Raw genomic sequence first — 134,735 nt, forward strand, 5'->3', positions numbered from 1 at the left:
GGTCAAGTGGTAGCTCTGTTTTAAGCTCTTTGAGAAATTCCCAAACTGCTTTCCATGGTGGCTGAACTAATTTGCATTCCCACCAACAGTCTATAAGCATTCCCTTTTCTCCACAACCTCACCAACATCTGTAATGTTTTGAGTTTTTAACTATAGCCATTCTGACTGTTCTGAGAGAGTATCTCATTGTGATTTTGATCTGTATTTCTCTAATGGTTAGTGATGTTGAACATTTTTTTCATATATTTGTTGGCCACATGTATATCTTCTTTGAGAAGTGTGTTTGTGTCCTCTGCCCATTTTTTTAATGGAGATATTTGTTTTTTGCTTGTTCAATTGTTTAAATTCCGTATAGATTCAGGATATTAGACCTTCATCAGATACATAGTTTGCAAATGCTTTCTCTCATTCTCTCATTCTGCGGTTTGTCTGTTTACTCTTTCTTTTGCTATGCAAAAGCTCTTTGGTTTAATTAGGTCCCACTTCTCAATTTTTGTTTTTGTTTCAATTGTTTCTGAATTTATGACTGAGTCATAAATTCCACATCTTTCCACGTCTCCCACCTAATAATTTAAATTTTTTTTTTTTTTTTTTCGTAGAGACAGTGTTTCACTATGTTTCCCAGGCTGGTCCCAAACTCTTAGGCTCAAGAGATCGTCCTGCCTCAACCTCCCAAAGTGCTGGAATTACAGATGTGAGCCACCAGGCCTGGCCTGGATCTTGCTTCTTTATCCAACTTGCAACTCTATGTCTTTTAATTAGGGTGCTTAGCCCATTTACATTCAAGGTTAATATTGACATGTGAGGATCTGATCCTACCATCGTGGTGTTAGCTTGATTAGACTTTATTGTGTAGTTTCTTTATAGTGTCAGTGGGCTCTGTACTTAGGGGAATGTTAAACATGGAAGCAAAAGAAACATGCTACCACAAAAACACACTTAAGAACCTCTTATACGGCAGGTCTAGCAATAATAAATCCCCCTAGAGTTTGGTTGTCTGAAATGGATTTTATTTCTCTTTTTCTTAAGAAGCTTAGTTTAGCAGAATATTAAGATTCTTGGATGGACTTACTTTTCCTTAAGGATGCCGAAAATAAGGCCTTGGTCTCTTTTGGCTTGTAAGGTTTCTGCTGAGAGGTATGCTGTAAGCCCAGTGGGGTTCCCTTTGTAAGTGGTCTATCACTTCTGTGTAGGTGACTTTAAGATGTTTTTCTTTCATGTTGACCTTGGAGAATCTGATGACTATGTGTCTTGGGGATGGTTATCTTGTATAGTATCTCACAGGGGTTTACCAAATTTGTTGAATTTGCCTGTTAACCTCTCTAGTGAAATTGGGGAAATTTTCTTGGACTGTATCCTCAAATATGTTTTCCAAGTTTCTTACTCTTTCTCCTTCTCTTTCCTTCTCTTTCAGGAACACCAATGAGTCATAGGTTTGGTCTCTTTACATAATCTTGTATTTCTCAGAGATTTTGTTAGTTTTTTAAAGTTCTTTTTTCTTTATTTTTGTCTGCCTGCATTGATTCGTGGAGTTGTCTTCAAACTCTGAGATTCTTTCCTCAGCTTGGTGAATTCCATTGTTAATGCTTCCAATTGTATTATGAAATTCTTGTAGTGAATTTTTCAATTCCACAAGTTCAGTTTTCTTCTTTCTAAAAATGGCTATGTTGTCTTTCAATTCTTGGATCATTTTGCTCTTTTTCATGGGTTGGGTTTCAACCTCCTCCTGTATCTCATTGAGCTTCCTTGCCATCCTGATTCTGAATTCTATGTTTGTCATTTCAGCCATTTCTATCTGGTTTGGAACCATTGCTGGAGAGTTAGTGTGATCACTTGAGGGTAAGATAACACTCTGGATTTTGGAGTTGCCATAGTTCTTACACTGGTTCTTTCTAATCTGTGAAAGCTGATACTTCTTCATCCTTTGAAGCTGCTGTCCTTTGGATGAGGCTTTCTGTTTTTATGTTGTTTATTTCCCTTGAGGGTTGGACTATGGTGTAATTTGGATGTAGCTGACTGTCTTCATTTCTGGATGCTTTCAGAGGACCAAGGCTCAGCTTGGCACTCCTGGGCTGTGTGATCTAACTCTGGGGGGCTGGAACCAGGCACATAGGTTTGTCCTCTGGATCCCCACAGAGGTCAAGTACAAGCTGCACTGGAGGGGCCAAGGTGCTCCCAGGTTGCTGGTAAAATTGCTATGTCAGGGGCTGCTGACAAAAGCACTCCTATGGGGCAGCAGGAATCTCGGATTAAAGCACTTCAGTGGGTGATGGGGCATCCATTGAAAGCACTCCGCTAGGGCAGCAGGGATGCCAGCAAAAATACTCCTATGAGGGGCCATCACCAAAAACACTGGTGGGACACAGGGGGCCCCCTGCAAAAACACTCTGGCTGGGCAGTGGGGTCCTCTTGCAAAAGCTCTCTGGTGTAGTAACAGAAGTACCAGCAAAAGCACTCCAGTGGGGGGCCGTCAGCAAAAGCACTCCACTAGATTTCCTTCATACCATAAATGGGGAAATTGAGGCACAAAGAAGTTAGTTATTTTGGCCAAGCTTTTATGGCTAGTATAATCAGAGCTTGCATTAAAACCAAGGTTTGTCTGACTCTAAATTCTATTCTGGGAAGCATTAGGTAAAACATTACAGGAGAAACTTTTGTCTTTGAACACTCAGGGAAACACAAAGATGTGTGTGTGCACAGAGAAAAGACTATATAAGGACAGAGAGAAAAGGTGCCCATCTGCAAGCTAAGGAGAGAGACCCCAGAGAAAACCAAGCCTGTTAACACCTTGATCTTTGTCTTCTAGCCTCCAGTGCTATGAAAAAATAAATTTCTGTGTGCTTAAGTCTGTGGTATTTTGCTATGACAGTTCTAAGAAATGAAAATACTCATAAAGTGACTTTTTGTGTTCTTCTAATATCACTGTGATATCAGACACTTACACAATTCTATCCTCTGTCCCGGAAAAGGGAAATCATCATCTCCTTCATATTGACATATATTCATGTAAAAGATTATGAGTTCTTTTGAAACAAGATTAGATACCAGTTGGCGTTTATGCTAGATTTTTTTGTGTGCTTGTGTGCATGTGTAAAGAAAAAGCCAATACTGAGTCAAAGGACTTTCTTCAGGTATCGTGTGTTCCTAAATAAAGAGGCAAATAATTTGTAACTCACAGGAGAAGAAATAAGTCTAGGAAGGCTAATGAACCTAGAATTGGATGAAAAAGCTTCAAGTTCTTTAAACTGAAATTGCTTTTAGGGAGGTGAGATTCTCTTATAGCATTAATATAAACCACGTCAGGAGTAAGAAATAGGCAAATTATTGTTTGTTTGCTTATGAGCCCTAAAAATAAGAGTAAAGCCAACAGGTAATTTTTCTTTACATTGGTAAGAGTGTGGTTTTTCTCTCTATTCATGATACTTTTGGCAAACATTGCTATTTGCCTTCCTAACTCCATAAATCATTTCTTCCATAACAGTATCAAAATGTATCTACCCAACTCCATAAACTACTTTTTCCCCACTAACAGCAACACAATTGGGATACTTTTGTTGTTCCCAGTTAAAAATACTCAACCTTGGCTGGGTGTGGTGGCTCAAGCCTGTAATCCCAGCTCTTTGGGAGGCCGAGACGGGATCCCGAGGTCAGGAGATCGAGACCATCCTGGCTAACCTGGTGAAACCCCATCTCTACTAAAACATACAAAAAACTAGCTGGGCGAGGTGGCGGGCGCCTGTAGTCCCAGCTACTCGGAAGGCTGAGGCAGGAGGATGGCGTAAACCCGGGAGGCGGAGCTTGCAGTGAGCTGAGATCTGGCCACTGCACTCCAGGCTGGGTTGAGCTAGACTGCGTCTCAAAAAAAAAAAAAAAAAAAAAAAAAAACCTAAAAAAAACTCAACCTTTCATACCTTTCAAAGTTGGCTCTATTATTCTGTTCTGGTAAATGTCACATAACTAGAAATATACTAGCTAGAATTTTGAAGAAATCCATTGTTTCCCTGATTATTTTAAAGTGAAAAACTCAAATAGAAAGTATCTTTTGGTTTTCTTACTTCTACCTTTTTCTGCCTGGAACAATGATGATATACCCGAAGATACAGCTACCATCTTGCAATCAGGAGGAGAAATTTGCATGTAAAGAAGAGTAAAGCAGAAAGTTAGAAGGAGCTTCAGTTTTTGTTTCTTTTATTTATTTATTATTTATTTATTTAATTTCAATTGATTTTTAGAAGAACAAGTGGTGTTTGGTTACATGAATAAGTTCTTTTTTTTTTTTTTTTTTTTTTGAGACGGAGTCTCGCTCTGTCACCCGGGCTGGAGTGCAGTGGCAGGATCTCAGCTCACTGCAAGCTCCGCCTCTCGGGTTCACGCCATTCTCCTGCCTCAGCCTCCCGAGTAACTGGGACTACGGGTACACGCCAACTCACCTGGCTAGTTTTTTGTATTTTTTCTTTTTTTTTTTTTTTTTTCAGTTTTTGTTTCTTTTAATAGCTGTACCAACTCTTGGCTTACTTCTAGCTGTCTTGTTATGTATAAAATTAATTCCCTGATTAATTTATTAATCCACTGTAATAGATTATTCTCCCACATCTGCCAAACATATTTCTAGTCAGTATGTGGACTATTTCCCCTTTTGTTTTTGAAAGAACATCCTGTTGAAACACTTCCATATTAGAGTGCTGGAGCAATATGCAGATACATTGTTTTGGATTCTCAGATATACTGTTGTTTCAAATAAAAGTCAATTTTTTTTTTTGTAGATTTCCAACTGGAGGACAAATAATGTTCTAAAAGATATGAATACTTTAGCACACTTCATTGCAAAGATTTATGTATATTCCAATGATTGAAAATATTAAAAAATAACCACAGGTTTTATTATACTAGTTTGACTTGCAAATACACATTGCTTCTTTTTAAATTTCAACATGCCGCACCCTCTTCCTCCAGGTTTCTTCTATTGCTCATGTCCTCATGTTCCTAGATTAAGAGAACAAATTATTTTATTGTGAGCAGCAGACACAAAGAGAGTACTTAGCATTTTAGAAAAATCCATGTAAATTAAGTAGGGAAATATAGTTTGAACAGAACATACAGGCTATATTTTAGACACCTGGTTTAATTATGACAACTTTTTAAAATTTTCTTAAGCTTCACCTTGAATCACTTTGGGCCACAGATTTAGAAGTGGTGTTTATTTTCATGGTCAGATTATAGAAAAGATGTGAAGGTGATTATGCATTAATTGAAGTTACTTCTGGTACGGCATCTAGGTTTTATCAGTGTAACTCAGTAAATACTAAAGCAGAGGTATATTCAGCTCTTGAGTCACTTGATGTAGAATCTTCATGCGTGCACATGCAAATATGTGAACATGTGCACGTACACATACACACTGAGGACATACAGTCTTTCAGTTCTGTGTTTGCAAGCAGACATTTGGAAGAGGTTAGGCACTGGAGAAAGAATAATGTTATTCCTATATCTTTTATATTGTATTCATATAAAAAGACTTAAAGGGCTTCTTAAGTCTGCATTAGTGAAAGATAGTAGAGGTTAACTTTCTTCACAATTGTGTATAATTTTACAATATCTCTGCTGAGTGATGTATTTATGTGAGCATACTTGAATATCGTTATGCCTGATGTTTTCCAACAAAAGGAAATCCTTGCAATAAACCCGAGTCACAGGAAGAACTAGGGCTACATTCCATTTTCCATTCTGGTTTTTTGGCTCAGGTCTTCCCAAACATGGAAATAAACAGCTTATCTGAATCAAAACACTGACCTTTCTTGGAGAAAGTTTTGTGATTAAATATTAGTTTTATACAAATGCCTTTCTGAAAAACGTAGAAATTCACATAGAACCAAGAGTAGATTCATGATGGTAAGGTGCAAAAATTTTATGTGTTTTAAAGTTAGTACCTTGATTTTCCATGGATAAACTATTATGAGGTTAAATATTTAAAGTCATCCTTAGCCATAAATGTAAAGTTGAAAAATGTTTTTTCTAGCGTCTTCCTACTTCTGTCTATTTCCTTTTTCTCTTCTGGGTTTTCACTTCCTCTTCTCTTTCTCCCCACTATCACCACCAAAATACCCTTGCCCTCATCCCCGCTGGAGGCCACATGATATGTGTAATGACTGCATATCTGGACCTGGAAATTATATTCTCTATCTGAGGTCCTTATCCTAGACTGATTTCTTTAGATTAATCACATGATTTTATTGATGCACTTTCTTAACCTGCAAGCTGGGGTAAATAACAATTACCTTGCAAAGTTGTGAGGTTTCCCAAAGATTCTGATAAAATGCCTGCTGCATGGTAACTCTGACTCAAGATTATTATTATCTAGGCGGTCTCACCCAAACTACATTCATATCTCAAAATTATTCTGTGCCTTCTCGAATCAGCAGTTCCATTTCTACTGTGACTTCACATCAGAAAACTAAATGAGGAAAGGATTAGACAAACTAATTTAAATATGAATTACTTACAACAATGTGTAGCCAGATTAATGAATGATGTGAATTTGATGAGACACAGATATAAAGTTGTTTATCTTTTTCTTTTAAAAATCATTTCCTTCAACTATTCTGTAGAATTTTCATTTCTATTCCTTAGTAACATTCTAAGGGAAATCCCATTCTTTCTCATCACTCTCAGCTATTTGACATCAACCTAGCTAGCTTATATCCAGTTTAAATCTTTCTCTTCCTTCCATCAGCAACAAGATTTTGGCTCAGAAGACTTGGAATTGAAAAGTGTCGAGATCTGATGCAGAAACTCTTCCCATCCTCCCTTTCCTGAAGCTCTTTTTCTTCTGGTGGCTTAAGGACAGAGAAGCGAGAAAGAAAGAAAAGTTCAGTCAAATGACTCATTTAATTGGGTTGTTCTTTTCCTGTCTTGACTTCGACAGTTTCCCTGGTGATGACCTCTGAGTGAAAACAATCAAATGCTAATTCTCTTGTGGGGTGCATGTGTGAATTCTTTAGGAGACCCTGCCGAGGCCTCCCAACTCTACAGTTCTCTACTGTACAAAATCTGCTCTGCCTTGAACTCTTCTCTCCAGTAAATTCCTAGAGGTAGAATTTCAGATGGTAAGGCAGCTGCTGTCCAAGGTGATTTAGGGTGGGGGCTTGAACAACTTTTGCTATTGTATTCCAAATTATAGCACTTGGGTAAGCAGTGTCTCATGTAGGTATCCATTTCTGAATCCATTGTTGCCTCAGAGGATTGTATTTGCACTGTCTTTATTTGTCTTTACTTACTTCAAAGAGTGCCGCGGGAGAGGCAGGCACAGCATTTGAAAAGTGAAGGAATTAAAATGACTCTAACAATGATGAGGAAAACTGGCAGAGTTTGGAACTAACAAAAGCTAAATCTCAGGGACTAAGTACTCTTAGAATTTCCAATTGCATCTGCTCTGAAAATGTGAAATCTTCTATGAAGAAGGAGAGTTTACCTCTTGGAGACTTAAAGATGTAGTCAGATTTGTGCTACTGAGAAGGTAGTGTTCACATTTAACATCTGTGCTGTCCAAAATGCCCCAGCCTCTTACCTTCCAGTCATGTGGCTGAGCAAGGTTACCAGTGAGGCTCCAACTGAAATTGTTATCACCCTTACAACAAATGATAAGCAAATATTCATTATGAGAAAGCTGTTAAGAGAAAGTATAATTTTACTACAATGTAGATCTCAGTTTAGGTCATTCCGCTTACTTGTTTGGCCTTTAACAAGAAATTAAAGATCCAGTTACTTTTGTACAGTATATAAAACCTTATATTTAAAAATAAAAGCCAATACACCTTACTTAGAAAGGGGTTTACATCTTTACTATGGCAAGGGCAAGATGAAATACTCTTCCTCTCAGTAGCTACTAAAGCAAGATATTTTTATATATTTATTTTTCTCTCTGTGTACCCACAGTGTAGTGAAATGCCAACACTCTCCTTAGTCATTTTTACAACCCTCAGTATGAGCAACTGCATTGAAAATTATCTGTAAAAGTGCAATTAGAATTTGTGATCTCCTTCTGGGTCACTAAACCTTATATTTAGATTGTCTAGGGGATGCCAACAAGTTAGCAGAACAGGGCTTTCCAGTGCCCATCCCCCAATGGAAACATCAATTTGAACCATTTTCCACACAATAAAATACCTTTCCCTCAAGAAAATACCTTCCCCAGAGCTAAGGAAACCAGGTGAAACATTACAGCACCTTAGCATAGCACAGAAATAAGAAAAGACACATTGATGAGGGCAAGAAGGACAGATTCACATTATCCAACCATCCCTCCCCAAACCCGAGGCCGCACAGCGTAGAGAGAGAAACCCACACTTGGAGGAAGGAGAGAGAAGTGTGCACTGGACTTTACCTTAAACCTAACACCAAGCCTGCCACAGTAAAACCCAGAACTGGGCAGGTGTCTATGGCCTCAGACCCCAGACTGACACACTTGGACTGGGCCTCCAGGCCCACCTCACCACGAGGCTAACCTTAGCGGCCCCAGAGTTTGAGGCTGCCCCAAAGACTCATTCAGTCTCTTTGAGCTGGCCCTGGAAGTCATGGGCTCTGGACTGCCCTAGCAGCAGGTTGGCCTCTATAGCCGCAGGCTCAGGACCATCCCAGCACTAAGCCAGCCCTCGAAGCCCTAGTCCTCAGGCCGGCTGCAGTGGAGCCAGCTTGCAGGCCAGCCCCTGCAGATATTGGCTCCAGACCTAACCCCAAGCTCAGAACAGCCCAGAGATAGGTTGGCCCACAGAGTCCCAGGCTTCAGGCCCGCTTTAGTGCTGAGTCAGTATCCCTTGTCTCAGGTACCAGGCTGACACCCAAGGACTCCAGTCCTGTCCAGTCCCAGGCCAGATCCTGCAATACCACACTGCAGGCTGGACCCTGTGGCCCTACATTCCACTAGGCTTAGGGTCCAGGCCTGCTTTACAAGATCCACTGTACAAGCTCATCCCAGTTAACCCCAGCACTAGGCCAGACCTCACAGACACAGGCTCCAGGACTGCCCCTGTGGACCCAGATTTATGTCCACTTCCCACAGCCCCAGGCCCCAGGTCAGTCTCTATAGCTGAAGGAGAAAAATTGCCAAGCAAAAATATTCTAACTGGCAAAGCTATCCTGCAGAAATGAAGAAGAGATCAAGACTTCTCCAGGCAAACAAAAACTGAGGGAGTTTATCGCCACCAGACCTGTCTTACAAGAAAAGTTAAAGGAAGACCTGAAGAAGCAAAAAGACAAGGATGCCAATTGGTATATGAAAGCATGAAATCCATTGTTAAAAGTAAATACACAGTCAAATTCAGAATACTCTCACACTGTAATAGTTGTGTATAAATTATTTATATCTTTAGTATAAAAGTTAAAAGAAAAAACAATATTTTAAAAAGCCATAACAACAATAACTTATTAAGGGATAAACAATATAAAAATATAAATTATAAAATCAAAAATCTAAAATGTGGGGTGGGAGCTAAAGTAAAAGTGTAGATTTTTAAATGCAATATAAGTTAAATTATGATCAGCTTAAAATGCGAATTATAATTACAAGATGTTTTATGTTAGCCTCACAGTAACCATGAAGCAAAACCTAATAATAGATATGTGAAAGATAAAAAGTAAGGAATCAAAGCATACTACTACAGAAAATCACCTAATCACAAAGTAAGACAACAGCAGAGGAAGGTGAGAATAAAGTGTCTACAAAACAACCAGAAAACAATGTTTTAAACAGCAGTAGTAAGTCCTATCAATAATTAAATTCACCAATCAAAGATACAGAGCACCTGACCAGATTAAAAAACTAAGATCTAACAATATGCTCTCTACAAGAGACTCACTTCACCTTTATGGAAAAAGATGTTTCATGCAAATGGAAACCAAAAGAGAGTAGGGGAAGCTACACTTATATCAGACAAAATAGACTTTAAGTCTAAAGCGGTAAAAAGAGACAAAGAAAGTCATTATGTATTAGTAAAGGAATCAATTCATCAATAGGATAAAACAATTGTAAATATATATGCACCCAACATTAAATCAACCAAATATGTAAAGCAAATATAAATAGATTGGAAGGAGAGACTAACTGTAATACAATAATTATTAGGAGACTTTAACATATAACTTTCCACAGTGGACAGATCCTCTGAACTAAAAATTGATAAGGAAACACTGAACTTAAAATGCACTTTAGACCAAATAGACCTAATATGTTGAGGGAAGTCAGGGACCCCGAACGGAGGGACCGGCTGAAGCCACGGCAGAAGAACATAAATTGTGAAGATTTCATGGACATTTATTAGTTCCCCAAATTAATACTTTTATAATTTCTTACACCAGTCTTTACTGTAATCTCTGAACATAAGTTGTGAAGATTTCATGGACACTTATAACTTCCTCAATGAATATCCTTGTGATTTCCTATGCCTGTCTTTACTTTAATCTCTTAATCCCGTCATCTTCTTTGTAAACTGAGGAAGATGAATGTCGCCTCAGGACCCTGTGATTGTGTCAGCTGCACAAATTGTTTGTAGAGCATGTGTGTTTGAATATGAAATCTGGGCATCTTTAAAAAAGAACAGGATAACAGCAATGTTCAGGGAACAAGAGAGGTAACTTTGAACTGTCCTCTGGTGAGCCGCAGGGAAACAGAGCTATATTCCTCCTCTTTCATAAGCAAATAGGAGAAATATCGCTGAATTCTTTTTCTTGGCAAGGAACATCCCGAGAAAGAGAATGCGCCCTGAAGCTAGGCCTATAGATGGCCCCTTTTTAAGGCGCCCCGTCTTTTGTGGTCAAAGCCGATGGGATGAAATAAGCCCCGGTCTCCTATAGTGCTCCCAGGCTTACTAGGATGGGAAAATTCCCACCTAATAAATTGTGGTCAGACAGGTTACCTGCTCTCAAACCCTGTTTCCTGATAAGATGTTATGAATGACAGTGCGTGCCCGAAACTTCATTAGCAATTTTAATTACTCCTCATCCGGTGGTCCTGTGATCTCGCCCTGCCTCCATTTGCTTTGTGATATTTTATCACCTTGTGAAGTATGTGATCTCTGTGACCCACACCCTATTGGTGCACTCCCTCCCCTTTGGAAAATCACTAATAAAAACTTGCTGGTTTTACCGCTCGGGGAACATCATGGATCCTGCCGACATGTGATGTCTCCCCCAGACACCGAGCTTTAAATTTCTCTCTCTTGTGCTCTTTCCCTTTATTTCTCAACCCAGCCGAGACACTTAGGAAATAGAAAAGAACCCACGTTAAACATGGGGAGCGGGTTCTCTCGATACTAACACATATACATTACATTCCATCCAACAGAAGTATAATATGCATTCCTCTCAAGTGCATATGAAACATTATCCAGGATATATCATATGTTAGGTCACAAAACAAGCCTTAAGAAATTTAAGAAGATTGAAATCATATCAAGTATCTTTTCTGACCACAATGACATGAAATTACAAGTGAGTAACACGAAGAATTTCAGAAAATTAAAAGATGTAGTAGTCCTCCGTTATCTGTGGGACATATTCCACAATCACCAGTGGATACCTGAAGCTGCAGATTTCCAAAATGCCAGTGACTCAAACTTTTGATCTGTTGATGCTGTCTCATAATTCCTGTAAGCTTTCTTCATTTTAAAAAATGATTTCTTTTTCCTCTTCTCACTGTATATTTTCAAATAACTTGTCTTCAATTTTGCAGATTCTTCCTTTTGCTTGACTAATTCTGCTGCTGATGGTCTCTGTTGCACTTTTCACTTTGTTCATTGTATTTTTCAGCTCCAGAACCTTATATATATGATTTTTTTTCTGTACATACATACATATGATAAAAGTTAATTTATAAGTTAGGCACAATAAGAGATTAACAAAAAAACTATAATAAAATAGAACAATTTTAACAATGTATTGTAATAAAAGTTATATGAATGTGGTCTCTCTTTCTCATTCTCAAAATATCTCAATATTTTCATACCATGATTAAACATGGGAAACTGAAGCTTGAATAAGGCCTGATTACTATACTTGGAAATTTAAAAATATGCTCCTGAACAATGAGTTACGAAGAAATTAAAAGTGTCTTGAGACAAATAAATATAGATAAATAACATACCAAAACTTATGGGATGTAACAAAAGCAATTCTAAGATTAGAAGTTTATAGCAGTGAACACCTAAAGCAAAAAAGAAGAAAGACCTCAAAACAAAAAAAGAACTAGAAGAATAAGGACAAACTAAGCTCAAAGTTAGTAGATGGAAGGAAATAATTATCAGAGCAGAAATAACTGAAATAGAGCATAAAAGAATAGGGAGGACTAAGGAAACTAAGAGTTGGTTTTTTGAAAAGAGAAATAAAATTGACAAAACTTTAGCTAAACTAAATTAAAGAAGATAGAAAACAAATAAATATAAGAAATGAAAAAAGAGACATTACAACTGATACCACACAAATTCAAAGAATCATAACAGACTACTATGAATAATTATATACCAACATATTGGATAACTTAGAAGAAACAGATAAATTCTTAGGCACATACAACCTACCAAGACGAAATCATGAAGACATAGAAAACCTGAACAAACTGATAATAAGGAGATTGAATCACTATTAAAAAGTGTCTAATAAAAGAAAAGTGTAGGACCTAGTGGCTTTACCACTGATTTTTTTTTTTTAAGTGAAAGCAAGTTTATTAGGAATGTAAAGGAATAGAGAATGGCTACTCCATAAGCAGAGCAGGCTTTGCCACTGAATTCTATCAAACATTTAAAGAAAAACTAATACCAATCCTACTGAAACTCTCTCCCCCAAAATGAAGAAAACAGAATACTTCCAAACTCATGAGGCCAGCGTTCCTGATACCAAAGCCAGGCAAGGAAATAAAATTTCAGACTAATATTCCTGAAGAACATAGATGCAAAAATTCTCAATGAATACTAGCAATCCAAATTCAACAGCACATTAAAAGAATAATTTACTATGATCAAGTGGAATTCATCACAGGGATATAAGAATGGTTCAACATTTGCATATCTGTAAATGTGACTCACCATATTAACAGAATGAAGGACTGAACCATATGATCATCTCAATAGATGCAGAGAAAGCATTTGACAAAATCCAACATCCTTTCATAAGAAAAAACTCTCAACAAATTAGGTATAAAAGGAATGTACCTCAACACAACAAAGGTCATATTTGACAAACCCACAGGTCAATATCACACTCAATGGTGAAAAGTTGAAAGGTTTTTCTCTAACTAAGATCAGAAGAAAGAAAATGATGCCCACTCATCACTATTTCTATTCAACATGGTACTGGATGTCCTAGTCAAAGCAATTAGTCAAGAGAAAGAAATGAAGCATACTTAATTGGAAAGAAAGAAGGTATTATGTCCTTGTTTGCAAACAACATTATTTTATATATACACAATCCTAAAGACTCTACCAAAAAAAAAAAAAAAAACTGTTAAAACTAATACACAAACTCAGTGAATTTGCAGGATACAAAATCAACATATGAGTCTTAATTTAATTTAGGAGAGCTAAATAAACTTGAGGCCAAAGTACATAAGAAAGTGGCAGCCTTTTATTGCAAATATGCACACACTCTCCGGCGGGGTTCTCCGGTCCTCAGGTATGGGGCCAGGGAAGTTGCGCCGGCCTCTGCCAGAGGCGGACTTTTATGCATTGGTACTGGAAGGGAGAGGGCAGTGGGCAGGATAAGAGCGTGATAGGGGCATCTCTGTAGGCGTGGCCAGATTGACATCACCTGGCACATGCTCGGTTGTCCTGCACTTTCTCTGCACCGGAAAGTTGGTGATGAAGAGCCCAGAAGCAATCGGGACTGTGCCATCTTGTTCACCTTCCTCCATTTTGGTCCCTTCTCCCTCACCCAAACAATATGAAAATCAGTTGCATTTCTATACATTAACAACAAACTATCTGAAAAAAGAAATCAAGAAATTTCATTTGCAATAGCTACAAAAAAAAAAAAAAAAAGGGGGCCTTAGAAACAAATTTAACCAAGGGGATGAAAGTCCTGTACACTGAAAACTATAAAACATTGATGAAAAAAATTGAAAAAAATCACAAACAAATGGAAAGATATCCCACGTTAATGGATTGGAAGAATTAATATTGTTAAAATGTTCGTACTACCCAATGCAATTTACAGATTAAATACAATCTCTACCAAAATTCCAGTAACATTTTTCACAGAAATAGAAAAACAATTCTAAAATTCAGATGGAACCACAAATCACCCTGAATAAGCAAAGCAATCTGTAGCAAAAAGAACAAAGCTGGAGGCATCACACTACCTGACTTCAAAATACAGTACAAAGTGATTGTAATGAAAACAGCATAGAACTGGCATAAAAATATGTACATACAACAATGGAACAGAATAGAGTCCAGAAATCCATACATTTACAGTCAATTGATTTTGACAAAGGTGCCAAGAACACACAATGGGGAAAGGACAGTCCCTTCAATAAGTAGTATTAGGGCAACTAGACATCCATATGCAGAAGAATGAAATTATATCCTTGTCTCATATAATATACAAAAGTCAACCCAAAATGGATTAAAGACATAAACATTGTGGGAATAAGAAAGAAAGATCAGACTGTTACTGTGTCTACATAGAAAGAAGTAGACATAAGAGACTCCATTTTGTTCTGTATTTGAGATGCTGTTAATCTGTGACCCTACCCCCAACCTTGTCCTTGCAAGAAACATGTGCTATGGTGACTCAAGGTTTAAAGGATTTGGGGCTGTGCAGGGTGTGCTTTGTTAAACAAGTGCCTGAAGGCAGCTTGCTGATTAAAAGTCATCACCATTCTCTTAATCTCAAGTACCCAGGGATACGCACACTGCCAAAGGTCCCAGGGACCTCTGCCTAGGAAAGCTAGGTATTGTCCAAGGTTTCTCCCCATGTGATGGTCTGAAATGTGGCCTCGTGGGAAGGGAAAGACCTGATCGTCCCCCAGCCTGACACCTGTGAAGGGTCTGTGCTGAGGAGGACTAGTACAAGAGGAAAGAAGGCCTCTTGGCAGTGTTGGCAGTTGAGATAGAGAAAAGCATCTGTCTCCTGCCAGTCCCTGGGCAATGGAACATCTCGGTATAAAACTCGATTGTATGTTCTGTTTACTGAGAAAGGAGAAAACCGCCTTAGGGTGAAAGGTGGGACTTGCTAGCGCACTGCTGCTCTTTATGCACTAAAAAGGTTTATGGAGATGTTTACATATGCATATCAAGGCACAGCACTTTTCCTTAAACTTATTCATGTCACAGAGATCTTTATTCATATGTCTTACTGCTGATTTTCTCCCTACAATAATCCTATTATCCTGCTACTTCCTTTTCTTTAAGATGGTAAAGATAATTATCAATAAATACTGAGGGAACTCAGAGACCGGTGCCGGCATGGGTCCTCGGTATGCTGAGCGCCGGTCCCCTGGGCCCACTTTTTCTTTCTCTGTACTTTGTCTCTGTGTCTCATTTCTTTTCTCAAGTCTCTTTTCTCAAGTTTCTTTTCTCAAGTTTCACCTAACGAGAAACGCCCACAGGTGTGGAGGGGCAGGTCACCCCTTCAAAACATAAGATCTTAAAATGTAAAACTACAGGAAGAAAACATAGGGAAAAACTCCATTACATTAGTCTCACCAATGATTTTTTGGATTTGACCCCAAAAGTGCAGGCAACAAAAGCGCAAATAAAAGAGATTGTATCAAACTAAAGGCCTTTGCACAGCAAAAGAAACAGCAGAGTGAACAGACAACCTATGGAATGAGAGAAAATATTTGCAAACCAGACATCTCACAAGGGATTAATATCCAAAACAAAAAAAATTCAAACAACTCAATATCAAGAAAACAAATAACCCAATTAAAAGAGGGACACAGAGCTTAAATAAAGATTTCTCAAAAGGAGACATACAGGCTGGGTGCAGTGGCTCATGCCTGTAATCCCAGCACTTTGGGAGGCTGAGGCGGGTGGATCATGGGGTCAGGAGTTTGAGACCAGCCTGACCAACATGGTGACACCCCGTCTCTACTAAAAATACAAAAATTAGCCAGGCGTAGTGGCACGCTCCTGTAATCTCAGCTACTTAGGAGGCTGAGGCAGAAGAATCGCTTGAACCTGGGAGGCAGAGGTTGCAGTGAGCCAAAATCACACCACTACACTCCAGAGACATACAAAGGAGACACACAAATGGCCAATATGTATAGGAAAAATGCTCAATATCACTAATCATCAGGGAAATGCAGATTCAAATCAGAATGACATATTACCTCACACCTCTTATAACGGCATTTATCAAAAATCATGAAAGATAACAAGTGTTGGTGAGGATTTAGAGAAAAGGGAACTCCTGCACACTGCTGGGGGAAAGGTTCTAACTTACATTACTTACATGTACTTACATGTGAGTTAGTACATTCCCCCCAACAGTGTACAGGTGTTATGGAAAACAGTATGGACATTCCTCAAAAAATTTAAAATGAAACTACAATATCATCCAGTATTCCCGCTACTGACCATATATCCAAAAGAAATGAAATTGGTATATCAAAGAGATACCTGCATTCCTGTGTCCACTGAAGCACTATGAACTATAGCCAAGAGGAGGAAACAACCTAAGTGTCCGTCAGCAGAGGAACAGATAAAATGGGGTGTACATGCATAACTGAATACTCTTCAGCCTTAAAAGAAAAGGAAATCTTGTCATTTGCAGCAATGTGGATGAACCAGAGGACATTACATTAGATGAAATAAGCCAGACACAGAAAGACAAATACTGTATGATCTCACTTACATATGGAATCTAAAAAGTTGAACTGATATAAGTAGAAAGTAGAATGATGGTTACCAGTGGCTGGAAAGGGTGGGGAGTTAGGGAAATGTTGCCAAAGGATCCAGAATTTCTGTTACAAAGAATAAGTTCAAGAGTCCTATTTTTACAACATGGTTAGCTACAGTTAATGACAATGTATTGTGTTCTTGAAAAGTCACCGAGAGAGCAGATTTCATTATTCTTATCACCAAAAAATGTATGTGATATAATGCATATGTTAAGTAGCTTTATTAACCATTCTATAATGTATATATATTTCAAATCATGTTGTACGTAATAGATACATACATTTTTGTCTTTTATTTTTCTGAAATAGAGTCTTACTCTGTCACCCAGGCTAGAGTGCAGTGGCACGATCTCGGCTCACTGCAACTTCTGCCTCCTAGGTTCGAGCAATTCTCCTACCTCAGCCCCCCAAGTAGCTGGGACTAGAGGTGTGTGCCACTACACCCTGATAATTTTTGTATTTTTAGGAGAGATGGGTTTCATCATGTTGGCCGGGGTGGTCTGAAGTTCCTGACTTCAAGTGATCCATCTGCCTTGGCCTCCCAAAGCTCTGAGATCACAGGCATGAGCCATAATTAATTTAAATATATAAATCAATAAAACTGCTATATTTAGGGTCATTTAGCTGTTTACCTGCTAATCACATTTTAACTTGAAAGAATCTCGCTTCGGACAACAGAGTCTTACTTTGTGTCCAAAAGCTTTCTTTTTCTTTTCTCTTTCTGTTTCCTGCTTAAACTGGCAAATTGCACTAGGTTCATAATTTACTCTGATGCCCTTTGCCCTTCATATGATTCATTTCCATCTGGCATTCTTCTCTAATTTATTTCCTGAGCATTATGTAATATTTGTCCAGCTGTTTCTAATAACTGCCTTTAAATGGACATAAGCCACTGCCCAGATGTGTACCTACTTCTGATAAGCCGGTGAGTCAGGGCTCATTGTGCAAATGAGCACAGCAGCATCCAGCCCATCCACAAACACTCCATTTCTCTCACAGGTTCATTTTATCTCCTTTGTACGTATTTAGTGAGTAAAGCCATATATTCAAAATGTAATTTTTGGCTTTTTGTCTACAGTAATAAAATATAAGAAAAGAACTTTGTGCAAACTATGCAGGCTACAGAAGGTAAAAATACATATTTTGATAAAAGTTTCAAAACCAAAATAATTCCATACAAGTTCTGAAATCGGGGTGCATATTTCCAATAATAAAATAGATTTTTTAAAATTTTATGGGAGCTTGTGTTAACTCCAAAATGGATAATTGAGGGATTGAATCTTAAGAGTGCTTTTTAAAAGTACTTGGAAGTTCTTAGTGGAAAAGAATTCCCTAGGAGTTTTATATAATTTTCAAATATAAAAACATAAAATTTAACTTCAACATAGAAATAGAACAGCATCTTAATAAAAAGAAAACAAATCTTTATCAAATTCGGTAGCGGTGTATTGAATACACATTTGGCTGAATGCTGAAAATGGTAAAGCCAACAGTTGGTCAATATAGATATCATATAGAAAGAATATGTAAAAACAAAAATGTGAACTGTTATTAAATAAAGTTTAATTGTTCAACTTTTGTTATAATTTTAGAAATTGCATTTTGAAACTTGACATTATAGCATAGAAACATTTTTTTCAGCATTAACACCTGATAGATTGCTCCCATGGTAATTATATTACACATTAGTGAGACTATAAATAGGTATTCGTTTTCCACTGAGGTTAGAGGAGGAGCAACTTCTTTGATCTAGCTCTTGCAGTCTACAGTACAGATGATCTAACAATATAACCATTTTTCAACTTTCTCTACCTCTCTAGTTCTAACTGACTCAGTTCCCCTCCTCTTGAGCTCCTGAGCTGGATGGTGATGATAAAATGATGCCAACGATGTAAGCTCACAAGCTCTCTGTCTACCTGGAAAAAGATGCTTTCTAAGTATTCTTTCGGAATATTTTCAGAAACAATCTTGTAATTTTGGCTCTTGCTGATATTTTTATATCTACTATTTTTACAGACATTTGCTGCTCCACTCAATCACTTGGGGAAAATTGTCCTTACTTTGGACTAGAATTTTTGCAATAGAACAATATGATTGGCTTTTAGAATGACAAAACTGTTCCGGAATTTTTAGTTGGCACTCAGATTTCTGTCAGCCTTTCACTGGTAAGCATGACATTTTAGCAATTTCTCTAAAGAGGAATGATTGGAGGGTCTGTACAGCAGGCATCATGTAAGAAAAACTCACACTTCATGACATATTTGTTTGATTTATTCAGCAGACTTCAGCAAAGGAAAGATGTGAAAGCAACCCTTGGTTGTTGATATGTCTGAAGATACTGATATTGTGGTGTTATTATCTGCAAAGTATATAATAAGGCTTGCTTTTATTTGCTCAGTCTTTGGATGTATAATAACTTTCATTCTATCTTGGTTGAATATCTTATGTAAGTATAAGATAAGGTAGTTCAAAATATCTTGATAACATGTAGCCTATTTTTGATTAAAGTCCATTTTCATAGCAATTTTACATTTTATGATGATTACCAATATTTTAAAGAAAGTATTCAGGTGTTAAAAAAAAAATCCAAGATCAGTAAGTGGACAAACATTTGATAAAGTTGAATATAGATGGTAGAATCTAGGTGGTAGATACATGATGCGAAGTTTTAAAAACCTTTCTTCTTTTGAAAATTTACATAATAAAATGTTAGTTTAAATAATAAATCTAAACAACATGGCCTACATTTATATTGTAAGTCAAGATCTCTGGGGAGAGAAACTGATGTTTGCAGACAGGAGGTTCATAGGGAGTGCTCATATACAATACCTGTGAGGGATGGGGAAGGCAGAATTAGGCACAGGGAAAAGTTAAACTGTGATACAGTTGCAAAAGCAGCCTCAGCTGATCCTATAAGGGGATTTAGAAGCTGAGATGACTATTTAGAATACCAGTTGAGTCAAGGGGCCAAGGCCTTTGCACCCCGACTTGAAGCAGTTATTGGATGTAATCGGCTCACAGCGGGGAGAATCTTGGGCAAGGCAGGTTCTTCAGTGAGAAGCAGCTTATGGAAAAAGACTCAGCAATGAGCCTCAGCACTCATCATTCCTGGCTGCAGGAAGAATGAGTGCCTCAGTAGTGTACCGCAGTGTCACTGCAACTTATTGATATTTTTAATGATGTTAAAATAACTAGGTAGAAAGGTTACCTACATGATCATGTATCCATCGATCACACATGAGTTCATAGATGCCAGAACTGAACATGTAGTGCATTTAACTATTCATCTAAAGCTGAAAGGTAACACCTGATTTTGCTAATACCCACACTGAAGCCAAAGTTTAGTACCACCTATACACAATGGCATTTGAAAGATCAATTTTTTTTCAGAAAGTCAAGCTGTAAATTATTTTGAAAAACAATGCAAATCAGTACATGTTAAAATAACTTTATTTTAAGTGACTTGAGTACTGCCAGTGCCTCTTGTAGAAACATATATCTATGTTTACTGTGTAAATCTCTATGTTATTTTTTCCACTTTTAACTGAGTCACCTCCTTACACAGCTTGAGCCCAGGAGTTTGAGACCACCCTAAACAACATAGTGAAGCCCCACCTCTACAAAAAATAAAAATAAAAATAAATTAGCTGGACATAGTGATGCACACCAGTAGTCGCAGTTATTCTGAAGGCAGTGGTGGGAAGATCTCTTAAGCCTGGAAGTTCAAGGCTGCAGTGAGCTGTGACTGTGCCACTGCATTCCAGCATGACTGACAGAGCGAGACCCTGTCTCAAAAAAACAAAAAATGTATACTATTAAATTTTTTTTGAGACGGAGTCTCATTCTGCCACCCAGGCTGGAGTGTAATGGCGTGATCTCGGCTCACTGCAACCTCCGCCTCCCAGATTCACATGATTCTCCTGCCTCAGCCTCCTGAGTAGCTGGGATTACAGGCGTACACCACCACACCAGACTAATATTTTTGTATTTTTAATGGAGACACTATGTTGACCAGACTGGTCTCGAACTCCTGACCTCGTGATCTGCCCGCCTTGGCCTCCCAAAGTGCTGGGATTACAGGCATGAGCCACCGTGCCCGGCTTAAATATATTTATTTAGCATGATAACTTCCATTTCTTTTATGCCCACTGTGCATCAGAAATTGATCTTATGCTTTAAATAGATTACATATATTTTTCCCAGGAAATCTACAAGATTAAGTATTACTATTCATTAAGACATACACAAAAATGAAGACTAAAGAGCTTTCATAATTTAAACACTCTTGGTTGTGAAGCATGAACAGAAGGTGAGAAACTTGGCCATCATTATTAGCTACACATTATGTGTGTGGGTAAAGATCATAATTCATAACTCATAATTATGGTAATTATGTTTGAACTGTAGTGGTCACAAAGATTATTTATTTTTCTTTCTTTTTAAAAGAAACTTCTATTTTAGGCTCAGGGGTACATGTGCAGGTTTGTTACGTAGGCAAACTCACATCATGGTGGTTTGTTGTACAAATTATTTCATCACCCAGGTACTAAGCCTAGAACCCAATAGTTACTTTTTCTGATCCTTTCCCTCCTCCCACCCTCCAGTCTCAAGAAGGCCTCAGTGTCTGTTGTTCCCCTCTTTATGTTAACGAATTCTCATCTTTTCATCTTTTAACTCCCACTTATAAGTGAGAACATGTGGTATTTGGTTTTCTGTTATGGAGTTAGTTTGCTAAGGATAATGGCCTCCAGCTCCATCCATGTTCCTGCAAAAGACATGATCTCATTCTTTTTATGGCAGCATAGCATTCCATGGTGTATATGTACTACATTTTATTTATCCAGTCTGTCACTGATGGGCATTTAGGTTGATTCCACATCTTTGCTATTGTGAATAATGCTACAATGAATATAAGCATGCATGTGTCTTTATGGCAGAAGAATTTATATCCTTTTTTTTCTGATATTTATTTATTTTTATTATACTTTAAGTTCTAGGGTACATGTGCACAACATGTAGGTTTGTTACATATGTATACTGTTATGCCCAGACCGTTTGTTCCCCAAAGAAGACCACCAGAGTCCAGAGTCAAAGCCAAGCGGCAAGGATCTTTACTACAAGTTCGAACTTGGTCCCTCCATTCCACAGCATACAAGAGGGCCCCGAACAATGCGAGTGCTTGCTTTTTATAGCCCGATGTAAACAGGATATGTAAAGTTACAGGGGAACAAGGTAATTCTCTCGGTTACAGCACATTTAGCATTTTTTATTGGTTCCCGCTGTGTCCTTATCAGGGATTTCCTAGGTGCTGTTTTTCTGAAGTTTGAGAGAAATATGGAGGAATGTGTTTGTGAGAAATATGGAGGAATGTGTTTGATTTCTTTCAATACATGTGCCATGTTGGTGTGCTGCACCCATTAACTCGTCATTTATATTAGGTATATCTCCTAATGCTATCCCTCCCCACTCCCCCCTCCCCACAATAGGCCCCGGTGTGTGACGTTCTCCTTCCTGTGTCCAAGTGTTCTCATTGTTTATTTGTTTTTTCTTGTAAATGTGTTTAATTTTTTTATAGATGCTGGATATTAGACCTTTGTCAGATGCATAGTTAACAAATATTTTCTCTCATTCTGTAGGTTGTCTATTTACACTGTTGATAGTTTCTTTTGCTATGCAGAAGCTCTTAAGTTTAATGAGATGTCATTTGTCAAGTGTTTGCTTTTGTCACGATTGCTTTTGGCATCTTCGTCATGAAATCTTCACCTATGTCTGTGTCCACAATGGTATTGCCTAGGTTATGTTCCAGAGTTTTTATAGTTTGGGGTTTTTAATTCATTTTGATTCTTTTTTACTGTGGTTAAGAAAATGTAACATGAGATCTACTCTCTTAATAAAACTGTGGGTGTACATTACAGTATTGTTAAGTATAAGCACAATGCTGTACAACAGATTGCTAGAACCTTTTCATGTTACGTATGTGAAACTTTATGCCCATTGACCAGCAACTCCACATTTTCTCCTCCCCCTTAATCTCTGACAACCACCATTCTACTTTCTGCACTGATAAATTTGACTACTTTACATATATCATATAAGTGGAATCGTGAAGTATTTGTCTTTCTGCAACTGTCTTATTTCACTTAGTGTAATCTTTCCAAGGTCCATTCATGTTATAGCATATGATGGGATGTCTTTTTGAGTTACTATAACAAAGTACTGTAAACTGAGTAATTTATAAACAACAGAAATTTACTGTTCACAGTTTTGGAGACTGGGAAGTCCAACCAGCCCACCAGCAGACTCAGTGTCCAGTGAGGGCTCATTCTCTGCTACAAAGAGGGCACCTTCTAGTTGTGTCCTCTTGTTTGCCCCTTGTTTGCGTAAGGGGCAAACAAGCTCACTCAGGCTTCTTTTATAAAGGCATGAAATCAGTTCATGAGGGTGGATCCCTCATGACCTAATCATCTCCCAAAGACCCCTCCTCTTAATACAACCATATTGGAAATTAGGTTTCAACATATGAATTTATGGAGAACACAAACATTCAAATGATAGCAGAGGGCTTTCTTCTTTTTAAAAACTGAAAAATATTCTACTATATTTTATAATATAGTCACTTTTCAACCATTCATTTATTAACAACTTAGGTTATTCCCACCTCTTGGAAATTATAAACAATGCTGCAATGAACAGGGGAGTGTAGATGTCCCTTTGACATACTGATTCTATATTCTTTGAATATATACCTGAAGTGGAATTGTTCAATCATATGATAATTCTATTTTTAATTATTTAAGAAGTCTCCATACTGTTTTTCATAATGGCTATACAAATTTACATTCCCAGTAACAGTGTACAAGAGTTTTCTTTTCTTCACATCCTTTCCAACACTTATTTTCTTTCAACTTTTTGATAAAAGCCATCCTAAGAGATATGAGGTGATATCTTATTGTGGTTTTTGTGTTTTCCTGATGATTCGTGATACTGAGCATTGTTTCATATACCTGTTGTCTATTTACGTGTCTTCTTTCAGAGAAATGTCTATTCAAGTCCTTTGCCCATTTTAAAATTCAGTTATTTGTTTTCTTCCTATTGAATTATTTGTGTTCCTTATATATTTTAGATATTAACACTTTATCAGATGTATTGTTTACAAATAATTTTTCCCAATCTGTAGTTTGTCTCTTCACTCTGGTAATTGTTTCACAATCATGATGAGAATTTTCTTTTTACCACAGTTTTGTTGTGTTCACTTTAAAGTGGTTCAATCAATCCAGATGTTGATTAGATAGCATCATTGCTAGGAGCCTACACATACAGCATAATGGTATGGCTGTAAGAGAAATCTCTAGGTTAAAGAAAATGGTGGCTTTCCTTTGCTCTGCACCAGAGTACATTTTGAGGTGCCATGTAGCTGCAATTGCTAGTTCAAGAATCACTGACAGAAAGTTCAAAAATGTTGTGGTGATCTGTTTTTGGAAATTTTTTCTGTAATTATAGACAAGCAAAAAAGGAACCTTACCTTTACATGTTGTATCTTGAAGTGGAAATGTTTACTTGTCAAGCAACTGTATTAATATTATTGCTAGCAGCAGAAAAAGGACATGTAGAATTCCCTGACGAGACAGTCTACTGGGGCTCCCATTAAAATTAAGATGTATTTCTTGAATACAAAAGCAGCTCTGGGCATCATTTAAATCACTTGGAGTGATGCAACTCAAAAGACAGTGAATTCTGAAAGAGCAGAGGTTCTTTCTTCCCTTAGTGATTGAGTCACTTCCTAACAGAACAGTCCAATTAAATGAACTGATGTTCTGGATGTTACTTATGTCTGGAAATCAGGTTTGGGAAATAAGTTCAGGGGCATCGCTAATGAACATCACCTACGATACTGTGTGCCATGTAAGTTCTTTCAATCAGTGCTACTGACATCTTAAACCTTGGATATCACAGTACTGGTGACAGTTTGGAAACAGGATGCTAAAACTCAAGAGGCTGTCAGCTGACATGCTGATAATTGCCAATTGAAATGTAGTCCTGATTTGTTGATTAAAAGAAAAGTTGCCTGAGGCATAGTGGAATTACCTCAGACCTTCTACGATCCTTTGAAAAGAAAAATGGATACATGTGCATAGCATCCCTTTCAACGTGAAAGTTATTCTTAATCTCAAACTGAGGTAAGAGTAATACTGTTTGAAATGAAGCTAATTCTGAAGGATGAAGATGCGAATTACAGTTTGGCCATAATTTGGGACTGTAGAAAAAGATAAGGAGGAGGAGGAGGCAGGAGCTAAGAATAGCTGCTTAGAATAAATATTCAGATCGAAGCCAGCTTTAAATAGGGGTAAACTCAAAGAACTGAGGATGGCTGACTTTCAGTGGTCAGATGAAGGAAAAAGGAAAGACTCATGACATCCTTACCATAATTACAAGCAGAGAGTGAAAGTCCAAAAAGGTACATGTTAGCATAAAGCTACCTGTTACACATCTGAACAGTGGTAATCAAATTTTGTTTAAGATACCTCAGAGACAAGTAGCAATGGTAGAAATTCTGTAATGGAACCTGCTGATAGGGGTCATCACAGGGCTGGCCTGATAAATGTTGGGTTCAGTTATGGAGTAATTTCCTTTTTACTGTTGAGGAAATATAATTAAAAACAAAATCTTCTCCCAACCCAGAAAATTTCTCCATTAAGGTACTAGAGAAATAAACAGTTTTATTATTGAATGGGCATTAAATGAGAATGTGATGTCTATCACAGGCAATCCACTAGGAGCTTGCAAAGAACTAGCAGATCAAAATCTTACCCTTTGATACTGTCAATATATATAACCCATCACATATATACATGTTTTCTAGGTAAACATTCAACAGTCTTCAAGTAAGAGGACTAGATAACGCCATTTCTCACACATAGTTCATCCTAGATTCATCTAGTAATTGGGGTGACCATCTGTGTAAGCTGATTGGCTTTATCCAGAGGAAAAGCAAACTTCTTATATCTTTTTGACAGGAGGTAGATTTGGAAGTTGGATCAAGGCACCCATGGAAGACAATCTCATATCCTCCCACAGAAACTGGTAGATGGGGGTTGTATTAGTTCCTTCTCACACTGTTATGAAGAAATACCCGAGACTGGATAATTTATAAAGGAAAGAGGTTCAATTGACTCACAGTTCCGCAGGGCTGGGAAGATCTCAGGAAACTTACAACCATGGTGTAAGAGTAAGCGAACACATCCTTCTTCACAAGGCGACAGAAGAGAGCACTGCTGAGCAAAAGGGGAAAAGCCCTTATAAAACCATCAAATCTCATGAGAACTCACTCAGTATCACAAGAACAGCATAGGGGTAATTGCCCTCATGATTCAGTTACTTCCCACCGGGTCCCTCCCATGATCTGGGGATTATGGAAACTACAATTCAAGATGACATTTGGGTGGGACACAGCCAAACCATATAAGGGGTGCACACTCCCTTGATGTTTACTTTTTCTTTTTCTTTTTCTTTTTTTTTTTTTTGAGACTAAGTCTCACTCTATTGCCCAAGCTGGAGTTAGTGACGCGATCTTGGTTCACTGCAACCTCTGCCTGCCAGGTTCAAGTGATTCTTCTGCCTCAGCCTTCTGAGTAACTGGGATTACAGGCACCCACCACCACACCCAGCTAAAATTTGTATTTTTAGTAGAGACGGTGTTTCACTGTGTTGGCCAGGCTGGTCTCAAACTCCAAACCTCAGATGATCTACTGGCCTTGGCCTCCCAAAGTGCTGGGATTGCAGGAGTGAGCCACTGTACCTGTAGATATTTACATTTCAAAGAGATAATTCCCAGGTCTTTGAGATAAACCTTCCTGAGGCATGATGTTGACAAAAAGCCTATCTAGTTTTCAAAAGGATTTATATTCATTTCAAAGAGAGGGGAAATAACTTATAATTGCAAGTTTTCTAAAATAAATGCCCCAAGAAAATGGGAAGGGAGTGGTGGGTAAATTTCTTTCTTTATTTTCAAGAGGGAGGATTAAGCATCTTATTTTTAATTTTTATGTGTCCTTACATTACTCATAAGTAACATTTTGGAAACTGTCCTCTGGCACAATATCTGTTAACATATCTGAGTATTATGGCCCTCTTAACATAAAAAAAAAGCCTCATAACATCTCTCTATGATAGTAGTAGTATATTTAGTATCCATTAATTCAGAAAATACATACTGACCAAGCCTTGCTGTGAATTCAGATACTCTTTAGATCAGTTTGTAGTTTATTAGTTGAAACATTTAAAACTAATGGTATCCATATGTGAAAAGCACAATGGTTAGTGTATAGTCATGCCATATTCCTTGAAATGACCTAACAGCCACCCATGCCCCCATCCTGGCTCAAGATATAAAAAATACTAACATTAACTAAAATAGCTTCTGATGAGCCAAACTTTTTCTTTCTTTTTTTTTAAAGACACCTGAGCACTGAAGTTATTTTATTTGATTTGAGAAACAAGGAATGAGCCTCAAAGCCTCATTTAGCTCTTCCTCATTCCAATTTACAGAGAATCTGGCAGGTCTGATTATCTGATATGCCAGATCACTGTAGGGAGGGTCTATAAAGTCATTGAAACATTGACCAAAAAGAGTGTTAAGGATAAAATTATTACATTAGAGGTTGACATTATGATTGAAATTTATGGTAATAACATTGGATCTTTAAGAAGGACTAATATTCAGAAACTTTTGCCTAAGAATATAAGAACATGAGTAATACAAACAAACAGATTTTCTTTTCAAATCAATAGATGTTTTTGGCGGGGGTCTTGGGGAGACATTTGATGCTGAAAATAGATTTAGAAACTTAGAAACCTTTAGAAACTTAGAGACCTATAGATTTAGAAACTTAGAAACCTTTAAACTTATAGACTTAGAAACTTAGAGACTTAGAGACTTAGAAACTTAGAAGCTTAGAAACTTATAGACTTAGAAACTTAGAGACTTAGAGACTTAGAAACTTAGAAGCTTAGAAACTTATAGACTTAGAAACTTAGAGACTTAGAGACTTAGAAACTTAGAAGCTTAGAAAAGCCACACCAGGTGGCCATCTAAAAGCACCCACCCAATGACCAGGTGGCCATCTAAAAGCACCCACCCAATGACCAGGTGGCCATCTAAGGCACCCGCCCGATGTCCGTGTGGCTATCTAAAACACCCACCCAAATTCCTGGAACTCAAACAGAAGAACAAGTCCGGGAAATACCCCGCGTGGGTTCAAACCAGGTTCAAACCAACCAATCAGAGTAAGACACCTTGCTCAGGTCATAACCTGCTGCAATCATCTTGCGCCTCAAGCTTTGTAAATGTTTGTGGTTTTTGCCTTTATAAACTGTCTGTACTAGGCATTCAGGGTCCTGTGGCCAACTTCGGACATAGGACCCTAGCGCGCTAGCAATAAATCTCTCCGCCGTGACTTCCCTGTCGAGTGGTCTCTCGCGGTGACCCCTGCCCAGGAAGGAATCTAAAAACTAGGTTCCTACAATGCTTAAAGGAACTTGCTCTTTAAGACCCACTCTGTGTTAACACTTTTCTTCCCTGGTTAGGAAACCTGCTTATTATGTGCTAAGTTGCTTGTTCAGTGAAACTTAAAATCAGGCATTTTGAATTGTGGGTTGACTATGCAGCCTTCTGTCTTAAACAGTGTTCCAGTATTTGCATGTTTAATGTGGATTCCACAAGGAGGGGAAATCAAGGTTGTGTCAGAGGCTGGGGTTGTGGTGATGTTTGTGGAAGGTTGTTTTTCAGAGCTCTGTTAGCAATCATCAGTCCTCAGACTTACCCTCGGGCTGGGCATTATTGGAAAGGACCTGTTGTGTAAATGTCCAGCAATTCTGATAAGATCCCAATGCAACATGTAGAAAATTTTGTTTCCTGGAGTGTAATATTTACCTAGTACAGGAATAATCTGCATTTATCAGTCAAAGTTCAGAGAAAACAAAATTACTACCTTAAAATCTTAAGCAAAAAGGAATTTGACACAGAGAAGTAGGTGCTTACCAAGTTGTTAAAGACATTAGAGGAGTGGGTTTCAGACCCACTCGATTAATTCCCCAAACATCATAGAACTGACTCCCCAAGTGAGCTGTTGTTACCTCTGGCACCATCAGATGTTAGGAAATCAGGAGGCTGCCTCTGAAACTATGGAGCTGAAGATTATATTACCATTGTGGTCGCTAGAAGATCAGGAAGCTACTGCTCCTTCTCCTCACACATCCAGGTCCATATGTGTCTGTCCTATGTGGATTCCACAGGTGTCCCACATTAGGGCTTCAGGGAAGCCCAGGGTAGTATAGTAAGGCAGGTGTCAGGTTATAGCAGCACAAATCTAGATGCTGAAGCAACGGCTGGAATAAAAGTTAGGCCAAGAGGAGGTCAGGTGGAATACAAGGGGTAACCAACACAGGAACTCACATCCTAGCTACCCTCAAAGCCACTTCAGTGCTAAAGGCAGGCCTTCTCCTGGGTGCCTGCTGAGTCACTGGAAAAAGGTCTTTTGTGTGGAGGAACCTCACTTTTCAAAACTTTTTAATCTGAAGACAATGACAATTGGATATAAGAGTAAACTATAACATTTTACTGGCATAACTTGAAGATCCTAAAACGTATCCAAACCCCTGGACTCTTGCCTATGACCACCCCAAAAATGCCCTTTCAACAGTTTACCCTCCTCAACAAATGGTACCAGCTTTTACTCAATTTCTCAGATCACACCTTGGAGCCTTGGTCGACCTCCCTGTTTTGCTCATATTCAACATCTAATATAGGAGCAATCTTGTCTGTTGCATTTTTACAATGTATTCCAAACCCTCCACTGCACTGCCTCTATCACTACCATGCTAGCCCAGGCAGCACCACCTTCCCTGTGGATTATCCCAGCAGCTTCCTGACCATTCTTGTTTCCGCTTTTCCTCTATAGACTGTTCTTTTCACAGTAGCCAGAGTGGCTACTTTAAAAAATGTTAAGCCATGTCATTTCTCTGGTGTCAATTGTTCTACAATTCCCATCAGATTTCAAATAAAACCCAAAGTCCTTTTTACGGTCTTATTTCTACATGATCTGGGCCCTGTTTAAGTCTGTGGCCTCATTTCTTATCACTCTATCTCTTGCTCTCTGGTCTCTACTTACTCTTACCTCCCTGATAGTCCTCAGATGTGCCAAGCAAGTTTCTAACTCAGGCCTTTACATTTGCAATTTCTACTAGGAGTTGAGAATTTTGTTCTCACACTCAATTGATACTTCAGTTCAGATGTTACCTCTCAAGGAGACTTCTCAGAACTCCTTCTTTAAACTAGTCCCTCATCATACTGTATTCTCTCTCTCTCTTTTAAGAGACAGGGTCTTGTTCTGTTGCCCAGGCTAGAGTACAGTGGCATGATCATAGTTCAGTGCAGCCTCGAACTCCTAGCCTGAAAAGATCCTGCCTCAGTCTCCCAAGTAGCTGGGACTACAGGCTTATGCTACCACAACTGGCTAATTTCAAATTTTGTTTTTTGAGATTGGGGGGTCTTGCAACATTCCCAGGCTGGTCTCAAGTGATCCTCCTGGCCTCAAGTGATCCTCCAACCTCAGTTGCCCAAATTGTTGGAATTACAGGCGTAAGCCTGTTAAATTTTTTTTCATAGAGCTGATTACCCAATGTGTGTGTGCACGTGTGCATGTTTGTGTGTGTGTGTTTGTGCATGTGTAAATTCCTTATTTATTGTCTGTTTCATTCACTAAAATATTTGCTACATGAGGGCAGGAACTATGTTGAATTTATCATCCTATTCCCAGTGTCTATAATGGTTCCTGGCACATAAGGGTTCAATAAATGTTGTTAAATTAATAACTTAATTAAATCAGATCAAATGGTGTTTGGTTTGTCTGACAGTAGATTTCCCTGTAACTGTTGTGCTACACAGAAGCTACTAGTTAACAGAAAAAGGAAAATAACATTTCTGTAGTATTTGACAGTGCAAATTCACTCCATACAACTATAACCAAATCATTTACTTGTATTCATTTCACAGTCTATTGAAGGTCATCTGGGAGTGCAGAAATGTAATGACCAAGTCTGATGAATACTTCTTCAGAGTCCCAGAATACTCTTCGAAGTCCTAAAGTTATTTAACCATCAAGTGGGAGGCTGATCTTGGATTGTGGAGGACATTTTAGAACCCTCTGTTGAAAATGACATTCATCATGTCCAACATCGCATTGACCAAAATTTAATCTTATGGTCCCACTTAACTCTAAGGCAGGCTGGAAAATATAATTTAGCTGTGTTCCCAGGAGGAAATGTAACTGTATTAACTCTGTCAAAATAGATATACGCATGATCTTCTTTAATCCTTAAAAATTCCTGAATGATAAGTACTGTATCATCGTTTACAGATGAAAAAATCTGACCCTCAGAGAGGTTGACCTACACAACCAGAGTCATACGGCTAATGATTATGTGGCAAAGCCAGGGCTTCACTCCAGGTCTCCTGTGATTTTCTCTGTCATTCGGGTAATGGAATTCCATACATAGTACCAGTCATTTTGATGAGACTGACTTTGCTAATCATTTTATTTATGCTTACACATCACTTAAGAATGCACATATGCCTTGGACTTGAATGACCTTTAATATGTTTGTTAACGTACTATGATTATTCTTTATAGTTCGGCCTTATTCACTCTCTCTTCTTTGATCTGTTCCCACTCCTGCTTAGCAATCACAGTATCTCAGTACTTTTCAAAAATTACAAAAAAAGCAACACAACTTTTTTTCTACTTTTCAGTCAGCTTGGATGATGTATTAAAAATCTTCGTTGATGGCATGAAATACATAGAGCTGTACTGATTAATGTTTCTGATTTATTTCATTGGAATCACTCCCACTTTAATAGAGACATGAATTGTACTTGATTGCCTCTAGTTGCCAAACACCAATTACCTGGAAAGAATGTTGTCCCTATGAATAGATAATTAAGCAGAACATCAATAAAATAAGAGACTCAACTTGAACCAGTGAAAAAGTAAGATGTAGCTCTAAGCCTACTTACAGATTTCATAGAAAATATTGCAGGGGATCTTGGTTACATGAAATCTCTGTTACCACATGCTGACCCTCATCCTTGTAGGTGCAGAAACTATGTCATCAATGTAGCCTCAGATGAGTAGACACCTCAAAATCTCACTCACCAAATACATTCACAAGCCATTGATGACTCAAACAGAATCCTAATTGTTCACTTACGATCAAATGTGTGACAGCTGGTGACTAAAGCACTCATTTCCTTTTTCTAGGTCACCCCCTCCTGCTGTCAAGGTATCTAGGAAACCAAATTATAAACCTGCTGATTCCATGGCATGCAAGAATTATGAAATATGATTAGGGACATTTTGTCCAGGAACTGTTAAGACTTGATAAAATACTTCCATACCACAAAATCAGACACACAAAATGAAACAACAATGATAACTCTTACCTAGGGAAAGAAAAACTCCTGTACACTAGATATATTATTTCCATACCCTGAAGAGAGTTGAATAAGGGCATGACTAGATTAATTTTGTCTCTCTGAACATTTTTGAGATTCATATATTTTATCCAGGAAACATATTTTTTATATTAGAAAGAATCTGTTAACATATTCTTTCTTCAGGGAGATCCCAAACTTTGATTAGACCACAGAGTCTTCTACAACAAAAAATTGTTTTCAGAGTAGCAGTATTTTTAGTGGAAAGAACATAGAATATTTTTGTAGAATAAATTAGGCAATTATATTGCCTAATATAAATTTAGGCAAATCTAGAATTAAATACATATAACAGCCATTTATCTAATGAATAATTTCTTATGAGTTACTTAACCCTGCTAAGAATCAATTATCTCTGAAAATAGTATCTACCTTTCAGGGTTTTTCTGCAAATTAGAGACAACAGATATTAACTACCTGGCATATAGTAGATGTTTAATACATTATAGTCATTATTATTAGAGTTTCTGGGTCTTCTTCCCAGTATTAATTGTGGTAACTTTCTCTTTAAAACAGTTCTGCAAATAGCTAATTCCATTCAATAAATGTGGTTTTTATACATTTAACTCTTATAAGGTAATCTTATTTTTCTTTTTTTTTTTTTAGGTCAGATTTATTGAGGTCTGATTTATGGATAGTAAAATTTATCCCATATACGTGTAGAGTTGATGACCCTGGTCAAAGACATGCAGCTCAAAGTCATGCAGCCCTGTAACCAAGACTACAACCAAGATATAGCACGTTTCAGCACCCCAAACTCTCCTTAGTGCCATTTTGTAGTCAGTCTCTTCTCCTAACCCTTGCCTCTGGCAACCATTGGTGTGGTCTAATTTTGCCACTTCTAGAATGTTATGTAAGTTACAGTATGTAATTTTTAAAATCTGGCTTCTTTCACTTAGCACAATGCTTCTGCGATATATCCATGTTGTGTATCAGTAGTTCAATCTATTACCAAATAGCATTATATTTTATGAATATCAAACAATTTGTTTATCCATTTAACAGCTGAAGACATTTGGGTGGTTTTTAGTCTTTGTCAATTATGGATAAAGTTACTATAAACATTCATGTATAGTGGTTTTTGTTGTTGTTTGTTTGTTTTTTGAGACAAACAACACTTTAAGACTCACTTTGTTGCCCAGGCTGAAAGGCAATGGCAGATCACAGCTCACTGCAGCTTCAGACTCCTAGGGTCAAATGATCATCCCACCTCAACCTTCGGAGTAGCTGGGACTACAGGTGAGAGACAACACGCCCGGCTCAAAGTTTACGTATAAGCTTTCTGTAGACATATATTTTCATTTCACTTAAGTAAATATCTAGGAGTGAGATTGCTGGCTAATATATATGTATGATTCACTTAAAAATATGTTTTTTTTCCATAGTGGTTGTACCATTTTGCATTACCACTAGCAATATGAGAGTTTCAGTGACTCCATATTTGTACTAGCCCTTGATATTGTCAGTTTTTTCTTTCATTATTCCTTTAAAAAATCATCGATTTTCTACTACGTATGTAGTGGTATCTCATTGCGGTATTAATTTGTACTTCTCTTATTTTTAATGATATTGAGCATCCTGTTATGTACTTGTCTACCGTTGGTATCTTTTCTTGGTGAAATGTCTATTTAAATCATTTGCCCAATTTAAAAATTGTGTTTTTTATTTCTTATAATTGAATTTTAAAAGTTTTAAAAATATATTTTAGATACAAGTCCTTTATGTGTTTCATGAATATTTTTTTCCAGTCTGTAGTTTGTCTTTCACTTTTTTGGCAATGCTTTCCAAAGAGCAGTAGTCCTTAATTTTAATGAAGTCCAATTTAGCAATCTTTTTTCTTTTATGGCTCATGGTTTTTGTACCACATCTAAGAAAGTTTTGCCTTTCTCATGGTTGTGAGCAATTTTTTCTATGTCTTCTCTTAGAAGCTTTATAGTTTTAGATTTTATATTTAGGTGTATGATCATTTTGAGTTAATTTTGTATATAATATGTTGTAAAGTTTGATGTTCAAGTTTTTGCATATAGAGGACCAATTGTTGGAGTAACATTTATTGAAGAGACTCTTCTATGTTGTACTACCTTGGGACTTTGTAAAAATTCAACTGACATGTAGATTTAACTTATGGACTCTTTGTTCTGTTAATCTATATGCCCTTATGTCAATACCACATTCTCTTGATTATTATAGCTTTATAAGATGTGTTGAAATCAGGTGGTGAGAGTCCTGAAAAACTTTGTTTCTCTAAAATTATTTTGGCTATTCTAAGTCCTTTGTTTTTCTCTACAAATTTTATAGTCATCTAATCAATTTCTACAAAAAAAATCAGGCGAAATTTTCATTGGGATTGCATTAAATTGATAAATCACATTGAAGAGAATTGATCTTTTAACACTATCGGGTTTTCCTACCTATGAGCACATACCTTTGTCCATTTCCTTAGGTGTTCTTTGATGTTTTCATCATTGTTTTGTGATTTTTAGCATTTAAATAGTTCACATGTTCTGTTAAATTTATCCCTGAGTATTTTATGATTTTTGATGCTATTATAGATGGCATTTTATTTAAAATTTTAACTTCCAAATGTTTATTCCTAATTTACAGAAACACAATTGACTTTGTATTCTGACTTGTATTTTTCAGCATAGCTAAACTCATATGTAATTCTATCAGAATTTTTAAAAATATACTTTAAGTTCTGGGGTATGTGTGGAGAACGTCCAGGTTTGTTACATAGTTATACCTGTGACATAGTGGTTTGCTGCACCCATCAACCCATCATCTACATTAGGTATTTCTCCTAATGCTATCCCTCTCCTTGTCCTCCACCCGCAAAAGGCCCCGGGGTGTGATGTTCCCCTCCCTCTGTTGTCATTGTTTAACTCCCACATATGCTTGTCTGTAAAGGATTTTATTTCTCCTTTCACTTATGAAACTTAGTTTGTCTGGATATGAAATTCTGGGTTGAAAATATTTTTCTTTAAGAATGTTGAATATTGGCCCCCACTCTCTTCTGGCTTGTAGGGTTTCTGCCGAGAGATCTGCTGTTAGTGTGATGAGCTTCCCTTTGTGGGTAACCCGACCTTTCTCTCTGGCTGTCCTTAACATTTTTTCCTTCATTTCAACCTCGGCAAATCTGACAATTGTGTGTCTTGGGGTTGCTCTTCTCAAGGAGTATCTTTGTTGTGTTCTCTGTATTTTCTGAATTTGATTGTTGGTGTGTCTTGCTAAGTTGGGGAAGCTCTCCTGGATAATATCCTGAAGGGTGCTTTCCAACTTGGTTCCATTCTCCCCATCACTTTCAGGTACACCAATCAAACGTAGGTTTGATCTTTTCACATAGTCCCATATTTCTTGGAGGCTTTGTTCGTTCCTTTCATTCTTTTTTCTCTAACCTTGTCTTCATGCTTTGTTTCATTAAGTTGGTTGTCAATCTCTGATATCCTTTCTTCCACTTGATTGATTTGGCTATTGATACTTGTGTGTGCTTCACGAAGTTCTCGTGCTATGTTTTTCAGCTCCATCAGGTAATTTATGTTCTTTTCTAAACTGGTTACTCTAGTGAGCGATTCCTCTAACCTTTTTTCAAGGTTCTTAGCTTCCTTGCATTGGGTTAGAACATGCTCCTTTAGCTCAGAGGAGTTTGTTATTACCCACCTTCTGAAGCCTACTTCTGTCAATTCATCAAACTCATTCTCCATCTAGTTTTGGTCCCTTGCTGAAGAGGAGTTGTGATCTTTTGGAGGAGAAGAGGCATTCCGGTTTTGGACTTTTCAGCCTTTTTGTGCTGTTTTTTCCTCATCTTCGTGGATTTATCTCCCTTTGGTCTTTGATGTTGGTGATCTTCAGATGGAGTTTTTGCATGGTTTTCCTCTTTGTTGATGTCGATGCTATTGCTTTCTGTTTGTTAGTTTTCCTTCTAACAGTCAGGCCACTGTTCTGCAGGTCTGTTGGAATTTGCTGGAGGTCCACTCCAGACCGTTTGCCTGGGTATCACCAGTGGAGGCTGCAGAACAGTAAAGATTGCTGCCTGCTCCTCCTCTGGAAGCTTCATCCCAGAAGGGCACCTGCCAGATGCCAGTCAGAACTCTCCTGTATGAGGTGTCTGTCGACCCCTGCTGGGAGGTGTCTCCCTGTCAGGAGGCACGGGGGTCAGGGGCTCCTTTGAAGAGGCACTCTGTTCCTTAGCAGAGCTCAAACACTGTCCTGGGAGATCCATTGCTCTCTTCAGAACCAGGAGGCATGAATATTTAAGTCTGCTGAAGCTGGGCCCGCAGTCACCCTTTCCCCCAGGTGCTCTATCCCAGGGAGATGGGAGTTTGATCTATAAGCCCCTGACTGGGGCTGGTGCCTTTCTTTCAGAGATGTCCTGTTCAAAGAGGAGGAATCTGGCAAGATGAGAGGCAGTCTGGCTACAGCAGCTTTGCCAAACTGCTAACTTTCTAGTGGCTTTGTTTACACTGTAAGGGAAAAACTGCCTACTCAAGCCTCAGTGATGGCAGACACCCTTCCACTCACCAAGCTAGAGAGTCCCAGATCAATTTCAGAGTGCTGTGCTAACAGTGAGAATTTCAAGCCAGTGGATCTTGGCTTGCTGGGCTCCGTGGGGGTGGATCCGCTGAGAAAGACCACTTGGCTGCCTGACTTCAGCCCTCTTTCTAGGGGAGTGAATGGTTCTGTCTCCCTGGTGTTCCAGGCACCACTGGGTTATGAAAAAAACTCCTGCAGCTAGCTCAGTGTCTGCCCAAACAGCCGCCCAGTTTTGTGATGGAAACCCCTGGCCCTGGTGGTATAGGCACCCAAGGGAGTCTCTTGGTCTGTGGGTTGTGAAGACCATGGGAAAAGCATAGTATCTGGGCCGGATAGCACCGTTCCTCATGGCACAGTCCCTCATGGCTTCCCTTGGCTAGGGGAAGGCGTTCCCCAACCCCTTGTGCCTCCTGGGTGAGGCAACACCCCACCCTGCTTCAGCTCACCCTATGTGGGCTGTACCCACTGTCTAACCAGTCCCAATGAGATGAGCCAGGTACCTCAGTTGAAAATGCAGAAATCACCTGCCTTCTGCGTTGGTCTTGCTGGGAGCTGCAGACAAGAACTCTTTCTATTTGGCCATCTCCACCTTGTTTTTCTAAATTATGGAAGCATAATGCTATAGCCACTTACATATAACTAGAGACCACATTTCTAGGCTGTTGTAAATAAAACTTTAGGCTGAGCACAGTGGCTCATGCCTGTAATCCTACCATTTTGGGAAGCTGAGGCAGGAGGAGTGCTTGAGCTCAGGAGTTCAAGACCAGTCTGGGCAACATAGTGAGACCCTGTCTCTACCAAAAAGAAAAATGTAAATAAACATTCATTATTTTTCATCTTTAAAATAATTTATAACATATACAAATATGGGAAAGAATGAGGAGAAGATAATAAATTTATTTGATTGTTCACTTTTGTTGGTACATTACTGTATCTTTTTTGCTGCATAGTTAATACTCAATAAAATGCACAGATCTTGAGCGTAAAGTTCTATAAGATTTGAATATATATATATATATATACTCATGTATATCCCCATGTACCTTCACTCAAATAATGATATATAATGTTTTCATTTTGTTTGAAATTTCCTTTATTCTATTTTCCAGACAATTCTTCCATTCTTAAGAAGCAACCATTTCTCTTATTTCTATCACAATAAATTAGTTTTACTCTTTCTCGTGCATCATGCAAATAGAATTATATGGTATATACTCATTTGTGTCCAGCTATTTTTTTCTTACCTTTTTTTTTTTTTTTTTTTTTTTTTTTTTTTTTTTTTTTTTGTGGCAGGGTCTCACTCTGTCACTCAGGCTGGAGTGCAGTGGCATGATCTCAGCTCACTGCACCCTCCACCCACCCTTTTCAAGCAATGATTCTCCTGCCTTAGTCTCCTGAGTAGCTGGGATTACAGGCATGTGCACCACCACACCTGGCTAATTTTTTGTATTTTTATTAGAGATGGGGTTTCACCATGTTGGCCAGGCTGGTTTCAAATTCCTGACCTCTGGTGATCCACCTGCCTCAGCCTCCCAAAGTGCTGGGATTACAGGTGTGAGCCATCATACGCAGCCTCAACATATTTTTTTGTGTGCATTAGTAGTTCATTTTTTTAAATTGTTGAGTAGTATGTATTCCATTTTATTCCATAATATCTGTAGTACATAGTTTTTATCCTTTCTCCAATTGATGAAATTTAGGCTGTTTCTAGTTTGGAAATATTCTGAATAAACGTTACAATCATTCATGTACAAGTCTTTTTGAGGACATATGTTTTAATTTCTCTTTCGTGTGTAACTAGGAGTTGACTTGCTGATTCATGGGGTGGGTGTGTGTGTCTCAACAAGCCTCTAGGTGATTCTGATGCATGCTAAAATTTTGGAAACCACTACTGCTCTAGTGATGACAATATGCATTCTTATTTTACCACAATGTATCTTAAATTAATATTATATATTTTGATAAATTATGTAAGATCATGATGACTTTGATTCCCCTTAACCTCATTCTGAATTTGTAGTCATATATTTTCTTTTTTTGTTGTTATAAACTTCACAGTGTATCTTCATCACTGTTGTTTCCAACTTTCAGTAGTTTTCACAGGTTTATTAAGACAATTCACATGACATATAATTTGCTTCTTTTAAAGTATACAACTTAGTGGTTTTATTCGACTAACAGAATTGTGAAACCATCATCACAATTACATTTTGGAATATTCATTATCTCAGAAAGGAACCATTTCACATTAGAAGTCATCTCTCCCTGCCCTAGGCAACAGCTAGTCTACTTTCTGTCTCTATTGATTTGTGCATTCTGAACATTTCATATGAATAGAACCATATAGTATGTTGACCACTGTAAGTGATTTCTTTCATTTCACATAATATTTTCAAGGTTCATTCATGCTTTAGCATGTATCAGTACTTAATTCTGTTTATTGTTGGCTAATATTTCATTTTATGGTTATCATTACATTTTATTGTTTCATTCATCAGTTGATGGACATTTAGGTTTGTATTAGTTTCCTACTACTGCTATAACAAATAATCAAAAATGCTGTGACTTAAAATAACAAAAATTTATTATCTTAAAATTTTGAAAATCAGAAGTCAAAAAAATGGGTCTTGCATGGCTAAAATTAAGGTGTTGGCAAGGCTGTGTTCCTTCTGAATGCTCCAAGAGATAATTGTTCCTTTCCTTTTCCAGTTTCCAGAGACTGTTGCGTTCCTTGGCTCATAACTCCCTTCCAGCAATGTTGTCACTGTGACTTCTGCTTCCCTTATCATCCTTTTCTGATTTTGGCCTTTCTTATTGTCACTGTGACTTCTGCTTCCCTTATCATCCTTTTCTGATTTTGGCCTTTCTTATTGTCACTGTGACTTCTGCTTCCCTTATCATCCTTTTCTGATTTTGACCTTTCTGATTCTCTCTCATGAAGACTCTTGTGATTACATGGGCCCATTTGCATAATCCAGAATAATTCCCCATTTCAAGATTCTCAATTTAATCATATCTGCAAAGTCCCTTTTGCTATGTTTTAGCTATTTTGGAGTCCTTGCATTTCTCTATACATTTTAACATCAGTTTGTCAGTATCCGCAAAAACAAACAAAAAACAAAACAAAGTAGCCAGCTGGGATTTTGATAGGTATTGTGTTGTATTTATAGATCAGTTTGGGGAGCGGTGCCATCTTAACAATATTTAGTCTTCCAAATCATAAACATAGGTGTCTTTTAATTTATTTAAATCTTTAATTTCTTTCAGTGATGTTTTGTAGTTTTCACTGTACAAATTCTTCTTTTATTAAATTTCTTCTGAAACAGTTTGTTTTCATGCTATTGTAAATGGAATTATGTCAATTTCATTTTGGATTGTTCATTGCTAGGACATAGAAATGCAGTTGGTTTTAGTATATTGATCTTGTATCCTGCTTTGCTTAGCTCATTTATTAGGTTAATAGTTTTTTAAATGCTGCATTAACTCATCAATTATAAAGAGAGAGAGAAGTCCTCTCTCAGTTTCTTTCAAAGACATAAAATTATAAAAAGTAATATTTTGTTTGATTTGTAACATGTAGATGTTTTAAGGATTTTCTTTGTCTTTCAGTATTTTTACTGTGATGTTTTGGACATAGATCTCTTTATGTTTATCCTAATTGGAGTTCACTGGGCTTTTTGGATGTGTAAGGTTTTCTTCACTTTTTGGAAGTTTCCAGCCATTATTATTTTTAAATATATATTTGTTCCTTTCTGTTTCTCCTCATTACTAGTACTCCCATTATGAATATGGTATACTTAATGATGTTTCACATTTCTCTAAGGCTCTGTTCATTTTTCTTCATTCTTTTATTCTCTCTGTTCTTGTGTTTGTATAATCTCCATTCTCCATTGATTTATTTTCATCTTCACTGATTCTTTTTTCTGCCAGCAAAAACCTACTGTTGAACCCTCTAGTGAATTTTTTATTTCAGTTATTTGTACATTTCAACTCCAAAATTTCAACTTGGCTCTTGACTATTTTTAAAAAATAATTTATATTATCTATTTGACAAGATATTGTCATCATATCTTTTTTAAATTTTTTTAATTATGGTTTTCTTTAGTCTTTAAACATATTTATAATGCTTTCTGTAAAGTCTTGTCTGTTAGGTCCAGCATCTGAGTGCTCCTAAAGATGGTTTCTATTACTTGCTTGTATTCCCTGTTTCTTTGTGTATCCTATTTTTGTGTGTGCTAAAATTGAATGTTTTAGATAATATAGCAACTCTGGATACAGAGACCTTCATCTTTGGTACATGTTTGTTTATTGACTTGGTTACATGAATTCAGTGAATTATGTTTTCCCACAGATGGAACCTCTGATACTTGTGTAAACCAAAGAGCATCTGAACCAGCCTTAATCAATTTAGAAGTTTCTTTGGCAAGGTTAAGGACATGCCCATGCCACAGCCTCAGGAGATCCTGAGAACATGTGCTCAGGATGTTTGGGTCACAGCTTGATTTTACACATTTTACAGGGGCAGAAGATACAGGCAGACATCAGTCAATAAATGTAAGGTGTACATTTGTTTTTTTCTGAAAAGGCAGGAGATTTCAAAGTGGGGATTCCAGGTCATAGGTGGATTCAAATGTTTCCTGACTGGCAATTGGTTGAAAGAGTTAAGTTTTGCCTAAAGAGTTGTAGTCAACAGAAAGAAATGCTTGTGGTTAAGACAAGGAGGGCAGGTTCTTGTCTTGTAGAAGATAGGGTTTTTGTTATGTAGATGAATCCTCCTGGTAGCAGGCTTCAGAGAAAATACATAGTAAATGCCTTTTTATTAGACCATAAAAGGGTGCTAGATTTTCCTGAAAAGATCTAGTGATAGAAGAAGAGTCTCTATAGAATGTAAAATTCCCCCACAAGAGGCAACTTTGCAGGGCCATTTAAAAATATATCAAAGAAATATATTTGGAGTAAAATACTTCTGTTTCTTTCAGGGCCTGCTATCTGCCATGTGATACTATACTAGAGTTAAGTTGGAATTTGGTATCTTATTGCTATAAGGTGTCTGTTTTGTCATTCTTAATTTTTTGGTTTTAATGTTAATGCTGGTAGACTGTGCCTGAATTCCAAAGGAAGGAGAGTATAATGAGGCATGTCTGAGTCTCCCTTCCCATCATGGCCTTAACTAGTTTCCCAGGTTAACTTTGGAATGCCCTTGGCTGTGAGGAGGGTGTCAGGCCTCTGAGCCCAAGCCAAGCCATTGCATCCCCTGTGACTTGTATGAATACACCCAGATGGCCTAAAGTAACTGAAGAATCACAAAAGAAGTGAAAATGCCCTGCCAAGCCTTAACTGATGACATTCCACCACAAAAGAAGTGAAAATGGCCGGTCCTTGCCTTAAGTGATGACATTACCGTGTGAAAGTCCTTTTTCTGGCTCATCCTGGCTCAAAAGCTCCCCCACTGAGCACCTTGTGACTCCTACTCCTGCCGGCCAGGGGACAATCCCCCTTTGACTGTAATTTTCCTTTACCCAAATCCTATAAAACGGCCCCACCCTTATCTCCCTTCACTGACTCTCTTTTCGGACTCAGCCCGCCTGCACCCAGGTGATTAAAAAACTTTATTGCTCACACAAAGCCTGTTTGGTGGTCTCTTCACATGGATGCGCATGACAGAGGGGTCCATTCAGTTCGTTGAGGGGCTTAGAACTGTATTTTTCATTTACATCCCCGTTCACATTTTTTCCCTCATTTTGTTTTTAAAACCGGCTGCCTAGGGTTAGCCCTTCTGCCAGTATTGTTTTTTGGACAGATTGGTTCAAGATTGTGCTTATGCTCCCTGAACCAAGATTTTTTCCTTTTACTGTTGAGTCTGTATGTTGCTTGAAGACTGCTTATATTGTTCAGGGAGTTTATGAGTTTGCTTTGTGTTCAACAAATAATTTGTAGCTCAGAAGTTTTCTCTGTTTTTTTATCAAATGATGTGTCTTGTGCATGTACACAGTGGACCTGACCATCAGGGATGACTGGTTTTAGCTTGGCTATCTTTGATTGTCTCTTTCCCTCATCTCTCAGTAAGCTTCTGGCTGGTCTGGCTTATTGTTATTACTAGCTGCTGCCAGTCTTCACTAATTTAAAGCCAATTGCTCTATTGTTTTCAACAATGCCCTGAGGCTTAAAATGTTCCACAGTGTGATCCAAATAAAGTCGGCCTCTTAGTAGAGGCAGAGTGTTGCCAGTTTTTGAGGCTTTCTCTGCACCTCCTATAGGCAGATCTCTGCATTATTGCACAGGAGATGTAGGTGTGAGGAGTGGGTACTCACTCTTCACTGGCTGCTCCATTCATATCCTTCCTATGGAGCAGGAGCTGCATGTGCCAGTTGTGGTGGGTGGCGGGTGGGGCAGCAGGAAGAGAGATGAACCCGTGCCACTGCCTGGCTGCTGCCATCACCCATGATAGATCTTCTGGAGCCTAAACCCAGGTTATGGAAAGAATATGCCAATGTTCACCAGCTGCTGAATCTACCTGGAATAGCTCTTCCACTCCAAGAAGGTAGAGAAGATGGGAGCTGCTGCTCAGCTGCTGAGCCTACCAGAGAAATTCTTCTGCAACACAGAACTGTATAGAAATGCTACACTGCAGTCTTCACTAGATGCCCCTCCTGGATTCTCCATTTGTAGCCACGGTTGGGGGTGGGAAAATAGAGGCAGCTTTCTGGTTTCCACCACAAGTTTGGTATAGTCCATTTGTGTTAAGAAATTGTAGGAAGTGGGATATGCTGATGTTCACCAGCTGCTGAATACACCTAGGATACTTCTTGCATCCCAGAAAGCTCAGGAAAATGAGAACTGCCTTTTGCTTGCAAAGTCCACTGGTATAGCTATTCTACAACACAGAGCTGTGGGGAAATGGGTGACCTCCCACTATTCTCAAATGCGTGACCTCCCACTATTGTTACTATATTTCTATAGATTTTGTTAATTTTCCAACTTTTCTAACTTTGTTGTCTCACCTTTTCTCCCACTCATTATTTTTAATATGTTTTCACCAGATAAACAAAACTGGGTGACTGTTTCCTCCTTACTTTGAGCTCCTTAAAGACAAAATTTGATTGTCTTTTATCCTTAATGTTTATAATGAATTTATCCAAATATCTCACTGTTGTTTCCTTGAAATGAATGTGTACCTTTTTCTATGGATTTTCAAAAGATTTTCTCTTTATCTCTGGTTTTCAGCAGATTGACTATGATGTCCTTGTGTGGGGTGTATATATGTGTTCATGCATGTGTGTGTGTAGGATTTATCTTTCTTAGGGTTCACTAAAGTTGAATCTTTGACTTGATGTTTTTCTTCAGTTTTAGAAAATGTCTCTTCATTCTTTGATCAAAGTTTCACAGGTCTCAGATGATTATTTTTTCCTGTTCTTTCCCAAGTTGTAACTAGTTCTCTCTAAGCTTCTACTGACTTTTCTTTAAGTTCATAGAGTTCGGTAGAATTTTTCTAAACTGGGCCAGATAAGAAATAATTTAGGCTTTTTGGGCCACATATAGTTTTTATTGCATATTTTTAGAACAAATTTTAAAAATGTAAAATTATTCTTAGATTGTGGGCTATACAAAAACAGGCCACAGGCCAGGTTTGAACCATAGATCATAGTTTTCCAATTCTGTTCAGTTATGTCCTGTATGTTATTAAGCCCATCCAAAGAATTTTTCATGTCAGATACTATGCTTTTCAGTTCTATAATTTTCATTTGTTTTCTTTTTAATTTGTATTACTCTGTTGTAATCTCCCATCCTTTCATTCATCCTGTCAAATTTTTCCCTTAAATTGTTAATGTACTTAAAAGAGTTATTTTAACGTCTTTTTCTGTTATTTCCAACATTTGTGTTATTTGTGGGCCTACTTTTTTGACTTTCTTTTTTTGACAGATCACATTTTTCTGCTGCTTAATAACTTGATTGCATGCTAACATTTTGCATGATCAGTTGTTGGGATTCTGGATTAAAATATCTTAAATCAGAAAGTGTTGAATTTTGTCATGATGGGCAGATACATGTCTTGTGTATCACCTTGATCCTGTGGCAGCATGCTCCAGTATACTTCCTGCATGGAATTCTCTGTCAGAGTCAATTTCATGGTGAAATCAGCATAGGCGGGTAACATAGCACTTCTCTAGAGTCCTCAGAATTCATGTTATAATTCTTCTATTGGGATTTACGATTATTCCCACATGTATTCTTTTCTTATTCTAGTTATCTTTAGTACCATACAGGCATATTTTCCAAGAGTCAGAGCTACCTGAATCATAACCTGAAGCTTACTGAGGAATGTTTCATTCCCTGGGCACACATTAAAGCTGACAGCCTTTTTCTCCTTCAGCTGAAAGAAAAAAATAATATTCTTTCCAAATGTAGAATAAATATGCTGCTTTCAGAACCTACAAATGCATACCAGAAATTATGTGTCTCTGTTTGTGCTAGAAGATGTGAGATATAATAATTCCTCTTTTAAATTGCAGGGATAGCACAGCATGCCATAGACTACTGGGTGCCTAAAACTTCACTGATGAAGCAAGCCCTTGAATAGGGTGCATTTCCTATCCTCCACAGCACATTTGTCTTGCCTAAAGCTCCAATTTATATTTCAATCCAGTTAACACAATGTCATCCATATAGTTAACCAGTGTGATGTTCTGTGGAATGTTTGTATGGCTCAAATCACTTTGGATTATACTTTGAAAGAGACTAAGAGAATTTCCATAGTCTTGGAGAAAGACCATACTGCATACTATTGTCCTTTCTATGTGAATATGAACTGTTTTTTGTCTTCCTTATTGATAAGAATGGAAAATAGTGCATTCATCAAATGAGTGGCCACATAAAATGTGCTGGAGGCTGTGTTAATTTGTTCTAGCATAAAGAGTGTATCTAACATAGAAGCTGCAATTTGGGCTTCTACTGGTTGAGTTTCTGGATTTATTTAATTTTTGCAGGGATATGATGAGGGCTAATAACTCTGCATATTTTATATCATAAATATTTCACTAATCTCATAGATACTTTTACAGCATGTTATTATTTTTACTGTATTTACTATTTTACTACTATATTTACTCTCTTGGCCAGAAGCAATTTCAGAGGCTTCCATTTAACCTTCTCCTCTATTATTTCTCTTATAGCACAGTTCAAGGAACTGGTTCTACGGACTACCAACTATAACTAGCACAATTATACATTTAGGAACTGGAAAATAACTTTTGTGTAATCATAACTATGAGCGGAGCCAGCCCTAGGACAACATTTATTATGCAGAAACATCTATTTGTATTCTTTTATGGGGCAAAGGTGACACTTTTCCTCAATTATCAATGCTACTGTAAATGCTGTATACTGACATTCTCAAAAGATTTGGAGGTATTCTCTTTTTCCCAATGTATGATTAACCAAATAAATGGCTGTAGGTTCCTTTAGGAAACGACTGGGGAAGTTACTAGAGAATATACTTGTCACGGTTTTTCATCGTGCTTCCTTAAGGAAACCTAGGATTTTCTTCAGTTAATGAGTTCTGGGTCTGCCAACTGGCTCAAGTCCAGAAATTCTGCATGGGATCAATTATATTTTAAAATATTTTATTATGATTGATTTTTAAACATATTACTCTAAATTTTATCAAAATATAGAAAAGTTGAAAGAATTACATGTTCAATAACCATGAGCTCATCACCTAGATTCTACAATTAACATTTTGCTATAATTATTTATTAAATATTTAACCATTTTCTGTTCATACTTCTAACAGATCATCAAATAGTATTTTGATGCTTTCAAAGTAATTTGCTTCATCAGTACACTTCATTCTTAAACATTCCCGAATGTGTTTGCTCATCTAGTGTTTAACATTTGTGTTGGGTTAAGACTTTTTTTCCAAAATACAGTTCCAAGCAAATCCATAGAGTAGGAAATTTACTGTCACATTATCCTCTTCATTTCCCTTCTGTGAATGCCTCTACTGTTCCCATTGACTGGCAAAGGGTTTTACAAATGTATATATTTAGAAAGCAAGAAAATCAAAAACAGAGTATCAAAAACAAATACTACTTTTGGCCCAGAGGAAAACTCTTACTGTAAAATAAATAATAATGAAAGAAACTATTCTTTATACTTACATTGACCAGCTTGACAAGCAAAGAAGACCATTTCTAACATGACAAAATGCATCTTTGTTTTTATTTGAGTGAGATCTTAGTTTTCTTTGATGTTTAACAAAATTGTGGAGCCCATTTTTTCAGATTTATCAAATTATAAAGATTAGTGAATATTAAAGAGAAATAGTTATCTTTGAAGTAAAACCATGTTTATGCTTATTGATCATTCAAAGGTTAAAACAAATAATGTAGGCAATGTAGATTGATGCATTTTGGGGGTTTTGCATGTAAGATTTTCTTTTTAATGTGGTTTGTTAAATAAAAGAGACAGAAATCTCCTCCTTTCTCAAAATAATATAAACCAACAAGAAAGTAATGACAACAATAAGAATAGAAACAAAGAGATTTATAGTGTCCTTACTTAGATTTATCTTTTATCCCAAGTTCTCTCTCATAATACTGACTCTTTTCTCCATGTCCAATTTATATGGGACCTGAGGAGATGATACGACATAGAGTAGAATAAGAACCACATATTCATGTAAACAAAGATTTGCAAAATGGTTTTGCTATTTCTCTCCTGTGTATTGAGTAAGCCTTGTGTTCTCTAAACTTCATTTTTCTTTTCCCAAAAATGGCAGAAACTACTGCCTTCTTTAAAGTATACTTTTGAAAATGTTACACAGTGGGGTGATTCCTAACATCATGGATCATGTTCTGCAGAAGACATTTACTGGGGAGGTATTATATTCAGACACTCTGATGTATTGCAAAAATATAAAGACAGTAAGTCTCTAACCTAAAGGTACTTACTGTCTAAGAAAAAAAATGAAGAAATCCCGTAGTTTATATACATGCAATAATGTTAATATTGTAAGAAAATAAGACAGTGAATGGTAAAGAACTAAAGAGAGAGTGTGGTGAGTAATATCCAATCTAGCCTTGGGGTTAAGAATATGGGAGGTAAATTGGAGAAAGCTTTCAAGAGGAAGTCAGCTTTGAGTTACTTCTTAAATAATGAAATATCTTAAGTTGGGTGGATGATAGAGGATTGTTACAGAAAGAAACACACCTGTATAAACATACAGAAGTAGGGCATTGTTTATTTCAGAGTTTTGTGTGATTGATACAAAAAGTACACGTGGGGCAGTGAGATAAAGAGTGAGAGAAATAGGTAGGAGCCATATGATAAAGGATTTTGCAAACTTTGTTAAGAATTTGAGCTTTAAGCTAGCGGTCACGGGATAACATTAAAAAGTTGAAACAAGGACATTGCAAGAATTTTAGGATGATCACTACATTATCCAGACACAGTGGTGAAAATGAAATTGAAGAAGCTACTTATGATTTTATCACAGTAGTATGAGCAGTCTAATTTAATGAAGTAGTAGTGAATGTGGTAACTGGGGAAATTTACATTGTATTTAAGAGATAGAATGTATAGGACTTTGTAACTAATTGGACATGGATAATGATGGATTAGAATTAAGAAAAATTCAGATTTTGGGCTTATGGGTTTGAAGGATGGTGAAACCATTCCTCAATATAGAGAACCCAGAAAGAGTGGTAGATTTCAAGAGGAACATAGTAGTTTCTTCTTTAGATATATTGAGTCTGAAGTTTTATATGGCATTCAAGTGGAAAAATAGTGGGAATTATAAGTGTAAATATATTCCCTACAGATAATCCTTAAACAACACAAGTATGAACTGCGTGGGTTCACTTAGATGAGGAGTTTTTTCTGCCTCTGCCATCCTGAGACAAGAAGACCAATTTCTCTTCCTTTTCCCTGTTAGCCTATTCAACGTGAAAGCCACAAGGATGAAGATCTTTATGGTGATCCACTTCCACTTAATAAATAGTACATATATTCTCTCTTTCTCATGATTTTTAAATAACATTTTTTCTCTAGCTTACTTTATTGTAAAAATACAGTATATAATAAATAGAATATATAAAATATATGTTAATTGTTTATGTGATTGTTAAGGTTTTTGGTTAAAAATAGGTTGTGATAGGTAAATTTTGGGGAGAGTCAAAAGTCATCTACAGATTTTCAGCTGGTACAGGAGTTCAGCACCCCTAAGCCTCATGCTGTTCAGGTATCAACTGTATGTGTTTACATGCATATGTACACATGTGTAGTTACAAAGTCTGGGAGAGGGCTTTGGGTAAGAGATAAAAGTCAGAATAAAAAATAGTTACAGTTTTGATGTGCATAGGAATGTTCAGGGTAGTTTTATTTGCCTATGAAGAAAAGAGAATAAAAGAAGTCTGGAGAATACCAATATTTAAGGTTGAGCAGAGGAAGGGTAATGAAGGAGGAGGGACTGATAAGGGACTTTGGAGAATAATCAACATTCACTTGTTTGTTTACTTGCTTATACAATGAACCCTTATTGAACTCTTTTCCAACCTGGGCTGATTCCAAATCAGAGTTTTATATGAAAGTCTGCATTCAGGCCGGGCGCGGTGGCTCAAGCCTGTAATCCCAGCACTTTGGGAGGCCGAGACGGGTGGATCACGAGGTCAGGAGATAGAGACCATCCTGGCTAACCTGGGGAGGCGGAGCTTGCAGTGAGCTGAGATCCGGCCACTGCACCCCAACCTGCGCGACAGAGCAAGACTCTGTCTCAAAAAAACAAAAAAAACAAAAAAAAACAAAGAAAGTCTGCATTCAGTAACTCATTTTTAAGTGAGCTAGAGAACAGAAATGAGAAATTAGCATAGTAAAACAAGACTGCATTATTGAAGTGACCACTACTGTTAGTTACCAATGTTTAATCCTTCTGGGATTGTTTGGGGGGACCTTATGAATGTTTCTCTAGACTGTGCATTCCAAATATTAAGGGGAAAACATTTATCTATAGAATTCTGCCTTCATTGGCCCAGGGTAGACCCACAGGTGTTCAATACCTCACGTTTCTTGGTTGGGCATGCTTGAGTAGGTTCACCGGGAAACCTATTCTACAGCATTAGAAAGGCCCCAGGGCAGAGATTGAGACATACATAGCATTGGCCAATGCAAGTACTGGCAAATTAAACCAGCATGATTTTGGTCTCTTGAATGAAACTCGCCGCTCACAACAGTGGCTGAAATAAGAGGTAGAATTGAAAAGAGTATTTAATACAGTTCCTCCCCACAGCATTCATCACAGAATTTCCCTCAAGATGGGGGTCAGCTGCACGTTGGTATACAGAAGTCCTGGATCAGGAAAGTGTGTGGTACTGGCTGATGTGAGGTACTCACAAGTTACAGATGGGGTAGACTGATGGAATCCTGTGGCTGGAATGAAGGCGAGGCTGAAAGAGCATAAAGTTGGACAGAGCTTTCTGACACAAGCACCTACTGTCTGTGTTCAGTTCCAAGGTGAGCAAGTCAAGTTTGTCTGTGCCTTCATGTAATTTACATTCTGATGAGTGAGAGAGATCAAAAACATAAAACAATTGCAATAAGTGCTCAGATAAAGAGGAGGATCTAATTATTTAAAAGGCATCAAAATTGTTTAAAGAAAGGAGGAAACTAGCCATATGAAGAAAGGTAGACAAGCATTCAATCCTAACCCTTTTCTTTTCCACTGGACTACTAGAAATGTACCTATTTAGTCTTGAAATAGCACATTTTCTTACTCTCCGTCTCCTTCACCTTTGTGTTTTCCATACACTTAGGGCAACTAGGCAAGCTTTTGTCACTTACTTAGAGTCAGCATTTCTGTTATAAGTCCAGCAGAGGACTCTTGACAATATTTACTTGAAACCCGAAGCTATAAAGTCATTAAGTGTTGTGAATAGCTCTGAACATTTTGGCTTTCCTCCAACATACTCTCCTCCTACTAACAGGGAGGAATTACAAAGCAAATAAGACAACAAAAGGAAGGGCATTCATCTTCATGACCACTGACATTTTCCAATCATTCAATATCCCCAATGGGACAACGGGTTGGGGTATATGCATATATATATAAACAAAATTCTCCACTGTTTTTCTTTTTCTAAGGAAGGTTTAAAGTCAGCATATTTACCCACTTAGCTATGTTCATCCTGCCCTTAATGCCTTTAGGAATCTGCACTAGTAAATCACTAAAAACGGTATTTTCATTTAAATTGTTACATCATAATTCTGTTTCTAATCCTTGAATACACAGCAGCAGCAGACAGAATCTGGTTTATCTGACTTGGTGACCCTTACTGGAAAGCTCATTTAATATAACCCACCTCATTTTGATTATAGTACTTTGCTAATTTGAAATTCCACCTAGTCAATTAATGCAGCTTGTGGTATCTGTAGAAAATCATGAACCCATGGTTACAATTTTAATTATAACTTATATTTTACAGATCTCAGCCATCCATCTCCAAGGACATTCTCCTTTGTATAAAGTGTCTTAAAACTGGGCTGCTTCCTTTGACTTAATATTGCCTTCTTGAAATGTAATGAATACCTTTTGGTGACAGGATCTCTTTCCCAGTCTGCACTGATGAGAATTATGAACTGTATTAAGAGGTATTTTGCTAAACACAGGTAAAGGAGTAAATGTGCCTTTTATAAAATGTCATGACATGGCATTTTTGAAACACTATATGAACTTGGTGTCTAATAAGCTAATATAAAAGTCTTTTAGAGAAAAGAAAATATTGACAAAAAAGTGAAAAAATAAGGTGTATTATTCATAAATATGTGTAACTGTTTCTAAGATTTTCATAAGCATAAAATTATAAAGGATATTATCACAGCCTTTAGAACATTAACCAAGAATAAGGACAGTAATTGCAAAAAGCATAAAAGAAAGGAAATCTAAAAGTCTTCAAATTTTGGTTTCTGTGATTTTCTGGTATTATGATTTAGTAGGAAATAATATAACTGATAGTGTCTTATATGCAAAAGATAGTGTCTTATATGCAAAAGTATGTGAATTGGTGTCCAAATTTTATTTCCTAGTTTTTTAACCTCTAAAAGATACCTAATATATTTCAGTTCTGACAAAAATGTAGCATATTCAAGGTTATTGTAAGAAAATAAGCTTTGACTTCAGGCATTACATATATATGAGGCAATTAACTTATAAAGCTATGAAAGAATGCTGAGAGCTAGTGTCTGCATTGTCAAGTCAGGAAATAAATATAGTAGCCATTGTAATAGATTCATGTGTGATCTCATGACTACAATTTATTTACCAATTAATGTGCTCTGTTGTAAAGTTACACCCATGTTCCACTTGATGGCTCGGAAAGAAAGATGTTAGCCCAGAGTTTCAATGTGTCATGTTTAAGATTTCAGGCCCTGGACCCAGTTTGTTTCAGTTCAAATCCCAGCTCTGCCATTCATTAGCTGTATGACTTAGAACAATTGATTTAACCTCTCCGTGGCTCAGTTTTTTCCTCTCTAAAAATAAATGTAATAATGGTGTCTACTTAAAAGGTTTGTAGTATTTAAAAAATGCATAGTAAGCACTCAGATCAGTGTAAAGTCTCAAATATATCTATTATTAATATTGTCTTTATTGTTATTACCCATAAGGCATTTCTGGAAACAACTAGGTCTTTCTCATAAATGTTTTTGCCAATTTCTATCATGTGCCAGTGTTATCATATGCTGTTTGCTCCGTGGGAAAAGAAGAGAAGGAGACAGAGTGAAAGGGAGGCTGAGAACTGTGGAAGTTAACCGGTTCACATCAGGTATGATAAGTGCTTCTGCTGTCACTAAATAACCTTCCACCAATAATATTTTTCTATGTCTCTATGTTAATTCCTTCAGTTACTGACTGGGGCCTCATGTAAGTATATTGATTTCATTATTTGAATAATATAATTTTGCTGCCTTATCAGTGAGGCAGGAGATAAAATCCAGGAAATTCTCAGCACTGTATCAGCCTAGGCAAGCACACTGATGGCTTTTAATAAGCACTTACAAATGACTGGAGCCTTATACTTTCAGGGGGATATTTTTGAGTAAGTTGCCACTCCCCCAAAATAGTCCTCTTCCTCAGTCTGCTTGGCATCATAAAGACAGAATCATCATCTTCACACATCATTCCCCTTCTGAATTGCCATACCTTTGCAAATAGAAGTTCAAGGCCTCAGGGAAGAAAAAAATATACATTATTTAGGAAAGGAGTTGGTATTGGCAAAGAAAACAAAATGATAAAAATTAAAACCCACAGATGGGTATGCTTAGAACTTTAATGCCTAAACCCAAATTATTTGTTAAGCTGAAACAGCAGATTTTTATGAATAAATTATAAATTTCAATTTGGATATGTTGAATTTAAAAGAACTAAAGGATTTTGATATGATTTGGATTTTTATCCCCACCCAAATCTCACATCAAATTGTAGGAGGGACCCCATCAGAAGTGATTGGATCATAGGGACAGATTTTCCCCTTGCTGTTCTTCTAACAGTGAGTTCTCATGAGATCTGATGGTTTAAAAGTGTGTGACACTTCCACCATAACTCTCTCTCTTTTCTGATCCACCATGGGAAGATACACCTTGTTTCCCCTTCGCCTTCTGCCATGATTTTAAGTTTCCTGAGGCCTCACCAGCCATGTGGAACTATGAGTCAATTAAACCTCTTTCTTCATAAACTACCCAGTCTCAGGTAGTTCTTTATAGCAATGTGAGAACAAACTAATACAGAAAATTGGAACAAGGAGTGGATTATTGCTATAAAGATACCCAAGTATGTGGAAGCAACTTTGGAACTGGGTAATGGGCAGAGGTTAGAATACTTTGGCAGGCTCAGAAGAAGACAGGAAGGTGAGGAACATTTGGAAATTCCTAGAGACTTGTTGATTGTTTTTCACCAAAATGCTGATAGTGATATGGAGAATGATGTCTAGGTTGAGGTGGTCTCAGATGGAGATGAGGTATTTATTGGAATCTGAAGCAAAGGTCATTCTTGCTATGGTTTAGCAAAGAGACTGGCAGCATTGTGCCCCTGCTCTAGTGATCTGTGGAACTTTGAACTTGAGAGAGATAATTTAGGGTATCAGGCAGAAGAAATTTCTAGGCAGCAAAGCAAATGTGTGGCCTGACTATTTCTAAAAGTGTACTGTTATACATGTGAACAAAAAGATGATCTAAAATTGGAACTTGTATTTAACAGGTAAACAGCATAAAAGTTTGGAAAATTTTCAGCCTGATGATACAGTAGAAAAGAAAAACCCATTTTCTGGGAAGAAATTCAAGACAGCTGCAGAAATCTGCATAAGTAAAGAGGAACCAAATGTTAATAATGAATACAATGAGAAAAATGTCTCTAGGGCATTTCAGAGACCTTCACAGAAGCCCCTCTCATCATAGGCCTGAAGGCCTAGGAGGAAAAAATGGTTTCATGGGCCAGGCCCAGGACCCAGCTGCTCTGTGCAGCCTTGGAACATGGCACCCAGTGTTCTAGCCACTCTGGCCATGGCTAATGGTATAGCTCAGTCCATGGCTTCAGAAGGTGCAAGCCCCAAACCTTGGCAGCTTCCATGTGGTGTTAGACCTGCGGGTACACAGAGGCAAGAGTTGAGGTTTGGAAACCTCAGCCTAGATTTCAGAGGATGTATGGAAATACCTGGATGTCCAGGCAGAAGTCTGCTGCAGGGATGGCACCCTCATGGAGAACCTCTACTAGGGCAGTGTAGAGGGAAAATATGGGGTCAGAGTCCCCACACAGAGTCCCCACTGGGGCACTGCCTAGCAGAGCTGTGAGAAGAGGATCACTGTCCTCCAGACCCCAGAATGGTGGTAGATCCACCAACAGCTTGCACTGTGAGCCTAGACAAGCCACAGGCACTCAGTGTCAGCCCATGAAAGCAACTGCTGGAGCTGTATCCTGCAGAGCCACAGGGGCGGATCTGCCTAAGGCCTTGGAAGTCTACCTCTTGCATCATCATGCCCTGTATGTAAGACATAGAGTCAAAGGAGATTATTTTGAAGCTTTAAGATTTAATGACTGCCCTGATGGGTTTCAGACTTGCATGGGCCTGTAACCCCTTTGTTTTGGCCTATTTCTCCCATTTGGATTGGGACTATTTACCCAACGTCTGCACAACCGTTGCATCTTGGAAGTAACTAGTTATTGATTTTATAGGCTTATAGGCATAAGGGACTTACTTTGCCTCAGATAAAACTTTTGGATTATGGACTTTTAAGATGATGCTGAAATGATTTAAGACTGGGGCTGTTGAGAAGGAATAATTGTAATTTGCAGTGTGAGGAGGACAGGAGATTTGGGAAGGGTCAGGGGCAGGATAATGTGGTTTGGATTTCTGTCCCTGCCTCAATATCATGTTGAATTGGAGGAGGGGCCTGGTGGGAGGTGGCTGGATGATCAGGACAGATTTCCTTCTTGCTGTTCTTGTAATAGTGAATTCTCATAAAATCTGATGGTTTAAAAGTGTGAGACACTTCCCCCTTAGCTCTCTCTCTCTTCTGCTTTGCCTTGGGAAGATATGCCTTGCTTCTCCATTACCTTCCATCATGATTATAAGTTTCCTGAGACCTCCTCAGCCATGCAGAACTGTGAGTCAATTAAACCCCTTTCTTCATAAACTGCCCAGTCTCAGGTAGTTCTTTATAGCAATATGAGAATGGATTAATACAGATTTAATGTTCCCTTATGCTCTTGTACATGGGAATATCCACACACCAGACACCCTGAAGTTCTCATCACTCCTGAAAATGCCATTTTTTATCCCTTGCCTGGTATTCTTGTCCTTGCATAGTGAAGTATCTAGATTGCCCCTCAGATCTGTGTTCAGATTGTACTCCCTCAATGAAACCATTTATCATTCCCCCTGCAAATTGAGTTCCACTTACAGTGTGTTCCCTCTACACTGTTAATATGCTACAGTATTTATTATATTATACTGTAATTTTCTATTTACATGTCTAATGAATAGATGACTATTGACAAAACTCTCTAATTTCAAATCTGGTTTCTTTTCAAACATGTGATATATGTGTGTTAAGTAAATTCAGAGTCTATTATAAATCACTCTCTCACCCCTATCGCTCACTTCATAGGAAACTAGTTGTCAGTTTTTTGGATGTTTTTCCAAAGATCTCTCTCTCTGATATATCTGTGTGCATGTGTGTGCACAAATGTGTGTAGGAATTCCCCATATATTTTTTAATTAAAGGTGATATAATAATCTATACACATTATTGTGTACCTTGATTTCTTTTTCTTAACGATATACCTGGTGCATTGCTCCTTATCAATACTTCTAGATCAGTTTTATTTGTTTCTTAAAATTGAAGAATCTTTTCTATGTTTGCCTCTTTCCTATTTATTATTGTTTAAATATGTTGCATAAAATTTATCCTGGTAGTCATTTTTCAGTGTACAATTTAGTAGCATTAAGTGTATTAAGTATATTCATAAAATTTATCATTGTAACTATTTTAAGTATATAATTTAGTGGCCTTAAGTGTATTCTATCACAAGTATCCATTTTCAGAACTTTTCAATAATCTCAAACAGAAACTCTGTTACCGATTAAACAGTAACTCCCCATTTCCTTCTTTCCTTAGCCCTGGTAACCTCTATTCTACTTCCGGTCTCTATGAATTTGCCTATTCTAAGTGTCACATGTAAATAGAATCATTCAATGTTGTTCTCTTTGTCTGGTTTATTTCACATGACATAGTGTTTTCAAGATTCATCCATGCTATAGCATGTATTGGAAATTAATTCCTTTTTATGGCTGAGGAATATTCCATTGCACGTCTGTGTGACATTTTTGTTCATTCATCTGTTGATGGACACTTGGATGTTTTCCACCTTTTAGCTGTTGTAAATAATGCTGCTATAAACAGTTTTGTACAAGTATCTCTTTGAAATGTTGCTTTCAGTTCTATCGGGTTTATACCTATGAGTAGGATTGTAAAATCATATGGCAATGCTACCTTTAACTTTAAGAAGAACCACCAACTGTTCTCAACAGTGTCTGCAGCACTTTACATTCTCACCAACAATATATGATATGAAGCTTCCAATTTCTCCACATTCTCACCAACACTTGCTTTTTCTTTCTTTTTTTTGTAATAGCCATTCAATATTTATAATATTTATATATTATATGTAATAGTATTTACAATATGTATATATTATATAAATATTTATAATATTTATATATATTATGAAATATATAATATTGTATAATTACATATGTATTTATATATATATAGTGTGTGTTTATGTATGTCCTAAATTTTTTAAAGAAAAATATATGTATACATATATATTTATTTATTACACTTTGGAAGCTTATAGATATTTTCTCTTTGACTCTAATGTTCTTAAATCCAAAAATGATGTAATTTATTGTTCTTTATTTCTGGAAAATTTTATTGAATTATACTTAAAGCTTCTTTTCTGCATTTTACATTTTCTCTATTTGTATTTATATATAAATATATACATTTTATATTATATATATTTATATATAGTATGTTTATATATGTATATACATAGTGTTTACATATATTTTGTGTGTATATATTTGGTGTTTATATACATTTATTTGTGTGTATATATAAAATACATATATATATATATTTTCCTCTATTTGTGGAATTTCCATTACTTTGATGTTAGACCATTGAGATGAGTGTTCTTTAGTATTTTTTTGGTTTCATTTATTTCGTTTACTTACCTATTTCTTTTCTATTATTCACAAGATTTCCTTTATCATTCAAAATTTTCTTTGAATTTCTTTGTCTCTGCTATCATGTTCTTAATTTTCAAGAACTCTTTCTGTTCAATGAATCCTATTATGATTTCATGAATGAAATGGCTTTGCTAATCTTTATAAGGATACTAATAATCTTTTAAAATATTTTATTTAATAGTTAATGTTTAACTATTAAATATTATACATGTTCTTTTTGTGTTATATTCTCTTCTCTTTTGTTTCTTGTTGTATTTTTCCTAGTCTTTCATGTTAGGGGTTTTGCTCAGCTAACAAATTTGACTCCGGTAATTCTTACATTTAAAATTGGGGGATGAAAGCTAATTATAAATATCAAGTATGTGGATAAAGGTTTGAATTTGACTTTCATTATGGTAGCTGGTGGTTTGCTGGGGAAACCCCATTTGCCAGTATCTTTAATTTTCTACTTTTAGGCTAGACAGGGTCCACAGAGCAGGTGTCTATAGATTTTGCCAGCATAAAAAAAGGTCTATTGTGAGAAGAGGGCTTATGTGCCAGTATTTCAGCTTTCAGTCTTCATATATATTCTCCAAGCTCATCATTTTATTATGGTATTTGTACTTGATTTCATGTGCTCCTTTGATACACTTTTACTGTTTTTCACTTTGCTCTGTGCTCTGGGAAACTGATCTGTATGTACTGCGTTATGGACTCAATGTGTCCCTCCAAAATTTTTATTTTGAAGCCCTAACTACCAATGTGATGATATGTGGAGGTAGGGTTTTGGAGAGATAATTATATTTATATGAAATCATGAAGATGAGGCCCCATGATGGGATTAGTGTCCTCGTAAGAGCAGGAAGCAAGACCAGAGCATTCTCTCAATCTCTCTCTCTGTCTCTTTTCTCTCTCTTTCTGCAATGTGAGGACAGAAAAACAAGAAAGTGATTCTGTGCAAGCCAGGAAGAGGGCCCTCACCAAGAATCAAATCTTTTGGCACTTTGATCTTGAACTTCCCAGCCTCCAGAACTGTGAGAAATAAATGTCTTGTTTAAGCCACCCAGTCTGTGGTATTTTGTTATGGCAGCTCAAACTGACTAAGATTGATCGCATCAATTAGGCTCCCTTGCCCTCTGTTTTCCGGTTGGCTTTGGCCATTGGAAGTACCATTAGGAGAGAGAAATCAAGGTATTTCCCAGTTTCCTTCCAGCCTACCCACAGATTGGCCACAACTGTCTTCTCCTTCTACTTCTTCAGTTCTTGTCCAGAAGTCACCTCCTCCAGTTCTTTCTCCACACAGCTAAATACTTCCTTCTCTTTCCTTTTTGGACCTAGATGTGATAGCAGCTTTCTTTGTGCTGTAAGGAAAGAGGTACAAGACAAGAACAAGATGCATAGAAAGGAAGATCAAGCAACAACATTTTAGAAGCTAGAAATTAGACAGCCAAATGGAAATTGATTAGAAAGCATAAAAAAGTTGATTTATCATATCTGGAGTAAGCTGAAAACTAACTTTATCTACCCTGTTACAAATCTACAGATGCTTCAGCATTTTTTTAACCCACAGCTTTGTAAGCAGTACCTCCTTAAAACTCTCTTTAGTCACACCTTTTTAACATACTGTCTTCTTGACTGTCATGGCAATGGCTGAGTCACCATTCACGTTTCCAACAATGCTTGGAATTTCTAATCCATAGACCCTCTATTTTTCTATCTTCTATGGGAATAAATCTAACTGTTTCACTAGGAAGAAAAGGAACATTTACATATTTGTGTGGCATTGGAGAAAGGATCTAGAATTTTAACCACTTCTTAAAAGGTTTTTAAGGAATCTTTCTGATTTTGATATGCTTTCATTTTCTCCTCAGTTTCCTGGCATTATTAGTCCCGAGCTCTTTGAGTTTTATTTTTTTCAATGTAGATAGAGTTAATCCTAAGCTTTCTAAAAGTAATATCAAAATTCATAGGTTAAGATGAAGTGTTGATTCAGGGTGTATTTTTCTTCTTTCCAATGATTTCAATGTACTTTTAAATTTTTTCTCATGTAGTTAATGTACCTATTTTATATTGAGTATCAAAAAATAGCAATATTGGATATCTTTGTGGTTTTAGGTTTGTTGTTGGTTATTTTCTGCTGACTCATATATGGTGGCTTTTTCCCTTACATATGTCCTATGATTTTGCTTTTTAAAATTGTGACCTCTTATTTGTTGCAATTCTATATGTATAAATTTTACAAGACTTTCACTGAAGATGAGTTCTTCTAGAGAGCATTGGTTTCTCTTTTTATCAATTGCCTGATTGCTCTAACAACCAGACTCTGCTTATATCAGATTGTGTCCGTGCTTGTTAAAATTTTATGGGATGGGATTATTGATAAAATCCTTTAAATGAAATTCAGTCAGATTATCATTGTTTTGTCTACATGATAAAGACTCCTTTTTACTTAAACTATTGCAAATTTTTAGTAGAATAGATAGGATTTAAATGTCACATAGCTAATCTTAGTTAAAGTATGACAGTTTCTTAAAAATGTTAAAGAATGCATTTGTAAGTGCAACATACATACTATTTTTCACCATTCTTTACCTTTTAGAAAAATTATAATCAATTTTTCTTATGAAATTTTTAGAACAAAAGAATTTATTGTCATTTTCAAGACTAACTTACTCTTATAGTATATCTAGTTGTTTAACTAGTAAGTTGCAATATTTAAAATAAAAGTTTTGTTATTTTCCAGTATAGGTAGGCTGTCCTTCATATAAGTAGACTGACAATTATTTTGTTGGTTTGAAAGAGAACAGAAATCTAGGGTGGGATAAACTGACTCCAGGTTGATTGAGAAGAAAAACTTCAAGAGAAACTCTAGGTGATTCCCATGCTGCCACAATAGAAACAAGAGAGAAGGCACATGTGACAACATTGTATAAAGAAAATGGATTGTGGCATCTCCAGTTTGTCTTATGGTGGTGACCAAGGGGTCGATAACCTAGTAAATCATTCACCAGCTGACCCATATAATAGATGGCAAATTTATCTGTGGATTTCAAAATTCAGGAAAGTGATGGCCACACTTAAGTCTCAGGGGAAAGCCAGAAAGCAGAAGTACTGAGCGAAGTGTCCAGTGGCCACTAGTAAGAGATATGACTCAAGATGAGACCCAGGTTCTTCAGCCACCATGAAGTGAGTGATCTCTGTAAACGAAGATACTGGCAACTATGTTGTTTGGAGTTTGTCTTAGTCCATTCAGGTTGCTATAACAAAATATCATAGACTGGATGGCTTATCAACAACAGATATTTATTTCTTACAGTCTGGAGGCTGGGAAGTCCAAGATCAAGATGCTGCTGGCAGATTCAATGTCTGGTAAGGGCCTACTTCATCATAGACAGCTGTCTTCTTCCTGTAACCTCACATGACAGAAGGAAAATGGGGTTGCCTTCAGCCTCTTTATGAAGGCAGTAATCCTACTCGTGAAGGCTCTGCCTCTGTGACTTAATTGTCTCCCAAAGGCACAACCTCCTTGTACCACCACTGTATTAGTTCATTCTCACACTGCTATAAAGTACTACCAGAGCCTGGATAATTTATGAAGAAAAGTCATTTAATTGATTCACAGTTTCACAGGCTGTACAAGAAGGATGACTGGAAGCCCTCAGGAAATTTACAATCATGATGGAAGGCAAAGGGGAAGCAAGCACATCTTACCATGGTGGAGCAGGACAGAGAGAGAAAAAGTGAAGAGGGAAGTGCTATACACATTTAAACAACCAGATCTCATGAGAACGCACTCACTGTCACCAGAATAGCAAGTGAAAATCCACCCCCATGATCCAATCACTTCCCCCCAGATTCATCCCCCAACATTGGGGATTATAATTTAATGTGTGATTTGAGTGGGGAAACAGAGCCGAACCATATCAATCACCTTTGGGGGTAGGATTTCAACATATGAATTTTGAGGGGACACCAGCATTCCAAATATAGTAGAGCCATTTTGCACTTTGCTTTAATACGCATCCTATCTTCACACTGTTTCATATTTCAGGGAGCTGACCTCTGCAGGAGGCTTCCGCCTCAGGCTTCTGCATCAGCTGTCATCCGGATCAACTTGACCAATTCCCCTTACTAGAGTTGTGTTCCAAATTAAAGGGAGCTACAATATCATGACTCAAATAGCATTCCATCTTTTGCTTTTCTCTTCTTTGTTAAGATCAGACCATCCCCCAGCTCCCTCTTCCCTACCTTTCTGTATGTCAGGATATTTACATAGATCTATTTCAAATGGGATGCCATTTAAGACTTGAATTGCAGACTGCTGTTTTGGGACAAACCTAGTTAGTGCTCTAGATTCCTCCTCCATTGGTTACTGCGTAAGTTCTAGTGTATCACATAAGCACGTTTTTAGAGTGTATTATGTATGATGCAAGTACAGGAAGTAACTCTTACATGTAGGATGAATTTTTTTTTTTTTTTTTTGAGGCGGAGTCTTGCTCTTTTGGCCTGGCTGGAGTGCAGTGGCACGATCTCAACTCATTGCAAGCTCCGCCTCCCGGGTTCACACCCTTCTCCTGCCTCAGCCTCCCGAGTAGCTGGGACCATAGGCACCCTCCACCAAGCCCGGCTAATTTTTTTGTATTTTTAATAGAGATGGGGTTTCACTATGTTAGCCAGGATAGTCTCGATCTCATGATCTGCCCACCTCGGCCTCCCAAAGTGCTGGAATTACAAGCGTGAGACACCGCGCCTGGCCAGAATGAAGTTTTAAAATCTTTAATGTCACAGAGGTAACAACAAGTCCCAGAGGGGCATCCCAGGGTGCAGGTCACTAAGCCACAACAAAAGTACAGTCACTGGTGGACTAAGAAAGCCTAGTGGGTTTAACAGAAAGACTGAAGTTTAGTGTAGTTGAGGCACACCATGAATCCTGGGTAATTTAAACTGGGTTAAGGACAGCAAAATTTAACCAATATTCTAAAAGCTGATGAAACTAAGCCTTCTGATAGAAGTATTCACTGAAAAACAGGCAGGGTAGTTTGAGAAAGGTGGAAACGAACACTCTGGGCATTGGCTAGAATAATGTCAAATAATTTTGAAATAATAGAGATCTTTAGCTTTCATGAATTTATATACAACCAGTTTAGAGTAATACAAATAAATATGTGTGAAATTCAAACAACTGATTGATTGAGTGCAAGATAGGCTGCTTGTTTGAAACGTTGAGTATTTCGATAATTCTTAAAGCTGCTCTCTGCAAAGACTGAGAGAGCTGTGCTAATTTTTCCCTTAGACAAAGACCTGCTGTTTTGCTCATAATTGCAATCTTTGACTCCATGGAGGAAAGGTTAGCTACCTTGTGAATGATTTTCTTCCCCTTCCCAAATAAGCAGGCCAATTAATTATATCTAAGCATTATGGGAAAAGCCCCTCCTAAGGGAATCTAAGCCCATTCTTTAAATTGTCATCTGAGTGAATGTAATTCATAATTGCACATTTATCTTTGATCATTTAATTATTACTGAGGTTAAGTCCCATTCTATTTGATATGCTATATATATGTCTTGTTATTTTTACTTTTATTCTACATAATCTTTGCTTAGCTTCTTGCTGACCACAAAGCTAAAATTAATCTATCTTTAGTCATCTTATACTTCTGTTTATCTTTTCTTTTGCTATTTGATATTTGATAAAACTTGATGAAATATGATATAGAGATGCATTACCAAATAACATCGTTTTTCATCAAATGACTTTTTTTTTCTGAAAAATTAGGAATTCTGGAAGTAAAAGTTTTATAAGTCCTCAAGTTAATCCAGTGCTTAGGGACCCTGAGTATTGAAAAATGTTATGTTTCATTTATTCATTCATCCCCACTGGTCTCTCAAAATATTTAAATGACTTTTCAGCTTTATAAATGATTTAGTGCTTTGTGCCTTGTTCGGAGATTTACCTCCATCTAGGAGGTAATTAGCATTTTTAGGGATACTGATATTTGGCCTGGCGATTTTTTTACTCATTGTGGAGTTGTTAATACTTCATGTGGCTCAGATTCAAAGTACTGATATTTACAGGAGGTATATGGATGTGTGTTAATAATAGCCATAACTGGTATTACAGAGAAGAAGGGTCAACAATTCAGGCCACAATGACTCTGTTTATAATTATAAGAAGTGAATTATTATACCACAACATTATGTATGACGTTAGGGCATAAATTTTTTAAATGTCCTAAAAACTCATCAGCTACCACAGATAATGAGCAATGAGACACCACTGGAAAACTGATGAACAAATGAATTAACTAAGTATGCTACTCTAGAGTAAAAGCTTGGCCAGCTTTGCAGAAGTTCACATTTATGCAGCAGAATCATCAACTTCTGGAAAAGTATGTTTCTAGAATTTCTTATTCATAAATATCTTGAAAGAATTTTGATGTAAAGTTCTAATTATTATTGTCAATAACATTTACTATAAAAACTTTGAAAACCTACTTTTAATCTTTTTTTAATTTACTTTTAAAGTCTTTTTTTAAATTTTACTTTTTAAATCTTTTTTTTTAATTTAATCATATGTGGTAGACATATTTCCATTTTGAAAGAAGTAATCTAACTTATAGTTTTTAAAAAATAAACTTTATTTTTGGCTGGGCGCAGTGACTCACGCCTGTAATCCTAGCACTTTGGGAGGCCAAGGCGGGCGAATCACGAGGTCAGGAGATCGAGACCATCTTGGCCAAGATGGCGAAACCCGTCTCTACTAAAATACAAAAAATTAGCTGGGCGCGGTGGCGCATGCCTGTAATCCCAGCTACTTGGGAGGCTGAGGCAGGGGAATCGCTTGAACCTGGGAGGTGGAGGTTGCAGTGAGCTGAGATTGTGCCACTGCACTCCAGCCTGGCTACAGAGCAAGACTCTGTCTCCAAAAATAAAAATAAAAATAAAATAAATAAACTAACTTTATTTTTTATTTTTAAACTTTTTTGATTTATAGAAAACTGTGAAAATAGTACATTGTTCCTGTGTACCCCATCCTCAGTTTACTATTTTATTAACATTTTACATTACTCTGGGCCATTTGTCATAATTAGGGAACTACTATTGCTACATTGTTACTAATTAAGTCCACACTTTATTTACATTTCTTTGATTTTTACCTAATGCTTTTGTTTTTTGTTCTGGAATCCCATCCAGGATGCTACATTATGTTTCATCATCATTTCTCCTTAGCTTTTTTTTTTTTTCTTTTTTTCTTTTTTTAATTATTATTATTATACTTTAAGTTCTAGGGTACATGTGCATAACGTGCAGGTTTGTTACATATGTATACTTGTGCCATGTTGCTGTGCTGCACCCATCAACTCGTCAGCACCCATCAACTCGTCATTTACATCAGGTATAACTCCCAATGCAGTCCCTCCCCCCTCCCCCCTCCTTAGCTTTTTTTTTGCTATGGGAGTTTTACATATTTTCCTTGATTTTGATGACCTTGACAGTTGTTTCAAATGCTGGTCTGGTATTTTGTAGAATGTTCCTCAGTTGAAACTTGCATTTATTTTCTATTACATTGGGATAAGGGTTTTTGTAAGGAAGAGATCAAAGTTAATTCTCATTCCTTCTTATCAAGGGTAGCTAATAGCCCACATGACTCATCACAGCTGATGTTAACCTTTGTCACCTGGTTGAGGTAGTGTTAGGTTTCCTCCTTGTAAAGTTACTTTTTACCCCTTTTCAGTCTGTAGTCTTTGAAAGGTAGTCACCGTGCACAGCACGTGCATATAAGGAGTAAGAAATTATATTCTCCCTCCTTAAGAGTGAAGTATCAGGTGAAGAATACACATAAATTGTTTGCAGTTCTCCTGCATGGAGGATTTGCCTTTTCCAGCCTCCCATTATGTTTTTGTTGCTGTTATTGGTTTTTTTTTGTTTTGTTTTTTTTTTTGAGACATTCTTGTTCTGTTGCCCAGGCTGGAGTGCAGTGGTGCGATCTTGCTCACTGCAACCTCTGCCTCCTGAGTTCAAGTGATTTTCCTGCCTCAGCCTCTGGAGTAGCTGGGACTACAGGCATGTGCCACCATTCTTTACTAATTTTTTGTATTGTTAGTAGAGACATGGTTTTGCATGTTGACCAGGCTGGTCTTGAACTCCTGGCCTCAAGTGGTCTGCCCACCTCAGCCTCCCAAAGTGCTGGGATTACAGGCGTGAACCACCACGCCCAGCCCCATTATGTATTTACTTAGTCATTTATTTATATCAATATGGACTCATGGCTATTTATTTTACACTTTTAGTGATAATCCAATACCACTTTACTTATTTGTTGCTCAAATTATTTCGACTTTGGGCCAGATACAGTAGCTCATGTCTGTACTCTCAGCACTTTGGGAGGCTGAGGTGGGAGAATTACTTGAATCCAGGAGTTCAAAACCAATCTGGTCAACAGAGCAAGACTCTGTCTCTACAAAAAACTGAAAAATTAGCGAGGTGTGGTGGCATCTGCCTGTAGTCCCAGCTACTCAGGAGGCTGAGGTAGAAGTATTACTTGAACCCAGGAAATTGAGTCTGCAGTGAACTATGATCACACCACTGCACTACAGCCTGGGTGACAAAATGAGAACTGGTCTTTTAAAAAATAAAAAATTTCAACTTTGGCCATAGGGAGCTCTCTCAGTTAACTCTTATGTCCCTTTGATATACCCGTCAGTGTGTGTGTGCGTGCGCACCTGCATGTGCGTGTATATGTGTTTGTGAATTGGAGTACTTTCTTACTTTTGGGCGCTACAATGTTTTCTCACCTCTTCTAATATATTTCTCATTTTGTATATTTCTTGTCCCAGTCCTACAGTCAGCCATTTATCCAAGGAACTCTAGTTCCCTTTATTGGAGAATAAAATTGGTACTATTAATAAAAGCCAAGATCTAGGCACTGAGTGTGCTCATCCCTTCCAGGGTGTCATTTCTTTTAGGTCCTCTTAGCTAACAAAACAAAAAATATATGTGTGTATACTAACCTGTATATGTACACAAATATATAAATATTGCCCCATCTGTATTTACAGTCAGCTAAAAATGAATTCATACTTTGATGATTAATATTGAGTGTCAACTTGATTGGATTTTAGGATGCAAAGTATTGTTCCTGGGTGTGTCTGTGAGGGTGTTGCCTAAGGAGATTAACAGTTGAGTCAGTGGACTGGGAGAGACAGACCCACCCTCAATCTGAGTGGATACCATCTAATCAGCTGCAAGCATAAAAGCAAGCATGGAAAGGGCAGACTTGCTGAGTCTTCCAGCCTCCATCTTTCTCCCGTGCTGCATGCGTCCTGCCCTCGAACAATAGACTCCAAGTTCTTCCTGGACTTACACCAATGGTTTGCCAGGGGCTCCTGGGTCTTCAGCCACAGACTGAAGGCTGCACTATCGGCTTCCCTACTTTTGAGGTTTTGGGACTCAGACTGGCTTCCTTGCTCCTCAGCTTGCAGATGGCCTATTGTAGAACTTCTCCTTGTGACTGTGTGAGTCAATTCTTAATAAACTGCTCCTCATATATTCATCTATCCTATTAGTTCTGTCCTGTTGAAGAACCCTAATATACACACTGATGTTTATAACTCATTTATTACCACATGAATCATTCCGGTTTTCTGTTACCTGTCTATAACCTCCCACTCCAACTGTGAGAAACCTGGCTCCCACAGTTGCCATTCCTTTACTTAATTGTTCACTTTCACTACACTTGTATTATGGCTTCTGAATTGTTAATGTGTACCGCATGGGAAACAACTTCAACTCAAATACAATGCTATGTACAATTCCTTTGTATTGGTTTTGTGAATGATGACGCTGAAACTCTAGCTGAGGAGATTTCTCAGCAAAGTGTTGAAAGTGCAGCCTGCTTTCTCCTTACTGCTTGTAGTAAAATGTGAGAAGAGAGAGAGAGAGATTGAAGGAATTACTAAGCAAAAAGTAACCAAAACTTGAAGATTTGGAAAATCCTAAGCCTATTCATATTGTAAAACATGAGAAAGAGTATTCAGGAGAGCACACCAAGGTTATGGCTGGACAATCACCTAACAAAGGGATTACCCATAATTTTAATCAGCCATCTCAGCAGAAGCCAGGAAGAAATGAGCTTACACCTGCAAATTCACTGGAGTTTGAACTGAAGGGTATAGAGATAGGACAAAATGAAGAAAGGTTTTCCAACTTCTGGGATTTAAAACATGAGACAGTAAAGCCATCCAGTGATGACCATGCCTTATCTTTCATGAAAAGGGAAGAATGACCATGAAAGATCATCAGAGTTGCCACTTCCACCACAGGCCCATGGGTAAAGCTATTTCCTCCTTCATTTCAGAGGATGAACTCACCTCTTTGATTTCAGTGGGCCAGGTTGCCCCTGTGAAGAGCTGAGGGGGTGAGACCACTGCCTAGGGCCCTGGAGTTAAGCTGCCACCCAGTAGGCTTGGAAAACAGAGCATAAAGCCAAAAAGATTATTCTCAAGGCTTAACGTTGAATGGAATTTGTCTTGCTGGGTTTTTGGCCTTGCTTTTAAACCCTTTATTTTTTCCTATTTTCTCCTTTTTGAAAGGGAGATGCCTGTCCTATGATTGTCTCACCGTTGTATTTTGGAAGCACATAACTTGTCTAGTTTCACAGGCTCACAGCTGGAGAGAAATTTTGCCTTAGGACAAAGCATCAGTCTCATTAAGTCTCACCGTACCTGATTTAAAGGAGACTTTGGTCTTGGAATGGATGATGGAATAGGTTAAGAGTTTCAGGGCTGCTGGGATGGAAGAAGTATATTTTGCATGTGAGAAGCACATGAATTTTGAGCGAGTCAGAGGGCAGAATTTTATGGACTGAATTATGTCATCCCTAGATTTATATGTTAAAGTCCTAACCTCCAATGTCATTCTATTTGAAGATAGGGCCTTTAGGAAACCAGTTAAGGTTAATGGAAGTCACAAGGGTGAATCCCTAATCCGACAAAACTGATGTTTTTGTAAGAAAAAAAGAGACACCAGAGAGGTCTCTTTCTCCACCTCCCACCAGAGGAGAAAGGACTAAGTGAGGACACATGGAGAGGCAGCAGTCTGCAAGCCAGGGGAGAGTCTTCATCAAAAGCTGAATTTGCTGGCACCTTGATCATGGACTTCCAGTTTCCAGAACTGTGAGAAAATATATACATATATTTTTTGTTTAAGCCACCCTAGCAGATGGATAGACTCTTCATGAGGTAGAAGCTACTAATTAACAACAAAAATAAATAAATAGGATTTGGGGTAAAACACTATCTTAGGCATAGCTGGTTTCCAAAGTACATATGATTTGAAAATAAAAGCAATATATGTAGAGGAAGTGGATGTAATAGCAACATTAAAACCTTTTAAAGGTTGATGTTTTAGGATAGCCTAAGTCATACTGATATCTACTTTAAGCACACTAAATGGGTTTATGTGTAATATATTCCCTTAAAATAGGATTTACTATTAAGTAGTAGTTTAGTAAAGTATTTCTACATATGAACTGATTTAATTAATTCCAATTTAATTATTTACTTTGTACTATACAGATTAAATTATATGTATATGTATATATACACATGCACATATTTGTATGTGTGGTGTGTGCATGTGTGTTAGACGTGTGTGTATTAAATGAGTCTTCTGCACATTGAGTTCAGTTTTACACACTATAGCGTTCCATTTTTTATCCTATTTCATTGCTTAAAACTTAAAAAGTGGTCCGGGCGCGGTGGCTCACGCCTGTAATCCCAGCACTTTGGGAGGCCAAGGCAGGTGGATCATGAGGTCAGGAGATCGAGATCATCCTGGCTAACACGGTGAGACCCCGTGTCTACTAAAAATACAAAAAAATTAGCCGGGCGCGGTGGCGGGCACCTGTAGTCCCAGCTACTCGGGAAGCTGAGGCAGGAGAATGGTGTGAATCCGAGAGGTGGAGCTTGCAGTGAGGCGAGATCGCGCCACTGCACTCCAGCCTGGGGGACAGTGCGAGACTGCGTCTCAAACAAACAAACAAACAAACAAAAACTTAAAAATTGGATAACATTACATTATAGGATAGCTGTGTGACATCCAAATTAGGTGGAAGATTCTAACAATTAAATCGCCAGTATTTTGTCATCTGAGAAAACCGAGCATTGTTTTAGATTATTCCAATACCAACGTGTTGTGCATTGAGTGACTGTGCAAAGGCACCCAGTAACAGCGATCGTGAGCAGAAGAAAACTGCAGACACTGGCAAATACCATGGTCCAGTAAGGAGTGAGTGAATAAATGCCATTCTCTTTTTCCCTATACTTTTGATTTGCTCTGGGTGCCTCCAAGTGGCAAAACTCATCTGCAACCAGAGTGTAAGGAAGGAAGCCCATAGAGAAGATCCTCCTGGAGCATACTGTGGTGCAGAAGAGGGTGGAGAATGGATCCGAATGGACAAAGGGAAAACCATTTAATGGTTGTGGGCACTTTGTAGAACATTTGGAAAATGCCAGAAGTCATACAGAGGAAAAACCATTAAGGGTGGTTCTAAAAAGGCAAAGAAGCTATCTATACATTATTAGATAGATTTTTAAAAATCACAAACGTAAATCTTGGATTTTACAAAAAAGATTTCTCAAAGCTACTATTTTTCCTATATTTTAAATCTATGGCCTTGACTACTAAAGAGAGGGAGTTCATATAATTATGTCTATGAATGCAGGTGTGAGAATCTGCCCAGCATGGCTCAGAAGTTGACAATTAGCAGTAAATCAAAGGTTTTGGACAGTCTAATGTTAACATCATCATTAAACTGAACAAGAAGATTACACTGATCAAATAAAAAGAAGAATACTTAAAACGTTGAATCTTTGGGCTTTCCTCAGAAAGCTATGCCTCAGAAGGCTATGCAATTGTCTGTCTTTTCCAACTAATTGCCGGTACTCAAATGATTTTACTACTGTGTTATGATTCAGGATTTAGATTTAAAGTATTAAAGTACAGCTTATTTAAAAGAAACTGTGCTGTTTGTCCCATTTTCTTCATTTTGCTCTTAGACTCTAAGTTTGAAATATCTTAGAACCTTTAGGAGGATACTCTTCAAAAATAACTCTGACAACACTTCTTTGGAAGCAAGTGGGCACTGGGCTTGGTGTATTCAAATGATCTTTCCCATAGGTCTTTAAAAACTAAAGGTCTGATTCTTCTATCATTATTGTTATTTGACATTGTTTGTTGAGTTCTGGACATGATGATAAGCTATAAAACAGAAACAAAGCATAATCAGTAGAAGAAGGAGATACAAATTATCACTTTCACTGTAATATTCTGATTTTCACCAATGAGGAAATTGAGCAACAAAGATATCAAGCAATTAAGACAAGTTTAATAGCTCATTAGCATAAAAGTTGGGTTAGTAAGAGTTAAGATCAAGGAAAAATGGTAGCAATTGACTTTTTGTGTGTAGTTTAAAATAAATAGAGATGATTGTCAGAAGAAATAATTTAAAGTCAAATCTTAAGGCATTTGTTCACTTACTTTTCATTTAACGAATATTTTTAGTGCCAACTTGTGCAAGAAGACCCTGTGCTTTGCTCTGGGGAGGCCAAGCTGGTCTAGATAGATGCTGTCTTTCCCTAGTATTATGTTGTCTTTGTTCTAGCAGGGTTGCAGATGTTTAACCCAAATCCATTACCATTGTGATAAATACTTCCAGAAAGTAACACAGCATGCTAAAAGAATACAGGTGAGAGGGACTTGACTCTCTTCAATGAATTACAGTTAAAAAAAAAAAAAAAAAAGAAAGCCCAGCATAGGACCTTAATAATTAGGGGAATATATATTTTTTGTTTTGTTTTTGTATTTTTGCTTTATCCCTTTAAAATACAGAAAATGATATAATATTGCATTTAGAAAAAATGGTGGTAAAGGCAAAAAATTATGCTCTAAGTTTTTAAACTATCATTGGGCAAAAAGAGTAAGAGAAAGAATGTAATTAAAAGTCGACTGCAGATTTATGTGTCTTTTTGAGCAAATGGAGGGTTGCCTTTTTCATTATCAGCCCTCTGAGGAATCATCTCTGGAGCCACAAGCCTTATAGAGCGTGCAGGCTGCAGGGCTCAGGTCCCATGCTAAATCTTGGCATTACCGCACAAGCCATCACTGACAACACATTGACCTCAGATGACACTTTAAAGCACACAGCACAAATCCCTCTTCAGCTTCTACTGGTGATGCTCCTTGGGCAAGAGGTGGACTTGTCTGAGAAATCAGATAAGATGGATGGCAGTTTGCTAAGATTCCAACTGCTTGAACACTGTCACTGAGGTCAGATGTTTGGATGCTTGAGCAAAGACATACTGGCCAAATCTGAAAAAAATCTGGAATAAATCTGTTTGTCATGACACCAAAGCATCCCTTACTTTCCTGATACAGAAAAAGAAATGCTACTAATGTGGATATCAAGATTGAGGTACCTGCGAGCATTAGTTAAAACACATTGCAAAATTCATAGTGAGTACTATCATGCTGTGAAGCAGCCATTCAGCAAAGTGCTAGTGGCATGCTATTTTTTAAAGACATTTTAATAGCAGCTTTCTCCCAGAAAAAACCTTCACATAAATGAGAGAAAAATGTGAGATTTAGAAAATAGAATATTTATGCACTTGATTTGTTTAAATGGCTGAATAGCTAAATTTGACAGAGCTGGACAATTGGTTTATGAAAGTCACTAGATGGCAGTACCAACTAGTTAGTATGATATTATAGTTCAGATTTGCTTCTTAAATACCAAAGCAAAAAGAGAGAGTAGGAAACAAGTTACTTCAGCACACTCTGGCATGGAGAGACAGCCTTTTACTTGGTGTGGAGAGAGTCTTCTAGAGGTAATACTGTCACAGTGACAAGGTCTCAGAGTTATGGAAGTGCTAGAAATTTCCAAATTTGCTCCAACATAAGTGTTGGCAAACATAATAATACTGTTTATTTCTCTGATGTGTTGTGGTTTATAATGGGCTTTCAGAAACATTTTTTCTCATTTGATTTTCACATCAGCCTTGGGATTTAGGTAAGGTTGGTAAGAATCTCTTCATTTTACCAAAAGGTTACATTCTCTTTGGGTCAGTGGTTCTAAGACACTAGGAGCTGTTTGGGAAATAGAGGCAATTTTGGTTGTCATAGTGACACAGCAGGGGTGGGTAGATTCCCAGCACACGGTGGGTGGGTGCCAGGTATGAAAGACATCTCCAATATGCAGGAAAATCCCACACAATAAGCTTAACCCACGTTGAACATGACTTTTGAAGTCTTCCCAGACATTCATGTTTATAATCTGTAAGGCTTTTACAATTACCCAACTTTAGAACTGAACTCAATTTTATATGTAAAAGAGTTGTGCAATTTTAATACATGATAACTTTTCCAGGAATTTGACTGCCATGTAAATCTAAAGTAATACACACTTCATCTTTTTCTAAACTCTTGCAAATTTTTTGTTCTTTCTGAAAATCACATCGCCAGATCCAGCACCTTGTTATCCCAATCACCAGTGCAAGCTACCTGTATCAGTGTACACTGTGGCTGACCGATTCATAGTGATGCTTTGAGGTAAGCATCTGACCACTTAATATGTCTTCTAGTGTTCAAATAGATACTATTTTACTATGAATTGCCTAATTTAATATTTTTATTTAGATTACAATTAGGGTATGACATTGATTTATTGAAATAATGACTTTAAGAAGGCTATACTGTCTATGAATTCTAGGATAATGAAGGGAGACCTCAGAAAGTATTTGTTCTAAAAGGGAATTAAAGGTTCAGTGAAGTAAATAACTGTTGAATTAGAATATGCATTTAGGTAACATCATGTAATGATTGTATATTACACCTCCAGGCTTTTTCATTGTGATATCAGAGCACCTAGAGCTCCTGGTAACATAAAGAATTCAGGTACACTCTGTGCCTTCCTTGACAGAAATCCCACTGCTCTGTCTTCCTTCTCCATTGCATTTAGAATGTGATTTGCATTTCATTATAGAAGAAACTGCTTAAATATTTCTGTGACCTAGAAAAATAACTTAGTTTTCCAAAATGCAGCCCTCTTTTAATTGATGAATATCTATCAAAAAAAGCTGGCTGTATCTATTTTCTTCTGAACCAGATCAAGTCAGCTCAACAGTTACTGAATGCCTACCGTGAGCCAGGTGCATTTTGGGTGCCAGTGATGAGAAGGTGAATGGGAGGCCTTTGAGCAGCCCATGATCCTGCCAAGAAAAGAAGCAGGAAAAAATCAGACAGTAACACAATGTGGTAAGTGCAATATTAACAGTGAGCAAAATGCTAGGGAACACAGAGGCCAGAGCGATTAATTCTGCCTAGTGGGGAAGCTTCACTGAACTGTCAACATAAAAGAGATGGAAATAAAAATCAATGCTCTGATTTTTCTGAAGGCCTTTTATTCCACCTTCAAGAAATATAGGGAAAGGCAATGCTCAGAAAACAAATACTGTAAGACTTAAAAAAAGACATCTAGTGACTTATGGAGTGAGAATCACCCAGTTTGGAAGCTGCCTCTAGGTAATTAAGTACACATTGGAAACTATATTAGCTGTAATGGAACCTGTGACTTGAAATCCTTAGTGGTTTCTCGGAGAGCGGATGTATGCATCACATTCATGATATTGAACTGAATACCACCTGTGCCACTGAGTCCACATCTATAACCCTAGATTAGTGGTATGCTGGTGCATATTTAATAACTGGATCCCCTATAAACAAAAGCCTTGATTAGTAGCATTTGGCAGTTTCTGTGGTGTAGATAATCTTCTCATGGTCGATTTCAAGTTACAAACATTAATGTTACCAAATGGAGAGTTAGGAAGTGTTTGTTCACAGTTGGCTCTCACAAATCAGTACAAACCGGTCTGACCTGGTAGGAGCTCTAGAACCCAGTGCCTATACTTATGGCATAAAATAAAACACTCAATCAGCAATTCTAATTCTTACTTTGTCTCTAACAAACTGTGAATAAACTTTTATCATTAGCAATTTGTGTTAAGGCAATCACTTAACTCTGACATTTCAGTTTGCTTAGAATTTATTGAGCACTTTACACTGGGGGTATGTCAAATACTTTACTCACATCCTTTTGTATGCCCCTTGCAGCTCTGGTAGATGTGATTATGCCCATTTTACAGATGACAAACTGAAGTTCAGTCTTTAAGTGTTTTTTCTTGATGCAGTAATGAGTATGAAAACTATGAAGCTCTGTAGAACTTGAACTACTATATTGTCAGAATAAATTAAAATGCTCATGCTTCATTCCATCTCTTTGAGCTATTTGAAGATTTTGTTTTAGGAAAGTTATTTGCTGCATATCACTCTTCAATTCTATATCCATCCACATTTTCTCCGTCAGTTCTACCATTTCATAGAAATCCAGGAAATGTTGTCTCAAAACTAGTTTGTTGCAATATGTTTGCCTTTATTTGCAATGTTCTGAAAAGTTTAACTTTTATGGAAAAAAAATCTTTTTTACCTAGCAAACTATCCCCAGAAGCGGTTCAACAGGAACTGGCATTTCCAGTCCCTTGCCCCAGTGCTTATCCCTGAGGTGACACTATCAGGGCCAGATCAAATATCTTACACAAAGAGTGAGACACTCCATAGGAGATAGATCAGAGAAAAGTAATTTTTCTCTGCCCCAAGAAAGCAGGGATTTGTCTCCCTCCTTGGAAAAGTCATAGGCCCAAAACCTAACTCCAGTGTTTGACGTGTAAATAAAATCTCTCCAGGTGTCAGATAATCCCAAGTGCCTCTGCTTTTCCAGTTTATGAATATCTCCACGTTCCTAGTGCCTCATTCCTCCTTCAAATGTAAATACTAGAGAGACAGCAGGCAGTCGTCCTGACACTCTGGGGTTTAACTTAGGGACCTAGTCTGGGCTGTATCTGAGCAGTTAACTGGATAAATGGTGACAGCTCTAATTCTCATAGTCTGTGAGAAACCCCAGCAAGGCAGTTTTCCTTACAGGAATCCTGAGAAATCCAGTGTAGTCTCATCCCCCACAGTGCTGCTGGTGAATACTGGCTTCCAGCAAGTGTCTCAGACATTGCTACTGTGCTTTATTGATGACAACCACACACACAAGTTTTAGCTAAGGTATTCAGGAAAGTGTGAAGAATAATTTGTTTCCTGCTCATGTTACATTCACTGTTCAGAATTTGACAGCATAAATGCAAGGCCGTATCTTCTTTAGAACTCTTTAGGTAGTAATCACAACATCCCCAGAATGTGATCTCTCTAAATGTTGGTTGCAAGATTCCCCTCTTCACACAACCTACCAGTGGGGAAAATAGGCAAAGGCTCTGTGGGTTGAACAACAAAAATTATCCTATTCGTATAAGAAGTGTTTATATTATTGTTGGTATGGCTTAAGGCTGACTGAGGGAGTACGATGGTACCACATTGATTATGAGAAAGACAGAACAGAAATCAGAAGGGAGGACGTAGATATGGCCACACCTGGAGGACTGCCTGACGCATGGGATGAAGCCTTCAGAGAGGATGGGGTGACTGCCCTTGGTGCCAGCAGTAAGGGGGCTCACAGAGTAAAGGACATCTACTGCTATAACCATGGTTATTGGGTGCTGTAAATTAGGAAGTGAACCTACAGTCATCAGCAGTTGAAGTACGGAAGGATGTGAAACAATGTATGGACCCACATATGTGGCTCAAGCCCAAAGAGCATGGTGGACTTTTGGTAGCTGAGAGCTCTGAAGTTGTCCTTTGTGTGCTATTAGGGAGAATCACTCAATACAGGCACATTAGCACCAAACTGGCAGCCTAGTACTGTGAACAAAATCTTGTGCTGGTCAGTGTGAGTAATTGTTTCACCAGGTCACCCTTCTAAAACTGGGCCAAGAGACTGCCAAATAACTCCATAGTGGACCTCATGCATCACAGGGGCAGTGGTGGTTGTGGTGGTGGGAGAATTGGACGATACCCTGCAAGGGAAAAATGGGACCAGTAACAAGGGTCCTGGTCTGAATCAGGACACCTTATCTCGAAGGTACTTCTGGCCCTGGGTGACCCCAGGAGCTGGAAAAGGACTCTCTCAAGGTGAGGAAGTTTCTTTTTAGCTTAGATTGTTGAGTGTTTCAATTACAAAGGGATGCTGAATTTTGTCAGATGCTTTTTCTGCATCAATTGAGATAAACATGTGGTTTTTGTCCTTTATTCTACTGAAATGGTATATTACACTAATTGATTTTTGGATATTAAAAAAACCTTTCACACCTGTGATAAATATCACTTGTTTATGAGTTATAATCTTTTCCATATGTTGCTAAATTTAGTTTGTGTATTAATCCATTCTCACATTTCTATAAAGAAATACCTAAGACTGGGTAATTTATAAAGAAAAGAGGTTTAATTGACTCACAGTTCTGCAGACTGTACAGGAAGCACAGCGGCTTCTGGGGAGGCCTCAGGAAACTTTCCATGATGGTGAAAGGTGAAGAGGAAGCAGGCATGTTTTAAAAGGCAAGAACAAGGGAAAGAAAGAGATGGGGGAGGTGATACACGCTTTTAAATGACCAGATCTCATGGTAACTCATTCTCACCACAACATCACCAAGGGGGATGATGTTAAACCATGAGAAACAACCCCCACTATACAATCACCTTCCATCAGGCTCCTGTATCACTGGGGAATACAATTTGACATGAGATTTGGGTGGGGAAACAGATACAAACCGTATCAGTTTGCTAGTGTTTTGTTGAGGATTTTGCAACTACATTCATAAAAGATATTGACTTATATTTTTTGTGATGCATTTTGTATTGGTATAAGGCAAATATTAGCATTATAGAATGGGTGGGAAGTGTTACCTCTTCTTTTGTTGTTTGAAAGAGTTTGTGAAGAATTCTTAAATAATTGGTAGAATTCACTAATGAAGCCATCTGGATCAAGGCTTCTCTTTGTGGGAAGTTTTTTGTTTTTTACATTACCAGTTCAATCTCTTTACTTGCTATAGTTTGATCAGTTTTTAAAAATTTCTTCTTTAGATATTTTTGGTAATTCGTATTTTTCTCAGAATTTATCTATTTAATCTAGATTATCTAATCTGATGGTTTACAATTGTTTATAGTATCTTTTCTTACAATCTTTTTTTTAAAATTTCTGTAAGGTGTATTTTTCATTTCTGATTTTGATAATTTGAATCTTTTTTTCTTTTTTCAGTCAAACTAGTTAAAAGTTTGTTAATTTTGTCACTCTTTTCAAAGAAACAACTTTCAGTTTGTTGATTTTTATTGTTTTTCTAATTTCTGTTTAATTAATTTCCATTCCAATCTCTACTCCTTCTTTTCTTCTACTTGCACTAAGTATAGTTTGCTGTTCTTTTTCCAGTCTCTTAAAGTGGAATGTTAGTATATTGACTTGAAATTTTTCTTTTTTTTTGAACATAGACATTTGCAGCTAAAAATTTCCCTCTTAGCACTGTTTAAACTGCATCACATAACTTTTGTCATGTTGTATATTAACTTGTATTCCTCTCAAATTATTTTCTAATTTCTCTTGGAGTTTCTTCTTTTACCTATTGGTTATTTAGGAGTGTGTTGATTAATTTCCACATATTTGTGAATTCTCCAATTTTTTTGTGCTGTTAATTTCTAAAGTCATCCAAATGTTGTCAGAGAACATATTTGTATATTTTCAATCATTTTAAATTTATTAAGGCTTGTTTTGGGGCCTAACATATAGTCTATTCTGGAGAATATTCCATGTGCACTTGAGACAAACAACATTTTCCTATTGTTGGGTAGAGTGTCCTATAGATGTCTTTTAGGTCTAGTTGGTTTACAGTATTTCCAAATATTTTATTTTCTTATTGATCTTCTGCCTGGTTGTTCTATTCATTATTGAAAGTGGGCATTGAAGTCTTCAACTACCATTCTTTAACTGCCTATTTCTTTTTTTCAATTCTGTCTGTTTTTGCTTCATGCATTTTGGTGCTCTGTTGTTAGTTGCATGTATGTTTATAATTCTTTTATCTTCCTGATGTATTGAACTCCTTACATTATAAAATGTCTCTCATCTCACAGCTGTGGGTGTAGAAAAAATAAGACTCCCTTTATCTATAGTAACAATTCTTTTTGTTGTTTAAAAATCTATTTTGTCAGATATTAGAACCAACCCTCTAGCCTTATTTGGTTGTTGGTTGAATTTTTTGACATCCTTTCATTTTCAACCTATTTGTATCTTTGAATAAAAAGTTTCTTTTGTAGACAGCATATAGTTGGGTCTTGCTTTTTTGTCTACTCTGATAATCTCAGACTTTGCCTTGCATTATTTAAGCAGTCACACTTAATGTTATTATTGATATAGTTGGGACCACAGAAGTTGGGAGACAGTAAACAATGGAAGTTTCTCTGATAATGAGCACAGATGATTTACGATTGGAATGGCCTCCCCAAATGTCTTGCTAACAGATAAGACCAGGAGAGTCAGATCATTACACTAAAATGACTAAGGTTGAATTTCAAAACAGCCTGGTCAGGTGAAGTTTTTATTGAGATTATATGATGAGCTTTCTGAGCACTATGAGTTCACATTCTGTGGAACTTCACTTATATGTGTAGCTGTCCTTGCAGTTTGAAATTCTGAAATGACCCAAGTTCAAACTTAGAAAGGAATCCCAAGTCTTAGGAAACCAGACCTTGACGTGTACGAAGGAAACTGTCAAAATCTCTTGCAGTTCAGATATCACTACGAGAGGCTTCTGAAAGAAGAAGTTTCATTCTTTAGGAGGGACTTGGTCTTCTAAATTCCTGATTACTGAACATATGCGATATTCACTTTGGTTAGATGAGATAAAATAGAAGTGTTGACTGATATTTGGGAAGAGTAAAAGAGAAAGAAGAAATAAAAAAGGAAGGAGAGGAAATGTGAATAAGAAACTATATGTACACTTTGAATTTTAAACTCCACACATCACAGATTCTTTTATCTCCATAACACCCCTACCCTCTTGGTGTATTTGTCTTTGCTCCTCTTACATCTTTGGAAAGGGTTAGTAGATGAATTCTGAACTCTCAGGGTTGTAATGCAAAAAGTGTTTCACCCTACCATTTAGTAGACTATGAACAAATGTAACCTGAAGTCAGGTATGTTGTTTTATTCACTGACATATTTGCAGTGCTCAAAACATTTCTAGGCATACGGTAAGTACTACAAAAATTCATTGAATGAATCAATGAGCCGTATCTTCTTTCTCCAGGTAGCCACAATAGGAGGACAAGACTATGAACTAGCACCCCTTGTAAGGTGAGGAATAATTGAAATATGGGGTGGTAAGAAGTAACCTAATGCATTTTTCTAAGGCACCAGGGAAACGAGTTCGATGATATGCCTTTCCTCCACTTTTTCTCATAGACTTTGGTGAAAAGTGAGGCTCTCCTGGGTTCAAGCCGTGGTCTTTTCACTTAGTAGCTTTGTGACTCTGAGCTCTCTGGACTTCAGTTTCTTCTGTAATAAAATTGTGAAAATAGTACTCTTGTAAAAATCAGGTAAAATAATGTTTATGAATATATGTTGTAAACTAAAAAATATTATGTAGTGCTAATATGATATTATCACAAACGTAGTGCTTCTATCTCTACTGTTTAAATAAAAGAGCTGATAAAACAAACTGCGTTTACAAGGATCTAAATATCTATTTTCACTGTACTTAAACACACACACAAACACATACACACCATTCCTATCTCTGAAAACATTAAATTAAATTTCTTTCCATATGGCTCACAACATCTGGTGATTAACAGTTAAATAAAAATAACGAGACCTTCCATTTTTATTAGTCACATAGTCACCCACTGGAAGCAGTAGCTTTTTGAAAAAGATAAATGTTTTCTAATTCCTTTAAGTTCCAAGTTTTCCTGACTGACCTGACTTTGAACTATGCTCCGTTGTAGACAAGGGAAATTTATTTAATTTGCTATAAAAGAACTACACTTGCATCCTTCCCTCCGTGTTTGCTGTAAATCAGAGGCTGTCTGCTTTGTGTTTATTTCTTTTTATTTCTTTATTTCTTTTATGTTTATAATACTAAGTATTCTAATTGTATGTGTGTGTGTGTGTTATGTATGACAAGCTTGTTCTATAGTGCATGTGTTAATGACTTTCTTAGCCATAGGGCATTTTATTGCAGTAGCATCATACTGAAATTGAGAAATAATTTATACTCCACCATGCCCTGGCAACATCCATTGCTACTAATATGGAAATAGTGTGGAATTGGACATTTTTTGTGACATATTGCTTAATAAATTATAAACATTATCCTATCAGATCTAACAGTGCTACATAAATGACAAAATAAATGACCATTTGCAATATGAGGTGACTTATGGTTCAGCATGAATATTTATTATGATTTAATATGAATACCTAATATCCAGTATTAAAGGTTGTATATGTCATTACCAGTAAAATTAAAGGTGCTTTGGTGATTTTAACATTTAAAAGTCATAGAGTTTAATAGCCTCACTAGACTGAATCTTCATATTCTGAATGATGGATTTTAAAGCTTCATAGGTTTCAAGAGATGACTAGCAAACTCATTTCAATTGCATGAAACTACAAAGAAAATGTATCCTTAGACACCATCTGGCTACTTATCAAAGCAGATGAATAAGAACATTTTCACACTCACTGGTCCAAATGAAATAATTACTGAATAAATATGTTTTCTCTTAATACAGTACTTTAAAATATTATATTGATTATTTTCCCTATTTTTACAATTCTTCCTTCTCCATTTAATTGTTATTTAATGATTACCAGCATCCAAGGAGTGATCTTAAAGTTCTCTAACTCATTCTATTCATTTTCTGGATGAGAAAACATTGACCCTGAGAAGATAAGCAACTTATTCAAGGTTATGTATCTGAGTGGTAGCACCCTGAAATTCAGCTTTCTAGATGCCTTTCATATGCATGCTGTACTTCCATTGCATTGAAAGAAGAAATAGAGTTGCCAATGTTGCAAGTCTCTTAGATCTGGGAATTTGATCAATTTTTAAGTTATTTATATGTATTCATGAGATGCTTCATAAAATCATAATAAACAACTAAAAAGTCCTTGCAACTAAAAAACAACGAAAAAGACTTTTGACATTTAATATTTTCTAAATTCTCAGAACCACTCTGTAAAGTAGATATTGACACTCTCATTTTTCTGATGAGGAAAGTTTAACTCAGAGCAGTTTCATAAATTGTTTACATTCAGACAGCAAGTAATTAGCAGTGCTATGACTCAACCATAGGATCAGATCATTGGTTACAGATGTGACACTCTACTGCATTGCTTTTGCCTTTTAATCCAGTGCCATTAATCCATTTAGTATTCACGTTTACCTTGGGAGACTATAAAAATAATTTGAGTCTCTTGCCGTATGTCCTTGATTCTTCAGTTAGACCTGTTGATCAAGAGTTCTAGGGAGTGGAAGTATCTATGGAAGTATGAGAATTCATCCTGGTTTGGAGGAGAGTGTATGCTTTGACTGAAGCTGCAGAAAAGGCTGAAGGAATTGCAAGGAAGTGATGCTTGGTGATTGTCCACATTTGCTTTCTTAAACTGTAAAGATGGAATATAGTAGTGAAAAGAGCTGTGTAAGCTACAAATGGTAACTGGGGCTTTTTGCAGTGATACAGTTAGGCATAGGAAGGCAGAGGGGGAGGGGGAGTGTTAAGATTTCTAACTTGTGGCAGAAATGGGAGTAGATAAATGTACGTTCTGCCTCCTTTTAAAAGAATTTTAAAGAGAAAACAATTAATTCTGCATCTATATTATTGCTTACTGGAGTTTGAGTGCCAGAAATTCTGGGTTGGGTCATGAGCCAAGGAAGAGATGATTAGAGGGCTGGTGTTTCTGCAATCTATCCAGTGGACCACAAGCTACCATAACATTTAGAGGCTTTAAACAAAACTTATTTAAGAGTTTCTGTGGGTCAGGAATTCTGCTGCAATTTAGTGGATATTTCTAGTTCAGGTTCTCCAGTGAGGGTGCATTTAAAATGTTGGCTGAAACTGCAGTCATATCAAGGCTTGTATAAGGATGGAGGATCTCCAACATGGCTCACTTACGTGGTTGTTGACTAGAGGCCTCAGTTTCTTGCCATATGAGCCTTGCCATAGAGCTACTTGAGTATTCTCATGATAGGGTAGTTGGTTTCCCCAATATGAGTGATCTAAGAATGATGTCCAGGAAGAAGCTGCACTGCCTTTTAGTACCTACTTTGAGAAATCAGACACTATCACTCCTACTTCATTTGATGCTTTACAAGCGTTGTCCATACACAAGGGGAGGGGAATTAGGCTTTACCTTTTGAAGGGAAGATGGAAAAGGAATTTGTAGACATATTTTCAACCACTGCAGATAGGTTCGACATCATGAGTGTATGTCATTTAATGCTTACAATTAGAAGGGGCTTCAGATAGCACCATATCCCAAACCTTCATTTGACCTAAAATAAAATTGAGACTGGTGATATTTCAATGATATCACCAAAACTCATTACTTGCTACTGGCAGAGATATGACAAGTTCCTAATTTGTCTGGGTAGTGCTCTTTCTTTTTCCAACCAAATATATAAACTTTAAAATATATATTTTATCTATTCTTTCTATACATTTGGAATAAAGTGAAAGTTGACTAAACTAGTTTTAAGAAGGCCTAGGAAAAATGTAATTATAAGTCTCTATGGTTAGATAGCCAGGCTAATGCAGCCAGAATGAGGAGCAACAATACAACATCTCTTCTTCCTAGTTCTATGAAGTGAACAGGCGTTCAACAAGGCTGATGGCACAGAAGATGGCCCGAAGACAGACAAACAAACAAAACTTGCCTCCTCTGTGGAAGCACTTCCTGACTTCTCTTCCCCAACAAATAAACCTTACTTCTGTTACAGGACTTCAAACACTTCACACCACCAACTTTTTTATACGTCTGCTTCCTCTACCTTACAGGACCTGGCTCTGTCTTATTCATTCTTCTATTCTCAGGATCTAATACAGTGTCCAGTTCACCATCTGCACAGTGATGACATATAACAATGAGAACATTATTTTATGGAATTAATGAGTGCATCTGTCATTTTTAAAATTGACATTAATCTCACACTTAAAGTGAGGCAAGTTTTTGTTTGTTTGTTGTAGGACCATCTATTGTGTAATGAGATATTCTACAACTTTCAGCCAGACTATACATTTTTAAAGGGTTTGGGACAAGTTCACATATATAAATCAAAGAATATTTTGTTTGTTGACTTTTCTCTCTGTGGCATCTCTTACTCTGTTGAATGGCAACCACCTGACAATCTATTCTAGCTAAGTCCTCTTGTGTACCTGGGAGGCACAAACCTTGAAATGCAGAAGAATATGTCACTACTCTTCACCACCACTAGGTGTCCTCTGTTAGTTATTCTTATCTATTTCCAGTAAGTTTTGCTTAGTTTCCATCCTCTTTATTTCTGATAGATATCACAAGCACATAAATTTTAATAATTATATATAATCACCCTTAAAAAAGTTGGTAAAGGCATAATTTATTCTGAATTAACTGAAAAAATATAGGCAGGGCATGAGAGATGTTCAACCTTGAAGTTTTTGGAATTATTAAAACTTTTTTTAATGGCATAGTTTCCCCAGAATAGTATATAATTGCTTTTGCTTTCTCCCCTTTATACCCAGTCTCTTCCCTTCCCGTATTTATATATTTCTTTCTCTATAGATATAAAAGGGAGAAAAAATGGCTGTTTAAACTGCACTGTATCTATTTCATGTTCTTGGCTTTGAAAACTGTCTTTCATGCTATGTGCTTTTCCAGAAATAGAAATAATTGGATACTGCTGTAAGTTAAAATGAAAAGTACATCTAAGTATTTCATAAGAGCAAACGATGATAAATTGTAGTAAGAAGTGGTTTTTCATGGGCAAGTAATGCTCAGTAAGTACTGCAAAACTTTTCAACAACAAAATTCAAAACATGATACTTTTCAACAACAGAAAAAGAAAAATGTGAAAAAGTTTTCACATTTGACTAATGGCAATTTTAATTTATGGTCAAGAGATAAAATCCCCTCTTTTTAAAAGGAATCTCACTTAGACACATTTACCATACCCTTACAACCTCATGGACTATCTTTGACATACACTATATTATGACTTCTTTTCTTTATTAATATTTTTGACCCTGGGGGCTAATATAAAAAGTTTATTTTTATTCAATCTAGAACTTCCTTAACTTTTTTGTTTATTCATACTTTACATATTTAGAATATTATTTGCTAGGATCTGATCTTCCCACCTGAGAAACTTCTGTGCCAAGTTTTCCTCTATTTGCTTCTAATGCACCAGTCTGCTAATATTTGAAATGTGTTACTTTACATTACAAAAAGATAAAAGTAAAGCATAACATTGTGTTTGTTATTATACCTAAATGCTAATAAATTTCAGAGGTCATTTCTACATTTGGATTATTTAGAAATAAGGGCATTAAAATTATAGATATACTGGGATTAAAGACTCAGTGCAGAATAGCACCAAAGATACATTTCACATGTGCCATTGGTGAAATACACCTACCGTTTAGTTAATAGGTAAATAATATTAAAGGATTGCTAGTTAGAATACATAATACTCAGATGATTGTAGAAAAACAAAAGACTTGGACTTTTTAAGGAAATTACTGTCTAGTTAAGGTGATCAGCAGGGCGTGGCTCACACCTGTAATTCCAGCACTTTGGGAGACCAAGGCAGGTGGATCACCTGAGGTCAAGAGTTCAAGACCAGTTTGGCCAACATGGTGAAACCCCATCTCTACTAAAAATACAAAAATTAGCCGAGCGTGGTAGCTGTCTGTAGTCCCAGCAACTCAGGAGTCTGAGGTACAAGAATTGCTTGAACCTGGGAGGCGGAGGTTGCAGTGAGCCAATATCGTGCCACTGCACTCCAGCCTGCATGACAGGGTGAGGCTCCATCTCAAAAAAAAAAAAAAAAAAAAAAAAGGTGATGTATTAAAATAAATGAAGAAGAAAATCTTCCATTAAGCAATAAATCAAGAAGATCAAATGTAATATAATATGATCCCATATCTAGGTCCAACATCACGAAAATACTTCTTGGAGGGTTTAGGCAGTCATAAGAAGGCACAGTAGCTGGCAAAAAGACTGTAAGAGGAAAGATAAGAAAGAGATACAGGGAGGAAGAGAGAAAGAGACAGAGACAGAGAATAAAGCTCAAGACAATTTAGACAACATTCAAAGAGATACGTTACAATGGGGTATTGCAGTCATCTTTTTTCTTTCTGTCCTACATAGGTTTGGAGATGAGGGGAGCTGATGTTGAAAGGAACAAAGATCAGTTTTAAGAGGCTAGTAAAGAGATTTTTGGAGGAAATTTTGGTGGATTATATATTATTATAAAACTGCATATGATATTATATTATAGCTAGGGTAGATAGGAATATAATACAGCAGAAGTCATACTATGCAAGCCACGTTGTAGATAATGAAGCCAGAGTTAAGAAGTTGGAGATTCAATCTGACAGATCTGTAACTAGAACAATGGGTTCAAGAACAAACGGAGAGGACTAGTGAATTCAAAAGTACTGTTGTCCAGACAACCAGAATGTGGAGAGTGAGTAAGTTGAACACAAAGCACAGATTGCTGGTAAATACGTTTAGATTTGTCCATTTTTAAAAAAATGGTGTGGCATCATTAAATGTATATTGAATATAAATGGAAAAATGATTCTCATAATAATCACTGACATTTCTGTTTCACAATAAAATTATTTTATATGTATATTTTAAATAAATTATAAATAGTCATTTGAAAAGCTCAAATAGTGCAAAAAAAAAAAAAAATGGACAATTACCTGAAATCATCCTATCATGAGAAAACCATATTCAACATTTGGTGATTATTTCTGTTAGTGCATCTCTTTATGCACACACATGTGCACATGCATACATAATATTATACAATTTATATCATATGAAATATACTACTTTTGCAAAACATTTAATTTTTCAAGTGTTTTTTCCTAAACTTTGTTCTTCGTGTTCTCTTTTCTTCTTTTCCTTTTCCCCGTCTCTAGGTTATCCATGCCATAAAACTCATGCATCTCTTTCCATGCATATCTCCATGCTCACAAAATCATATATATGTGTGAGGTTTTATTCCACTGTTTGTTTTAAAACGCTGAAATTATATAATACAGCCAGCCCTTTATATCCATGGGTCACACATCTGAGAATTCAACCAATCACAGACATAGTTTTTTAAAAAATAACAATACAACAATAAAAATACAATACCACAACTCTTTACATAGCTTTTACATTGTAGTAGGTATTATAAGTAATCTAGAAATGATTTAAAGTTTATGGGAGGATGTGAATAGGTTATACACAAATAATATGCCATTTTATATAAGGGACTCGAGAATCTGTGTATTTTGCAGAGGATCCTGAAACCAATGTCCTGCGGATACTGAGCAATGACTGTATATGTGTTTCTGCAACTTGATTTTTTTTTTTGTTGAAATTCTTCTAATTGACTTTATGGGGCTCTAGTGCATTCTTTCTTATGGTTGTACAATACCCCATGGTAGGAATGTTCTACAATCTACTCAACCATTTCTCTACTGAATATTATTCTCTTTGTTTCAATCTTTCATCATGATAGAATCTGGAATAATCATCATATATATGTATGTTATATATATATAACTTAATAATGCTTTTATTTCTATGTAATGGTTTCCCCAGAGTAGGATTACTGGGTTTAAAGACATGTGCCTTTTACATTTTTAATGGACACTGGCAGGTGTCTTTCCAAAAAGCATACAATTCACATTTCTACCCTTTTTCCTACATCCCTGTTGGCAGTAGGTATTATTATTGTTTCATTTCCAGCAGTCTTATGGGTAAGCTGTTATTAATTTAATCTGCATTCTCTTAACTACTAGTAGCTGCCTGTTCATATTCTGGTCTATTTTATTATATATCTGAGTATTAGTATTTAAATAAAAATAATTTAATATCTTTTTGTATCATAAGAAATAAATGTAATATGTGAAGGAAGATAAAATTATTAAATATACTCTGCATAATAACAAGCATTCCATAAACAGTTATGATATCATTTAATGCTAAGGCAATTATGAAGATGATTCCAAGCCTTCTCTACCAAGATCCAGGGAGCACAGATGAATAACTAAGGGAATTCACTCCCTAGTAGAAAGCTGAACTCAAATAACATCTGTTCTATGGGGTATACACAATTTTAAAAATAATAAGTGTTTGGGTCAGAGAGTTTAAAAGACAGAAGAAAGCAATTTTTTGTGTTGAAGGTAAATGTCATTGGTGCCAGCATATCAATACAAAATTCCCAAATCCTGAGAGGGAAAGTGCAAAAGGGAGATAAGCTAACCATTCCAGAGACATGGTTAACGGGAAAGGCCATAAGGCAGAAACTAGGGAGAGAATGTACACATTCGCATGTAGACAGTGGACATTTGTGCTAGAGGTATCTTTTGAATGCTCCCCTCCCCAAGCATCTCTAATCCTGCTGCAAAGCCAATGCTTCGCGGTATGGCTTCTGACAGTGAGACCTACGGTGACCATCTGACTTCTCAATTCCAAGGCTAGTAGATTATTTTGTTACCTTTTAGATGGCTATTTGCAAAGTAACTAAACATTTTTAAGTCAAGTACTAGACTGAATTATTCTTGTCAGTTCACGTGTTCTAGTTGCAACTCTTATAGATTAATATATTTGTGTATTTTGAATTAATTCAAAGGTGAATTTTTCAAAAGCAGTTTGGCTGCCTGGCTTCTCCAAAAGTAACAAAATGCCTTTCACACAGCACAGATGACAGCGCTCAGGATTCTTTAAGTTTTGATAATTCAAATGTGTCTTAAAGGTATTGATTTTATACTCAATATGACAGAATTTTAAGAAAGAGATTTTTAAAAAGCAATAATAAAAATAAGTTGAATAGAATATTAAAAAGCAAACAAACAAAAAAACCCTTATACTACATGCTTTGACTAAAGTTTGAAAGCATCCCTTCACACACAGATCCTCTTGGCAAGGGTGGAATAAACAAGACATTAAAAAATTTTCTGGTTGATCATTGGATGCCTGCCCAAGTTATTTTGATACACGAGTGCCCCATAGGTTTAAAAATAAAAACAATAACTTAAGGGAAATAAATACTAAGCAGAGAACTCAGTGGCCATGACCATACACTGCAGGAAATACAAAATCTACAGAATTAGTCCAGGAAAGCCATCAAACAAATAAGCAGCAATAGCAAAAGCAACAATGTCAACAACAACAAAATGAGCAAGGAAAAGCAACTATTATGGGAGAGGAATAAGACACTAGAGTTATTACAATGTTCTATCTAAAATGTTCAGTTCTCAACAAAATTTACAAGACATGAAGAAATAGGAAAGTATGCCACACACAGGGAAAAAGAAAACAGCCAACAGCATATATCCCTGGGGGAGCCCCTATGTTGCAGTTAGAAAACGAAGACTTTAAATATGTCCCAAGAATTAAAAGACTATGATTAAATAACCATAAGAAAGTATGATGACGATGGCTGGGCACGGTGGCTCACGCCTGTAATCCCAGCACTTTGGGAGGCCGAGGTGGGTGGATCACCTGAAGTCGGGAGTTTGAGACCAGCCTGACCAATGTGGATAAACCCCATCTCTATTAAACCTACAAAATCCGCCGGGCGTGGTGGCACATGCTTGTAATTCCAGCTACTCGGGAGGCTGAGGCAGGAGAATAGCTTGAACCTGGGAGGTGGAGGTTGTGGTGAGCCGAGACTGTGCCATCACACTCCAGCCTGGGCAACAAGAACAAAACTCCATCTCAAAAAAAAAAAAAAGAAAGTCTGATGACTATGTCCCACAAAATAAGAAATGTCAACTAAGTTGTAAAATGTTTCTAACAAAAGAATCAAATAGAAATTGATTCTAGTGTTGAAAGTACAATAACAAATGAAAAATTCACTAGAGGGACTTCACAACAAATTTGACCTGGCAGAAGAAAGAATTGGTGAACTTGAAGAAAGATCAATGGAGATTATCCAGCCTAAGGAACAGAAAGAAAAGAAAAACAGTAAGAAAATGAAGATTTTCAGAGGCGTGTGCAACACCATTAAGCATACCAACATATGCTTAACAGGAGTCCCAGAAAGAGGGAGGAAAAATAAATGAAAAGAAAACTATACGAAGAAATGAAGGCTGAAAACTTCCCAAATTTGATGAGAACATTAATCTACACATCCAAGATGCTTAATGACCTCTAAGTAGAATAACATTAAGAAAACCACACCAAGAAACATCACAGTCAAATTAATGATTACTAACAAAGAGAGAATCTTGAGAGCAGCAAGAGAAAAAGAACTTACATCATACAAAGGACTTTCCATAAAATTAACAGGTGACTTATTAGAAACCACTGAAACCAAAAGACAGTGGGATGACACCTTCAAAGTGTTGAAAGAAAAAGACTTTCAGCCAAGAATTCCACATCCCTCAAAACTCTCCTTCAGAAATGAAAAAGAAACTAAGACATCCTCAGTCTTAGAAAATTAGAGAGAATTGGGTGGGTGCGGAGGCTCACACCTGTAATCCCGGAACTTTGGGAAACCAAGGTGGGCGGATTGCAAGGTCAGGAGTTCAAGACCAGCCTGGCCAACATAGTGAAACCCCATCTCTACTAAAAATACAAAAAAATTAGCCAGACTTGGTGGTGTGTGCCTGTAATCAATCCCAGCCACTCAGGAGGCTGAGGCAGGGGAACTGCTTGAATCAGGAAGGTGGAGATGGCAGTGAGCTGAGATCACACCACTGCACTGCAGCCTGGGCAACACAGCAAGACTCTATATCAACAAAAAAAAAAAAAAAAAAAAAGGAAAAGTAGAGAGAATTTGTCACTAGTAGATAGGTGCCTTGGAAAATGCTAAATAATATTTCTAAACATAATTCTTTAGACTGAAAAAAAAGGATAGTAGATGCTAATTTGAATCAATACAAAGAAAAAAGGGAGCACTGGTAAAGGTAAGTGCATAGGAAATATAAAAACGTATAATTTTTTTGTAATTTTTTTATTTGAGAACGACTGCATAAAGGAATAATTAAAAAATGGTGTTGACGGATTTAGTAAGTATAGATAGATAGTTCATATGACAATAGCACAAAGAATGTGGGAGTTCATGGAAGTATACCAGAACAAAGTTTCTGGAAATTATGGAAATCAAGTTGGTCTTAAACCAAACTAGATTATTTTAAGTTAAGATGTTAATTGCAATCCTGAGGACAACTACTATTGCCTATGTATTCATGGGTCAAAGGACCAAAGGGTGGAAGTACGGAAGGCAGTGATTAAAATTACTGATTCACTTGCAAAACATGTTATTCCCAATCTGAAGTGGGCTGTGCTAATTTAGTAAGTACCAGTTATTGGTCATATGTCATTTTTCAAGTTACCTAAACTTCCTTTGTGCTGAGTATCTAAAATTTGAAATAATAATACTAATTGTCATCATCATCATTATCATCATCATATGTTCCTTATGGTGTTATGAAATAACAGCAAATTATTATTATTTTGCAAATGTATATATGGGAAGAAGGGAGGATGGGTGTATAAAAGTATGGAGTACATCAGATGTTTTTTCCTGCCTTCTCTACAGCCACTTCATCTCTTTAACAGCACTCAGAAATCCTTCTAGAGAGTTACTTCTTTCCCACTGGATAGAGTCTGCTGGGACAATCAGGTACTCTACACTCCCCTAGGCTATTGGATGCTCCTGCCCTGGAATTCAAAACTTGAGAAAAGGGTAGAGATTGAAAATAGTTGGAGTTTATTTCTTCCAAGAGCAGTACCTAATTTGTTTCTGCTGTTACCACTCTTGCAGTTCCTGCTTCCTGATCTTCTGGAGCTGCTTTAGTTCTAGTCCTCCAGCCTTTCTGTTGACTCTGTGGTTCCTAATACTCTCCCAGTAAATTCCCATTGACTAATTTAACTAAAGTTGGTTTCTGTTCTTTGCAAAGAAGAAAAAACCAAAAACAGTAACTATATTGCACTAAGTTCTACAGAAACAGATGCTGAGATGGAGTTTGAACATCAAGGCATTTATTAGGGATAAATATCTGTAAAGGGGAAGAGGAGTAAAAAGGTTTGGGCAGAGGGAAAGCCAAACCAGGATGCAGGCCAGTCAACCCCATGGGGAACTCTGTTACACACAATGCCTGTCAAGTTGTTTTTGGTTGACTGAAACAGCCAGACCTTTGTGTTATCATCTTGGTTAGTCACTGGATATGGGAAGCTCTGAGACTAATGAAGGTGTCCATGGGGGAGGTGGCTCTTGGGAACTCCTGACGGAGCTGATAGCTGGAAGTCATCTGATAAAAACTGGCACAATGAGTTCTTCCTTGTAGAGGAATCTGATTGGCACATCTCTGGGCCCACCAGTCTACATCTTGCACCATTCAGATTTTTTATTTCTAATCTTTCTAGAGTTCTGGTTGGCCTCTCGGGGGAAACTGGGAGGAGAAAAGTTATCCGGGTAAACTATAACTCTTACCACTGTAGGTGATCTTGGTGGCACAACCGGCAATCATTACTTTCCTTTAATATTCTTCATTTTAAACTCCTGTCATCCTCAGCTATCACCTCTGCTGGTGTTGGTAGCAGTGCCTTATCTTGATATCCTGGCTTACCTTGCCAAAGGGGTTTGAGCCTCTTTCTGATCACCATGGCATTTTGGGGTCAGGATTGCCATACTTATCCATTTACTATCATAACTGGGCAAGGGAGTACCAAGAGGCACCCAAGTGGATCTGAGTGTCACCCAAATTTCTCCCTGCCACCATTGTGTAACAGTAGCCTGAACTCCTCCTGACAATCGTGGTCAATTACCACTGCCAAGTGGTGACTCTTTTCCTCGTCTTCTCATTCTTGGACTCAAGGAGGTCAAAACACCAAGGCAGCAACCATTCCTTATTGTTTACTGGGACTCTGGCTATGCCCAGTGGAGAAAGCATGCTCATGTTGGACACTAGGACCACTAACACTGCAGATCCCAAAGTCATGGGAATGGGAACCAGAAAATCTCCCAGAGGGATGGGATTCAAGGAAGTGCAATGACGTATTTTCCATTTCCATCTTCATGTGTTTGATATAAACTACAAATGTGGGGAAATGAAAATGCAAGATTATACTCATATCCACATTACACTTGTTTTCATATTCACATGGGAAACTGTTGTGCACCTGTTTTTATTGCTTAACTTGAAATAACTAATTAAAAATGCACAGTATTGGTCATGAGGATAAGGGAAAGATTAAGGTAGAAAAACATTGGGATTTTGAGTGCTCTGTTTTTACATTTTATACATGCTTTGTGTATACAAAATAAAATCCAACTGCCTTGTCCCTTTGTAACACATATGCACATATTTGTGTAGGGAAAACAGTCTGTAAATTTATTAAATTTACATTTTTATTAGGTAGGTCAGGAAGTTACTAAAATAGTATGTGTGCATGCATTACACAGACAGAAAGAAAAAAGAAAGTTAAGAATATGTAAAATATTAATGCCAAGCACAATGACTACTGTACCTACTATATTTGTTTCTAACTCAGTCTCACGGGAGACCTTCAGGGAAGGCATTTTTAATAGTAACTTTGCTGATGAAAAAATTGGTGCTCAGAGAAAGAGAAGGTGGGTAACTTGACTAAGGTCATATGATTTGCAAGTGTAACTAGATATTAAAATGGAACTCATTCCGTCTCAGGTAGGCCACAAATAACATCATATGTTAGATATGCTAAGATATTGTAAAATGGGTTCTCAAAGCCTTATCTTGTAGAAGAATGGCACCTGACCAGTTGAGAAAGAAGGTTCTTTTGAAAAGAGTAAATGGTGGGAGTAGGGAGGGCGTTTTCCCTCACCTTAAGCTAAGGTACGACCCTAACCAGGAAGTGCAAAGCAAAATGGCATCCCTGGGACTGAGGAGAAGTCAATATCAGTGAACCAAAGAATGCTGTCATAAAAATTGCAACGTTTCAATGCCAGATGGCAACATGTAAACCAGACATGCATTCTTTCTTCTTTTGGGATAACAACTGAGGAGTAGGAAATGGCAGCTAATAATGATGCTATAGCTGGCAGGATAAAGAAAGTTCTTCCTCTAGGATCAGGCCCTACTCTCCCACTCTGGCTTCTCAGCCTGAAGGAGTGTGAAACTTGGGGAACAGATAACTCTAAATGGATTGAGGATTTGGTGTTACCAGCAGTTAGGTTAAAGAGGTTGAGGTTAAAGGTTGAGGTTATAGTCTCAACTAGAGGTTAAAGAGGTTGAGGTTATAGTCTTCCAGATGGCCAAGTCTACCTAAGACCACTGATAGCAACTGTGAAGAGTTTACCAAACTACAAAGTCAGAGAGAATAATCTCCTCAAGACTGCCTTCATTTCAGATACCAGCTACAAATTCAGGGCTCCCTGGGGCCACCCTTACTTCTAACCAGCTGGTTATAAATCCATAATGCCCACGGGCTCCCTCAGGTTTGATAACTCAATAGAATGACTCACAGAACTCAGGAAAGTGCTATACCTATAATTACAGTTTTATCACAACAAAAGGATACAAATTAGAATCAGCCAAAGGAAGAGAGGCAAAGGGCTGACGATGGGACTGGTATGGTTCCAACCCTGAAGCTCCCAGCATCACTGATGTGTGCCAACCAGGAAAACTCAACTGGGCACAGACCCTCTGAAGGAAATGGACTGGTCCTGCAGGACTCAGGAGACCCACCCCCCCAAAACTATGAGTGCCCCAACTGCAGAATTGGGAAAGGGAGACCTTCCTATCCTGAACACACACCCCACTGGAGAAGCTGAAGGTCTGTTTGCAAGAGAAGTTTCTGACTTTATGTGGAGCTGGGTCAATTTGGTGAGCTGAATGAAATACAGGGATAGAGGAAACAGCACTCTGGGAGCTCAAAGTGTCCCCTAGCTGCCCATTCCTGCCTGGCACCACAGGGATCCATCGAGTGAGTGACCAGAGGAGCAGGGGCCAAAACTCCATGGGGAGAAGGAAATCTCCAGATGAACTTTGTAACAAGTTGAATAGGGTGAGAAGTCTCCTGGCCGGAACTGGGAGGAGGGTGCAAATCGGGTGTGCAGACTCCACAGGGGAGGAAGAACTAAGCCCTTTTCTTTCCCAGCTGAGAGGCAGGTAGCCTGGGGCAGGTTTTCAAGCCTATATTGCTCTCTACCTGGAAACGGTCTGGGGGCGGTTGTTAGGGGCACGGTGGAAGTGAGACCAGTCCTTCGGTTTACGTAGGAGTTGGGTGAGGCCTGTGACTGCCGGCTTTCCCCCAACTTCCCTGACAACCTGCATGACTCAGCAGATGCAGCTGTAATCCTCCCAGGTACACAACTCCAGTGACCTGGGAATCTTACTCCCATACGCCACAGCAAGACCCGCCCAAGGAGAGTCTGAGCTCAGACACACCTGGCCCTGCCCCACCTGATAGTTCTTCCCTACCCACCCTGGTAGCAGAAGACAAAAGGCATATACTCTTGAGAGCTTAGGGTCCCGCCCACCACTGCTTCCTCCCCATACACCTCAGCTGATGCTCTGTGGAAAGCCCCACCTCCTGGCAGGAGGCCAAACAGCACACAAATAGAACATGAAACCACATCACATCACAGGACTCTGTGCATACAACCCCCAGTACCAGCCCGGAGCAGGATAGACTCACTGGGTGGCTAGATCCAGAAGAGAGGCAACAATCACTGCAGTTTGGCACACAGGAGGCCACATCCATAGGAAAAGGCCAACGGTACTACATCAAGGGAACACCCGATGAGACAAGAGAAGCTGAACAACAGCCTTCAGCTCTAGACCTTCCCTCTGACAGAGTCTACCCAAGCGAGAAGGAACCAGAAAACCAACCCTGGTAATATGCCAAAACAAGGCTTTTCAGTACCCCCAGAATATCACACTAGTTCACTAGCAATGGATTCAAACCAAAAAGAATCCCTGATTTACCTGAAAAAGAATTCAGGAGGTTAGTTATTAAGCTAATCAAGAAGGGACCAGAGAAAGGCAAAGCACAATGCAAGGAAGTCTAAAATATGATACAAGAAGTCAATGGAGAAATATTCAAAGAAATAGATAGCTTAAAGGAAAAACAATGGAAAATTCAGGAATCTTTGGACACACTTTTAGAAATGCAAAATGCTCTGGAAAGTCTCAGCAATAGAATTGAACAAGTAGAAGAAAGAAATTCAGAGCTTGAAGACAAGGTCTTTGAATTAACACAATCCAACAAAGGCAAACAAAATGAGTAAGAAAATATGAACAAAGCCTTATGGAAGTCTGGTATTATGTTAAATGACCAAAGCTAAGAATAATCAATGTTAATGAGGAAGAAGAGAATTCTAAAAGTTTGGAAAACATGTTTGAGGGAATAATCGAGGAAAACTTCCCCAGCCTTTGCTAGAGACCTAGACATCCAAATGAAAGAAACATAAAGAACACTTGAGAAATTCATCACAAAAATATCTTTGCCTAGACACATGGTCACCAGGTTATCCAAAGTTAAGACAAACAAAAGAATCTTAAGAGCTGTGAGACAGAAGCACCAAAAGCTACGAAGGAAAACCTATCAGATAAACAGCAGATTTCTCAGCAGAAACAGTACAAGCTAGAAGGGAATGGGGCCCTATCTTCAGCCTCTTCAAACAGAACAATTATCAGCCAAAAATTTTGTATCCAGCGAAACTAAGCATCATATATGAAGGAAAGGTACATTTTTTTTCCAGACAAACAAATGCTGAGAGAATTTGCCATTACTGAGCCACCACTATAAGAACTGCTAAAAGGAGCTCTAAATCTTGAAACAAATCCTGGAAACACATCAAAACGGAACCTATTTAAAGCATAAATCACACAGGACCTATAAAACAAAAATACAAGTTAAAAATCAAAAACAAAAAATCCAAAGTACACAGGCAACAAAAAGCATGATGAATGCAATGGTACCTCACATCTCAATACTAACATTGAATGTAAATGGCCTAAATGCTCCACTTAAAAGATACAGAACTGCAGAATGGATAAGAACTCACCAGCCAACTACCTGCTGCCTTCAGGAGACTCACCTAGCACATAAGAACTCACATAAACTTAATATCAAGGGGTGGAAAAAGGCATTTCATGCAAATGGACAACAAAAGTGAGCAGGGGTAGCTATTCTTATATCAGACAAAACAAACTCTAAAGCAACAGCAGTTAAAAGAGACAAAGAGGGTCATTATATAATGGTAGCAGGCCTTGTCTAACAGGAAAATATCACAATTCTAAACATATATGCACCTAACACTGGAGCTCTCATATTCATAACACAATTACTAATAGACCTAAGAAACGAGATGGACAGCAACACAATAATAGTGAGGGACTTCAGTACTCCACTGACAGCACTAGACAGGTCATCAAGACAGAAAGTCAACAAAGAAACAATGGATTTAAACTATACCTTGGAACAAACGGACTTAACAGATATATACAGAACATTTCATCCAACTGCTGCAGAATGCACATTCTATTCAACAGCACATGGAACTTTCTCCAAGACAGACCATATGATAGGCTGTAAAACAAGCCTCAATAAATTTAAGAAAATTGAAATTATATAAAGCACTCTCTCAGACTACAGTGGAATAAAACTGGAAATCAACTAAAAAAGGAATCTTCAAAATCATGCAAATACATGGAAATTAAATAACCTGCTCCTACATAAGCATTGGGTCAAAAATGAAATCAAGATGGAAATTAAAAAGTTCTTCAAACTGAACAGCAATAATGACATAACCTATCAAAACCTTTGGGATACAGCAAAGGCAGTGTTAAGAGGAAAGTTCACAGCCCTAACTGCCTACAGTGAAAAGACTGAAAGAGCACAAACTGACATTCTAAGGTCACACCTCAATGAACTAGAGAGACATGAACAAACCAAACCCAAACCCAGAAGAAAGGAAATAACCAAGATCAGAGCAGAACTAAATGAAATTGAAACAAAAAAATATTACACAAGATAAATGAAATAAAAAGCTGGTTCTTTGAAAAGATAAATAAAATTGCTAGACCCTTGCCAAGGTTAACCAAGAAAAGAAGAGATAAAATCCAAATAACCTCATTAAGAAACAAAACAGGAGATATTACAACTGACACCACTGAAATACAAAAGATCATTCGAGGCTACTATGAACACCTTTACACACATAAACTAGAAAACCTAGAAGAGATGTATAAATTCCTGGAAAAATACAACCCTCCTAGCATAAATCAGAAAGAATTACATATCCTGAACAGACCAATAACAAGCAATGAGATTGAAATGGCAATTTTTAAATTACCAACAAAAAAATTCAGGACCAGATGGATTCACAGCAGAATTCTACCAGACATTCAAAGAAGAATTGGTACCAATCCTTTTGACACTATTTCACAAGACAGAGAAAGAAGAAACCCTCCCTAATTCATTCTATGAAGCCAGCATCACCCTAATACCATAACAAGGAAAGGATATAACAAAAAAAAACTTGCAGACCGATATCTTTGTTGAACACAGATGCCAAAATCCTTAACAAAATATACTGTGGAGATTCCTTAAAGAAATAAAAGTAGAACTACCATTTGCTCCAGCAATCCCACTACTGGGTATCTGCCCAGAGGAAAATAAGTCATTATTCAAAAAAGATACTTGCATATGCATATTTATAGTAGCATAATTCACAATTGCGATATTGTGGAACCAACCCAAATGCCCATCAATCAATGAGTGGACAAAGAAACTGGTATACATATATAATGGAATACTATGCAGCCACAAAAAGGAATGAATTAACAGCATTTGCAGTGACCTGGATGAGATTGGAGACTATTATTTTAAGTGAAGTAACTCAGGAATGGAAAACCAAATGTTGTATGTTCTCACTGATACGTGGGAGCTAAGCTCTGAGGACACAAAGGCATAAGAATGATGGAACGGACTTTGGAGACTTTGGGGGAAGAAGGGGAGGGGGGTGAGGGATAGAAGACTACAAAGACTGTGCAGTGTATACTGCTTGGGTGATGGGTGCACCAAAATCTCACAAATCATCACTGAAGAACTTACTCATGTAACCAAATGACACCGGTACTCCAATAGCTTATGAAAAAAAAAAAAAAAAAGAAGAAGAAAGAAAGTTCAACTGACTTTGGTGTCTACAGATTTTATTGAGGTTTCCTTATGTAAGGAGGATTGATTGAATCATGGCCCATGGCCCATGGCCTACATGGTTGAACTGCATCTCTAGCCTCCTCCCTCCAGAAGTCACACTTATATTGCCTGGTTCTATGTTCCAACCATCCAATGACATGGTTGTCTTTCTGGCATGGCCAGCCTCCATCTTAAGACTGTGGATGTGGCCAGCCTCACTCTCAGTTAACTACTTAGCATACTATCAGGTGTAATCCAGGGCCCCACCGTGAATAACAAAAACATTCCTATCACTTGAGAAATTCCAAGGGTTTACAGATTACCTCTCAGGAAGGAGCTGGAGCTATGGCAAAGGTTAGATTTCTCTTTGGGTAAGATTAGTCTTTCACTACATAGATATTATCCTTCTTTTAAGAGGTGGCAACTTCATGTTGAAATGGCATTATTCTTGTGAAATGTGACTAAAAGTGATTAAGAAATTCAAAGACAGGGAAAGAACTAGCCCAGTGAGAGGATTTGAAGGGTCAATGGGAGAATGGATGGTTGCTTGTGATTATATCCTCTTGAGTTCACTTCTTCATTATACCTGCTGTTTAAGAAAGAGAAGCATATTTTGAACCTGAGTTTGTACATCAAAGTCCAAACTCTTTTCATTATGCCATGTGGTATTTTATTTTTCTACAGAAATAGTTATAGTTTTAGATTCAAGAATGCATACAATTCCTTGTGCTTCATTTTTCTTATTCAGAAGATGAAATGTTTATGAATCACTCGAAATGTATCATTGTGTGGTTTTGTTTTTGTTTTTGTTTTTTTGAGACAGGGTCTCCCTTGGGTGCGGTGATGTGATCTTGGTTCACTGCAGCCTACATCTCCAGGCTCAAGTGATCCTCCCCCCTCTGCTTCCCCAGGAGCTGGGATTACAGGTATGCACCACCACACCTAGCTAATTTTTATTTTTTTATTTTTTTGTAGGGACAGGGTTTTGCTGTTGCCCAGCCTGGTCTCTAACTCCTGGGCTGAAGTGATCCACCCACCTCAGCCTTCCAGAGTTCTGGGATTACAGGCATGAGCCACAGTGCCGGTGTGTGTAATTATTAACCAATTACAGGACACTACTGTTGTGCAAACTTCATAAATAATTCATAGGAGTTTCTTATGTTAAAAATAGAGAGAAAGACTAAATTAGCAATATGCCTCAATATAAACTACTATAAAAGTCATTTTGTGAAAATAAATTTAAAGAGAGAATAGTGTTAATAGTGCAAGAGAGACACAACCCTGTTTATGTCGCTGCATAGTCTGAATATCATCATTAGTGTAAATAACAGTTGGCTAGGTCAGAAAGCCAATTTGCAAGACAGAGCTAATAAGCTGTAAGTTAGTAAACGCATCTCATCATGTAAAAAACATCTTAGACTACGGCCATGTGAGAAGCACACATTGTCTTCATGTGAGCAAAAGGAGTTGATAATGAAAAAGATAGCTTTCATTTGACATTTTCATATTTTGTTTTAGGAAAACATATGAGATATTAATTTAATTAATGTGGGATAATTTGAAAACAATTTTTAAATTTAATTTAATAAGTAATTACTAAATGTCATGCCTTCTTCCTTTGATATGATAAACTGTCAATATTTCAAAGTAGAAGTTGTTACAAGTATGAATTTCATATTATAAAAAATAATGGAGTAGAATTCTTTATACGTCTTTTTTTCCATTGTAGTATTTACTTTAATTTTTTAATTGACAAATAATAATTGTATGTATTTATGGGGTACATAGGGATGTTGTGATACATATATAGTGATCAGATAAGGGTAATTAGCATATCCGTAATCTCAAACATTTTACATTTCTTTGTGTTAGAAACATTTCGTATTCTCCTTCTAGGTATTTGAAACTATATAGTATTGTTTACTATAGTCATCCTATAGTGCTATAGAAAACTAGAATTACTTCTCCTATCTAGCTATAATTTTGTACCCTTTACCAAATCTTTCCCTGTCTTCCCCTTCCGTCCACTCTTCCCAGTCTCTAGTATCCTCTGTTCTAATTTTTACTTCTTTTTTTTTTTTTTTTGAGACAGAGTCTCGTTCTGTCGCCGAAGCTGGAGTGCAGTGGCCGGATCTCAGCTCACTGCAAGCTCTGCCTCCCGGGTTTACGCCATTCTCCTGCCTCAGCCTCCCGAGTAGCTGGGACTACAGGCGCCCACCACCTCGCCCGGCTAGTTTTTTGTATTTTCTTTTTTAGTAGAGACGGGGTTTCACCGGGTTAGCCAGGATGGTCTCGATCTCCTGACCTCGTGATCCGCCCATCTCGGCCTCCCAAAGTGCTGGGATTATAGGCTTGAGCCACCGCACCCGGCCCTAATTTTTACTTCTATGAGATCAACTTTTCTTAGCTTCCATATATGAATGGGAACTGGCAGTGTTTAACTTTCTGTCCCTGGTTTATCTCACTTAACATGATGTCCTCCAGTTCCATCTATGTTGCTGCATATGACAGAATTTCATTCTTTTTTATGTCTAGTATTTCATTGTGTATGTATACCACATTTTCTTTTTCATTCATCTGTTGTTGGGCACCTAGGTTGAATCCGTATCTTGGCTATTGTGAATAGTGCTGCAATAAACATAGGGGTGCAGATGTCTCTGTCATATAATGATTTCCTTTATTTTGGATAAATGCCCAGTGGTGAGATTGCTGAATTCTTTCAAAAGTCTTGTGTTGACTTGCCCATGAATGGGATACCAGGTGGCAATGCTATGCCTTTAACTGACCCATGAAGAATGTTTATTCTAAGGAAAACCCAGAGGTTGATTTTAATCTGTCTTACTGCAGTATTCTACCTGCAGCTTCCTTTCCATTTCTCATCTCCTCTAGCCATATCCTCTGCTTCTGCTTCAAGTCCAGTGGTTTCAGGCTGTCCCTAAGCCCAAGGATCTCTCTCTTTTGAATGTTCCTGTTCAGGGGTCAACATTCTCAGGACACTGCCTGTCTATGTTCTTTCTTATTTAAGATACTTGCCTGTTTTCAGTGCATTGGACTCTGAGAATTAGGCTCATTGGTACAAATTGGTGAACGTGCTTATCCATTCCAGGTACCTGTTTGAATTTTAGCAAAGACAATATTGGAACGAATCTAAATGCAGGAAGCTTCAGGTATGGAAGCAGAATTCTTACATAAAGCAGAATTACTTTTTCTACTTGGAACTTACTTATTGCCTACTCATCTGAGTAGCTTTATGAGGCAGAGTTTAAAAGGTTGGCCATTGCCTGAGTTTACAGCTTCATCTCTTATTAGATACGTGACCTCATGAAAATTATCTAAGCTTGTTTTGCTTAATAAGGTTATCTATCTCATAGGTTTGTGGTAAGGATTAAACAAGACAATATATGTAAAGCCCTTCTCTGGGTATCTCCCACACAGTAAATGCTCAATAAAGGTTAGCTGTGGTCATTTCTATTTAAGTATCATCTTGAAGCACTTGGGAATACTAATGAATAAAACAAAATTCCGTCTTACTTTTTAAGTTCCAGAAATACCTTTGTTGCTCTGGTTCAACTAGCTAAGGTTAAATAATTACTAGATTGGAGCTGCTTGAAGAAGCATGTGACTCATGTTTTCTGGTCTGGTAGCCAGGAGTTTGGCTGCAGGTTTTTCTTATTAGCTGCTGCAAATTGTGCTCTGTGTAATATGATGGGGCCCATGCTGATTTGGATGCTTAGTGTGTGCTTGTGCACGTGAAGGGAATAATGCTGTCTTCTCCAAGATGAAAGGCAAAATTAGCTTTTGAATTGGAGTTTGCATTACAAAGAATAGTACAACTGTTCACCCTGCCTCTTATTCCAGGCATATGTTAAGTGGGTGATTAAATATCTCTATTTCTAGTCCTAGTGCAATTTTTAATATCTATTCTTTTCTTCACATAGTTCAAATTGTTGTGAGAGTCATATATTTACCTTAAAATGTAAACAATGATTGATTAGTTGCCAGTAAATGTACTGTGGTAATAGAAATACAATAAATGCAAATTAATGCTGGTTATTCACTTTATTCCTAATCTAATGGTGTTGAAATGATGAAAGTCGCAGGCCTTGTTGCTTACCTTCATAGAATTGGTATGTAGTATTCCCGAAAAAACACTTATAAAGTATACATTTTTTCTCATTTAATTTTCCATAAATTTAATGATGGCTGCCTGACAAAAAAAAGTACACTTTTCTGGCACAGAAGTTACCACTGAAATGAGTAGAAATGAAGATTTTTGAAACTAGATATTAGGTTCTTGAGCCATTTTGTCGCCCTGTTACCTAAAAGGGTGCCCTGTTCCTAGTGAGGCAAATAAAAATATCTGTTGATTATGATGATGATGTACCATTCAATAGCTATTTTCAGGTTAGTTGATTGATATAGCTCTGACCCTCATGAAATTCCTTAGCAATAGAGCCCGGAGCATGACTTGACTCCCTCCTGGGAGCTGTAGTTATTAGGAACAGCAGCTCTTTTCAGATCAGTTGCTAAATATTTCATCTACTTTCAGAAAATCGGACTAAAATACAGTTCACTGCTCTTCAAGCAGTATAGGCTCTTACCACGCCTTCAGGGATGCCAAACTACTACTGCTGTGGGGATCATGACATTTCAAAGGGTTATTAAGGCATAACATATTATGTTATATGGTAGCAATGGGCCACTTCTCATTTCTTTTTGAAATAAAAAGAATGTAAAAGTGAAGAAAATGTGAGTATATCCCTAGAAGTAAAACTATATCTTTCTGATAAAAAATCACTAATAATTTCAGAATGAGGAAAAGATTAATGGTTTGGCACTATGGATAAATGGCTAATCTTTGTGAAAAACCTAATTGTGGCAATCTAATGAAATATATTTATAATACCAGGTAGACAAAGCCAATGAGATTTATGTCAGATTTTCTCACCCTTATTTAGCAGAAGAAAAATAGTAGTTTTGCTTGTGACTCTGGTTCCATTCCAGCACTTGGTAGATACTACTGGTTTTTGTTCTAAGAACTATGCAGGTTAATCTTGTGATAAAGAGAAGCAGACACAGCGATAACAAAACTAAAGATAAGCACAACTACCCCCACAGGTCTGTTTGCCTGTGTTTTGATTTTTGTAGGAATTTCTGCAGTGGAACTGTATTTTGTCTTCACTAAAGATCAGTCCTCCTGTAGGCAACGTCTACTGCTACCTAATTATCCATGTAGTCTTTATTTATTTATTTATTTTTTTTGAGGCGGAGTGAAGCTCTGTCGCCCAGGCTGGAGTGCAGTGGCCGGATCTCAGCTCACTGCAAGCTCCGCCTCCCGGGTTCACACCATTCTCTGGCCTCAGCCTCCTGAGTAGCTGGGACTACAGGCGCCCGCCACCTCGCCCGGCTGGCCATGTAGTCTTTTAAGATGTCTCTCCCTTTTGCTGAATTGAAGCAATCCTTTCAGCCTGAACAATGTTTTTTATATGACTTAACTTCATTTGCTTCTAACTTCGAATTTACATAATATTTCTTGTGAACAAAATCATCACACTGAAAAGAAACCATTTTGGGAGGGCCCTCAAATGTAGAGCAAGTTCTCCCACATGAGGCTCTGCTCACTCCTTTCTTGGCTCTCTTTAGGGACTTCAGCCTGGGCTTTTTCTAAATGATTGGCTTTCATTACTTAAAGGGTCAAAGAAATGCCTCTTCTCATCACCGCCAGAAAAGCTTCTGCTCTGTGCTCACAGCTTTTATTTCTTTGAAGCCTCTGTGCACTGTTTCCACTTGACCAAAACCACAGGGAGTTCAATTATCAAAGAATCACTCCCTTCTGAGAATTCTTAAAGAAAAACATTTCCATTCTGAGATAAGACAGCAAATGCAATAAGTTCCCCATTCACTCTGTAGGATGCTAAACAATGTCAAATTGAATTCTCTGTAGTGGGAACTTTGGAGCGGACTTTTTTCAGCTACAGAGTGGTCAGGGCACATCCATATAATGTCAGTGGGGGCAATATTGCTAATCCATCTTTGTGTCACCTCTGGGACAATTTTGAATGCCAGACTGACTTCTCCCTCTGCCCAGGACATTATTGAGCCATTCCCATGGCTCTGCATTGGCACACTCCAATGCTTCCTGTCAGCAGGGCTAATGTCTTATTAAAAAGGGGTGAGGGGAGGAGGGTACATCTTGTGATGCAGCATACCATAGTTGTTAAGATCGACACTTATTGAAACAAATATGCTTTGAAATGACACTTGGGGATCTTCTTTACTAATACAGAGATTTATATTGCAATAGAATTTTGAAAATTAAAGAAGAAAAAGACACTATGATTTGTTCAAGGTCCATTATATGTCAGGCATTTGTTGTCTCATTTAATCATAACCACAGTCCTAGAAGGTAGACCTTTGTGTTTCACTCTTTATGAAGGAGAAAAGGGCTCCAGTGAACTAAAATACTTTCCCAATGTTATAAGAATCAGTGTTTGAACCCAAGCATCCCAGATTACTCATTCCGTGTGCATTTCACTGACCTGCTCACTTACACTAACATTTTAGTGGTAGGAAAATAAATCTGTTGTATAAAATTTAGACATTACAAAACCAGATTCTCGTTTACTGGATACAGATCTGAAAATATAAGAACACAAAATCCATAGGTGAGAGTACTATGTTCATTATTCGATGAAGAACAGAATTAAAGTTGAGGACACAGACCAAAGAGTAAAATTGATTCTCAGGATATTCCCAGGAGTGCGACTAAATAATAAATGAGAATCATTTCTTTGTTTTATTTTTTTTAGGAAATATGACTACCTGTTTAATGTTCTAATTTAGTAGTTAGAGTGAAAGTATACACACACTCACACACACACACGCACATACATACACTTTAAAGGGACACATATAGAATGTTGTCCATTCCAGTATCTCGAAACTCCCACTCAGAAGGAGTTGCAGCTATGAATGTGGAGGCTAAAATCTGACTATTGGATCATCCTGATGCCAGCATTTGCTAGATGATTGACTTTGGGAAAATTATATAGGCATGTTAGCATGGTTTTTTCTCTTGCATTAAACCATTAGTATGGTTTTCCTATTGCATTAATAGTAATGCAAAAACCACAATTACCTTTGCACAAACCTAATATGAATTAGAGGTAAAAATATCTAACTCATGTGGATGTATATCAGATAGGATGTATGTGTTGTGAGCAACAGAAATCTCAACTAAAAACAATAATTTTACCCTCATGAAACTGAATATTCCAAGAATTGATCTGGTTTAAGGTGTGGCTTCACTCAGGACTCAAACAAGGTCATCAGAATCCACTTCTAGAATCTGGTTCCTTCCTATTTTGACTCCAAAAACAGGCATATAGTGGGCCTCTTGGCATATATTGACTACAGCAGTTTCAAGCTCCAAATCGTTATGTCCAGTGCAGAACATGTGAATCTATGCACTAGAATTCCCAGAGCAAGTATTAAGGCTCATTGTTATTGAACTAGCTTACACTATATACTTACCCCTAAATCAATTACTGTGACCATTTGATAAGATACTCTGGGTTTAACTATGATATTCTTAATAGAGGACTGGGCTGAATAGCATATAGAGGGTATTTAAACTTATAGGTTTAGATACAATTACCACGGAAGTATAGTGTCAAACCAAATAACAGACAAAAAGAAGCTCTTTAAAAGAAAATAATATTTATTTGGGTACGAGCATCAAAATGGGAATGTGTGTGCCATAGTAAACTATGTGGATATTCTGGGTGATAAAGACAAAGTTTAAAAAAAATAAGGAAGATTGCATAATTGTTTTGAGATAACTATCCTGGACTACAAGGATCAATAACAAGGGTTGTGACAGTCGGAGATTGGACAGGCAGTTGCTGGGCAGATATTCTTGCAGAAATACTTTTCGTATGAGGTTGAGATGGCCTTTATGCAAGGTTGTCATTTTTAAGTCTTTTGTGATAGTTCTTGTTATCAGACATTCATGCATGAGAAGCCTCTCTTCATGATTTTCCCCAGCTTCATTCGTCAGAGCTTTTAATACAAGTGATTCCATTTTGATTCTGACAACTTTCATAGTAGATAGAGAAGAAAGAAGGCCCAGAATTTGAGAATTATAACACTTTAATATTAAAAGGTTGAGAGAAGAAAAACCACAAGTGGAAACCAAGAAAGAGTAATCAATGAGGTAGGATAAATAACCAAGAGAATATCACACCTGTAATCCCAGCGCTTTGGGAGGCCAAGGTAGGTGGATCACGAGGTCAGGAGATTGAGACCATCCTGGCTAACACAGTGAAACACCGTCTCTATTAAAAACACAAAAAAATTAGCCGGACGTGGTGGCGGGCGCCTGTAGTCCCAGCTACTCGGGAGGCTGAGGCAGGCGAATGGCGTGAACCCGGGAGGCAGAGTTTGCAGTGAGCTGAAATTGTGCCACTGCACTCCAACCTCGGCGATAGAGAGAAACTCTGTCTCAAACAACAACAACAACAACAACAACAAACAACAACAACAAAAGAAACCAAGAGAATATGTTATCCTCAGAGCCAAGTCAATCACTTATAGGAGAACAGAATGACTGACTGAAATACTACTGATACATTAAGCAAAAGCAGGACCTACATCTAAGAAGTAACAAGATCCTTGATGACTTTGGTAACAATGATTTCCGTGATGTGGTGGGAGCAAAAGTCTGATTGCCATGGGTTTATAGAAAAGAGAGGAGAGAAATTGGAAAAATAGATAGACCTTTCAAGAGGTTTATTGCAAAAAGGGGCAAAGAAATGGGAGATGGTGAAATGGGTGGAGTAATGAAAAGTTTTCTCTAAGATGGGAGAAATAACATTATATTTCAGTGATGGTAAGAATATTTGGTAACGACTAAAAAGTTACTGATGAAGGAGAGCGGGGAGAGCTACTAAAGTGACACCCTAAAGGAGGTGAGAGCAGATGGGATGCAGTAGAGGGATGGGCTTTGGATAGAAGCATGGACACGTCACTTGAAGTAGCTGGATAGAAGGGAGGGTGGCAGGTCCTGATAGGTAGGTGGCTAGATGTCATGGTGGGAATCTGTGGAAGGCGCCTATGGTTGCTCCAAGTTTCTTCGTGAAGTAAGAAGGAAGGTCATAAGCTGAGAGTGAGAATGGGGAAAGAGGTATTGGGGATTTTCAGAGAGGAGAGAAATCATAAAATGTATATATATTTTTTAGGACAATGGAAGACTGAATGGACACAGGGGATGTAGAATATGATTATTGAGCAGCATTTTAAGGGCCTATAGGTAGCTATTTTCATGAATTTAAAATGAGATCTATCAGCTTAGTTGTTTGTTTTTTCCCAGCTACATCTAATTTCTTAAGTACAGGAATGGAGTTAGAAAAGAGTTAGATTTAGCCAGGACTGTGGTATCAGCGCTATAATGAAGTTGAAAAGAGGTGAGTGAATCAGGGAATAAGGGATTTCATGTCACCTTTTTGGCTTAAACTTCTGACTTCGCTTCCTAAAATTACTGCAACAATTTCCTAAATGACATCTTTGCCTTAACGCTGCTTGTCTTACATTCCTTCTTAGCATTAGAGCCAGAATGATTTTTCTGAAGAACAAATTTGAGATTGCTCTCTTCTTTAAAACTCCTTAATAGTTACCCACTGCCATAAGGATAAAGTCCAAAACTTCTTAACACAGTTTCTATGGACCTTTTTGATCTGGCCTTTGCTTACTTTTTAAGCCCCATTTCTTTCCATTTCCTCTTTGCACTCTTGAATTCAACCAAAATTAATGGATTTTAATGCCATGCTCTTTCTAGCTTCTGGAACAATCTTCTCTTATGTTCACATTCTTTTCCCGGGTAACTCCCATTTGTCCGTCAGGACTCAGCTTAAAACATCGATTCATCCAGGTGATGTCTCTGCAATCCCAAGGCTGTTTGTGGTCCTCTATTCTTGTTGGCTTTTACTCAAAAGATTTCCTTTGAAGAATGTTTTTGCCCTATTTAAAAATGAAAAAAAAAAAAAAACAACTTGGAATAATACTAATCTAGATTCTAGATTAATCTTTTCATTTCACAGGTTCAAATCCATAGGTAATTAGTGGGAGAATCAATTATCTCAACAGCCTCAATTCCTTTTTCTTTCCTTCCAGTTTCTTTCTACTCCTGTAACTGTGATCACTCCCCTGACTGCTGCAGTTTCTTTATTCTCAAATATTCATGCTTACAGAGTGCATGGTACCATACCTAGACCTCTGACGAGCAGGATCATAGCTGCTTTCAAAAAACTTCTAATCTCACAGGGAGAGAGTTATCAACTAATAATTATTACATCATGGAGGTGATGCAATATTACGGATATGCATAACATGTGAGTAATTTCTAATTCTAGTTTATTGTTGATTATTTTCTTGTGTGTTGATTACATTGATCAAACTGTAAATTCTTTGCACACGAAGTGCATCTTTGGTTTTTTTGTGTGTCTTTCATCATTTCTGCTTAATGTCTAGGATAAGGTCTGCCTCCTACCAGGATCTTAATAAAACTTACTGATAGAATGCACTAATTCACTGCTTTCTAGTTCCCGTAAAGCAATTAATGTTTGGCTATACCAAGCAAAGAATGTAAAGAAATTTCTGAATCAGTTTGCCTCTAATCCTATTAAAAATGATAAAAATTATATTGAAGAAAGTTCTTCAACTTAAAAGAGATAGTGATATCATACTAATAATTTCTAACACTGAGCCATGTGCTCACCAAAGTACTTTATTTATGCTACTTAATTTAATGGTTACAATGAACCAATTCTGTCATTGTTATTATTATCATTACCGTTTTACAAACGAAGATACTAAAACACAGACTTTGAAGAACCTTTTAAAATCGCATGGCCAAAAAATTATGGAACTAGGATTTTAACCCAGGCAATCTGACTTACTGAACATATTTAATAAAATTACTGTTCTCCTTCAGGTGCCAGTTAGCAGACCAGAACATCTTTTTCAGGCCCTGTTTTTTCAAAAACTTACTTTATCTTAGGCAGGATGATTATATCTGGTTTGAAGGATTATATTATATTCACATATAGGGTCTTCCTATACTGATAGTATATTATATATACTATAGTTATGTCTGATTAGAGACATTTCCTTATATTTTGAGCAACACTCATAGTTTTACCACTGCTGGCATTAAACTGATTACAATGCATGTGATCATTTACATTTTCTGAAGCTGATAATTAAATTAGAAATTTTGAAAATCAGATTTTTTTTTTCTGGAAGAATTGAAAAGAATAATTGAAAACCTGATTAATCTGCATGAAATGCATTTGAGTATTTTCCCCAAATAAAGCTATTACTAATTTAAAATCCTTTCTGCCTCATGAGGTCAGTCTGTTATGCAGTGATTAATAGTTAAGGCAATTTGTTTTCCATCACACAGAAGCTAATATTAGATAACCTCTACTCATAAGCAGACAGGCTACTTTAAACTTTCCTTTCAGAACTGGGCCAACTCTCCAGAGAACCCAGGCTCCCTTATTTGGAGATGGATCTATAAATTGACTGATATTCACACATACCGAAAAGGCTCTTGGGAAGGTCTTTGAGAAGGTCAAGCCCCCTACAGGCTACTCACTAAAAGATAAATGGAGGAAAACAGTTTTTATTAGACATTTACTTTTTTGGATAAAGGTAGAAGTTCATACTCACATATAGGATCTTCTTATAGCATACTATAGTCACATCTAAAATCCTTCTCTGCTTACAGTATACTATACTATATTCTTGAATTTGGGCTTAGGATTCATGGTTCTGCTGCCAGGACAGCCCTATGCTACACATTTTCCTATAATATTTAAGGTGTCTTAGAGGTGTTTCAGATGTTTTAGACAGCTGCCCTCACCTTTCAGTCTGCTAAAGGGCAAATGGAAAGCACTATTGCCACTGATAAAGAAAAAAGACTGGGAATATAAAGACAATAAAGATTTTTAAAGAACAAATGGCATCTTAACAAGACAAGCAGCGGTCAAATGTGCAAGAAAATCAGTAAAAAGCTATTGCTTTTTGAAACATCAGAGAAGTTACTGCTTTAAAGTCTTAATCTTGTTAAGATAAGAATTTGTCAATCAGCTCAGTGGGAAAATTGGATTATACTTTGACCCATGGTTGGATGAGTTGCAGATTATCTTTCAGGACAAGAAATTAAATAAAACTAAATTCAATAAATTCAATTCTTCCTTGATGTAGGACATAAATATTCTCTAGCCACCATCTTTTCCCTTTCCTTCCCTTCCCTTCCCCTTCCCTCCTTCCTTCCTTCCTTCCTTCCTTCCTTCCTTCCTTCCTTCCTTCCTTCCTTCCTTCCTTCCTTTTCCAAAAAAGATAAAATGCTGCTTATACAAAGACTTTCTCCAGGGAATGAGCAAAGTCATTCTCCAGGAAAAAAAAAAAAAAAAAATTCCTCTACCCAATTGTCAGAGGTGTTCAAACCAGAGTGACTCCATTTTGAATGAGGGCTAGGAAAATGAGGCTGAGACCTGCTGGGCTACATTCCCGGAAAATTAGGCATTTCTAACCTCTAGAGGTTTACAGGTAAGGGAACAAATTAATAATGTTTATTAAACAGATCCAGACTTGGGAGTGTCCAGATATCTCCATATCTGAAGAACAAATGTATTCTTATTTTGCTTTAAAGATAATAATATCGATTCTTGAAAATATAGTGATTAAGAAAATTAATCCTTTATCACAAACTCTTGTAGCAGAGCACATCTCCCCGTATAAACAAGCATTGTGCCCATGGTGGACGTGTTCCTCCTCTTACTTTTGGGAACATCCTACTCTTGTCTATGGAGTAGCTGTTCTTTCAATACTTTACTCTCTTAATAAACTTGCTTTTACTTTGCACTACAGATTCACCATGGATTCTTTCTTGCTCAAGATCCAAGAACCCTCTCTTGGAGTCTGGATTGAGGCTCCTTTCCTGTAACACAGTTATTACTTAAAATCCTTCCATTATGGTTTTTTCTTCTCTCAGTTATAGTCCTTTGCATTTACATAGTCTTTTTGATTTTTCAGTCACTCTTATAGACATTGGTGATTGTCTGCTTAAAGGCTATTTCCCTTTTCTTACTAATGAAGCTCCTCTGTTTTTAGGTGTTAGTATTCCTTTCCCTGAAGGGATGCTTTGAGAAAGGCTGGCCTTTGCTACAGGGCAGAGATCTTGATAACCCATTATGTTTATTAGATAATTATGGCTTGACTAAGCCAATGTTGGTAATTCCATTGCCTACTGATCAGAATGGGTTAAGAAGTAGCATGTGACCTAATTCAGGCCATTGGAGACTTAATTCTCCAATGAAACATAAGGAGATGGCTGGGGATTCAGAAAAAGATTTTTTAGATCTTAAATGATACACAAGGATTTCTTTTATTTTCCCTCTTTTTTCACTTCTGGACATTGCTGTTTATGCATGTACTGCTATACCCATTTTGAGTCCGTGATAAGAGCTGGCTAACCAAATGAGAATAGCAGAATGGAAAATAAACCTTTGAGTACTGATTTGTTTTTTCAAAAGAAATCACATTTCATCAAAACAATTTGAAGCAACAAATAAATTGTATTTATTTATTCATAAATAAAACAATTATTTTTGAAGAAATAACATCAATATTTATTGATAGACATAAAAAAGAATTTTTCAAGTGGTTTTAAGGATTAAAAGAGAAACTACACAATGTCAGAACAAGCCAAGGAAATACATTTCTTCATCCTTTCTGGCACACAGTAAGTTCTGTTGGGGCTCAGAACTCTATTCCCAAAGACTGGCAGTTTGACAGGCTGAAAGGCCTTGGAAGTTGCCACAGAATCAAGGTTCTTCTAACCTTGTCTCATCTCTTCCCTTCTCCCCAAGCACAAGGAAGGACTTTCTGGAATCTACTTCTCTGACCAAGAAAGCTTCTTTCCAAAAGAAATGCAGTTGTCTTGAGACTTCTTCCCTAGGGATCTGATCAGCTAACCAGAAAAGAGCAACCACCAGAGAAGAGACTGTGAGTGAAAACCACACCCCAGAGACTTTTTATCTGTTCTTCTGAGGGTAGCTCCAAGAATTTACCTGGGGAACTCTATCTACATATTAAGAGTACCTTTGCTCCTATGCAGCCCTGTCCCTCACCTTCCCATAAGGTTTGTCTCCCACTTCCCAGGTTTATACATCTCTCTTCCATGAAGAGAATATTTAAGCCCAATCATCTGTCTCCTCTTCAAGTTCACATTTTTGTCTGGCTTCCATCAACACTTGTGCATGTAATAGTAATGAATTTGGTTTACTTTTCCCTTGTTAGCCTGTTTTACCTTATAGGGATGTTTGCCATAACGTTTTACAATGGGGAGAAAAAAGATCATCCCATGTCTTCCTCTATAATTTTCAATATATCACTAATAAGATTCTTGTTTATCCTTTTTGTTTTGGTATTTTGTTGCATGTGGGTGCCCTGTAAATCTTTGATACTGTTGCTTTCCATATGGAAGAGTCTTCTGAGTTAGGTCATTGCTGTGGGATTTCAGTCAGGGAAGAATGTGTAAGTCAGGAATGTGTGTAAAATCACCTTCCTACCTCTCCCTCTTCATCTTCTATGATTCCTCATACCCATTTGAATCTTTAGCTAAACACCATCAGTATATTTCTTTGACACTGATATCCTCTCTTCTGCTTCAGTGCCATTGTCTATTGTATGTGACGTAACCCTAAGCTACCTCTGCTGCTACTATCAGTGAATGTAGCCTTCAAGTGATATTCATGGGATTTGTGGAGTTACTGAACAACAGAAAAATCTGTTTTTGACTCTGTTTACAAGAATGTAATGATTCTTTCTAAAATAAAAGGAGAAATCCTTCTCTTTAGCAACATGGGAGAAGATGAAAACAAAAATACAGCTACTGTTCTGAGCAAAGAGAAGAAAAGCCATTTCAAGAGTTAACAAGTAAAGTTTTTATTCAGCAAGCAATTTCAGAGCAGATGGGTTGGGGGAGGATAAAGGAAGAAAGCAAAGTCTTTGTAGAAACCATTCAGTTAAGACTTAGTTCTTGAAACAAACTGAATAATAGCAGGGACTCAACAGTAAGTCTTCTAACAGCGTAAAATGAGGCTCCATCACGGACAGCATGTGTTTGTACACTGGAGTGCACCAAGAGAAGCAGAACTTGGAAGATACGGTTTCTCACAGCTTCCTTAACTCAGAGGGTGATTTCAATAATTCTCAAAAAGTTCTTTCTGACTGGGCGCAGTGGCTTACACCTGTAATCCTAGCACTTTGGTAGTCTGAGGCAGGCGGATCACGATGTCAGGAGTTCAAGACCAGCCTGGCCAACATGGTGAAACCCTGTCCCTAATGAAAATACAAAAATTAGCTGGGCACGGTAGCATGTGCCTGTAATCCCAACTACTTGGGAGGATGAGCCAGGAGAATTGCTTAACCAGGAACCTGGAGGCAGAGATTGCAGTGAGCTGAGATCATGCCACTGCGCTCCAGCCTGGGCTGTAGAGCAAGATTCCATCTCAAAAAAAAAAAAAAAAAAAAAAAAAAAGTTCTTGTCGTGTTCACAAAATTCATCCAGGTATTTTGAAGCCTAAGTACTTTTACTGGGTACTTACTCCTACTGTTTTTAATAGGTGCTATAAATTAGCAAAATAAAACGATCCAAACTCTGATAGGTCAGGGTCCATTAGGAAACAAAAAGCTAACAAAATAGGGTTCATTTGAGGAGCGGTTAATATAGGGGACATTTACAAAAGTATCAGCAAGAGAAGTCACAAGAGAGTGCTTGGGACCTTTCTAAACTTTCCCTAGTATTCTTTTTATCTTTTTACCTGGCTGTTCATTTGTATCATTTAAGATATCTTTTGTAATAAACTAGTAATCTTGTAAGTAAACTGTTTTCCTGAATTGTGAGCTGCTTTAGCAAATGATGGAAAGTGAGCAGGGGGTCATGGGAACCTCCAGTTTGTAGCCAAGTTGAACAAAATGTTGGGCAACCTGGTGATCTACCACTTGAAGTTGGCATCTGAAGCGGGGGAGGGGGACGGGTGGGCAGCCATGTGGGTCTGAATCCTTAACCTATGGGGTCTGTGCTAACTACCGGGTGTTAATGTCAGAATTACTTTGTATGGGAAACCCACACATCTTGTGTCAAAAGTGTTCCATGTTGAATGTACCGAGAACAAAATAGTTTTTTTTTTTTTTTTCTTAAACAGCTAGTAACAGCAGGATACTACTGCCACCCCTAGGTCTAAAGGGACAAAGGGACAGAGAAGTCACTGGAACCCAGAGAGAAGGTCACCTGTCAGGAGCCACTACCATTGGTAGAGGGATTCTCATAGGGTTAACAAGAATTGCAACAGGCTTTAGGCAGAATTAAAGTTAAAAACTGACCAGGGTGCGCTTGGACCCGCCTCCCTGAAACTACTGAGTAACTGAGAGTCATGTAGCATGCTGACCACTTAATTCCTAACTGTTCCTATAGATAGAATCTCTGGCACTGGACCTTTTTACCCAAGAATTGCTTAAAGTGTTTTTCAGATCCCGAATTTGCAGAATGGCTGACAGCAGCCTGTCTGAAGACCCCCACCAAAGAGCTGACTTAGCACAGGAATGCAGTTTTGTCTTCCTGTCCCACAATTTCACCCCTCACTTTTCAACCAATCAGTGATCCCCACAATCCCCATCACCTGCCCAGACCCTTTAAAAGTCCTAACCACAAACCTCTCAGGGAGGCAGATTGGAGGTTTCCTCTGGTCTCTTCAATTGACTGCATGACGATTGATTATTAAACTCTTTCTCTGCTGCAATCCCCAGTGTCTCAATATATTGACTAATTGCATCTGGCAAAGGACTTATTATGGTTTCAGTATGCAGCCAGTCCTGACTGGCTCTTCAGGGAAGAAGCGGAGGTAATACTTTTCCTAACCTCCCTCTCTTTCTTCACTCTGACATGCTGCTGGTCCTTCCTATTGACTGAACCCAGCCAGAACGACAAGAGGCAGAGGAGCTTGTTGATCCAGTTCGTGGAGGTCAGCCTGCTGCAAGATGGGGATAAGGGGAAACTACAGATCACTACCGTGATTCATATTAGGGGGCCTCCTTCATAAGCTTTAATGGTTTAAATCTGAGTGTACTTGTAGTACATCTGAACATAGTATTTATTCTACCCAAAATGCTCTTAATTCTCCAGTCTTCTAAGTCACAGCAACCTCACCTCTGCTAACCCAAGCTCCATCTGGCTAAAGATCTAGTTCAAGACTTAAATCAAGTGTTCCCTCCCTAGGAAGGTAGGGTCTGTTTGTGTCTATCCCTGATGACTAGCTGAACCAGTTAGAATTAAGATCAGCTGCATAAAGAAAAACACCTAATAGGAGAATGGCTTAAATGTGATAGAAATTTGTTCTTTACTTATGTAAATTTGATCTACTTAGAAAAATCCACAAATCTCAAGGAACTGTCCTGTAGAAAATGAATGAACTCACCCCATGTGCTAGGATCCCAGGTCAAAGCAGAGTTGGTCTACAAAGCTCATAATTGTCAGCTCACAACTTTAAGATGGAGAAAAAAAAAATAGTTTCTACAGGCTTGTAATAATGTCCAAATAATAATATAAAATAAAAAACATAATAAGAACAATGGTGAGAGAAAAGGACTTAAGAAACATTGTAAACACATTTTTTTAGTAGTACACAAGAAATGTAGAGAAAAAGGGATCTAGTCATGCCAACTCTTTGAAAATAGCTCTCCAAATAATTTGTTCTCCAATAAGGGTAACCATTGCCTAATTATATGGTTCTCCAATTATAAGTACATTTGAGGAACTGGTGCAGGAGGATAGGAAGAATTCTGCTAATGATGGTCAATGTTTTCAAACTACATAAAACCTTGGGTAATAGTTGAATGCAGACCCATTTACCCAGTTAACTTGGCTAATTGTACTAACTGCCAAGTAAATGGGGATGCTGTAACCCTGCAAACAGACATCACAAACAAGAGAATCATCTTTTCTTCGGTCAAGTAATATCAGACTTCATTTGAAAAAGAGGTAACTTTCAGAGAGACATCTTGCTATCTGCTGTTACTGCCCTGGATTTTATCCAGTTATATTGGCTACTCCATTTCAGTACTAATTTCAAGAATGTGCTATTCAGAGGACTGAGAGGAGAGAGAAAGAGAACTGTGTCACATGCTTCTTCTTAATTCTCAAAAAGATAACTTCAGAGCAAGTTAAGCTCCATTTTAAAATGAATATTACAGACAATCATTTTGGAGAAACTAATTTTGCTCGTTAGTATTTTTTCAGTGATTCTTACAATGGTGGGGGCACTTCGTATGAATACTGTGATTGTGCTCTGGAATGTGGTTGGGATTTTGTCAGTGGTCTAAGCACTTTTATTGTGGCTTTCATGATGACTCTTGCTCCTGCTATTGCTCTCTCCATTCCTTCCCACCCCAATTCCCCAGAATTCTGCTTATACCTCATATTAAGTAATATACAGAGTTTTAAAAATCATTTTGTGGAGAAATAATTTAAATATAGCTTCTGGAAGAAAATAATTTGAACTCTCAGGAGAGGGAAAGGAGGTTGAATATTTAGATAGGTTTACACTAGAACACCAACTTTATTAGCTTATGAGAATCCAAGAAAGAAAGGAAAGAAAAGAAAGGAAGAAAGGGAGAGAGGGAGGGAGGGCAGGAGAAAGGAAGGACAAGAGTAAGGTTGAGTGGGATGGAGGGAGAGAAGAGAGAAAAATATCCTTGAAATCACAGGCGTGTTTGTGAACAGCTAACTCAGTGAACTGATCCTGACCAGTACTATGGCATTTGAGATTTGAGATAGCAATCGTATCATACCTTTTGAAAGACATTTTACAAATCAATAAAGCAAAACTTTCAAAGAGGAATGTAACATTGCTCCATAACATTTAGAGATTTATTTGGTAGAATTCTGAAGAATTTCATTCAATTGGCAGAGACTTAACACATTATACCTATCCATTAAGTCTGAAGAGAAGAGGTGAGAATAAAATTCTAAGTAGATTTTTTACTGCTTTTGCTGCCATAAAAGGAAAATATGTCTCTCTACTGATTCAACATTGTTGTATGGCTTGTTTTATAGAACCAAATTTAAATTAGTCTTGACTGTGCAGGAGTTTCCTACAGGTGTTCTGGAAAAGAAGTATGAATTCTGGTTTAAATGTTAATTCCCAAATAAAAAAGCACCAGGTTTGCTTTCATATGTCTTGGTGGAAATCAGCTAGAAACAGTTTATCTGTCCTTGAAAAAACATTTTTAAATTGGCTGTAAAGTTTCATCTTCCAGATGGGCAGCCTTAAGCGGGCCCTGCTGAGATGGCACATTAAAGGCCTAAATATGCCATCCGTCTACACATGAATTCCCCAGGTTGACAGTAAATATTTAAAGAGTTGCTGGTGTGTCACGAAAACAGAACTGCACCTTGCGTCTTTGTAGGATGGTTTATAAATAAATCTGTTTTCTACTTTTTCTTGTCTAATCATTTTTATTTAAAGGAGCTAAGCCAGCTGCATTTTAAGGGCTCACCAGTACCTTGAGCCACATAGCTGAGTTACATCACCATCAGAAGCTACAAATAGCTGCCATTGTGTTCTATGGATGCTACCAATATTCATTCATATTTCCAGTAGAAAACACTGCTCTCTCTTATGGATGTAAAATGATACCACTTGCTCAGCAGTAAGAGTATAGTTATATTCACTCATTCACATGCAAACACTGTTCTAGGCTCTGTTAAGTACTGAGTCTACAAAAACAATACTAGCAATCATGATAATGATAATGTTTATATCAACAGCTAAGCAACCACTGTCATCCACTGAGTAACCACTGTGTGGTAGGTATAGCCTTTTACTTAGTACTTATGTAGGATTTTATTTAATCCTCTCCAAAAGTATTTGAGGTGGATATAACCTCAGTTTTATAGATATGAAATCTTCAGCTCAAAGACAATAATGTTATTATTGCCATACAATGGTCAACCATGGAACTAAGATATGTTCTTCTAACGGGAAACTTACTGTATTTTTCTATTCATTTTAAACAAGTCAGTTACATTGATTATAAGGAAGGCACTTGCATCTGACATAGATTGACCCATATTGAATGATGACAGACTGATCCCAAAGGCTCTAGCTATATAGGGGAAGCATGACTGCTAGGTGCAAAAAAAATAGGAGAAGGCGGATGAGAGAAAGCAAAGTGTATTGATTTGATGAGGAATGCTATGCATAGTGATAGATACAGAGTGATACCAATCTAAGTCTTCATCTGGATTTCTTGAAAGTTTTAGACTCCAGAATTACCAAAGACTTCCTTTTAATTCCAGACAACAATAGAAAGACTTGCTGCTGCTTATTGAGTGCTAACTCTGAATTAGTAATTGTACCAAGCGCTTACATACTCCATTCAATTCAATCGTAACAAATGCAACTGTGGGAGGTAAGTATATGTGCTTTTATGGTTTACTGAGGCTTGGTGAGGCAAAGTGGTTGCTTTAAGTTCATACAGTTTGTAATTGCAGACCCAGGATTTGAATCCAGTCAGTACTCTTCATCGCTATGCCTACTGTCTCCTATATAACTATATAACTAAGACAGGAGAAGAGTTATTTCACACAGAATTGTATTGTACCCTTGACTTAATCTCCATCACCCTGAGACATTTCAGATAGGAATCAAATATAGAAAAAATTGTGTTCACTCAGTGAATGTATTGTGAGATGACACTTTAGCAGCTAAATTTCATTGTTCAAAACTCCATATTTTGTGTATGGGAGGTGATGGCAAATTTTAATATAGGGCGTATTTAGTGCATCTTGCATTTAACTTCTATTTTTAAAGGCAATAATCTATTGTATGGTATTTTTTAATGTAAGAAGCAAATTTCTATACTTGCCGAACAGACAACTGCATATCCAAAGACAATATTTTGCCAGCGATTAAGCTAATTATAATAACAATTAAAATTTATTGAGCACTTACTACAGGATAAGCATTCAGATATTTTATTTAATCTTGACAAAAAGATGATCAGGAACATCTGAAAGCTTCTACAAAACAAATATTTTTAAGAACCAACTATGTGTTCATAAAACTCATATTCTAGAAGAAGTTGAAGTAGTTAACTAAATATCTCAAGGTGAAGAATTAAGTAATTAAGGAAAGAAATCAGAAAAAGAAGTCATTTTTTGTGCCTTACTATCTTGAAGTTCTCTCTCTGAAATAATTCACTTTAGAATAACTTCAGGGCCAGTGATAAGAACAAACTTCACATTGAAAGATACCCACAATTCACACACGTAATAATGCAATAAATGACTTTGCTGTTTCAGAAGGTAGAACAACCTACCATTGCTTTGAATATGTTTTGTTAAAAACAATTGAATGTGTTCCAATGTTCAAAGCTGATGGTTACAAAATTATTTACGTAATTGAAATATTCTTATTTTAAATAAAATATTAAAATATCATTTTCAATAACACAAAATATTTCAGCAAGTGGATGAGAAGCAGAGACAATTTGAAGATGATGCCCCAACAAAACTTCTTCCTAAAATTACACTCCTAAGATATTTTTTCTTTTATTTTTATCTAAATTAATGCACGTGAAAGTTGTACTTACCTCTTTCTGCTTTTGTTGTCATTTTTACTACCAGTGAAATATCACTAAGTTGTCAAATGTTGATCTTTTGTGGAGTTTAAATGTCGTTTGAGAGAATATTCAAGTGCAAACAGAAGGGAGATGCATAACCAGCAAACTGGATCAACTGTGCTGTATGAAGGAAAATAGCTTCTGTTGCTTTTTTGTTTCATTCATATCACATACAGTATTCATTGAAGGAAAAGCAAATAATCACCCCCAAATTCTGCTGTGACATAACTGCAAAAACATTTATGTTTATTATGGCTCTCCATCCTTTTTTATGCATATAAACACAAAATATATGCAATATATGTGCTAATAATAAATTGATTTTTAATTTAATATTTTATAAATTTTTTTCAGTATCAATGAATATAAAACTGTATCATGAGTTTTTTCTATGTGAATAGCATTCTATTTTGTCTTAGAATATTAATCATCTTTATTTGCAGGTCTTTGTTTTTCCCCCACATTTTCAATATTATAGATAATATAGCAAAAATATTATACATAAATGTCATTATATATAAACATACATATATATATAACAATATTTTTATATAACTATATAAGTAGGCATATAAAACAAAATTTACCAGAAGTAAAATTGTTAATTCAGATAATATGCTCATTCAAATGGAGTAATACATACTACCAAAATGTCTACCAGAAAGATGGTATCATTTTACATCCCTAACAACAGAATGTAAAAGTACTGTACTAATGTTACTACATCTTGCTAAGACATGGTATTACCATGCTTTTAAAACTCTCCCATACTGAGAAGTAAAATATAATGTACTTTTCTTTTTAATGTGCATTTCTTTAATTTCTAGTGAATTTGAACATACCATATAGTTCATGAATTAGCATTTTATATATGTGCCCACTGTTTTGTCTTTTGTTAAATAAACAAATTATTTGCCATGTGTATTGCAAACATACTTTAGTTTGTCATTTACGTTTATTTTTATGGTAGTTTTTATTTCAAGAAAAATATTTGAATTTAAAACATACTTTAGTTTGTTATTTACATTTATTTTTATGGTAGTTTTTATTTCAAGAAAAATATTTGAATTTGTTCAATCTAATTTATATTCCTAACCGATAGTTCATTGCAAACTGCTTAAAATTAAACTCATAAATGGAATCACGTGTGATCAAATGTACTTTGGCACTCGAGTCCGAGAGTTTTCACTGTTAGTAGATTTTTCTACTATCACTAGCTAGAGCATTAAGAGAACTTTGCTATCATTTCCTAGTATCTTCCATGCTCAGTCATTAAAACTTCAAAAGCCATGGTAGAAAATGAAACTGAAACTTCATGGATAGATGAAATAAAATTGAGCTAGTTATAAATACAGCATTTTTTATATTAACTTGATGCACTTACTTCACTAGAGATCTGGTTAATCAGCCCAATCCTTTATACTTCCGAACTTAAATTCCCCCTTTGCTAGTTAAACTCATATTGTTACATAACATGACATTTAAATACCTTAGAGATCACTCTTCTCCTCATTTCCCAAATGACATTAACAACTCACGTAAGTTGTTAGTAACTTGATCAAGATTACTCTGTAGCAAGACTAAAAACTAGGTCTTTTGATTTTTACACTGCATTATACTTCTCTTCCATGGGTCAACATCAGAGATATTTGCTGATTTTAATTTCAACAAATTGTTTGAATTTTGAAACAAACAAAAAACAAAAGTAAAATTCTGTGGCGGATCAACACATTGAGGGATAATCCTAGAGAGAGAATATGTTCCTTTGTTGACCAGAGTCCAGAATAAGACTTTTCAGTTGCTTTATTGCTACTCCCAGCCCAGGAATCCAGGTTTTAATCAACAGTCCTAAGAGAAAGAGGGACCCTACGTGAGAAAGAAATAGAAACTGAATTCACATTTTTAAAGGAAATTCTTCATGAAAGATTGAGACATTATAAAATAAACAAAATTTCCAACACCCTGGGCAGAGGACTAGAACTCAGTCTCATGGTTCAGGTGATTTGAAATATATCTGCAAAAGGAACACCAGAATGTAGCTGATGAGGGCCAAAAAAAGTAAGAGTCAGGTGCAAAAGTCGGGATTTTGGGCAGGTCAAATGAATAAAAGTTGGCAAGAGTCAAAGGTAGACCAGAAAGTAAAACTGGGTAAGAAGTTCCATAAGAAAGCATTAGATCAATTGGACTGAGCTTCTGGCTTCAATCATCTCTTTCTTCACATGGTCCAGGGTTGGATGTCATGGGGGAGATGCTTGGTTTCTGGCATTCCAAGTCTTTCTTTTTTGTTGTTGTTTTTAGAGACAGGGTCTTGCTCCATTGCCTAGGCATTAGAGTGAAATGGCCACCATGCTTGGCTAACTTTTTAAAAAGTTTTTGAAGAGATGGCGTCTTGCTATGTTGCCCAGGCTGGTGACAAACTCCTGGCCTCAAGAGATCCTCCTGCCTTGGCTTCCTAAAACACTGAGATTCTAGGCGTGAGCCACCACACCAGGCCAGCCCCAGAGCTTTCATTTGAGATGAACATTTTTCTTAGTCCAGTCACTTGGATGCCAATGGCTAATCCTGCCCTCATTTTAGGTTTATTACATGGGTTTTGGTGTCAGAAAATCTCAGGTTCAAATCTCAGATTCACTGTATTATTAACTATGTGACTTATGGAAAATTTGGGTATACTCTTTCAATCTCCAGATAAAAATAACTACCCCACTGGGCTCACATTAAAAAGATGTGTATAATGTAACAAACTATATATATATATATAAACTATAGATATATAAACTATATATATAAAAACTATATATATAAACTATATATATATATAGCTTAGCTTCTTAAATGGCACATAGTAAGATTTCAATAAATGACCTGTAGGAGGTTAGGACTCTTTCTGTAATAACTTTATCAAACTTTTAGATTTTTTAAAATCTTCTAGTTCACACTCAGTGGTCCAATTACGTTTCTTTTTATCATACTTTTTAAAAAAGTAACATAAAGATAATGGAAAGATAAAAGTAATTTTGTTTTGGCTTACATTTCGTGTCCCATGTTTACTTTGGTGCATGCATGGAAACAAATGGAAACAAATAAGATATTAATTCTAATTATAAAGTGAAGCTAGAATTTGAACAAACAAACACGAAACAACCTCCCAATTTCCTAATAAGTCACAAGTCTCAAGGGAGATGAATAAATGGCATCTTAGTTCTGCAGTCATGTACATAACTCTCTTTTAAATTTCTGATTATAATTCTCTAATTTGTACAAATGATGAGCATTTCCCTGGAGCTTGAGTTGTTCAGGACACTAATAACAGAAGACTTGCATTCTTGTATTTCAAGATAAATTTTCATTGCAAATACAGAAGAGCCACGTGTCCCTGGAATTTAGATATTACAATCACAGACACTTAAAAAAATAAGTAAATTTAGTAAAGGCAGACACAGTATAAAACTGAATGTGATGAGAAAATAAATTCACTTATCATACAAAATATTCTATTAGTAATTGATTTGTCTAATATTCATAAGTCTCTCTTGAAATTCAGATATAAAATTTATCATACTCATTTTCTTATCTGTTTTATTCAGGTGTCATGCAAATTCTTAAATTATTAAAAGGCTTATTGGTCCTTTTAACTTCTGACTACTCAACAAGTTGTGAAATTTCTTTGAATAGTAAACTAATGCATAGTGAAATGATTAATATTATTATAATATATTACATGTTTATCCTCTTTTAATGACCACCAATATATCTTATTAGTGATATATTTAATATGCATGTATATCTTCTCCCTCTCTCTCACTGACTCAGACACACAAAATAAATCACTACTATTTCCAAGTTTAGGTTTAGAGCTCCAAATTACATTAATATTTTCTTTGGCATAAAGAGATTTTCTCAAGTTTCTAAGATAAATCTGTTTTTAGAGTTAACATAATCGTAAAGAGGAAGGTTATTGCTACACGGCCATACATTTTCTTTTCAGTACAAGAAAGGGAAGAAGGAAGGGAGGAAAGAAGGGAGGAAGGGAGGAAGGGAAGAAGGAAAAGAGGGAGGGAGAAAGGGAAGGAAGGAGGGAGGAAAGGAGGGACGGAGGGAAGGAAGGAAGAAGGAAGGAAGGAAGGAAGGAAGGAAGGAAGGAAGGAAGGAAGGAAGGAAAGGAAAGGAAATTGTTTTTAAAGACAGAGCCAATTAGGAGACATGAATTTCAACTTCACAATTATAAATAAGTCTGGTGAAATGGGTGGGAAAGTAAATACAAAGTAGCACTAACTTTTTCTGGGGGCAATTTGAAACTCTCCATCAATCTCCTTAAATTTTCGTGTGTGTGTGTGTGTGTGTGTGTGTGTGTGTATATATATATATATATTTTTTTTTTTTTTTGAGATGCAGTCTTGCTCTGTTGCCCTGGCTGGAGTACAGTGGCACAATCTCGGTTCACATCAACCTCTGCCTCCCAGGTTCAAGCAATTCTCCTGACTCAGCCTCCTCAGTAGCTGGGACTACAGGTGTGGGCCACACCTGGATATTTTTGGATTTTTTTTTTTTTGTATTTTAGTAAAGATGGGGTTTCACCATATTGGTCAGGCTGGTCTTGAACTCCTGATCTTGTGATCCACCCTCCTCAGCCTCCCAAAGTGCTGGGGTTACAGGCGTGAGCCACCGTGCCTGGTCCAATTTTCATATATTTTGTTAAATTAATTCCACTTCTAGAAGTGTAGTTAATAAAGAAAGATCAGAGACGTACCAACGTATTTATGAAAAGATAGTAAACATATCAATATTTTACTATAAAAAATTGAAACCCCTAAAATATTTAGAGTATGGAACTAAATAAATTTTTATTAGGTCTGTTTACATAATGATAGGGATAGGAGGCAGGAAAATTCTGGGCAGAAGAGAGCCGGTCCCTTCCAAAAAACCCACCCTCAAGTCGAAAAGCCTGATACCCCGGCCGGAAGTGAGAACTTACATCCCTGGGACGGGCGCAGTGGCTCACGCCTGTAATCCCAGCACTTTGGGAGGCCGAGGCGGGTGGATCACGAGGTCAGGAGATCGAGACCATCCTGGCTAACATGATGAAACCCTGTCTCTACTAAAAATACAAAAAATTAGCCGGGCGAGGTGGCGGGCTCCTGTAGTCCCAGCTACTCCGGAGGCTGAGGCAGAAGAATGGAGTGAACCTGGAGGCGGAGCTTGCAGTGAGCCGAGATCGCGCCACTGCACTCCAACCTGGGCGACTGAGCGAGCCTCTGTCTCAAAAAAAAAAAAAAAAAAAAAAAAAAAAAAAAAAAAAAAAGAACTTACTTACAACCCTGTTTTCCTGCTCGAATGTTGCCTTTTCTGAAACCACCCAAGGCCTGCCCCACCCCCTATCCTGTGCCAGTGAAAACCCCATCCTCGGCTGGCAGAGAGAAGAGAAGCAGATGAACTAAGGCTGGGCATCAGAGAGAAGCAGCTTGACTTCAGAGGGACAGCTTGACATTGGTACTTTGGAGAATAATCTGACCAGAGATGGCGGGATTTCAGGGGAAGATTACCTCCCTACCCTGTCCCCTTTTCAGCTCCCCTTCCTGCTGAGAGCCACCTCCATCACAATAAAATCCCCCACATTTACCATTCGCCAATTAATTTTGTGACGTCATTTCTCCTGGACGCTGGACAAAAGCTTGGGCGCGGATACAGAAGGCTGTCACACCGACCCTTTGCCCTCGCTGGAGGAAGGCGGCTGCCTCACACAAAAGAGCAGAGGGCCCGCTGAGTTGTTAACACTTAAGCTGTCCTCAAACAGCAGAGCTAAAAGAGTACTGTAACACTTCTTCTGGGCCTCCAGGGGTCGCAGGCATCCCCCTAGACTCTACTGCGGGGCCGGTATGGAGTTTGCTCCTGCTGGTGCCCAAAAGCGCTCGCCCCAGCTCCTGCGCTCATTCACTTGCTTGCTCCCTCCAGCAAGCAGTAGAATGCAGCAGGTCCGAGTGAGTGGAGTTTGCCCCTACCAGTACCAAAGCAGCTGGGTAGTTTCTGTGCTCATGTACTCAAGTTCCTGCCCGCAAAAAAGGGATACTCAAGTATCCTGCTTCATCAATACAATACTACAGCGCATGTAACTGATTTTAAATTAATGTCTAGGAACATGGAAATATGCTTATGATAAAAAGTTAATTGAAAAAAGAGAATGAACATTATAACCTCAATTTTGGAATAATATCTGCCAAAATGTTAACCCCTATAATTATTAACAGATGATGTGATTGGGAGAAGCTTTTATATTCTATTTATACATTTCATATTTTCTGCAATAAACATGTAATTTATCTAATCATAATAAAATAAAAAATGATACAGATGGCTTATAAAACTTGTACCTATAGCTGCAATCTCTTATGAGCACCGGAGCTTAAACTGGCAAATGACTTCTGATATCACACTACAGATTATTTCTCTGATTAGCTCAAGCTCCACATATCCCCCAAATCTGCTATTTTTCAGTAATTTCCTAATTCTGTTGATTTAACTACCATCTGCTTAGTTACCCAAGTTAGATATTTAAATTCATCTTGATCTGTTTCTCATTCATCATTCAAAATAATTAGTTCTAAATTCTAGTGTGTTATTTCTCCTAAATGGCTAAGTACGTTTTCTCCGTAAATCAACAGCACCTATAGTTCTAAACATGTTATAGAAAGTTAACAAATACATATTTGAATGCTATTTTTTAGAGAGTTCAAGCCAGATGTGTGCTCCAACCACACCAAATTAATTATTTCCTAAGCAAAAAATACTGTTCTCCTTAAAATTTCTACGCACTATATAAAACAGCAAGTGTCCCCTCTCCCATATTTTCCTCTGGGTAATCTTGGCCTTAAATCCCGGTAAACTGAATCAATTTTATAGCACCCCAAATATTTAGATGCACAACCTACTTTTAAAGAACGCAGCATACTGAATCCGATTATTGGCTTTCTGTAAATTATCTTCACTAGATTGTGGTCTATTCTATAGAAGGGATCATGCTTTGAACCTCATCTTGAAAGGAGATTAAATCTTTCCTTCCTGCTCCTAATATCAACAGAGGGTGGAATATATGGTAGGCATTCAGTAATTATTTTTCTGTATTACATTATTTTGATTGTGACTCTATGTTGTACTCCTAAATTCAAACTGCAAATTTCTATTGATTTCATTGATAAACACATTTATTTCACTATTGTCCCAGTTCATACAACTCTTAGAATTTATACTGATGTCATTTAACAGTCAGAAAACTGACTTCTCTTTACGAAAGATATTATTAAGATAATTGTAATAACTTTGGTAAGGAGACCTATCTTTGTTGAAATTTTTCTAAGTACCAGGATTATGCCAGACACTTTAAATATTTAATTTTTTCTTAATTGCTACTTACAAATGAGGCAAGTGAGAACCAGGATTTAAAAAAAAAAACTTTGATAAGGTTCGCAGCCGGTAAGCGTCAGATCTACATAAGGACCAACTCTGTATAATTAGAAAATCGATTTTCTCATATGAGGGCCGGGCACGTTGGCCCACGCCTGTAATCCTAGCACTTTGGGAGGCCGAGGCGGGCGGATCACGAGGCCAGGAGATCGAGACCATCCTGGCTAACATGGTGAAACCCCGCCTCTACTAAAAATACAAAAAATTAGCTGGGCGTGGTGGCGGGCACTGTAGTCCCAGCTACTGGGGAGGCTGAGGCAGGAGAATGGCATGAACCCGGCAGGCGGAGCTTGCAGTGAGCGGAGATCACACCACTGCATTCCAGCCTGGGCAACAGAGCGAAACTCCGTCTCAAAAAAAAGAAAAAGAAAAAGAAAAGAAAAGAAAAGAAAATCAATATCTCAAATGAATTCAGTGGAAAGTTTTTGTAATAAATAATACAAATTTGCTTATCCGAGTGTTATGTGGGCCTATGAGTATTTTCTGAGCTAGATCAGAAAACCTATGGGGCAAGTAATAATAGTACTATAAAATTTCAATTATTTTAATATTTGTAGGGAATATTGCTCAACTAAATAATACATATCTGATATGATCCTGAATTCTCTTATTTCCCCTTTGTGTCTGCAACTGACGAGATATTTGACAATGTGTCTCAAGATATCCTTAGGAATAATGCCAAGCAATATGGGCTAGATGCTAATGTAATTAAGGTGGAAAGTGCTTATATTATCACATCAAGATGCTATTAATATGTTGATTCCAATCTGTTGCCATTTTATTAATGCCTGTAATGAAGAATTAGAGAGTATACTTAATACATTTGCAGATGATAAGGTTCATTGATATGACAAAAACACACTGGAAAAGCAGAATCAAATGGTATTTAGAGATTTGATGAATGGGCTAAATCTTCAGAAACTGCATTTGAAAAGAATTACTATGAATTCTTGCCTTTTGTTTCGAAAACCTAAGTAGCATATTAGGAAAAGATAATCACAAGCAGAGATGGAGAAATGTGAAAATTAGGAGGGTGTGTTGTTTCCTTTAGTTGTCACCTCAAGGTGTCACCTCAAAAAGGTAATAAGATTGCCTTAAACAAATAAACATAACCATAGGCAAAAGAAAACTAGAATTTCTGTGTAACACAATCTGTGAAGGAATCATTTTCCTTAATAAATGTAGAATTCTCCAGGCTTTAGAAGCTAGCAGCAAATGAGAACTCTCCAGGTGGGGAAGGGAATCTGATAAAACAGATTTTATGAGATTGTCAATACATTTGGCCTTTTCCTTAGAACTGAGCCACTTAGAATACAGCTGCCTTCAGGAGGTCGGATGATAATGTGCATTGTTCTCCTCCAATCTAAGTTAAGACAAAAATATTTATTTTGCATATGCATCTCAAAATTGAGCCTGGTTGGAATTTTCAGAGATTTTTCCGAACATTAAGGGAAAAACAAAAGAGAAATGGCCAGACACCAAGAAATACAGAAGTAGTTTGTCTCAAAGATGCGAGCCCAATACTCAAACTCTGCCTTAATCTACTGTTGTCCCAAAGTAGAGACACCTGCCTACTCTCCCAAAAGTTTCATGGAGCTTAGTAGGTGCAAGACCAAAGTTTCCTCTTTGAGATCCAAAGTTAGCTTCCGCTCTTAGTGCCTCCCCATGAGAACTGCCACTTTTTGATTCATTTTTCAAGGATCAGCTGCCTAAACACCTTGTTTTCTTGCTGCATCCTAATCTTCTGTTCAGTTCAGGATTTAGGTCTGAGGAACATAAATCTTCAACAATAATTAGGCAGATTTATGTCACATGAATAACTTCAATTTCACCTTTCAGGTGATTCTGCATTTCCTATACTTGGAAAGAAACTATACTTTTTCATGCACGAAGAGTAATAATGTGTGTTATTACACAAAATGTGTCCTGCAAGACACTCTATGAAAAGGGTCTGGTGTCAAAAGTTTTGGGAAACACTGCTCTGTGTTTATCCCTCAAGGAGTCTTGGACATGATTATAATAGCATCTTAAGGGTCTAACATGGTCTGCAATTTAAAAAATCTCTTAAATTTAAATGTTGTAAATCTCAAGTTAACTGAAAGTTTTCCAAGCTAATTTGACCAGAGAACAGATCATGCATGTAAATTGTATGGTGTGTTCATACAGCACTATTAACCTCCTATGGAATGTAGTTTGTACAACACCGCTCTTACCAAAGAAGTATACAGTCAGATTTTACACATAACATGCAATAAGCAGATCATTGCCTCTCAGAAGTTAGTTTCTGAGAGCCAGATGGGTCCTGCTGTATATGTTCAAATACATACTATTTCAGTTTTGAGAACCATTTTTGCCAGTAATCTGGACATGTATGATTTTTTTAAATGAGAAGAACCAGATTTTTAAAAATGATTGAAATCATGCCCCATGATAATATATTTGGAGTAACTGGGCATGGGATATCTAGTATGTAAAAGAGAGATGTACAATGGGGAAAATGTCATTGATTACCTCAATAATTGCATTTGATATAAATCTATGTGAAACCAGTTTTGTGGGGCCAGGCGTGGTGGCTCATGCCTGTAATCCCAGTACTTTTGGAGGCTGAGTTGGGCGTATCACTTGAGGTCAGGAGTTTGAGACCAGCCTGGCCTGTGTGGCAAAATCCCATCTCCACTAAAAATACAAAAATTAGCTGGGTGTGGTGGTGCACACCTGTAGTCCCAGCTACTCAGTAGGCTAAGTCATGAGAATCTTTTGAACCCGGGAGGTAGAGATTGCAATGAACCGAGACTGCCCCACTGCACTCCAGCCTGGGCAACAGAACGTGACCTTGTCTCAAAGAAAAAAACCAACCAAACAAACAAACAAAAAACAAAACAAAAACAAACAAGAAAACCCAGAAGTTTTTATGTATTATCTCAAGATAAAGACAAGGGCCACCAAGGGCCACTAATTACAGCCCAGTATAACAATGCTTTGTAACAGAGTTATTAAAAACCTAATATGCTGACTCCCAAGTATGTATGGGTCTTATTATTGGGGAAGATTCTTTGATTCACCTGTATTCCAGGTGCTCACACAACTCCTGAAAATACAAAGGTGATTTCTACATATGCACTCTTTAGCCAGAACACACACACTACATACAGGCATAAAAGTATTCTCTATGGCTTTGACAAAGACCTTTTCAAAGCTCTGCAAGTATACGAAAGAGGGAGTGGTTAGTTCTAACTAAAGACCAAACCTGCTTCACAGATGGTGTTTCAGCGCACTCTGAAAGGGATTTCAGCCAAAATATTGCAGAAAGGAATCTAGCTTTAGCTTTGTAGTTGGATGATATGATTTTGAGATCTCTTCAATATCTACTTATCATCAAATTCTATTTATTATGCTTGTATTCTTTTTATTATTTTAAAACTATACCAAGTCTAATGCTTTGATTTTTACCATTCGTTTGCATTATTATATTCTTTCTTCTCCTACTGAATTTTATCAGATAAGAATGAACAAACAAAAACTAACTTTCTAATTCGAATGATATGTAACAATTAAATCCAAAGAAAATCCACAATTAATTATTTTATTGTTCAGGACCAGGTTTTTCTTTAAAACATTTTCTTCTACTGTATTTTCCAAATGCAATGTGAATGAATACCATTTTAAAAAATGTCTATGTCTATGAGAGATTTTTGGAGATGGAAGAATAAAAATATTCTTTAAAGGACCCCAGAAATAGTTGTGTTAATTAAAATGTTAACTGAAATGAAATACAAATGGAAACACAGTTGTGGAAATCTCCATCAGAGCTCTCTAGCCCAAAAGCCTCAAATCCCACAACCACATAATGAAATACAGAGGAAATACGAAGTTAAATTGAAATATAGAATTCAATGGAAACCAAGATATTTCAGAACCCATCAACTTTTGGGTGCCTGGAGAAAAATAAAGGGAAATATGCCACCTTAAAAAATCTTCAGAGATACCCCATCACAATGATACAGTTATATCTGGCCTATGATTGCTAGATACTGAAATTGAGAACATAGTTGCAACTTGCTAAAAATATAAGCATTGGCAAGGAGAAAATGGATATAAAGTTGCAATATCTGTAATCAGAATAAGCATTAAATTTTATTCTAGGCAGATGAAGCATGATGTATCTCATGTTAACCTTTTACATTGATCTTTATTTTTATGAATGGTCCTTCAAATTCAGAAGGAATAACACTACAACACTATTTGGGAGAAATGACCATGATTCTCTTGTATCAAATAACTAAGGAAATTCATGATCAATTTTATAGCAGCAAAGTTTGATTCAAGTCCAGATATAAACTAAGCTGTTCCTTTTTATAAATACCTGTGCTTATTTACCTCTGCAGATGTAGTACATTTCATCTTAATTGTAAAGAAGAATAAAAGGAAATACCTACAAGATTAAATATCTGTTTTCTTCGGTCAGTCCGATTAACTTATATAAAATAATTTCTAATTGCTTTCACCAACTCTCACATTAAGGTATGTCTTTTAGCCTACGATAAAAATAATCATGTAAAAAGTAGTGAATTACCATGACATTGGGACATTTTGCGTTCTGTTCCTTTTCGGGAAAGCAGAGTGAAGAGATACTCATGTAAAGATGTGCAAGTTTTTCAGACAATTTAGAAAACAGAAGGAGAGATGGATTTTTAAGAATGCAAAAAATTGTTTAAAAAATTAAAAATATTCTATCAAGAGGTATTCATTTAGTGTTCTTAAGTTTTTGTCTATAAAACCCAAGGACGGTGAATGTGTTCATGTATGTGTTTGAGTGTGTATGTGTATTTGTGAAATACATATATGGAGAAAAAGACTGGAATTATATACTGTACTTTTGGAGGGATGCAAAACGTGTTTGTTATATTTTTTAAATTCTTCAGAATTTTCAAGATGTTGTAAAATAAGCACATATTTCCATCATGGTTAAAAAGAAATTTTGTGCAACTATGTCTATTTATTTTTCATTTCATATATATATTAATGTATCTCCCTCAAAAAAATGAGATACATGCACATTTGAAAAACATGCCAAACAACTAAGTGTCAAAAATCAATTAATTGGCCAAGGTAGAAGAATAATTTTGACATTTTAATTTACACATCTATTATTTTAATAATTAGTTGCTTGGTTTTACAGTGCAGGAACAAACAATATCTCTGTACTGGAAAGCGCAAGATTGTCTTCTGGTCACTGAGCAGTTGTCACATTAAATTGATGTGAGGTATCTTTCGGCTCAATCTGCTTAGGCTACTGATCATGATGTTGTTGCTGTCTGTCACAGGTGATGAGTGACAAGGCAAAGATAGTGTGTGTTTGTTAAATCACCTTTTCTCAGACTTCAGAGCCACAAAATAGAACTTTTTATTCAAAGACTTCCAAACAAAATGGGAATTAAATAATTATTAAATACAGTGGGTTAAATAATTAAATATTAAACACAGTTCTTAGAGGATATTTTATTTGTTTTATATAAATATATACACTAGTTCCCAAATAATTCTACAAAGATTGGAAATATAATACAACCTAGTCATTATTTTTCTGATATATTCATGTTGGAATTATTTCTAGTAGTTTGTTGACTCCAAAAGAATATAATTTTCTTCCTAAAATTACCTATGTAATATATGCTTTCTTAACATTCATAAAGGTCAATTTATTTCTAAGATAATTTTACTATATAAAAGTTCTCAAAAGGCTTTCCATAAATATAATCAACAACTTTCATAACCATGATGTATTATTGTTCCGTTTTACCACTACAATAATAAATACACATTTATACTTCAAATTAACGAATAATTATTTTATTAGTAAATATTAGTAAGCTATTTTAGTAAATATTAGTACTTTATTTTATTAGTAAAAATTAGTAAATTGGTCCAGCATGGTGGCTCACTCCTGTAATCCCAGCACTTTGGGAGGCTGAGTTGGGTGAATCACCTGAGGTTAAGAGTTCGAGACCAGCCTGACCAACATGGTGAAATCCCATTTCTATTAAAAATACAAAAATTGGCTGGGCCTGGTGGCAGATGCCTGTAATCCCAGCTACTCAGGAGGCTGAGTCAGGAGAATCGCTTAAACCCAGGAGGCAGAGGTTGCAGTGAGCCAAGATGGTGCCATTGCACTCCAGCCTGGGTGACAGAGGCTCCATCTCAAAAAAAAAAAAAGAAAAAATCAGTAAATTATTATTTTACTAATAAGATACTAGTATTAGTAAAATAATTATTTTACTAATAAGACACTAATAACTAATAAGGTTTCCACCCCATTACCTATATTTTACAGTGGATAATGAGACATTAACAATAAATCTGAAGTGCCTATTCTTACTCCTTTTTTATATCACTGTTATTTGCTTAGATATGA

General features: G+C 37.1%; 1 long non-coding RNA gene across 1 annotated transcript; it reads right to left on the bottom strand.

Moving 5' to 3' along the window:
- Nucleotides 1–60,887: 60,887 nt before the first annotated feature.
- On the bottom strand, nucleotides 60,888–120,949 carry LOC140712085 (uncharacterized). Its single transcript, XR_012093539.1, has 3 exons — nucleotides 120,836–120,949; nucleotides 73,937–74,006; nucleotides 60,888–61,148 (listed from the first exon to the last, which is right to left on the bottom strand). It is a non-coding gene; the product is annotated as an uncharacterized lncRNA (long non-coding RNA).
- Nucleotides 120,950–134,735: the final 13,786 nt, after the last annotated feature.

Source organism: Chlorocebus sabaeus, chromosome 7 (genome assembly GCF_047675955.1).
Source record: "Chlorocebus sabaeus isolate Y175 chromosome 7, mChlSab1.0.hap1, whole genome shotgun sequence".
Taxonomy (NCBI): domain Eukaryota; kingdom Metazoa; phylum Chordata; class Mammalia; order Primates; family Cercopithecidae; genus Chlorocebus; species Chlorocebus sabaeus.